Source organism: Rhododendron vialii, chromosome 3a, assembly GCF_030253575.1.
Source record: "Rhododendron vialii isolate Sample 1 chromosome 3a, ASM3025357v1".
Lineage (NCBI taxonomy): Eukaryota > Viridiplantae > Streptophyta > Magnoliopsida > Ericales > Ericaceae > Rhododendron > Rhododendron vialii.
Genome location: NC_080559.1, coordinates 8,036,594 through 8,165,127, shown reverse-complemented (window position 1 = coordinate 8,165,127; position 128,534 = coordinate 8,036,594). Strand labels below are relative to the sequence as shown.

At 39.1% G+C, this 128,534-nt stretch overlaps 5 protein-coding genes, 1 long non-coding RNA gene and 2 pseudogenes across 15 annotated transcripts; 1 reads left to right on the top strand and 7 right to left on the bottom strand.

Moving 5' to 3' along the window:
* The first annotated feature begins 9,701 nt into the window (after nucleotides 1–9,701).
* LOC131319189 (E3 ubiquitin-protein ligase PUB23-like) lies at nucleotides 9,702–11,390 on the top strand. The gene has a single exon (XM_058349351.1). The coding sequence runs from the start codon at nucleotides 9,975–9,977 to the stop codon at nucleotides 11,214–11,216; it is 1,242 nt and encodes a 413-aa protein (XP_058205334.1). The 5' UTR covers nucleotides 9,702–9,974; the 3' UTR covers nucleotides 11,217–11,390.
* An 11,899-nt stretch (nucleotides 11,391–23,289) lies between these two features.
* On the bottom strand, nucleotides 23,290–24,153 carry LOC131321091 (dof zinc finger protein DOF2.5-like). Its single transcript, XM_058352103.1, has one exon. It carries the CDS (start codon nucleotides 24,151–24,153, stop codon nucleotides 23,290–23,292), a length of 864 nt encoding a protein of 287 aa, XP_058208086.1.
* Nucleotides 24,154–27,234: 3,081 nt separating this feature from the next.
* LOC131319178 (protein virilizer homolog) lies at nucleotides 27,235–52,342 on the bottom strand. 5 transcript variants are annotated; one of them, XM_058349330.1, is made up of 28 exons: nucleotides 52,138–52,342; nucleotides 48,495–48,583; nucleotides 45,332–45,455; nucleotides 44,302–44,967; nucleotides 43,770–44,138; nucleotides 43,536–43,640; nucleotides 43,241–43,423; nucleotides 41,731–41,869; nucleotides 41,433–41,614; nucleotides 41,188–41,273; nucleotides 41,066–41,114; nucleotides 40,697–40,763; nucleotides 40,121–40,602; nucleotides 39,937–40,036; nucleotides 38,730–38,863; nucleotides 38,091–38,158; nucleotides 37,802–38,018; nucleotides 37,488–37,703; nucleotides 37,182–37,337; nucleotides 37,043–37,096; nucleotides 36,719–36,924; nucleotides 36,508–36,577; nucleotides 35,568–35,896; nucleotides 33,905–34,088; nucleotides 30,723–32,039; nucleotides 29,844–30,605; nucleotides 29,681–29,752; nucleotides 27,235–27,864 (listed from the first exon to the last, which is right to left on the bottom strand). In XM_058349330.1, the coding sequence occupies exons 1-28, from the start codon at nucleotides 52,210–52,212 to the stop codon at nucleotides 27,829–27,831; spliced, it is 6,537 nt and encodes a 2,178-aa protein (XP_058205313.1). In that variant the 5' UTR covers nucleotides 52,213–52,342; the 3' UTR covers nucleotides 27,235–27,828. The 5 variants fall into 5 exon arrangements, with proteins under 5 accessions (XP_058205313.1, XP_058205311.1, XP_058205312.1 ...); XM_058349328.1 differs by having other exon boundaries at nucleotides 36,719–36,939; nucleotides 52,138–52,341; XM_058349329.1 differs by having other exon boundaries at nucleotides 36,725–36,939; nucleotides 52,138–52,341.
* A 2,123-nt stretch (nucleotides 52,343–54,465) lies between these two features.
* LOC131319179 (DExH-box ATP-dependent RNA helicase DExH1) lies at nucleotides 54,466–80,289 on the bottom strand. 3 transcript variants are annotated; one of them, XM_058349335.1, is made up of 16 exons: nucleotides 80,205–80,289; nucleotides 69,388–69,533; nucleotides 67,321–67,420; nucleotides 67,024–67,239; nucleotides 66,674–66,769; nucleotides 63,856–64,131; nucleotides 62,353–62,556; nucleotides 62,091–62,246; nucleotides 61,035–61,127; nucleotides 58,918–59,132; nucleotides 57,358–57,517; nucleotides 56,735–57,008; nucleotides 56,459–56,651; nucleotides 56,155–56,341; nucleotides 55,088–55,456; nucleotides 54,466–54,983 (listed from the first exon to the last, which is right to left on the bottom strand). In XM_058349335.1, the coding sequence occupies exons 2-16, from the start codon at nucleotides 69,531–69,533 to the stop codon at nucleotides 54,864–54,866; spliced, it is 2,805 nt and encodes a 934-aa protein (XP_058205318.1). In that variant the 5' UTR covers nucleotides 80,205–80,289; the 3' UTR covers nucleotides 54,466–54,863. The 3 variants fall into 3 exon arrangements, with proteins under 3 accessions (XP_058205318.1, XP_058205317.1, XP_058205319.1); XM_058349334.1 differs by lacking the exon at nucleotides 80,205–80,289 and adding an exon at nucleotides 70,179–70,505; XM_058349336.1 differs by lacking the exon at nucleotides 80,205–80,289 and having other exon boundaries at nucleotides 67,321–67,424; nucleotides 69,388–69,528.
* A 7,953-nt stretch (nucleotides 80,290–88,242) lies between these two features.
* LOC131321090 (acetolactate synthase 1, chloroplastic-like) lies at nucleotides 88,243–90,277 on the bottom strand (annotated as a pseudogene).
* A 6,456-nt stretch (nucleotides 90,278–96,733) lies between these two features.
* Nucleotides 96,734–99,640, bottom strand: LOC131321089 (prolycopene isomerase, chloroplastic-like; annotated as a pseudogene).
* Nucleotides 99,641–105,227: 5,587 nt separating this feature from the next.
* Nucleotides 105,228–107,141, bottom strand: LOC131319095 (uncharacterized). 4 transcript variants are annotated; one of them, XR_009197886.1, is made up of 4 exons: nucleotides 106,928–107,141; nucleotides 106,765–106,832; nucleotides 106,575–106,664; nucleotides 105,228–105,695 (listed from the first exon to the last, which is right to left on the bottom strand). It is a non-coding gene; the product is annotated as an uncharacterized LOC131319095 (long non-coding RNA). The 4 variants fall into 4 exon arrangements; XR_009197887.1 differs by having other exon boundaries at nucleotides 106,765–106,823; XR_009197888.1 differs by lacking the exon at nucleotides 106,928–107,141 and having other exon boundaries at nucleotides 105,228–105,373; nucleotides 105,591–105,695; nucleotides 106,765–106,915.
* Nucleotides 107,142–123,475: 16,334 nt separating this feature from the next.
* LOC131319402 (acetolactate synthase 1, chloroplastic-like) lies at nucleotides 123,476–125,730 on the bottom strand. Its single transcript, XM_058349629.1, has one exon. The coding sequence runs from the start codon at nucleotides 125,619–125,621 to the stop codon at nucleotides 123,741–123,743; it is 1,881 nt and encodes a 626-aa protein (XP_058205612.1). The 5' UTR covers nucleotides 125,622–125,730; the 3' UTR covers nucleotides 123,476–123,740.
* Between the last annotated feature and the right edge of the window lie 2,804 nt (nucleotides 125,731–128,534).

Below are 128,534 nucleotides of genomic sequence, written 5' to 3'. Positions count from 1 at the left end.
TTAGATTGTAAACAAGAAATATTTTAGATTATATATTAGTTAATCTTTAACTTTAATAAATATTAACTAGAATAGCCTCGCATAATTTTATTGTTATAAAAATCTCATATTAATATTTAATATAGTTAGTAAATACTAAATTTAGCAATAAGTATTTTTCAATAAAAATTTGTTTGTAAAATCTATGAATAATACGATAGTTAAAGAAAAATGTATAAATAGTAGAAATGTTTTATAAAATTTCTAAATGAGAGAAACAGACTTAATTTTAAGTGTAGTAATTAATTGTTTGACTGAATATTATTTTGTTACTCGCATGATTAATTCTATGACAGGATTAATTTTATCGCATGGTTATGTGTTGTTAGTACTTTTAGTTGAAATATTGAACCGTGCGATATTTTGTTGTGGCTGTAGATTGGACAAATAGGTTCCCTGGGTGGTTACGAGTAGTGACTCATGTAGACGATGTTAAGTAAATGAAAATTGATAAAGTGTTGGAAGTGTGATTGTGTGGATTGTGATTTGAGCCATGGTGATGGCAAGGGTAACCTATGGGGCCCTGTGTTGAAATGGGTTACCTGAGGGGCCCGGTGTTGTGACGCTAACGTATGATACGTCATGGGAAGTTTCTCTTCGAGAAAGAGAATGGGTCCCATGAGACGATTATAGTTAGTGAGACGTTAATGTATGATACGTCATGGAAAGTTTCTCTTTGAGAAAGAGAATGGGTCCCATGAGACGGTTATAGTTAGCGTGGGGTAGTGGATGTCCGACCCTAATGTACGATACGTCATGGGATGACTCGATCCTCCTGTTATGGTCTTAAGTGAGAACATACTCGGTACATAACTTAGATGCGCTCACCTAGGACCCTGGTGCAGGACAAGCAAGAGGAAGGGTGGACCCATGAGACGATTGTAGTTAGTGGATGTGGGAGGAAAGGATCTCGCGGAGAGAATCCTTAGATTACATGTAAGATGATGGATAGTAAAGAAAAAGACGATGTGTTATTATTTTGTACCTTCGGTGTATTATGAATTATTAAATTGTTGATCTGCATATTGTGGTATTGGGTTTTAGGATTTCTACTTAGTGAATTATCACTCAGGATACGTTTGTATCCTGGCAAATCGTTTGCTTCGGCGTTCAATTTGCCAGAGTGTGCAGGATTCCACTGTGGAGCAGTTGATACAGGTGGGACCCCTGAAACGGAGTCTGGGCCAACATTGCTTGGAATTTCGTGTCAAAACTAGAGTCGCTCTGGAGTTACTTTTGTTAAATAAATGTACATAGATTTTTGTATTATTTTGAAATTGTAATTTTTGTATAAGGATAAACAGGGGCCTAATAGTTTGTAAAATTTAGTGTATTTTTGGGTTAATGCTTCCAAAATTCCTTGGAAAATCGGGGCGTTACAGTTTTAATGGTTTAGGCACTTTCATAGGATTTAGGGTTTTAGGCACTTTTATAGAGTACCCTAGGGCTTGATCATTTGAGGTACTCAAAACCCATGCGCACGCACGACAAAAAAAACAGTAAGTCTATTGGTACAGCAAAAAGGGACAGATTTTGGGTACAGATTTTTTTGTTGGACCCACTACGGGTCCTACACAAACGAGCCAAACCGTTCATTAAATGTAAAATATTTTTTCAAGGGGCCTCACGAAAAATCAGCTTAATCCAATACATATAAGTGCTCGATCTAATCATCTAACTTTTCATTATCCCGGAATCTGAATGAAAAGTTAGATGATTGAATCGAGCATTTATAGATATCGGATTGAGCTGATTTTAAGCGGGGGGCCTTGAAAAATATTTTACATTCAATGAACGACTAAAATCGTTTGTGTGGAACCCGTAGGGAGCTCCACAACAAATCTGTACCCAAAGTGTCCTTTTTTGTTGTACTAATAGACTTACTGCAAAAAAAAAAAAAAAAATGAGCGATACTGAAAAAAAAATTGTCACTAAGCTGTCACTCAAAGTTTGTGGCCAAAAAATTTTAGCGACAACTTTTCAACTATATATAGTGACAGATATTAGGGAATTTAGCTTTTGTCAAAGAGTAGCATAGAGGTGGATAGCTTTCTGTAGTTCGAATATTGAGGAGCTTTAGGGTGTCGGGTGGGTACCACACACGTGGTATCCTATCGCCGATTTCAGTCGTCAAAACGTGTTTTGGACAGTCTGGATTTTATTAAGAGAAAAAGAGGAGAGAGAATGGTCGGACGAGAAAAGAGAGAGAGGATAAATTTGGACCGTCCAAAACATGTTTGGACAACTGGGATCACTGACGGGTGCCGCGACGTGGTACCATTCGGCACTCAAAAATTTCTCTCGAATATTACATGTAGTGGCCCGATGGCAGGTCTCGGACCCGGACCTTCTAAATGAGCCCAACCTAGAGAAGGCCCAGGCAGCCAATGTCCCAAACGACCATACGTACGGGTCTCTCAGCCCGTGGGACCATGTCTGCAGCAAATTACTAGCAACTTTGGTCCAACAATCTTCTGTGGGCCAAAGTTGGACCTGGGCTTGCCCAATCACCTCGGCCCAATGATGCCTTCCTCTAGCCTCTTCCTCCAAAGGATCGTCAAAGACTTATCACTGGAAATTTTTATTTTTCTCAGCAAAACGAAGAATTTTATTAGCTCGAAAGGGATACATCGAGAGGAGGCTCACTAAGCACAATTGCTTATGAGCAACGGAAGACAAGACCAAAAGGCAAGAAAAAAGAAAGAAGAGGACCATCCAACAGAGAATTGGACCGTCCCACTCCCACCCCTCACCATAGCACTTAAATTTTCATCATCCTCATACCGTCAAGATAAGCCTTAAAGTCCTCCACCGAGTGTACCTTTATATCAAACTTCACCTTACCCCACATTGCTACTCTAGTTTTAATTAACTCCCCAAGATTCTTCGCTCGCCATGTAGCATTGTTGAACACAATATCATTCCGAACTAACCATAAAGACCAAATTGTAGCATGAAAAGTTGTTTCCCACAAATACTTATCACTGGATATTCAATCCAACAGTTGGGGTTTTTTTTTCCTCTTTCCTGCATTGGGTAGCAGCATTAGTGGTTAGTAATTAGATTATAACTCGGGCCGACCATCGCTCCTTTTATTTGAACCTAAGACCTCTCAATTGGACACTAAGGCCCCCCCCTCCCATGCCGCTGGGACAAAGCCCTGTCAATCGGTTTTGTCCAGTGTGTGTTAGGAAGTCCGTTTGTGGGTGTTCCAAGCTCTGTACTTTCTGTGTACCTATTTCAGGTTTCAATTTTGGTTGGCCTCTTGCCAACTTTGTTCCTCTTTAAGGGTGTCAACTTTATTGGAATGTTCGGTGTGGTTGTGATGCCATCGTGCATATAATCCTTTTGATCTTCGTATATTACCGTTGAAAAGCTAATAAATTTCTATCTTTTACAGATCAAAATATCATGTATATATTCAACACAAGAGTTTTGGGTTTATGAGATCCCACAACTCTTCAATATTGCATATAGGTAACTGAGAGGACTCGTCGAGTTTATTGAAGAAGGAATTTCCAGATTAAAACCAAGTTTTGGAAAATTTAATCGATGTTAAAGGACAAGTGAAAGAAAGAACGAAAGAAATTAAAGAGATGAGATTTTTTATTTATTTACTGTGACACAACTGAAAAATAAGTTTAGATATTTATATATAGGCAAGTTGTGTGAGTAAAATTTCAATGGGTGACAAGTGAAATGGAACCAAAACTTTGATTTTTTTTTTTTCATTGCTGAACCAAATTATAGGTTACTAATGACATCGGGGGCTTAACATACGGCATGTCAAATTTCGGTAGCTAGGGACTGCTAGCGCGTAGCTGTAGAACAAACAACGTTGAGATTGTTACCTCTAAGTACAGAAAAATGGTACTATTAGGTCCACTTTTACAAAAATACATTTACCATTAATGGACCCTAAGGTTTTAGGGTATATCCTAGGGTTTTAGGTACCCTAAAATCTTCGGGTGCCTTAGGGTTTTAGGGTTTAGGCATTTTCATAGGGTTTTAGGATGCACATTTCTATTATAGGGTTTTAGCGGTTTAGACATTTTTTTAGGGTACCTTAGAGTTTAGGCACTTTCATAGTGTACCTTAGGGTTTAGACACATTTAGAGTTTAGGATTTTAGGCACTTTCATAGGGTTTCAATGTTTCATTAATTAAATGAGACCTAGTGTGAATTACTTTATATTTTCTGGACCTAGAGGTAAAAAGCCACCTAGAACATTCTATTTATTTTATATAGCAGACTTTAGCATGCATAAGAAAGTAATTTCTTGCGAATTCTCTAGTCTTGATGTGGATAGTCTGCCTTCAACTGTACCGGAAAAGATATTATTAAAATGTACATAACGAGCCCAGACGCTCCTAACAATCAGGGAAAAAGAAAAAAAAAAGAGTTGATATGCTTATGGTTGACCTATAATTTTCTCTAAAAAAAACTAGGAAGTCCTGTATTAAATACTAGTCTTGTAGGATATTCTCATATGATTCTTATGTGGTCAAAACGGCAAAAAATAGAAAAGTCGAAACTCCTTTAATAGCAGTTGACAATTACCTTTGAAAGTTAATTGTAGTCATTCTATTTTCTGTTTTCATTTTCAGAATTTTCAAAAATTAACTTTGAAAGTTTGTTTGGTCCCTACTTTCACTTTCAAATTCTGAAAATCACTTTCATTAGTTTCAAAATTTGAGAAAGTAACAAAACTCAACTTTCACTATTTTCAAAAGCAAAAAACAGGCTGCCAAAAAGGCTCAGTTACAATTCCTTGGAGGTCTTTTTTCACTTCCTCTTCTCTCTCTCTCTCTCTCTCTCTCTCTCTCTCTCTCTCCACCGGGATACAATAGAACCATCATTTTCCCTTCTATTACATAATTTGGATTTATGGTTGAATCTTATGTTTTCATATACGAACCTTGGGCCAAGACTTGCTGAGAGTAAAACTCTGCTCAGTTGTACTCCTATATCTCGTAATAGTAATCTTTTGCGTTGTTAAATTGACGAGAATGTTCTCAAATACTTGTGTTCGATTCCCGTGACAATTCAGAATAGCGTTGAGAATTGTAGCTGTTCAAGAATCATAGCGTTGAGAATAGTTGATTGTAGCACAAGAAGATGTTACTCAAAGCAAGGCAATTGAAACTTCTTATCAATTAAAACTAAAAAACTGTATTTTTTGGAGCCCTCTTCGGGCTAAAAAATTGGGGGCCGGAAGCGACGGCTTCTTCGGCTTCCCCTCTAAGCCGGCTCTGCCTGGTCTATCTACCCGGCCCTTTCTTTCAAAATATCAAGTATGGAATTTGTTTCTAACGTGATTGCAAAGGCTAGGATGATTCTCTTTCTCCTGTATCGTTTGGGAACTAGTAGAGAAATTTGCAAGAGAGACCATTTTCGAAAAAGTAAAAACTTGTTTCAGAAAATGAATTTTTTTTCGAAAACAGATTGACACAAACATGTTTTCCGCTTTCACTTTTTTTTAGGAAAAGTAAAAACTGATTTTAGCAAATCGAAAACAGCAAACAGAAAAGTGGCAGTGTTACCAAACATAGCCTATATACTAAGTCAAATATCGAGTTAGAACAAGGATTAAAGGCCGTTTATTACAAACAGTTTGATCCCCTGCTTGGGGCAATTTATGTTATAACTTGTTTGGTTGTCAGTTTTGAGATAAAAAATTCTATAAGTTTGCATAATTTTTTGTCTTAAGTCTATTTTTTTTACTTTTTGAATAGAAGTATGCTATATACATTCAAAGAGTAAAAATTAAGTAAGAAAATTTATTAAATTAAGATCACTAAAGACGAAAAAACACGGATAACAAAATAGTCAAAAGTTTTAGAAAGAAAAATTCTGAAAAAAGAACCAAACAGATTTTGTTACACTTTGGACTGATGATAGATGAGATAGCACAAGATCAGTCTGTTTATTTTGTGTCTCATTTAAAAACAGATTAAGTAAACATTTTAAAATATAAAAAAAAAAAAAGAGAGAGGCAAAGAAATAAACAGATTGAGGGGAAAATGAAGAAGGGTATTTGGTAGCGTGAGAAGAATGGAGGGGGAGATCTTGAAAGAGTCTTCGCTAACACCACCTCTATCGTAGGATGAGCTAATTCCGTTTGGAAAAAAAGACCGAATCACTCGTCCAACCTTTTTTTGTATTCTTAATGCAATAATTTAACGAGGATAACCAAGTAATTTTTGACATTAATTATCTACTCTAATTCATCGACTATTTTTCATCCATATCAACTACTACTACTCAAACAAAGTATAAACTAATTCCCTCTTGAACTAATCCGCCTTATAATACATGCACGGAGTCTCTTATCCATCCAAAATCTTATTCTCCACAGCAAACGAGCCGTAAGTGATAAAAAAATTAAGAAAGGACTTTGACCTTTCTATTAACACATGTCAGTGTCGGTGTCACATATATATACATAGATTGATAATTTGAAATATACGTGTATAGGGTACATGGCTAGCCGGCAGCTGCACCAGGTGGCCCCTGTCTGACCTTTCCTCCTTGGCTAAGCACTTACGCACTCATCTAGCCGACATTTGATAGACAACCTAACTCCAATTAATTAAGCTCGTAATCTCTTTTATTGAACTTGAAATTATTATGGAACATGGATACCTGTAGTGGAACCCACCCCGTGTACATCAATACATGTTTCAATTAATCTTAAGTAAATATAACTCACCCTAATTTTTTTTATAACTCTCGGGTCTGGGTCTGTTTGACTTTGTGCACATCTCGACTAATTCTAGAGGTCCAATTACATCGTCCACTTGCATTCTTAATTAAAATCAGAGCAAAACTTTGCATGGACTAGCCCGAAAAAATTGATAGCACTTGTGAAATTTTGAACCTAGGACATTTTTTAAGAATGAGGGGTTCATGATATTGGTTAGGGTCCGGCTCCTCTCCAGTCCAATAGTTTTGACTGGACGAGACAGTCCAGATCAGCACCGTTCATTAATAGATTCAATGGTTTGAATTTTCTCATACACTTTTACCAGTTAGAGTTTAATACATTCAAACCGTTAATTGCAGTGAATGAACAGTTTCGATCAGGATTGTCTCCTCCAGTCCAAAACATGGATTGGAGAGGATCTATTTCCTTTTGGTTAAGTACAAAATGAGTTTTTTTTTTTTTTTGTCAATATTGTATACATCAGCGGGAGTTAGCGGGGTAAGTTAGTTAGTTAGTGATTTAAGAGAGTTTAGAGGCTATCCATAGCCCCTGAACCCACAAACCGCCCACAGCGGAGCTCGAACCCTGATCTCCCACAAGGAAGAGCCAGGAGTTACCAACTGGGCTACAAAATGAGTTGGTGGGGATAAAATCTTGGACCAGAATTTTCAAATTAAACCCAGAATTTAAGAAGGCGACTGTCAAAATACTCCAATCGGATAACCCGTAAACCCGTTACCACACATGGAAATGAAGCAGCTGGAAACCCTAAACCTAGAAAGAGGATCGATAATGAAGTAGTGAAAATATATGTGGCCACAAAAAGTGCAAAGAAAAGCTTGCCCTCCTTTGCTTACTAGTATCCACAAGCTCAGTCTCCCACTTAATTGGCTGTCCATTCATTCAAGAAAAGGCCAATGGCATTTGGTTTCGAGTCTTGGGACCCTAGCTAGTGGTTTCACTAGTACGTTGTCAATATTTGACAACGGTTTGTTAGACTTTGGGCCCAATAAAAGTAAGGGTCAACGAAATTCAAATCAAATACTCTTATTTTCCTTGCACAATTAATACTTATCCTTTGGGAGAGATTGGAGAGACATGACTGATCGTGAGCTGGGCCGGCCTACTGTGCCCCGAGTAATAACTTCTTGATAATAACCAGTGATGAGCTGGGGCTGCTGTGCCCGAGTAATAATATATTCTCCCATAGTCTCCTGTAACGATTCCTCGTGTGATTCCTCGTATGATAAAGAGTGAGACTCATCCAAATTTTATTTAACAATTTGAGCCGCTCATTTTGTAAGTCTTAATATGTTTATCTGTTGGTTATGTTAAAATGGGCATATTGGTAAAAGCATAATCAACTTGTATTGTTTGAAGAAGGGGAAATAAATGGTTAGAGTTTGCACATTAAATAAATGCCGCTTTTCAATCAACTTGAATTTTTGAATGGATGTTAGATCGACAAAACATACAAGATTTACGAAAATAAATGGCTTGGGCTGTCAAATTAAACAAGACCGTGATAGGTCTCATTCTGCATCACTTAAGAATTTATCACGTGAGAGGATTTGATGTTGCCCAAGAGACAGCAGGGCCTTGTGCGCTCCGAGTGAAAAACAGAATAAGTAAAATTCTCTTACGGAAAAATTTTGAAGGATGCAATTCTAAGAAAGACAAGGGTACAATTCAATTTGTATATACCATACTGATTTGATTTTCTTAGACGAGGGTACAATTTGTAAATCCCAAAACCGAAATTAAAGAAAGCTTTATACCGTACTAATTTCATTTTGTATAATTGTGATGAATGAAATTTTTTTTTTTCCGATCCAAAAAAAAAAAATACTTATACACTCTAAGGCAAGGGTAATATTGTCAAAATACATACCAAAATCTATTCTCTATAGATTGTACTCCAAAACAGTACTCTACTGTGAAATCTATTCTGTGCATAACATCCAAAACACCTTAACCAATTCAATGGTGTACTAGTTGTTAAGGGCTTCAAGAGGTGATATGGCCTCGAGCAAAACCAAACTTACATGCATTTTTTTTAATCAAAATTTACATAATTCAAATCTGTGTTTGGATCTGGTAATTGTAAAGGCATCTATGAAAAGAATTATGGTAATCAGAAAAGAATAGAACACGTTTTTCTTGATAAAAAGAGTTTATTGCAAGAATAAACCTCAAAAAAAATATATCATTTTTTTATCTGCAAAAAAGAATTTTATTAATCATTGAAACGAGTTACAACGATTAAAAGGGACTCGAGCTTGAAAAGGCATCACAACGGAAAAAACCTAACATCCCAACGAGGTTTGGCATCCTAAGCCCTGATATTCACGCACCTCACGAGCCCCCGAGAAAGTGTTGGCACGAGACCAACGAAAGTAACCGATCTTTGTTTTGGCATGAATGACATACTCGAGTAACTTGATCAAACAAACCAAATTCACGTTTTTTCGTCATTTTGAAACGCAATCAATTTATTTAATAAATCAAAAAATATTCATGCACGGTTTAATTAAAAAAAAAAAAAGGGAAAAAAATTCGCCTCACCAACCAAAAAAATCTTGTAAACGGCTGAACCCTAGCCAAAAATAATGCAATGTATCGTACTATCGTAGTACAGTACTAATAATGTATGGGTCAAAAGAGGTGGAACGAACACAAGGGCCAAGTGAGAGATTTAAAGTGAATAACAACATGCATGCACGCTACCTAAATCAACTGTCGGCGTTAAAAAAAATAAAAGCACGAGTTAGAGGGAGAGATTAGTTGTTTTTCTAGAGAGAGAAAGTCAAAGGCAGAGCCAACTTGCCACCTTCTTCTACACTTTTAATTTGCCCACGCGACGCGCACACCATTTCATTTTGCCCTTGTTTAAACTAGGCCCACCCGCCCCAGAGCTTTTCAATCTACTGTTTGAGAAAGTCCTCTCTCTCTCTCTCTCTCTCTCTCTCTCTCCAAAACACCACCATTTCCGTGTTTTGACTTTCCCTTTTTGAATCTATCTCTCTTCCATATAAATATGCCAACGTTTCTCAACTCCCACCATCTTCAAACCAATTCACAACTCCCCCAACAATCTTCTACTCCAATCAACACTCTAAAATCCATTCTCTTCTTCTCCTTTTCTTGATTCATTTCCATCACAAAAGAAAATCCTTCTGGCTTTTTCCCCCCCTATTTTGAGCAATCTCTCACTTGCGTATTGTTTCCAATGACTGAAATCGAAGTCCCTCCGTTTTTCCTCTGCCCCATCTCTCTAGAGATGATGAAAGACCCCGTGACCATCCCAACCGGGATCACATACGACCGAGAAAGCATCGAGAAATGGCTATTCACCGACAAGAACAAGAATTGTCCAGTAACCAAACAGGTCCTCTCCAATCCAGACCTAACCCCGAACCACACCCTCCGCCGCTTGATCCAGTCTTGGTGCACCCTCAACGCATCCAACGGCATCGAACGCGTCCCGACTCCAAAGCCGCCCGTCAACAAGTCCCAAATCACCAAGCTCCTCAACGACGCCGCGAAATCGCCACAAATGCAAACGAAATGCTTGGAGAGGCTCAGATCCATCGCTTCCGCTAGCGAAACAAACAAAAGGTGCATAGAGTCCTCCGGTGGGGTTGACTTCTTAGCTTCTCTTGTCAAGAACAACACTAGTACTACTTCACTAGAAGCATGTGATCATGATGGATTCGAGTTCACAGAACCTAGTGATGAAGCCCTAAGCATACTCTTCTCTCTCCAACTATCCGAATCCGCCCTCAAGTCCCTCGCCGTGAAGAACAGCGAATTCATCGAGTCGTTGCTCAATGTATTGCGAGTCGGATGCGACGAGTCTCGTGCTTATGCCGTGTTATTATTGAACTCGATTCTAGAAGTGGAGGAACCCACGCAACTCGGAGCCTTGAAACCCGAGTTCTTCGTCGAGTTAGTCCAAATCTTGCACGATCAAATCTCTCCCAAGGCCTCCAAAGCGGCACTACAACTGCTAATCAACGCGGGGCCTTGGGGGAGGAACAGGGTGAAAGCAGTGGAAGCGGGCGCGGTGAAAGTACTGGTCGATCTTCTTCTTGATTCTTCTGAGAAGAGGGCTTGCGAGATGCTACTAACGGCGTTGGATCAGCTGTGCCAGTGCTCGGAGGGGAGGGCCGAGCTGTTGAGGCACGGGGCCGGGTTGGCGGTGGTGTCGAAAAAAATACTTAGGGTTTCGAAGGCCGGGAGCGAAAGGGCCGTGAGGATTTTGCTATCGATTGCGAAGTATTCTGGGAGTTCTAAGGTTGTTCAGGAAATGCTGCAGCTTGGGGTGGTGACGAAGCTGTGTTTGGTGCTTCAAGTGGACAGTGGGAGTAAGGCCAAAGAGAAAGCTAGGGAGATACTTAAGTTGCATGCTGGGGTTTGGAAGAACTCTTCTTGTGTACCAATCAGTCTGCTTTCTTCCTATCCATCTTGAGAGAGAGAGAGAGAGAGAGAGAGAGAGAGAGAGAGAGAGATCTACTTTTGAGAACATGTAAATTTGTTGAGCAAAACTAATTAGTAGAAATTAGAAGTTAGTTGGAAAAGTTATTGATGAATTGCTATTCGGATGAGTTTTCATATGTCTTCAGTTTCCAGTGGTTTGATTGCCTTTTTCTGTGTGGCACTTTGTGTTCCCTGAAAGGTTTTTACGCTTTCGACATTAGAACTACAGTGGGAAAAAAAACATAGTAGAAAACATAGAGATAGAAAAATCCTCAATGGTGAATGGAAAAGTGGTGTCGAGACATGTAACGGTATTGATTGAGACTATCGAACGGTACGTAGTAGTCATTTAATGTAGCGGTCATGAATTTTTGTTTTTTTGCTAGGCAGCGGTCATGAATTTTTAAAATTCACTTTCAACAAAGGATAATTTAGAGTGCCAAAAATCATTTAACCGTAATGATCAATGATCAAGTATCAACTGTGAAATGGTCCATAAATCCAAAACGAACGTATACGTAATGGGAATCTACTGTTTTGCATGAGATTTTTCATCTCGCCGGTATAGTAAATATAACGAATACACAAAATCGATACTTAAAAACTGATACTTCACGTAACAGTCGATATTTAGAACTTTGGACTCCATCCTTCATCTAGCATGTTCTTGATATAATACTAGTAATAGTTTTAAAATGAGTTCATGGTTACCACCAATCTATGTAATCTAATATCAGAACGGATTATAGATTATGTGTTCGAACTTCATCATCAACCTAGTAATCGAAGTATTTGCATTGTGTTTAAACCGCTTACAAAAGAGAGTCTGACCACACATGGAAGGACGCGCGCATTAAGAATACAAATAACAAAATTTACGGCTCTCTCTAATGGCGCTTAATTAGTCTTTAAATAATTAAGTTGGTGGTTAACCATCTTAAAATTAAGAGAAAACTTATATTTGAAGTGCAATTCTCGTGATCATTCTGATGGGTCGTTTTCACTAAACTAAAAGAAGCGGATAAGTTGTTGTAGATAAGAAAATGTGGGGAAGCAAAAATCCTTTGGGTTAAAAAAATTTAGGGGAAACAATTTTGTTAAATGCAAGAAGTTGAAGGGCAAAAATGTAAGAGAAACAAGACTTTATTAGTTAGGCATTCTGTTTTCTATTAAGTCTGCCTTTTTGATTAGTTGGACGGTCATCTTTGAATATTGCATTGCGCAATCGGATGAATAAAAATGCCTAGAACGTAATTAAGGGACATTGAAACTTTCAAAAGTTAAAAAAAAGAAACACAGTTTTTACTTTTAATAGCAAAGAATAAGCAGGTTTGGTGGGTTCCATCAGCCACCCATATATGGCTATTTCAATGTATGCATGGGAATCTGTACCAAATACCTACCAGAAAGTGAGAAAAATATAGCAAAAGATGGCCCTTCGCTTTCTTTCTAAACTTTCTTTTTTTAAAAGAATGTAATTTCAAACTTAAATATAACGAAAATGAAAATTATTCTTTTGTTTTTTTTGCACCGTTTAAAAAATCTCAATGAGATCTATCAAATAAGATTCATATTGGTAGAAAAATTATCTTCGTAAAAATATAATTTTTGAGCTTAAAATTATCTTATTTTTTTTAAAAAAAATTTCAAAGAAAGTGGAACACCCGTTACTTTATTATACTGTGACTCGGGTCTTTGAAGTACCCCCTCTAACTCCCTCTATGAATTGCTCTGGTCTCAGATGTTTCTGGTAATGAAAAATTTATAGATTTTTATTTGTGATTGAAAAATTGTTAGATATTTTCGGTAGTAAATAAGTTGTTGAGAAATGTCAATTTATTTTCAGTAGTGAATAAGTTGTTGATAGGTTTGTAAATAGAGTTACTGTAGTAAAAACAATTTTTGTTGATAACTTTTTGTTAATAAAAACAAGATGATAAAATGTTAAAAAAAATTATTAATAAAAACGAAATAATAAAATTCTTTAAATTTTTAATATTTTTCCAGTGCGCACCTTTGGGTTTTAATCCCCTCCTGGACTTCAGGTTTGGAGACCCCACGGTCTAATCCAAGGGCAGGTCGTCACGCTTCGTCGCCTACCCTTTTTTCCCTTGCAAAACACAACACTTTGAATGGACCTGCCACCTAAATGAATAAAGAAAGGGCCTATCAGTATTAAGACAAAATTGTCAACAATTTCTGCCCAGATTGTTGGAATGCGTACTAAGAAAACATATAAATTGTAGAATTTTTTTGGAAAATAATTTTGTCACTTCTTTTTTTTTTTGTTAACGTCATTCCTCTAAAAGTGTATTTTTTAATCAAAAATACACTTGCAGAGGAGTGACGTTAACAAAAAGTGAAATGACAAAATCAACAGCCATTTTTTTTTTTAGGAAAATCAAGAAATGCATATAATATACGAAAACAGAGTACAAACAGTTCACAACGGAAATACAACAACTATATACACACACACAAAAAAAAAGAGCTATGTAAATAAAGCGTGAAGATCCGAAGTAGCTCATGTCCAAAACAGAGTCCATCTAGCTAGCAGTGGCACAAGTACTGTAGGGAGGTAACATCGCCAGCTGCTTGGCGAGACAGTCGACAGGATGGACATCTTTGCGATCAACCTTGGTAATTCTTCAAAAAACCAACTTGCATATTTCTTCACGAAGGTTGCGTAACAAAAAGTTGTCTGCATGGGTGAGGCTCAAATTGCCCTGCTAGCTGCATCACAGCAATTAAACAATCAGTATCAATAAATGATAGAATTGAATTACAGAAAGAATTCAAAGAAACATACGTAATTCTTATTTGTTCATACTACCTTCATCCCTAGTTATTGTGTTTGTTACCTTCATAATCTATAATGTTTTTTTATGATTCGAAATCTTTGAAAATGTAAAATAATATAAATTAAGATATAAACAATTTTTTGGAGACGTTTCAAAAAAAAAAAAACAGGCACAACGGAGGGAGTAAATTTCAACCTAAGATTCCTTAAGCTCAGTGTGAATTACTATAATTAAGACTATTATGTCCGCTAATTACGTGGGGACAAGTGATGATATCGGTCGTGGAGTTCCTCTCTGTTGTACAGGCTTTCGCCTTACAATTGAATACAACTTCTTACGTTTGCCAAAAAAAAAAGTTAATGAAACCCTAGACGCTCTCGTTAACAACAAAATAACTGAACTAATTATTGAATTCTAATCTCAATTTCCTTAATTGCATCTTGTTTGCTGCTGAAATTTTCAAGCTTCTTCTAGTTAGTTGTTGACTGAATGGGATGATTGGTTGAACAAAGCTTGTACTTCTTCAAGCAGTGGTTAGTCCTCTAATTTCTTAAATATTGCTTGTCTTTAGGTGTCGTGTTATTTGGTGCACAAATTATCATCAAACACTCTTGAATTATGGTTGTTTAGTTGTTGATTCCTTGCCACTCCCAGTTTAAGAAATCATATAGTCACTTCGTCTCTATTTAATTGTCCATTATGGTTTTGCATGTATTTTCAATGGCTTATATCTCTCGATGTATATGGTTTATATCTCTCGACGTATATTGCTAAAAATATGCAATATGGATCTTGTTTGATAGATCTCAATTTTTTCTATAAAATAATGATCTTAAAAACAGCAAAGAATTGCACTTGGCCGCAAAGAATTATACTTTTGGCCGCAAAGAATTGCACTTGGCCGCAAAGAATTGCTCGTGGCCCCGAAGAATTGTTCTTGGCCCGAAGAATTGCTCTTGGCCGCGTAGAATTGCTCTAGGCCGCAAGAAAGTTCACTTGGCCGCTTAGAATTCCACTTGGCCGCGTAGAATTGTTCTTGGCCCGAAGAATTGCTCTTGGCGGCGTAGAATTGCATTTGGCCGCTCAGAATTGCACTTGGCCGCGTATAATTGCACTTGGCTGCGCAGAATTGCACTTGGCCGTGAAGAATTGCTCCTGGCCACGAAGAATTGCACTTGGCCGTGAAGAATTGCTCCTAGCTGCGAAGAATTGCACGTGGCCGCGAAGAATTGCACTTGGTTGCGAAAAATTGTTCCTGGCCGCGAAGAATTGTTCTTGGCCGTAAAGTTTTGAAAGCATGATTAATTTAGTTTTTTACAATAATCTATAAAAAAAATATTTTAAGAATAACTTGCGATTTTAATTATCTTTGTGGTACCTAATATGGACCCCGCGAAAATCATGTCTATGTTGAATATTCATCCTTGATGTGTGTGTGTATATTTGGTGGCAAATATCGGCATTATTATTTATAGTTAGTGAGATTTGAATTTCTATCAAATACATGGGAGTATATTGTGTCTATCACTCCACTTGCAATACTCTTTGTATTCATCCTTGATTGTTGAGCGTTTTCTCTAAAGTCTTTATTGACATGTTGTAATCTTTACTCGAGTTAATACTTTCTCCGTCACTTTTTAAGTATTAGTAACTCTAATTTATTAAGGAGAGACATCATCATTATATCTTCACATCAACCTTTACTTCTATTTTTCATAACTACCTTGTATGGCGGCATCATTATTATATTTTTACCTACTAACTTTTCCAAGATGAATCTACTTTTAGGGACAAAATAAAAAAAGTACTCTTTTTCTTTCATTAATTTTACAAAATGGACACTAGTTATAGGACAATCCAAAATAGAATACTGGACTCTAAATAAATGGACGGAAAGAATAACATCTTTTCTCTTATTGGAAAATTTGGCATGTGATTGAATTGGCTGCGTCGAGAACTCTGGTGATTCCACTTTGTGTGCAAAAACTGTTATGCACAAGATCAACAAACCAAAACACACACAAACACAATGAATTAAAGCAATCACAGAGAAAACGCAAGAAATTTTACGTCTTTTCCTAAAATCGGGTACATCAACGGGAGCAGCGAATTCACGATACGTGGGGAAGGATTACAATCGCACTCAACCTCACATACACTCTATTCCTTCAAACTCTCTGATTTGCAACCACGCTAGATCTATAAAGGAGTCGAGAGCATTACAACAAACTGGAACAGTTGGTCCAACGGTTGTGTAGTTGTACTTAGGGCCGGATAGTTGCCTCAGGTGGCTCAACGGTTATGAGTTCAACTTCCATAGAGAGGATATGTTATACATATTTTGATGAGTTGGGTGGGTTTAGGATAGATGCAATTTCTTCTAAAGTATGGGGAAGAAGAAGAAGGAAAAAAAAATAAAAAATTATATGGGCAGTAGAAATGAAGGAGCTTATGGAATGGTGATAAGATCCTCGTCTCAAGGGCCCTCATCTTCAATGCTCTGCGCTGGTCTCTGATTTCTGCTGTTTGCAGCTGAAACTCTCTCAGCTTCTAGAAGAGATGAATTAGGCCACTAATTCCATAAGCCAACTTTCGGAGAAACATTCATTTGTGGCATTAATTCATACTCCTACCTAATTAATAATTATTACATAGTACTAATTTTTCGATAACCGGATGTCCAAACCAGCTTGCCCGAACCTCGATTAATTCCGGAGCCCTAAAGTTAACGACCAGACAAACCCTCCATTAACCCCAAGGTTTCGAATATTTGGCAACCGTGGAATTAGAATATGATGCGACCTTATAACTTACGGAGGACAAACACTTGTTGCCAGCTTGGAGTTCGTCACCTGTTCATAATCTTGCGTTCGCCAAGAGCATTATTAATTTTAAAAAGTTGGGATGATTTGAGGTAGAACAAGATATATTAACTTATAATTAAATTGAGATGGGATTTGGACAAATTTCAGTGGCATCAATCAAGTTTACCAACATTTTCAAAAAAAAATCAAGTTTACCAAACTCGTTAATTTAATAAATCTTGAAACACAGAACTAGCCTAGCCCTTGGACGATTAACGAAATCGTTCATTAAATTACAGAAAGTCTACACACACATACAATCTGTGCACAGATTGTGCACAGATTTCATTGTGGGGCCCACCAAGGGTCCCACACAAATCATCCGAGCCGTTCATTAAATGTAAAACATTTTTTCAAGGGTCCTCGTAAAAAATAATCTCAATCCGATACTTATAAGTGCTCGATCCAATCATACAACTTTTCATTATCCGAAAATCTGAAAGAAAAGTTAGATAGTTGGATGAAGCACCTATAGATATTGGATTGAGCTTATTTCTTACGGAAACCCTCGAAAAAATGTTTTACATTTAATGAACGGCTCGGATGATTTGTATGGGACCCGTGGTGGGCCCCACAACGAAATCTGTGCACAATCTGTGCACAGATTGCTGTGTGTGTAGCATCTCTCATTAAATTAACAGTAGAACTTTTGATTGACGGGTCTATTTTGAACATCATTGACGGTGTATTTGATTTCTATTTTTTTATTAATTCTAGACTAGATTAAAACGTTGTTAACCGGTCATGTAAGTCGATAATAATATATATTGTATTGAGGTCTTAATTTCTTGGTCTTTGGACCTGAGACAAGTCGTTGGAAGATTCAGTCATATTCATATATGGAGAGATTTTTCGGTACCAAGCGAGTATATATTACGTGGTATCTGCTTGGCGCATCCGAGCCGTCTGATACACTTTTGGACGGCTCAGATTGAAACCCTCTTTCTCATCTCACCCCAATACTTTTTTCTCTCCTTTTTCTCTTTCCAAATCTGAGCCGTTCAACTATGGAATGGACGGCTCGGATGTGCGAGCGGGCACCACGTGGTACTTACTCGGCATTGAAATTTTTTTCTCATATATGAGATTAATCTCTTTCTAGATGAGGTGGAAATCCCATATATGGTTTCTGCCGCTTATTGTAGGCCCTATCAAGCATTTATTGCACTAATCTGAACTGTTTATCTTGCAGGGCCCTCAAAGTTGTGTACACACGTGAAAAACCAGCTTGATCGGACATCAATAACTATATCAATTAAATTTTGATTTATAAAATAGACGGTCATGGACAGTTTAACTTTAAAAAAAAATTAGCGACAGAATCAGGCCGTCCGTTTTATGAACCAAAATCCAATTTTTGATATAACTATTGATGCCCGATAAAGTTGATTTTTTTGCATGGACATATTAATTTGCGGGTCTACAAGATGAACGGTCAGATTACTGCAATGAAAGCTCGGCAGAGCCCACAATGGACAGTGGTGAAAACCCCATGGTTTCCACCTCATCTGGATAGAACACATTCTCTTCATATATTACCCATGAAAATAATATAATATGATAAAAAAAAAAATGAAAAGATATAATAATACTCATGAAAAATATGAAAGCTTAGGGTGGGGTTCGAATGATTTTGTTTTAAAAGATAAGTTGTATTATTCGTGTTCAGATGATGCATAACGGGTTGGGTTGCGTCATAATGTTTCTTGCGCATTTGGCCCGTTTTTCACAACCCAAACGGCACCAGCGCAGATCCATACTTGTCACTTTGCCACGGCCGAAGACTTTTTCCGGCCATTCGACTTTGGCTAGCCTTCCAAATCTAAATTTGCCGTTTTATAAAGTATGTCGTGTGCTGAAATCTTTGCGTAGAAAACTCCGTTTTTGTTCCCCGTTTGTTTTAGCAACTTTTCATTAGTCTCTAGAATTAGATTTTTGCGGCAATGTCTGTTTCCCATTTTTTAGTTGTAATTTTCGGACGTCCATCTTTCTTTTCATACGCTTTTCTCAAAATTTTGGGACTAACAATTGAGAGGTATCGAAAAAGTATCAGCATAATTTGAAGTTGAAAAAAAAAAAAAAACTAAGGGCAATCGTGTTGTGCCAATAAGTTAAAAGACCAGCAACAGAACATGATAAGAGGAGGCCCATAGTACTACTACTCCAAATCCAATCCCACAGCCCAAACATTTGTCCTGGGCTCGATTGGATGTTGTATTGGAGGGGTGTATTAGCTCATACACCTGTACGAGGGCTTGACATGATGTTTTTTGCGCCATTTGGATGCCATTTGTGTGGGTGTATTATCTAATCCTTCCTCTTCCCATATCCAGGCTAATCCCCCCTCAGGGGGATAAATTATAGACACCCCCAGGGGTAGCAATAAATTAGCTGGTTGAATACACCTGGAATTTTGACCATTCTATCCTCCCTCATTTCCCTCTTCATTCGCCCCCTTCACACACAGAGACACGCACACGCAGAGAGAGAGAGAGAGAGAGAGAGAGAGAAACGATTACAGTGAGAGAGAGCAGAGCGCCGGAAAGACAGCAGACCGTCGTCGGAGATTACATCACCGGAGAGAGTATGACGTTGTCTGGTTCTTCGCCGCCGTCGGACGGATGCAGCAGCAGAGGGATTTAATTGATTTGGGGAGAGTGGCATAGTCGTCAGTGATGGGTGAGTGAGAGGGAGAGAGACCGTGCGAGAGGGAGACCCCAGCGAGGAACTCTGAGATGGCGAGGGACTCTCAGATCTGAAGAAGAAAAAGAGATCGAGATGGATTGTTGTCGATAATAATAATGAGAAAATTATCTGGTGCTTTGCACCTAGGAAATCAAGGCAATCCAACCGTCCAATATTGATTGTGAAAAAATTATTCGATGCTTTGCACCTAAAAAACGATTTTTTATATTTTTTTGACTATCAAATTAATTAATATATTAGTTGAGGAATTTATTATTGGTTAATAATGAAAAAATATTTAATTGTATTGGATTTTGTAATTATATATTTAATCTAATCAATAATCTAATTTAACACTACACAAGAGCAAAAGAAAATAAGGTACTGTATAAAATAAACTTAACATTTTACATTTCATAATAAACAAAATAACAAAAATACTCCTATAATAAAGCACTTAAAAAAACGATTTTTTAATATATTAAATAATATACTTAATTATTATATTAATTAACTAAATTATTATTGATTATTTGTGAACAAAATTAATCAAAGTTGGAGGCCAAGTCATTATATGGTTAATCAAATGAATAATCTAACACTGCACAAAGATAAATAAGTCATTTGATAACTTTTTACAGCATACACCATTCCTTAGACATCCAATTTGTCCTTCATCCAAACCAAGTATTAATTTATCCCCTTTTTCTAATACATCATCCAAATCATCTACTTTTTAATACACCCTCTATAAATGGCACATCAATGTGGGTCCTTCCTTCTTAACTAATACCCTTTACTATCTTATACCCTCTTCATAAATAATACACCCAAAACTTATACGGCATCCAATCGGGCCCTAATTGTGACGGAGGGAGCAGCATAAATATAGGAATTTATCAAGACTTATTCACGGCTAGGGCCGTGAATAAATTCTTTATGAAAGAAATGAATCGCAACCGTCCAAAACTGTTCAGAAGGTCGCGAATTGTTCCGTAAAATCTTATTCACAATCGCGATTTTCTCATTCCTCAATACCATTCTTTGGTCAAAAATTACTTTCGAAACCCTCCGTGAATCGCGATTTTCTCATTTATCAATACCATTGGTCAAAAATTACTTTTCAAACTCCATGCCATCTATCTAGCCCGTGTTCTAACTACCTTTTCCAATTGTTCCGATTTTATATTCGATCTTTATGATAATGAAGTCTTCTTTTTCCGATAAAAAAGAAAACATAGAATCCACATGGTATGTAAAGTAACCTATATTAAAGCGAATGCATTAAATAATATTCTCTCCATCTCATTTTCATAGTTTCATTTGGAAATTTCAACCTTTTAAGATGATTACATCAAAAAGTATTTATCTTTCCAATTATGTCCATGATTTAGTTGATGTAGACTCATGCAGATAGTATAGTAATTCAATTTAAACATAAGAGTAATATTGGAATTTTATCAAGTTTCAATAGTTAATTTTGGAAAGGGGACATATTTTAGGACCAACCGTGCTACTTGCACAGATTTTTGCATACATATAATACACATACATTTTTGTGGGGTCTATATCAGGTCCCACAAAGATAATCTGAACCGCTCATCTTTCTTAAAATATTATTTTGAGGGTTCCTTTAAAAAATCAACTCTAACAGATATTGGTAAAAGATTATTCAGAATTCGTAGGGCAAAATAGAATGATTCACCCTACGATTTCTGAAAAAGCCACCAATATCCGTTGGAGCTGATTTTTTACTGAAATCCTCAAAAGAAATATTTTAAAGAAGATGTACATGATATGTGCACAAAAATCTGTATGGAGATCATTACCGGGTGAATTTAATTTTCTTGGATCATGGGCATGCAAGGATTTGCTAGGATATCACTGCATGTGGACGCACAGAGTTCAATTTATGTTGGTAATACCGCAATAGATAAATTCTTAAATTCCTTCTGTGTGCGATGGAAACCATGCGTGTTCCACCACCGTCATTACCGGCTCCGTTGTGCATTTATTTGTGATCTGAACCGTTCGTTTTGCAGGGCTCCAGATTATCCTATTACTTTATAAACCCTACAAGATCAAATCATAAAATAACAATATAAACGCACAGTGAAACCCATAACGTCAGTGGTGAAAAATTCACCATTCCCACTGCTGGTGCAAAAAATCTAATCTCTCATCAAAAATCCCTTCCATGCTCCTAATTAAGAATGCAATACGGCCTACTCAAGCATGAAAACATTCATGCATGGACTAATTAATTTTTTTTTTTTATAGGCTAACAAAATTTTATTAAAACTCGACAAATGGTACATTGAGTAGGGGACTAATTAATTAATCATACTGGAGTAACCGTGCATTTTATTCATGAATGAGGAATTTCGGCTTGGCCCATTGGATGATTTGAGCTCGTGCAAGTACTGATCGGATAATCTGTTGCCAAGAAGGCTTTGTCCAACCACACCAGGAAGTATACTTGGGTGTCAGGATGGAGAAGGTCAGGAGTTTAAACGACTTCAGATTGGTGTTGTGCAGTGAGATGCACAACTCCTGCACAGTACCGTGCTGCGCACTTCCAAGCCGTCAGATCGTGCATTCGAAGGCTCGAATCTCATTTCGGCAACCAACAATCGAGAGCTGTTCATAACCGAGATTCCGAGTTCAACTCCTATTTAAAGTAATTTTATAATATTTGAACCATTGATTCTTGACATTTATCTCTACTGAAAATAATTTCCGGTGGTTTGTGCAGCGGTGGAGTCTATAGCGTTTAGGGTTTTGGGTGTTGGTATGGGTGGGCCGGTCCTGACCGGGTTTGGGTGTTTTGAGCGTTATCTATTTTATTTGGGTTTGGGTTGTGCTGTCTTGTTTAATTGTTGTTGGACCCTTGTAGACCTTTGAGTGCTTTGGGCTTTGCCCTTAAGGTGTATTTTACAATTTTTTGTTAGATCTCCTTTCCCCTTCCCCGTTTTTAATAAAATTTCATCTTTTACCGATAAAAAAAAATAATTGTAGGTGGTGCGGTAATATGGATATATACTTTCAATCTCACAATCCCAAGGAAATATATATAACAAGGCGTTAGCCTAACTATGTTATTTTGTTTTTGTTTTTTCGGTCTTTTCCGAACTTTTGTTAGCTTTTGCATCAATTTTTTTTGAATTATTTATTTCGTCTTGACAGAGAAATCTAAAAATTAAAAGCTTATGATCATATAATTAAGAAAGTTAACTAAAGATGAAAATGATAAAAAGACAGAAAACTCTTTTAGATTTTTTTTTTGTCTTTTCTGAATTTTTTTCAAATTTGATATCTAGTTTTATCATTTTTTGATTCCTTTCAGTGAGACGAATAAATAGTGTAACACTATTTGATGCAAAAGGTAAAGAATTTAGAGAAAAACAAACACATCAATGAATAATTAGTTTGGTCAAACTTCCCCTAATTATAACCATAATCTGGTAAGAGTAGTGTTACGACTAACAGGTTATAGATCAATTAATCTAGGCCCTTTAACTTTAAGCTTAAAAATTAAAACATGATCAGAAATTCATTATTCCAACTGTTTATAATAAACATATATACTAATGGATTACATCGTCGAGATTATTCTCTTTTATACATATATAGCTAATAACGTATACAACATCGACAGAGCACAGCATAGCACAACACAATGAATTTAGAAGAAAAAAAAATTATTCAAAACTCACTAAGGCCCGAAAAGGGTTCCGTAACCGGACGTCGACGTGTAAACTGAGTTCCCGTAATTATTACCGACAAAATGGTCTGAATTTTGAGCTGATCCTTGTTCAATCCCAACAGCCCCAGCTGGCTCAGGCATTTGTGGTGCATTCAAAATATGGTTTGGATCCATCATTTCCCCATTAATCCATAGTGGCAATCCATAATTCTCTTGTTGCTTGTGAATTAATGAATCAAACCCACTGGTATTATGGTAAGGATAATATTCCAAGAGAAGGCTGTTCTCTAAGGGAATTAGGTGGTCATGATCAGTACTACTAAAGTACTCCATAGGCATATAATTGGAAGCACTTGCAAACTGCTGGGAGATCAAGGACGGATGATCATCGCCGGCGGTACCACACGGGGGCAATCCGGTCATTTCGACACACGATTCTCGCTCGGCCGGCTGATGAATCAAGAAGTTGGCATAAACTTGTGCAATGTCAATGCTGCCAGCTGACCCAATATTGCTGGTTTCTGGTTTCGACCCACTGAAGATAAAATGGTGATCATTTCTGGAAACGCGACGATGGGATGAGCTGGTGGAATCAACCAAGCGGTTGAAATTGCCATAAGGGAAAACCCTAGAGAGGTCACGATTGGACGATAAGCGAATAGACTTGCCTCTCCTGCTCCTCCGGCAACCACCGCCTACCGGCACATTTCTGAGGGACCCACCTTTGGTCCAATACCTCCTGCAACCCTTGCAAAAGTACCTAGGCTGCGTTAAGCTGTAGTTGTTGTAGTAACAAAACTTGGTGTTGCAAGAGCCACAACGAGGGCAATTTGGGGAAGTCTCCACATGATTAGGGTTCCATCCTCTTTCCATCACCAATCCCTTGGGAATTCATAGGGCTCCAATACCTTCCACTCTCTCAACATCAAGAATATTTGGTGTTGCTGTGTGTCAAGCTTCTCTCTTGCTGTGTGTCAAGCTTCTCTCTCTCTCTCTTTCTCTCTCTCTCTCTAATGTAGTTGGGACAGAGAAGGTTTTAGTAAGAGAGGATGTGGGACTGTTTGCTTGTTATATTTGGAGTACTGGGAATTTGTGTACACTCATGCATGCACAGAGATACCGTCACGTGATGGCCCAAACGTCTCTTTCTCCTCCAATATTGGTGTTCGGTTCATAGACTTAGTTTTGGAACCCATACAATGGCGAAGTCATCAGGCATCACGTTGCGGTAAACCCAATGCAATGAATAACTTTTTCCATGCACCTGAGTTTGTGTTGCATGTGCTCGAATTACCAGCCGGTAACTGTTCCGTAGGCTAATAGAGGGTGTCGCTGTTTACTCACACGTGGGGTGTTAGGATTGGACAAAGGCCTCGATAGCCCAATCGGTTTTGCTTTAACCTAAGGAGTTCGCTCGATAATCAAGACCTGGGTCTTAAGAAATTGCTTTTTCCTTGGGTTTCAGATTCGAAATCACCTAAGTGTGATCAACTCCTTTAAGATTAGTTCATATAGAGCTTTACTTAGATTTTAATTGGCTTCCTGCAAGTGAGCGGTGGAATTAAATGTCAAGATTAGTCGAGATGCGCATAAGTTGACCCAAACATCCAAGTTATAAAAAAATTAAATTATGTGGTATAGTATAAGATTGAACAAAAAAAAAAGGGCACTGCTATTCGCAGCCCTCTATTTACTCCCATAGCCCATTAAAAATTTTCAATTATACTCGACAGTTAGTTACCGAAATTGAGATATATTTTCAGCATCCAATTACCGAAATATAATATTTTTTTCAACAGATGTTTACAGAAAATGCATGTTCGGCAGTTGTTTACCGAAAGTTGAACATATTTTCGACATGTAGTTACCGAAATATAATCTTGTTTTCAACAGCAATTTACCAAAATGTTATTTATGATTTTCAACAACCATTTACCGAAATGTAGTGGGTTACGGTAGAAAATAAAGGGCTGCGAATAGCGGCACCCAAAAAAAATTAGTAGCTAGTGAACTGTTCAAATAATTAACTATTGGATTTTTTTTAATGCCTGCCGTTAACATTCTGCACACGAGCAGTGATGGCGTTCCTTAAGATGCAAAATGTCCCCTTTTGGTCGGCCAATTATCTAGTTTTTAAAATATAAATGGATGTCTAAGCCAGTTTGCATGCACCTCGACTAATTTCGGGATCATGAACTTAACGACGAAGCACTCTCCCGTGGCCCCAAGCTTTGAGATAATTAGCCTCCATGGGATTCGAACGTGTAACTTCTTGTTTTTTACGAACCTGGGGGAGGTGTTGTGCGGCGTGTTGTGCCCTACTAGACCATTGATCTCGGTAATCAACGGTCCGTATAACCAAACGATTGGACAGCTGAGATTACACACAACACCGTATAATCCGAACCGTTGATTGCCGAGATCTACGGTTGGGATGGCACAACGTGGTGCCGCAGAGCACCTCCCCGTACTTTAATAATTCCACCCGTGCCTTGGATCATGGGCTTCTAGGATCTTGTAAGATCAAATCTCCTATGCGTGCTTTGGAAATCAAATCTCCTGTTCTTGCTTTGGAAATAAGAAGTTTCTCTTTGGTTTTTTTTATTTTTTTACGTCGGAAATTCAATTAACTAAAAAAGTAAGGTCGACAGCAGCGTTATAACAAAGATAAAGGATAAAATAGCTCGAGATAAATCCAAAGAACACTAATCTAAAGCCTGCCTAAGAAGAAGGCTATCTTTAATCAGAAGTTTCTCTTTGTGGGTGATGGTTAGTCTCGTTATGTTTAACATCGTGTTTGTTAATTATGCGGGTCTTCTTCTTTTTTTTCCTACCAGAAATAAACTCAATTTATATATAAAAATAAAATACAAAGGACCGGAACTCCATTGGTCCGAAAATACAAAAAAACAAAAATAATAAAATACAAAAAACAAAAAACAAACAAAAAAGAAAAGCCGCCTCGATATGGATCTTTCTTAGAATCTTAGTCTCGATATGTTTAACGTCTTGTTCGTTACTTATGTGGGTCTTTCTTAGAATCACATAATTATTTACTTTTTGGATTTTATTGAGAAGATTAATTAGGCCAAAAATCACTTTAATCAAGCACCAATAGATATGATGTTACTTATGTGAGTCTTTCTTAGAATCATAATTATTTACTTTTTGGATTTTATTGAGAAGACTAATTGTGCCAAAAATCACTTTAATCAAGTACCCATAGATATGACTTTTGAATTCGGTGCAACATCTTTTCTCTCAAGATGACAATTTCTCTGTCATTACCTGATTGAGATGCTTATAAAAAAAACATACCTGATTGCATGATTTTAAAAATGACTAATATTATTAACGAAATTTAAAAAGTAAAAAATTCTGATCATTATTGCGAGTCCAGAAACATTCCGCAAAGGTAGCCAAGAGAAAGCAGTCCCTTTAAAAGCCCAGTCCACTGGATTATTAACTGTGGAAGGCTCTCCACCAGCAATTGCCTTGAAGCTGAACTCAAGGGAATTTCACAATCATACTAGAGCAAAGGAGTTGCGAAGATTGAAGTTAGTGGTAAATTGAAATACCACAACCTTATTATGATCGTGCCAAAAATTTCTCTCATGTGATGATTCCTTACGTGACGCAAAACGAGTATCTATTTCACTTGGTCTTAGTAGGTCTCAAAGTGTAACTTTCATACCAAAAATCAAGTTTCTCATTCTAACCACCATTTGTCTGGAAGAGAATAAACGGTCAGAGCCTGACTCTTTATTCCTCTTGTGACAAACATAATTCATATAATTGGATACATCTATGTCCAATGAACTTGATTTTTTGCATGAATGTTTAACACATCGAGACTTACAAAATGAACTCATGATTGATTCTGTTTTGCGTCACATGAGAAATTTTTACATGGGAAGATCTTGATTCATTATGAACTAAAGTATATTAGAAAATTTGGGAGGCAGATTCACAAATTATAAATCTGGTAAAGGAAGGGCATTTAAGCTCTGTAACTGCTATGCTTTGCCCCGTAAATTACAAACATCCACATTAATCCCCATAATAATAAACCACCAACCAGGCAACCACCATCTTAAACCAACGATCATTACCCGGTCCATTCGCTCGCAAATCCAAATAACATCCACAAATTACAAGCAAAACAGCATTACCAGAAAATGCAATTAAGCTGTACTTTTACCCTAAAGATAGATAACTAACTACATCATACAAAACGATGACCGAGGGTGGATCTGTTGGATCTCAATATTGATACAAATCCAGGGAGTTCCCCATTGCCTGAGCCTCCGAGAAGCCCACTCCAGTAACAGATAACCCAATTGAAATTCCAAGCAGTTAGTTCGATAAGCGTTCCATGAAAATAGTGTTGAAGACATGATGATGCCTGCAATCATCTGTGACACTCCCACGGTGATAGCTCCTTCAGAAAAAGATATTACTCCAGGTGGGGAAAGCCATTAGTTGTCAGCTTTGAATGTGATCAGCAGAGGCAGGAGGAGTTGCCAGATCAAGACTACATACTATGGGTTACGTATCACTTGAACTTTGGCCGGCCAATTTCTCCTGAAAAAACCACAAGAGAAATAAATAATGGGCATTAGTAAAGCATTAGTGTAGAATATATCGAACAATTACAAAACCGTTGGCATTTCACAGAATTATTTTTAACCCTTAACTGCATCACACTGCTGACTGCAATACTACAAGGGGCTGCAGGACTGCTCAAACCAGGACCATAGAAAATATACAAGCAAATGGAACCATGATAGAAAGCTGAAACCAAGGTGGCAACCTGTTGGTGGAGAATTGGGAGAAAAAAGAAACAGCCCCTTTGTAGTATTGTACTTGGTTTCCCTCAGACAAGTCAACAATATTAACACTTCGAACTAAAGTCGGTCACAAGCACTTTTTGCGTTGGGGTAATGTATTAAGTCCTGATACTGGCAGAGGAAAAAATGTACGTAGCAGACATAAAAACACTGATTCCTGTGGTACTGGGGTTATTGTCATCAGTAAATAAGATGAAATAGGGAAAAGGTATAATCACTTATGGCTAGGAGTGGCAAATTGAACCCAAACCCATTAAGAAACCCAAACCCATCCATTAAAAAATAAACCCAACCCAACCCATTTATTAGTTGGGTCAAAATAGGTCCAACCCATTCAACCCATTTATTAATTGGGTCTTAATGGGTCTACTTAAATGACCCAATAAGTCACTAATATAACCCATTAAAAAAAAAACCCTCCGACATGTAATGGCAGATTGCTTTTCGTCAAATTTTTTTTTTTGATCCTCGTTTGTCAAATTTACTTCTCTCTCTCTCTCTCTCTCTGAATCTCAAAACCGTCTGTCCCTTTTTTCTCTTTTCTTCCCAATATCTCATCGTCATTTTTTTTTTTGAATTGTAAATTTCATCTTTTCATCTTCAAAAAACAATCACCCCTTGAAACTCATAATACTAAGAAAATGTGCAGCTTAAGTGAAGATTGATGAAGCACATTGAAAATTGGAACTAATTTTTTTGTGTATTTATTGTCCAGAACTTTTTTAGTGTGACGACATAATTAATTTTTCGCATTATATAAACAAAGCTCACGACAACACGTTTTTTTTTTATGATCAGCCAAAAATAATTTCATTAACTCATAAACACGAAGTTACAGAGATAATAGGAGCTTGGATACACCCATTGGGACAAGAGCACACCTAAAAAAGCCTAAAAACCCAGATCAATATAATTCAACACAAACCTAACCCTAAACCCAACCAATGAAAGAGGGAAGTGAAGCTTTCTTTCTTTGTAATTAGACCAATTATTGTTATATAGGGGTATTTTAGTCATTTAGATCTACAGGGGTAATATGGTCATTTTAGTGTAAATTGGTATTTTAGTCATTTTAAATTTCAGTATATAGTATGTAATTGGGTTAATGGGCGGGTTGGGTTTTATTTCAAATAAATGAGTCGGGTTGGGTATGGGTATGGGTAATTGAACTGGAGTAATAATTAATGGGTTTTAAATGGGTCAATGACCCATTAAAGACCCAACCCACTTGCAACTTACCCATTTTGGCCCAAACCCGCCCATTTGTCACCCCTACTTATGGCAAAAGAAATACATCAGATGTAATATTTGACATTATCTCGTGATATTATGTTACTAAGAAGAAAATGCTCTAGCAGAAACAGCAAAGACAGTATGGACAAAAAAAAGTGCAGGTGTTGGGAGAGCCGGGCCTGGCGGTCAGGTTTGAGTGTTGGTATCATGCTGTGAATGTGTGTGTGGGTGGGTGTGGATGTGGCTGTTTGTGTGTGTGTGTGTGTGTGTGTGAGAGAGAGAGAGAGAGAGAGAGCAATATTCAAATATTACTGAACCTGAAGCATTCCCATCAATTTTGGATGCTCCTCTAAAAGCTGGCAAAGTTTCTCCCGATCACTCAAGAGGGACTGCAATGAAAGAACATAGTAATCGTCAGCACAACACAATAAAAACATGGTGAAAGCCCCCAATAAATTCCAGTTGCAAAGTTTCAAAAACCTGGATAGCTTCCGGGGAACTGAAGAAATGCTGTAACGACATCATAGGATCTTGTTGCTGCTGGGATGTACCGCCTTGTTGATGCATAATTTGCAGTTGAGAATGCTCAACTTGTTGCTGTTGATGTTGCTGCTGCTGCTGTGGATGCGAAAAACTCTCTTGTTGTGGGGATTGATAATATACATGAAGAGGAGAAACATGAGGTTGTTGCAAAATCTGCAACTGCTGGTGCACTTGCATTTGAACAGGGCTCTGTAACAAAGACACCCCTTGCTCAGACTGTGGCGAAGGCGGGACTGGCGGTCTAAGGTGCTGAGGTGGTTGAGGTGGACGGAGAATTTGTGGCGGTTGCAGGGGCTGCAATTGACCGAGAGACTGAAAAGGCTGAAAGGTAGGTAAAGGAATGGAGAGATTCTGTGAAATACTAGGCTGGTTTTCTCCTTGATGTGGAGTAGGACTAGTTCCATAAAGCATTGAATTGGGCCTACTGAAAACCAATGGAGGCATAAGTGAAGGCGGTGGATATGATACAGAAAGGGTGACCGTGCGAGGGTCTTTGAAAGGTGCAACAGGTGTCTGTACAAAATCGCTTGGTCCAATGCTTGTTTGATTGTACAGTTGAGATTGTGAAGTAGAAGTTTTCGAAGGTGGTGTAGAGGAGGCCGAATATGGGGGCGGCGTAGGAGGCAGTGGTGGTGGAGGCCTAGAAGTTGTCAGCAAGGTAGAACTCTTGCTCAAAGCAGATAGATACTCAGTATGCACCTTGAAAGAGAAAAAATACACAAGAGATTAGTGAGCCCAAATACGAAGATAAACTAGTCGGAGAAAACAAGCATCAAGCATGTACAAGAATTGAACAGAAGTTGTGTGTTCTCTTACATGAAAGCCCGGAGGCGGTGGGCCCTGCCCATCTGCCCCAGCATTAACAAAGGGAGACGATTGACTTGAAGCGGTATCCGCAGTTTTCAATTGTGCGGGTGAGATTGTTGATGGAGGTGGCATTGGAGGTAAAGGGGGTTGAAATTTAAGGTCGTAAACTCCCTGAACAGCACCAGTTTGTTGAGGACTATTCTTCGAAGACAAGTTCGGAGGAACCCTAGAATTAATTGGTGATTGAACGGATTGGCCGGCAGTTCTATTATACAAGGAGGGAGAAAACCCAGAACTACTCAGCGGAGTATGCTTTGTCCCATCAGATGGCTCGTAATATTTTCTATCCGAAGAAATACTCGGTTCCCGAGTCAAAGTCAACTCCGGACGTGAAACCAGCATTCTTGAAGAAAATTCACTCTGGATACTTTCATCACCTAAGTGAGAAAACTGACTATTGCCATTTATATCATTCTCTGTCTCTCCAACAATAGAACGAGGAGAATTTTGTTCAACTGCAACAGATTCTGGCTGAGGTAGATTATCATCAGGCTGAGGAAATGGCAGCTTATCATCCGATTCTGATTCCTCACCATCGAAAACTATATCTATTCCCTGAAGATCATCGTCAAGATCTGGTTTCAACTGCCTAGGTTTACTATTGGACTTCTCTGCACTGGCGTCACTTTCTGCAGGCGTATTTTTCACTTGCGTTGCATCACCAACTACCTGTCCCACCGGATTTTGCCGTTCCCTTTGTCTGGCCATGAATTCATCCACATGAATAGATGGAGGTCTCCCACTGCTAGATCCAATCCGCGGGACAGCAATCACATTAGAACTACTAGTAACATCAACACTTCTTTCTCTAGCAACATAGTCATCCACATGCATAGACGGGGGTCTACTAGTATTGGGCTTCCGCTGTCGGAAGGTATCCCTACGAGTGGGGCCCGCAGGGACAATAGGTGGGCCTGATCCACGAGAAAATGTGTTTTGACCCACGGTTTCACCAGGTGAATTGTCTCCTCTAGGACGCCTATTTGAGCCTTCAAGAGGGGATATTTTCCGTTTCAGCGATAGAGCTGTCTGTGATAATCTATCGGGTAAGTTTTCAGGACATTCCCAGATAAATTTTTCCGCGAGTCCACCTAAGCTGTAATCTTCTGCCTTTCCAGCACTTCCATCGGCCACCATATGCATCTTTGAAGAACCTGGAGCATCACTTGTGGATGGAAGGAATGCACTATAACTTATGTCGTCCACCTTTAGTAAGTGGGTAGGCTTTTGCAACAAGAACAATAACGATTCCACCAACTTCTTAGCCTGCACATCAATGATATTGTTGGCCATCCAAACATAGCCTGTTGGGGTGGAAGGAAGAAAAACTAAACAAGCAAATAACCAATGCATAATAATTTATTCCTGGGTAGTTCTCGTTCTATTTGTATATTACCTTCTATCAGTTGGTAAAAGAAAACATGTTTCATGGGCAAATGCATGTGTCACTTCAACTAGTATCTGGATATGAGATTGATTAAACCATATTCCACTGAGGAACAATGGTCATTCGCAGTTGATATCAGAGAAAACAATAAAAACAATACATGTCATACAATTACAAATGCAATAATGAGCTAAACCAAGAGTACAACTGTACAAGTGGTGCACATTTCTATAAGCCCAAAGAGTGACTTATTTTCCACACAAGTCATTCACGCATCACTGTTAATCATAATCTTCTATTCCCTCAAGCAATAAGCAGATACACAAACATAAAAAGAATTTCTCTTCTCATATGGCCAATAATGGTGAAGAAATTAATGTCTCCAAAAACATAAAAAGAATTTCAAAAAAAGGACCTAGTGGTTTTTTTCCAATCTAGACCAAAGTCTAATCAAATAAAGGTAACCATTAATCAAACTAGCCAAACTACAAGATAGCTTCCAGTAAAACAGTCCATTCAGGCTTTATTCATTTAAGATAGGAGAATGAGGTTCAAGCAAGAGGCTCCGGGTTTTGCCGCTATTATGCATACCATCATACAAATCTTACTAGAGTTTTGTGACAACAAAGATTTAGTGTACAAATAATATTTCTCTGGAATAATACAATTCCATTTGACATTGCTTGGAATAATACAATTGCCTTGTTTGGATGGTGTTTTGAAATTTTTTGAGTTTGATTTTTGGGTAATGAGTGGAGAGAGAAAGTAGGGTAATAATTAGAGATATGGGTAATGAGTGGAGAGAGATAGAAAGAGAAATGGGAATAATGATTGGAGAGATGAGAGAATGGGAGTAATGATTGAAAGTAGAGGTAATGAGTGTTTTTTGAGTTGGAATTTTTTTTCCAAATTATGAACTAAACAACGCAAATATCATTTGGAGTTGCTTCAGATCTCAAGAGGAGCCATGGCCCTCTCCTAACTATATCCCATTCAAGTTCATCATTCTATCTCCTTGCTTCACCTTTAGATTCTGGATTTTTGTTCTCTTTTTCCTCTTTTTTGGGCTATGCCATACTGCCAATACTCCAAGTGAAAAAAGAAAAAAAGAAGATACCAACCGCATGAGGCTTATCGCAGGGTCCGGGGAAGAGTTGGATCAGCCTTACTCTCGCAAGAGGAAAGGCTGTTTCTGCAACTTGAACCCGTGACCACCAGGTCACATTGGGGCAACCTTACCGTCGCACCAAGGCCACCCTTCAATGGCCGAGACTACAAGTATGACATACATTTTGAGTGAAAGATAAAAAGTGCTTGACGGGGATGAGGATACATAGAAGTGGGACAATTTAAAAATGTAAAAGGCCTTTACTTGGTAGCAGCGAAATTTGCCACATGGTGTGGGTATTAAGAAGTTAAGGGACAGAAAATATCTAAAATCCAACGTGTTAGAAAATGTGTGGATAATAGGCAATTAACTGAGGACAAAACTATCAAAACGAAAAATTAGTCCCAGAAGCAAGGAAACAATATGGTGACCATAGGCTGGTCGCTCTCACTTTTTATTTAGTACTTGGAAGAAGAATACCTCAAGCCGCATGAACTATGTCTAATGTCCTACATCCCAATTTTCATACAGTTAACCAAAGTGACCTGAACTCCACAAAGGTTGGTCTTTCTTCTTTTTGATCGTTTGTGTATTGCTGGTGGGTATATAAGGAAGACATATCAGAATGAGTCATACCTGATACAAAGTTGAATTCATATCGGTATCAGTGGGATACTTTTCATCACTTATCTTGGACCCGAGCAAGTTTGTCAAATCCTCTATATACTTTATGTTCTCTTCGAGGAAAACATCAGCCCCACTAGTATTGAAAGGGAGTCCAAAAAGATACTTCAGTGCAGAAACCCTGTCCAAGTTCAAGCTGAAAATAAGAAAGAGCAAAATGTAGACTTAGTTCGTTGGCTGCTACAAAAATCTACACCAGAATAAATTGTTGCATTGAACACGAATTCTAGAAGAATAACTAATTTGATGGGATGATTATAAGAATCAAAAACCTTCATCTGAGAACTTGTAGAAATTACTACAAAGAAGTTATCAGAGGGAAAAAGAGAAAAACCAAGCAGACATTTGTAGAAGAACATCATTGCCCATAATCATATGACCAAGGCACATGGGTGCAATTGAAAACATAGAGGAAGAAACCAGAATAGAGACACAAGTCCTCCAAGTTATATCTTCATGTATGCACATAAACTACAGGAATTCAACTCTCAATAACATAAACAAAGGGGCGCTTTGATAAGTTGACAATCTAAATACTTGTCGACGCTGATGCCAAATTAATGGTAGTGTTTATGCACTCAACATTTGAATTCTTAAGATTAGAAATCTGATCATAGATTTTGCTATGTTTAAGATTTAAAACCAACACTCACCAAATTATGCTCAGTATTTAACGTCCCTTACAACACTTTGAATAAGAGGGGGGCATGTGGTACTGGATACAGTCAGCAAAAGATTTCAAGGTTTTGGCCTCTATTCACGAATTAAACAATCCCCAAGTGATCATTATTGGTGGAAGATATCTACTAAAGTAGATAGAGAAACACATAATTATACATCTTTTATCAGAACAAAAAAAATAATTACAGCAAAAAAGTTGCACATTTAATGTACATATACAAAAGTGTACAGTATCTCAACCTGACCATCGCCTTTCACACCCGCTTACATTTAGGACAATACATACACTATTAGTATTAGACAAGATGACATGCTTTTCATTGCAATGTTGCCACATTACATAATATTCCCCGCATTATTCCATGAACTACGAAATTAATCTCTCAAAGCTGTAACCTCTATCCCTTGTCTACGTCTACCGTGAGGGACCATGGCTACCAGTCACATGCTTCTTCCTGCAATTACTTGTATGGCACAATGAGGAGCATATATACAAGACATGAGATCTCCTTTCCCGTAAGGAACTGGACACTTGCATGAAAGCTGGAAATATTTCAAGAACATGAAGCAGCTACAGAAAATTGAGTGTCTGCAATAAGCTAAGCAACTTAAAGAGTACCAATAGGTAGTAATGGAATTGATGCTTATTACGATGCTATTTCACCCAGTTTAACTAGTGCCACACATGATAAGTATGGAAACTGAAAGAATGCGTGTTTTCCTCATGCCAACATAAATAATTAACCGCTGAATTGTCCATCAGATTTTACTGTTAGTTTTAATTTTCTACTATCTGGAGTCCAGACAATTACTGTCCGACTGTATATGATTGAAATGTCAATACAACATTTGTATGCACCGTCTAGGTTAATAATCAAGTATTCAGAAAAAAATAATACTGTTACAGTAGCCAGAGATATATGAAGAAACTCACCTTATCCCATCCATACAAAAGCACAAAGCGCCAGAAGATAATGCGTCAACAGCCTCGACTGCATAATCTGGCACAACATCCTTTGAATCAAGAGATCTGAGTAGAGTAATCCAGCAGCATAACAAAGGAGGTGATTTCCTCCATTCAAAAGTATTGAGTAGATTATCACTTCCATCCCTTTCATATCTACCATCTACATCACATTCCTCATTACGAGAGGACTGGATATGAAGGAGAAGAGAATGCAAAGCACTTTTCCATTCACTGCTGAAACATAACTCCTTAAAAGTTGATAAACAAGCAAGTAATTCTCTTCCCACTGGTAGGACCTGCAGTAAGGAAGATACAATTGCCATCAACAAGGCAAGATAAATACTCAGCCTACTACCAAGCAAAGATGCACAGCAACATCTAACTCGTGATATGGAAAAGAGAGAAGACAGAAAGAAGCCTTCAAATACAGAAACCTCAGTATACGTACGAAAAGGTACTCTACAACAAATACAACAACAACAGAACCCATGTAGTCCCCAATCATTGGGGGTATGGGCGGGGAAGGATTGGAGACAGACCTAACCTTTGGCAATATGCACAAAGTGGCTGCTCTCAAAATACCACTGAAACAATGGCCCCCCTATACCTGTTTTGCTGTGAAACCATGCCCCCAAATCAAAGCCGAATGGCATCAGAGAGGGCAGGGGCAGGCCTAGAGATCCAATTCAATTTATGTGCACAACAAATGAAAGTGAAATTGAGAAAAATCCAAAATAAATTCTAGTGTGACAAACACAAACCTGAAATGAATGCGAGGGCACACATGCAAGCAAAAAAATAAACACAGTAAAAGAAGTTTACACAGCACTACTCTGATAACATGGAAAATCGGTTTTGCTACCCCTCTCAATATGTCATTCTCTATCTATAGTAAGAAGGAACATACCTTGCAAAACTTAAGGAGATAGGACATGATCCGGGAACGATCCTCAGTCGTCAAATTTTCATAATTGTGCCTAAGAATCACCAGATAAATATTGCAAACACGTCAACCACAACCTCCCTAGAGTTGTTTACTGAATGGAAAGGAAGGAAAATAATAATAATAATGGAAAAGTACAAAAAGAAAACGGTAATGGAATAGGAAATGAACATACACTCGCCTATCATAAATTCCAAGAGCTTGCACAGCTTTCCGAGAATCATTTAGCAGTGAAAAGGATTTGAATACAGGAGCACACCAAGTTAGCAGAGGAAATCCACATTTATCTATATTTCTGTTGTCACAGAATTGCTTCTCATCTGAATCAGCTACAGCAATACACCTCTCAAGCACTTTAATAAGCATCTGAAAAGCACCCTCCTTCAATAACAGTGGCTGATAAGAAATGGTACACATATGTGAGATTTTATGCCCACCAGCTTCCTTTAGACAAAAAAGAAAAGAAATTTAAATATGGGAATTTATTTTGTCCAAAAACCTTTGCACGTGGATGCTCCAGTAGGATACTCAGAAAATCAAGTAGTCTGTAAACCTGATAAGGATAAACAAGTAAGAATGACTGGGGAAAAACTGAAGCAGCGGGATTGGAAATATGCAACAGATTAAACAGCTAGCACCTTGTAAGCATCTGTGTCCGGTAATGAAGACAACACGGAAATTCGATCACGAACCCACGAAATTATCGGGCGTAGAAGTGAGCAAGCATGATCCGCATTCAGGCATGCAATGCGAATAATAAAGACCCGCAGCATGTCTTGCATGACTACGAGTGTCTGATCAGAAACGTGCAAATTATTAGAAGAAACGAACTAAAGCAAAAGCTATATCAAAAATATTTTGTTTCCTCAAAGCAGAAACAGTTTTTCAACTGGTAAAAAGAATTGCTGGATCATTTATCGGTGGTTTACTTCCACAACACTTACACTGACAGCACATTGTAGAATGATCTGTCCAATTTTATCAAGTTGTGGCGTCAATTGGCTCAGCACCCTCTCAAGATGTTCAGGCTGTAAGTACCAACCAATCTGTTTCTCCTTCTGAGGCCCTAATAATGACCCAACAGCCAATGTTCTAAGAGCACTCAACATGGGCATTCCATTCTTCCAAAGCCAAAAACCTTCTTCGGGAAGTAGATCATTCTTGCAGTGCCAAACAAAATCAAGGGAAGTGTCACAATTTGGAATAAATCATTGGCAAAGACAAATATTTAGATACTGTCTAAGAAAATGTTGAATACCAGTAGACAAAGCAAACAGCAGGCCTCTTTTGGACCCAAAGCCAGCAATGAAGTAGCATGAAGACTGTCAACAAGACAACTGAAAAGGCCAGGAGTCCAACCATAAACCGGCCAACAAGCAAGTGCTGAAACAAGGAGATGGCATGCAGCTTCCAACCCAAGTGCAGAACAAGGATAAGGAGATGATAAATCTGCTGCACAGGAAGCTAACCTCGTGCTGCAAACCATGAATGTACTGAATTATTTTCACTGAATATTCTAATACTTCGCAAAATAAATTTTAAATTACCTCATCTCTCGATGCAAATGTAAAAGGGCTTTCATCAGTTTTGTATTCCTGTGTTGCTCCTTGGCATCCTAAACAGAGTGATGAAATATTCACTCAAATTTGTGCCGACAATATCATAGTATAGCATAGATGTATTTGCGTTTGACCAAAAAAATAATATCATAGAATAGTCGCAGAACTATATTGAGCCCCAAATAAGGTAATATAAAGCCATATAGACAAGCACAATCTGAAAATAAGACGAACAAAACAAAGTCATGGTTTGCTCCTTAAGAAACTAACCCCACAGATTTCCAACGAACACATGTTTTGTTTTAAATAATCACCATAATCGTGAAGTATTGATATGAATGACGTTGGGCTTGATCCCAAATTACAGGTGTGTAAGTGACCTGGATAAGTAATGTAGATTTAGCCAGTAGCCCCTAAACATGAATAAAAATGCTTGTGTGGTGTAACACATTATCATGTGAATGAGATTATAGGTAAACGTTCAAACTTTCACCCAAGACTAGCATTTTGCATTATTCTCAAGATATGACTACGTTCACATGAACTATAAAAGCTAGTTGGAAGGACATAATCTGAATTCACTACACATGAAAAATCAGAAAAAGAACTAGGGACACAATAACTGACCTGTAATTTCTGCAAGAGATTAACCAGTAGCACCAAAGAAGGAATTACAAGATCAACTAGACCCTGCTCACGAGTGCGTTCCAGCAGTAAATCAGAAGTCGAATTACCTTCGCTGCCCTCATCAACAAGGTAATCTGGTCAGGGAAACAAAGCAAATAACAAGCTTCCAGATTAGCCGGTCCACATGTGCAAAGATAATCAAGACATTAGCATCTCAATTGATCACATAAAACAACAAAGTGCTATTATATGCAGCACGAACCACTACTAAGTGCCCATATCGCCGAAATTTCAGCAAGGACATACAACAACAATACTTTGGTGACAATCTTGAAAAATGCCAACGCCCATCTACAAAGTCCTAACACACCTACCCGGTTGCATGTCTGACACAAAGGGAATACGGATATGCAGGGAACGCAGAGGGACACGAATGGACACAGCACATGGCACAACCATTTAACTTTTCTCCAAATAGACACAACGGGGACACATGTGCGACTAAAGGAACACGCTTGGGACACTTCTGGGACACGGGACACCAAATTTAAAAGAGTAACAAAGTTTCTTCTAGGGTCAAAAGCTAATGCTCAAAACTTAGGGTAGATTTTAAACAACCAGAAGTAATGCACTCTGTATATGTTTATGGTCCAGCCCTAAAAAAAAAGCTCCCTCCCTCCCATCCAAGCCAATGTCAACGTCAGTCCCCAAAACTGGACACACAATCCATCCCTGCCTTGGCCCCAACGAATCTCTCCTCTAGAATCTGATGTCGGAAACCCTAGAAACTCAGAAAGCGAAGCCTCCCTATCCTGTTTGATATTGCCTGAATCCTTCAATATGGAACCATAGCAGTGGCACAATTGATCTCGTCCTTCTTTGACGAGACCCTAGACGTCAAGATCAAAATGTGCAACCCTTAAATGAAGGAGAGTGATTTTAGCTCTCTCCCCTTCATGTCCGAGAAGTGTAACTGGCGAGTCGGGGACATGTCCCCGACATCCGGAACGCCAGCACGCTGGCCTGGAATAGGTGTTGTGCTTCTTAGATCACAAGTAAAGTAGCATCTAGCGTCCAATGACCACTACATGCATAATGAAAGAAAGGCAATAATTTGAAACAAGCAAAAAATTGAACAGACCAATGACCACTACATGCATAAAGAAATAAAGGCAATAATTTGAAACAAGCAAAAAATTGAACAGACCGTAGTTGTTGGAGGACCTCTCAAGCATGAGCCTACAGTCAAGTAGAACAGCATGGATAACCATTACAGCACCTTCATCATACAGAGCAGTAGCAACAGCCTTCAAAAATTAAACACTTAAGACACCTGAGGATTAATTTCAATAACAAATCTTTTAAGAAAGTCAGGATAATCAATCTCATACCGAGTTCTCTGAAATGAATGCCAAAATTCGGAATGCAGTAGTCATCTGAGCCACAGAAGAATCACGAAGAACAGCAGCACGATAACTATTTTCAGAAATTGGCTTCCCAAGAAGATTCTCAATAAGATTACTATCAGAACTTGTGGAAGAATCTCCAACCATATTCTCAACATCCATTGTGTCTGCTAACAAAATACTTGTCGAAGCCATGTGAGGGTCTCCACCAGACGCTAACAAAGCAATGTACTGTAGAAGACCAGTTGCCCCTTTTCTATGGTAAACTATACTAGCATCTACCCACTCCAAAAGCCGTGTAGGGGCATCCTTCCTGTTGGACCCTGGGGAAGAAGAATTTAAAGCCCTGTGAAGTTCCGTAGCATTCCCAATCCATGAACCCAGGGATGATGCAGTTAGATCGGTAACAATGACTTCAAATATCTCAGCGGCTGAGTGAAAGACTGCTAGATTCAGTGGTACAAAACCTGCAAATCAACAAAATTGCTCAACTAACATGCACAATATAGGACAAGTGAACAACTAAATTACAGAATTAGAAAATAAAGGTAAGTGGACTACCACTATTTGAGGTATCTGGATCCAGCTCCTTAATGGATTGTAATGCTGCTATCAAAACCGAAACAGCCTACAAACACAGTGATAATAATCAAATGAGCAGTTATTAGGCTCTGCCTATACCGCAAAAGATACACTGTTCAAAAGGCAGTATACTCAATCAATAGCTAAATATTAATTATCTGCAACATAAATTAATCTTACAATGCATAGCAATTTATCTAATATATTTAAGATTGATTTAAAGAAATAATAACAATTATGATTTGCATCTTTAGTGTCATAAGCCACAGCATTGCTGGTATGGAAACAAAGATAAGACTAAGACTCTGCCCTTTTCCCCCCAGTGGCTCACAACAAGAAGTACGATACCTCTGGAAAATGCCCCAGAGCCAACAAAGCCTGTCGCCCACAATGAGACCTGCAATTCATCTCATCAGCATCAGTCAAACGAATCCTAAACCATTTATATTACATTGGATCAAAATTTCCACCTAGAAAGAGCACACAGCTCCCACAGCACCCATAAAATTTCTTCAGAATGTGCATCTGATGTAAGCAGACGATCTATTGCATTAACCTGCACCCAAAACATGACACAATCAACAATGACCACACTAGAAACCAAAAGGGAAGCAGGGAGGGAAAACACAACCAAAAAAGTTAAAGCTACAGGAAGCAAAAACCACAGCTTAAAGTAGGAAAAATTACTAATACCCAAATGTTAAATGAAACTAACCACTCTCAAATGTTTTTCGACAATCAATCCAATTTCCTCTGGTTGACAAACAAACCCCTTGGATATCAAGACAGATGCATAACGAAGCGGTAGAGGTTCTTCCTTCTTCAACCCATCAGAACCCCTTAGAGCAAGAATTACATTAGTGGAGAGTTCAGGGTGATGGAGGAGGAAGATTAAGCCTGAAAAAGATAGAAAAACGTTAATCACGTAAACCTATAAATAGAAAAAGAAGATAAAAGAGATCAGGAAAGCCAGTAGAAGTGATAAAACGTGATAAAGGTAGCCTTCACAAAACCTGAGCGGCAGAAAAGAAGTGACAGAATTACTGCTTCAAGATATGATGCAATATCCACAAATATGTCCACAGCGTTTCCCATTTGAGACTGCGAGATAGATGATAACAGTGCAGCTGACAAAGGAAAGAATCCCCTCTCCTGCTTACACAGACAGACAGTAACAATTGCAAAAGAACAGCAGCTAAAACAATAAGCAAATAAGTAAGAAATTTATAAACTAAATATATGACAAAAAACTAAAAAAACACAAATCATTCCTGCCCAATCGACAGCTGTGTTAAAAAAGAAAGCTAACTACCTGACAGGCACAAAGTAAAAAAAAAAAAAAACATGGGTGGTTGCTTTAAAAAAGCTAACTACATGACTGGCACAAAGTAAAATAGCTCTCCAATACCTAGAAGGCCTAGAACTTTTCATCTAGCCCATCAAACCCAAGCTATAAAACCATTCCTGCCCAATCGACAGCTGTGTACTAAAATTCTTAACTCCTAGATTGCTAGTAGCACACTTTAACTCCTATGAGAAAATAAGAACAAATTTCTTCTCTGAAGAGTACACGTCACTTGATATCAAGGGAATATAAGTATTCTCCAGGACTCAAACCTTATTCTGCATCTCCAGCGATTGGGTTTAGAAAAATTTAGGACTTGGACTGAGAGGTGAAAATACACAAATCGATTAGACAAATACATTACGCTCAGGCAACATTCAATGTGAGCGACTGGGGTCAGTTGACCTCTGGGGTATCATCCTCCCTCCACCCTTCTCACAGACCCTCTATGACAAGGTTTGAACTCTGGAAACGAATAAAAATATCATGCAAGAACCCTTCAACGAAGCATAAACCCCTTCAGCAGAGACTTTATTGATAGACAATTTTGGAAGCCTAACAAATCTCTCTCTCATACACAACTTTCTCATATCGAAAGACCTATCCTGAATGATATATTACACAAGGACAATGTCCAATCCATAGTTATCAAAGACGGTAGGTGCACCGAGGCGCTACTGGTCTGTTGAGGACTAAATGCAGGGCGAGGTGGCCTTGCCTAAGAGAAGCGCATCTAGTCGAATGAGGCTCAAGTGAGGTGCACAACTTTAGCCTCATTTGGCCTCAGGTCTAGGTGCACTCCTTTAACGACTATTGCCAATCATCATCTCATATGACAAACAAGTTTCCTACCTAGGACACATGCCTTGTAACAACTCTATGCATCAAATTTCTGAGAGAATTTTTAATAGCTCAAGTAAACAAAGCTGTAATAACCAATTCAGAACAAAGTAAAGATATACAGAACAGAGAATTAAGATACAAAAGGAAAAGGGAGTAGGAAAGAAACAAAAGAATTTATGATCGTTAGCATAGCAAATGAGGTAACATTAGACGCAACAGAAAGAGATGGTAACCACTTTCAGCATGGAAAATGAGCTAATACACTTTGTTGCTTGAGAAAGAAGTACAATATGAGTTAATACCACTCCATAGCAACTTTCTAGGCAAAAACGCACCTTCAGAAGGAATAGTAAGTGTGAGTCGATATCCCAATTAGAAAACCAACAATTTGATGAAGTAATCAAGCTACAAGTTGATTTGTATAACAACACTCCTTCTGTTTCACCAAGAAGCAACGATCTGCTAGTGCTGGCTAGTGGGGAAGGATCTTCAAGTGGAGCGCGTGAATTTATCATTTTCTGCAGCAATACTTGTCAACTAAAATCAACTAAGAAACAACAATTGGAGAAGGATATGATTATAGGCTGCCTTAAGCATAAAAAGAGACAGAACAAAAGGGTTTCAACTAACCATGAGGGTTTTGAGTTGGAACCTAGCACTGGTAAGCTTGTCTACAGTGGCATTAGTAACCCTTCCAGATGTCGAAAGACTTGCAAGTGCAGATAATACTGAAGACTGCCAAAACAAGACAACTACGGCGCTGTAAAAAGATTCAAACTTCATACACCGGCGGGGGGTGGGGGGGATGTGGGGTGGGGGGTGTTTACAAAAAAAACAAGTGCACTGCCAAGGCCAAGCATGTACCTCGTATCTCGAAGCAACCTCATAAAAACGCAAGCGATGAAGTATATGAGTTGCAAGAGAAGCAACATCATGGGGCTGTTTCTGCAATAGCAGCTTCAACAACTCATTATAACCTACACTGGTCCCCAAAGGAATGCTTTCATCTTCACGAGGCCACCACCCAAGGAATCCTTCACAACCAATTGAGTGCCTAGTAGCCTGCTCCACAACTCCAAGCACCATCAATGTAATGGCATGAGAATTCTGCACGTCATGGGTAATTATATATCCAAGCTGCTCCATGCCCCCACTATTAACGAAGTGGAAGCAGCTCTCGCTGCCAGAGCACAACAAAAGAGCAGCACTCAACCACAGAATGACACTCTTATTCTGAGAAGCAAGATACAAAATCAGTAATAACCCAATTCAAGTGTGTATCTACTTTTTAAATACATACATAATGGCAGAGAGAAAGAGAGAATATCATTTCCAGTTATTTAACATGTGCCAAATCTGCTAAAGCATACAGAAAGGCATAGGGAATTAAAACCACCTTTGAAAGCTGATGATGCCCGAAAATTCCAGAAGCCCCATCAAAATGGATGTATTTTTGCAGGATATCCATCAATTGTTTTGAAGTAGCCAAATCAGCCTCATATTCAAAAAGCATGCTGTCTCCCAAGTATTCAGATGAAAGTTTCCCTGATTCATGATGAAGGCTGTTGTAGATATCAAAAAGCTCATTTCTAGCCTCAGTATAATCAAAATGCGACTGTCCTTCATAATTTGTAGATTTCCCCACCAAAGATTGTTTCTGACTGATAGCTGGACAATAACAGCTATGAGTTGCACAAGAAGATGCCGCCGAGACAATCATACTAATAACTTTATCAATCACGTCTCCACGGTTTGACAACTGCAAAACCTTAAATGTCAAATCTAACAATTGCTTGACCTCGACAGAAATATCAGACACAGGAACTTCTAAAGACAATGCTTTAGGCATAAAAATCAGATCCCCAATTGTCACATTAATTGGATGTAGTGCTGGTGGGAGGTCTTCAAGCTTTCCCTCAATACAAGAAACAGTATTAGTTAAAGTGCTATCCAAATCAACTTCTATGTTGAACTGTCCCAGATCTTCTGCTGTGTTACCATATATGACTAAGGTCAGGCTGCGGTAGCTGCCCCTTACAACCACATGATTAGTCACAACAGCCTGCAACAAGTGCGCGTATTACATTCAACAAACTTACAGCAACAAGTGATAAATATCCGCAGACAAAATACACCAGCGAAAACAAAGACAGAACATGGTGGTATACGAAAACAAATTTGCATTCCTATGAACATATGGAATAAGAACACAATATTACTTTGACTACTTTCCAAGAATAATCAAAACACTGCATAAGAAACCAAATGCATGATGACTAGGCCACATGTAGTGATAATATATCACCAACCCAAATACCAGAGAAATAAGAAATTTACTTGAAAAGTTCTCCAAAGAAAAGTTCCAATCAAAATGGCAAGGCATATCATGAAATGAAGACTGAAACCACAAAAACTGCAGTACGTACCTCAACTTCAAGCACATTTGATGAAGAATGAGAATACAGAAAAGGCTGACAGAGCCGCCTAAACCTTGTTTCACCTTCACACTGCACAAAAACCTCCAAAGCGAATGAAGGAGGTGAAGTGGCCCTATACAAGAAATTAAGTTAGCCAGTGGTGAAAGGGCATAACAACAACAAAATTCAAATGGAAACAGAGACCATGAACAAGTCCCACAATTCAAGCACGTAAAATCACACTATCCCATTTCTCTTGTCTGGGGTTGGGGAAAGGAGGGAAGGGGGTTTTGTATTTGAAGGGGTGGACATCGTTAAAACCTTAGCAAAACAAATGCACTAAATATCTTTAGAATAATTTGCTAAAATCCATGTTGAAAACAAGCCAAAAGAATGGTTAGGCAAGGACTAAAGCATTTCTTGTAATGTACTGATCGAAAACCACACATAAACAAACATAATCACACACACAGACATAGATTTAAGTGGTCCCCTAAATTCAGGTTCATCCACGGGAGCAGCAGATTCTATGACAACATAGAATATTACAACCACTCAACTCACAGCCTAACCTTCACTCTCTCTATACTTGCCTTTCTCTGATTACAATAATGGTAACCTGAAGGTTGGATTTATAGTAGAGGAAGAACTGTTCATTTACATGACAGATTAAACAGACCGTTACTCCATTGCCAACATGTATCACCCCCATTGCTAACACGAGATGCTACCTGCTTAGATGTGTATGTTTCTTAGGCAAGTTGTAATCTTGTTTCTTATTATCTTTTCTTTTCTCTTTCAGAAAGAGAATGCATCCTTAACCTCTTTTCCATTTCTCTTCTTTTTTGTTTTTAATATCATCTCATTCTGACGATCGGGAAGAAAAAGTTAAATGCGCCTCCAAGCAGCAGTGGCACACAAAGTTGTTGGCATTCAACAAGATCTTTGCACCATCAACACATGAACAATTAAAGATCCCGAAGACGTAATTGCACCATGAAATAGAGAACATAACACTAACCCGAGGCTGTATGATCTCAAGGATACAGGCACAATGGGCGAACATGAGTTGGGCAATAGCTATCTCCTAGTCCAGACTAAGATTTACAGACTATGGCACGCAAAAGCAATTTCTGCAATCTGCACATCGTACAGTAGCAAGATGTCGAATATCACAGGACAATCCATTCTCCTGTGGAATACAGCTAACAAATTTAGGCAAAGTAAATCTCTCATGCAATGACGCCAGTGATTGCATATACAAATTCTGTACATACATATCAATGGAAGCCAGTAGACAAATCCTCACTGAAATATCGAAGTAAATATCCGAGGAAAATTGGGGAGAAACCCGTGTTATCATATCAAATATTGAGGCAGAATTTGTTCATAGGTTAAGTACACAACGGGTTCAAGGGTTGTATTTTTTAATGGGATGGATTTCAATCCAAACATAAGGAAAAGTAACTTCATAAAACATTTGGAGGTATAATAATAAAAATCGCACCATAAATAAATAGATTGTAGTTTCTCACTGGTAAAGTGGTTCAAAGAAATATTGGAAATTAACTTAACATTGAAGTCTAAATTGTCTATTACATAGAAGGAACTGCCAACTAATCTTCGAAGTAAAAAACATGTACTCCTACTTAACATAATAGGAGGGCACGTTGCAAGTTAGACTCGCTCGCTAAGAAGCACAAACAAGGACACTCGACACAGATAAAATATAGCAGGTTCAATGACATATATATGCATGAAAATGAGAATAATACTTCATTTTATTTACATGAAATATACATCAATTGGTCATAAATAAATAGAAAGGTTGGGGATTTAGGATTAAAAACCAAAAACATAGAATGGAGAAGGGATTAAATAGCAAAAATCTGTGTTGCTTTGTATCATACCAGTTGATCCCAAGTTATTTTTCTTAAACTTGTAATATATTTTTCACTTGTGTCTTAGGTAAGTAATGGATAGGTGTCCCCACGTGTCCGAAGCGTATCCTATTGTGTCGGTGTCACATTAAAGCCACCTTCTTAGTGTCCCATTGTGTCGGTGCCGCATTTATGCCACCTTCTTAGAAGTGTGTTTCTTAACTTCTTAATGTAGGAGCTAAGTCCTAAGATATGAACAGGTCATGAGGGATGAGTTCAGCGAAAGTCTCAATGCTCATATGAATTGGCATCTAACAAAATGAAAATGAAAAATGAACAAGAGGAAAGAAGAAAAAACTAACAAATTCACAAACAATACCAGAAAAAAGAATGTACCAGAAATGACTAATAAAAAAGAGAACAAAAATTGAACAGATTCATGACGGTAATATAGCTAGCACTAGATGATAACAAAACAATGAGAGGAGGTTGTTTTAAAGGTTTTGAGAACATAAAAAACCAGTGAATTGACTATGCGAAAGCACTACAATAGATTCTAAGAATCTAAATGCTGCAACAGAAAGAGAAAGCCAACAATAAGTTGTAACCATGGCTTGACGATAAGGAAAACGGGTATGATCTACGAGGATCGATTCAAAAAGAACAGAATGTTGAAACTATGCCTTTGCTCCTTTTTTACTCTTCAAGAGAAGAAACTATGCCTTTGCCCAGATGAGTATTAATCCTTTGCTAAGACAAAGTCACAACATCGTAAGCTAGTCACTCTTAATATACAGTTATTATTCTCTAGGAAGTAAGCAAATAGAATACAAGGATCCTCCATGGACGCAAAACAAAATGAAAGTCAAATTTCTTGACGCAGGATCAACAACAACAGTACCCATATATGCCCAATAGATGAGGCGTACGGGCAGGGGGATGACTGGGAAAAAAAAAACATAAGAACTCTAGAGTCCTCTTTGACTTTGTTCTCTTAAACAGAATCTTCTCGATCCACAACCTTTCTATTTTCACTTTACATATTTCCTGCACAAGGCGTCACATAGCCTATATTAAGATTTCTAAAGTGGTTTAGATCAGTTTGGTAAAGAGAGCAAATTTGGTCTCACATGCCAAAACCATTAGATGCAAAGATTCCAACAAAACACCACCTAGACAATACTAAACAATAAAGCGGTCCTTGAGCAAATTTTGAGAATTCCAAGCGTACACATAAAAATCATCCATTATTACATGGAAAATAACACAGCCACCATTACTTGTAGTCTTACCCTATTAGTGTTACCACCGAAGAAGCTGATGTAGCATTTTGTTCAAGGAACTCACAAGCAGTGATGACAATAGGTTCAGCAAATATCACCTGGAAGAAAAACAAGATGAAATATGACTGTAAATAAAAAGGAACACGATAGCAACTAGGCAGCCTTCCAAACTTAATTTGCACATCACAATTGAAGATGTTAAGAGAAATAGAGAGGAAACAACAATAAGGTCAAACTTACAGCGGCCCCGTTCCACTTTCTCAAATAAGTACTTAAAAAATAAGGACCTGTTTTCAAGCTTAAAAATAATAAACTTACGAAAATAATTTTTCAATTTTTTTTGCAAGGTTTGATAGATCATAGATCTCATCAAGATCTATCAAACAGGATCCATATTGCATATTTTTTTTATTTCAGTAAGCCTATTATTTTTAAGCTTGAAAATTGCAAATAAGTACTAATTTTTTAAGGGGGTAAACCGGAACAACATCAGCAAGGCATGTATAGATAATGAACAGCACAACAAAAAGTCACACCCTTTTCGAAAGTTTCAACTTTTTAAGGAGACATGCCTTCAAGGCACGCAAATTCCAAACAAAAAATTCAAGTTGACCATTGTCCATTGTCCCATATATTAAAGTATTCATAACCATTTGGAAGGGATAGTTTTGGAACCAGTTCAATTTATATTTCGACTTTACAAAGATGTATATGCATATTGGAGACAAACAAAATACAAGGGTGGGAGTAACCATAATAGTAGCAATATTAACTATTGTTTCAATCATATTCAGAGCTCCAATATCCTCTCCATTTGTTTGTTTCCAGCAAACTGCCGCAGTCGTAAAGGACATTGCATTCAAACCATGCTCAAGTCCAACACAGCAAATTTGCCACCTCTGACAACTAACTCTTTTGGGAGTGAGGTTCCTTTCTCAATGGGAGCAAGGTTCCTTGGAGGGTCCGACTTGGAAGGGCAGGAGCGAGGTTCTGAGGTGGATTTGCCACCCACATAGGAGGTTCCTAAGACTAAGTAAAGGGGGGAGGGGAGGCCGAATAATTAAAAAGAGAATGAAGAGGAAGAGCAGAATGAGAAAACAAACATGAGACTCAAGAGAGGGGCTGAAACAGCAAATGCAAACCTGTCAAGCTCACTAACTGGTATGCTTGACACATCCAAGGAGGGCTTTTGTTAGAGCCAACGAAGACAAAGCTCCATTGTTTAAGAAGATGTGTCTGGACTCTGGTCAATCAATTAGATGCCAATGTCCCTTTGACTCCTCCCCTCTTGATTTTGCATTGCAAATAAGAGATTATGTGCCTATTATGTTGCTAACAAGCGTAACAGTTGGTTAACACCATTGCCTAACAGCAGATACAGCCAGGTAACACCGATAAATAAGCAATTTTCTCACACCACAAAATCGGTCAATACGGGATTAGTACCTACCAATGCCGTTAGTCCGTTACTGTTACACAGCCTTGGGTATAACTCAAACCCAAAGCTAGCTGTTGTAGTCAGGGTGCCTTTACACTTATATAATTCACATTAATTTAGTACCCAAGCAATGTCGATTTTGCTTCACACCCTCACTTACGCACAACGTGCTCACTCTACAGCACTTGTCGCGCACGCACCCTACCCATCCTTGTACCTACCTCTGATACCATGTTGAGTTACCAATAGTTCCAAAAGCTTAAATTGTTAGAAAATGGGTCCAACAATGCATACCAAGCTATTCAACATCCTCCCTAAAATGGAACTCCATCTTGCATGTGGATGAAAATTTTCATAAATAGAGCGAAACAAAATATGAAAGGAAGAAGTAGAATGCAAAGAGAGAGACTTGACCCCAAAACCTCTCCCAACCTGAGCTTTGATTCCATGGTACACAATCTTTGGTAGAACTCAACCCCAAAAGCTCTCTCTCTCAATCCCCCTTGCGCGCGTATACTACGTACTATTCGTGTAGCCTATCCAAAACCGCCATGATTCCTTGTAGGTAGCAATTCCTCAAGTTTCCTAAAGTTTTCCTACATCTCAACAAACTCTCAAGATCTTACATCATTTCTATGGATAACTCTATTCTAAAGAATTTTGAATGAAATTTTAGAATATTACAGTACAAAATAGAGAGATCGCAAACAGGCTTTCTGTTTCTGACTATCAACTAACATAATTATCTACGAAGCACGTTTATGAGAATGGGTATAGGTACGATATGGGTGCATTCATTCTACACAACCTTAAAAAAAATAAGGTACATGTGGGTAAGGGTACAACTACAGAAAGGTTGTAACTAATGTATTTTTGTAATTCAGAGAAATGTTTTGCATATGTAACAATTGCACTTTACAATGAAAGAAGGGAGATTTAGTGATAGGTCCACTATAGACATTTCCTAAGCCAACAAGTCCACCTAATAGTTTCATAAAGTCACAAGTCCACACAACCTAAACCCTAGGGAACCCTATGAAAGTGCCTAAAACCCTAAACCCTATGAAAATGCATAAACCACTAAAACCCTATGAAAGCACCTAAACTCTAGGGTACCCTACACTAGGGTAATCTACCCTACCCTATAATAGGAAAGTGCACCCTAAAATCTTATGAAAGTGTCTAAACCTTAGGGTATCCTACCCTACTCTAGGACACCCTAAAATGGACTTGAGACCTTACAAAATTAATAGGTGGACTTGTGGGCTTATGAAATTCACACAGTGGACCTAAGACTAACTTTTTAATGAAAGAAATAGTTAAATGACTTGTGTGATCAATAATCCAACCTAAATACCACACTTCAATGCCAAATTTGAGATACAAACCAGAGTAAAATGATAAGTCATTATACTGATTCTACAAGCACGCTAGTATTAACCAAAAAAACAAGTCTTATCAAGTTTAGCTTCATCTCTGCATGAGATAAGGATACCACTCTGGATGAGATACGGCTTGGACATCCATGCGGGGCGGCCGTACGGCCAAATGTAGCCAGAAAATTTTGATCTGTGTTTCACATACTTAGTAGTTGGTATGCATATAGAAGTCCCATGCAAAGTACCGGGTACACCGTAGGTTATTCATAAGATATGATTTAGAAGTATTCCGTTTATAACAATTCATTATGATAGGGAATTATAATGTTAAACTCAAAACGAACACAAAAGTTCAACAAAACCAAATCCATTTAGTTACTAGGAAATCCCAAAATACAGTCAACAAAATTGAATGTATTCAATCCGATTTCTACGCTCTCTGGTGCCCAAAACTAAAATCCAAAATGGCATTTCAAATTTTACTTCTTTTTTCTACATGTTTTCTTTTCGTTACTCTTAAGCATAGAAGCAAAAGCACATCATTCCCAAAGTTGAAATAAACATGTAAAACCAATAACATATAACTGAAAGTGGAAATAATAAAACTAAACTAAATCCGTTTATTGGCTAGGAAGGTTCGGCAATAGATGCTCAACAAACAATTGAAGTAATTCGAGTTACTCTATCCATTCTGTGCAGTACCCAGTGCCCATTATGCAAATTGGTTTGGTAAAATATCTCTCTTTTTGCAACGTCCTTTTTTGTTTTAGATTTCCAATTGGTGCGAGCAAGTTAAACCTATCAGAGATGGAACGAAGTGAGTAAGCAGAGGTACCTCGTCAACGTACTCGTCGAGTTGGGGATGAACGAATGTCTGAGAGAACAATACGCAAGGCTCGGGCCGGCCCATTTTGGTCTTCCCCACAGAGCGAGAGCGAGAGAGAGAGAGAGAGTCTCTTCCAACGTACGTCGGTTTATTTCTAGGGTTTTACATGATACAGGACGGTGATCAATAGAGCAGCAAAGAAATACTGGTTCCCAAGTTTCAAAATCAAAAAGAAATAAAGTATTTCCAACCAAATCCGAGGAGCAATTGGATTTTCATAATGGTAAATTACACTCACATCCCCCTGTACATGTTAACCCCTCCACTAATTTCGGGGCGTTAAAATTAAGGACCGGGCAAACCTCCAATGTGCCCAATGTTTTGAATGTTTGGCTGTAGGGAGATTAGAACTCGCATCCTCTCGGGGGCAAGCCCTTTTGGGCTAAAGTTCGGTTGTTGTTTTGAAAATTTTTGGGATAATAAGTGGAGAAAGAAATTAGAGTAATAATTGGAGATGTGAGTAATGAGTGAAGAAAAATAGATAAGAATAATGATTGGGGATAGGAATAATGAGTGAATTCGAAATTGAATTTTTTTTTCCCCCCAAAGATGAGCCGAACAAGGCATTAGTTGTTTTTTCATGTCCACTTGTCCAATCCCTTTGCGTTAAGTAAGCCTTGTTATTTTGTCCTTATTCAAAAAAATTCGCATTTAATTTTTTGAGAATTATTGTTTCGTCATAACGAAAGGAATCTAAAAAGTAGTATAAAATTATGATCAAAATCCAATTTTTTTAATAAAGACGAAAAAATAGGCTTATTCGCTTATTTTTGTTTTTATTCAAAAAAAAATTGAGTTTCAGTCACAATTTTTTACTTTTTAGATTGCATTTGTCATAACGAAGCAATAATTCTCAAAAATTTGACGAAAAAATAACAAATGCGAAAGTTGGGAGGGCGGATATTATAAAGAATTCATAAATGTATGAAGAAAAATATTCATTTTGCCAACAAAAATTATAAAAATACTAACAAAAAAGATTATTATTTCAGGAAAAAGTATTGCTAAAGAATTAACATTATTTTCCAAAAAAGAACTCTTGGTTGGGTAAGTGTTAGAATGTTCAAAGAGAAGTTGGGTAAGCAAAGTTATAAATCTTGGGTAAGCAAAGTTAAAGGGCTTCACAATCAAGTATCTTAATCAAATTGAATAGTCAAATTTCATTAACCTTGATTCAATTGAAGGTCCTAAAATCTTTGAATATTCGGTTTAACCTTTTTTTTGTTGAACTTTATTATAACAATCAACTCACAACATTATTTACAATTGCAATATTAAGTAAATTTGCAAGTCATCAAAACAATAAAATGACTAACTTGTTTTCACAATAATACTAATAAATTAATGGTTATTTAAAATGAAGTTATAATTAAATATATTACACTATTAAATGATGTTCTTCTTTTTCCAAACAAAATATATTTATATATATAGACAATATTATTTGAAAATTAAGACAATTTTTTGGTATAGATTTTTAGTTTTCAAAAAATTGGTCAAAAAATCTTTTATTCACAAACAAAATTTTTAAAGTAGATTTATACGCACCTTCCTTTTTAGGTTGCCCACTACACAATGGCTTAACAAAACGACCAAAAAAAAAAAAAAAACAGAGAGAGAGAGGTGCATATGACTTAAAATGGTATGCGTTTATAAATTTCCAGAACCTAAACCAACGCCACCAAAAAGTGATAACTTGCTACCTAAAGATGTAAGTATAGTTATGTACTGTAGTAAGTGTTATCCTAATAAATAGGAGTATGCAAAACCAGTCCGTGGTGAGTAAAATTGCATCTCTTTCAGAGAAAAATTATACTCCCTCCGTCCCAAATTAGATATCAATTTTGATATCTGTGCTAATTTTAATTCCTTATATATTTCAATATAGATCTAAAAAAATATGTAATATGAATCTTGTTTGATAGTTCTCGATTAATTCTGTTATACAAAATTTCAAACTCATGAAAAATATTATAAATTAAAAAATATAAGCCATGAAAATGACACGAGTTTCAAAAATTGTCATCCTTTTTTATTTTTGGGACCAAGGAGTAAAACTGCTTATGAATTTTAACAAATCCACGTCACTTTTTTCTGGGTATTTTTTTTATCTAACGGCTGTGGTCCGTACCTAGCAAGGCATCATGGGGCAAAGGTAGAAAAAGCTCAATTAGATGAGCATGAGATAGACCTCATTGGTAACTTTTTCAGCTGGATTTGGATTTCCAACGTACTAGGAAAAACAAAAACAAAATACGCAACGAAAAAAAAGGGATATAGAGAGATGATTCATCATGTTAACCTATTATTCTCCTCCATCTCCTTAAAAAAACAAATTTCTCTGCTAACCTTGAATCTACAATCATAAATAAAAGTGCCTTTCTAATCTACAGGTTCTTATTATTTTCTAAAGTTCTGTCAATTTAGCCAGAAAACTACTTTAGAAAATAATTTCAGCATTTTATGGTTCTGGGCAATGGTTAATGGATCAACGGCAAATGAACAGATATAGGAATAAATTATTCGACTTCCTTGAGCACTACTATCACACCTCCACCACCACCAACCCGGCACTGCCCCCCTATGCACCACCATCGCTACCACAACCACAAGCAGTAGCACTATCATTACGAGTGATGAAACCAAACACGAAAAAACACATCTTTACGAAAACCCTAAGTATGATGCAGTAACTCAATCACAGCAGCAACCACACCCTTTCCCTCGACAGAGATGTCCAGCCCCGGTTCTTCAATCTTCTTGTTTAGAAGCTTGTCAAGCTCTCCTCGCAATTTCTGCAAACATCCCACAAACAATTCAACATATTTATAATTTCAAATTTCTGGGAATCTTCAAAAAAAAAAGACTAACAAAAAGTTCAATTAAGTAGGGACATCACCCGTATCAACTCCAGCACACTCTTGGAAGCAGAGAAATGAAGGTACCCTCCAAGCATTTCAATACCTTCTCCTTTTTTGCTAGGAACGAGATTACCACCAAACATAAGTAGAGCATAGTCCGATATATTTGTGGAATCCCTTATAAATATGCTGGTTGTCTTCACCTTTTCACTATAAACCATGTACGGAAGAGGGAAAAGATGGACGCCGGCATTTACAGATGCAGGATGAATGTCAACTGCTCCAACTTCTTTGGTGTAGAACGCTGTACGTTTTCCTCTCCTTTTACACTGCACAACATTTGGATAGAGCCCAGCACAAAGGATTGCAGATACCATCTCCAAGTCTTTACTATATTGGTTATAAGCCTGCAAAAAGGGTACGTCTGTGAATTATGTAGATAAAACTGCCTTTGGTAGTTTCAAAAAATCACTACACATGTTGACAATCTTATTCAAAATAAGTCGGATGCAGCTCAGAACACAGCTCATGAGGAATAAATTATCCTAAGGATCAAATTTTCGTTTTAGTTTGTTGTTTCGGCAAGCATAGAAACAGAAACATTCGGGAAATGCTTCAGAACCATTTCAAAAGAGAAAACAGAAAATACAAAATAGAAGAAATGTTTACAAACATGAACTAATACCTATCCAAGTGCACAAAAGCCTAATTATCGATCATCAAATATACTTATATATATAGATTGATTCACTATGTAAAAAGAAACAAAATAAAGAAGAGAAAAATCGTTAATGAAATCACAAAATCAAGCATTTTCAAATAATAATATTTCCACATGTGATGTGTTGACACAACATTGCTTTGCTATGATTTAACACTATTTTTTTATTAGAATTCTGCTGTGAAATTTCATTATTCCACTAGTGTTTTTGCTGCGGTGTCCTAGGCAATGTAAGCGTTTTTTACATTTTTTGAAGGAAACAAACCAAAGTTTTGTTCCTTCCTTGCCCCAACCTATGCAATTAGAGCCAGAGGGGTCAACAAACTGTAGGCAGATGCAAATCATTAGTTCCAAACGGAGATGCAATTTTCTTTAAGATCTTACATTAGCGCCTCTGGATTTATCAACAAAGCCAATGTCTGACAGTAGATCCAGAAACTGGTTCCTCATATCCTCCATCATTTGCAATGTTACTGGAGAGAGGAAATTTTTCCAACAGAAGGCTCTATCATTTCCACTGCGTTTTGCATCCTTCCAAGCTTCAAATGCTTTGAGAAGCGCAATGTGATCACTGCACCAGAATGGGAGAGATAATTTTATGTTTTTCTTCCCTGCTTCAAACCGTTGTACAAAACAAGAATTCCAGGAGGAAAAAAAAGAGCAGTATAGTTTTGAGTAAAAAACCAACCTGCAAGAATCACCAGCAAAAGATCTCTTTGCTGCATCAGCTTCCTCTTTCCTATTTATTGGAAGGACGAATGGATCTCGATGTGCAAGAGCAGAAGCAATGGTTAATGCAGGATTAAGGCATTGAAAGATTGAACCCATGAGGAGCATCTTTCCAATATTTGGGTCCAAAGGTAGAGTGCAAAGGTGGCGTCCTGTTAAGCAAAATGAGCTGAGATTAGAGAAAAAGTTCAAAATTGGAAATCTACAGCAACTCCACAGAGATCCAAAATCACACCAAGTGGGGTGAGCTCTTCACTATCATCTAAAGCCCCAATTGTTTTAAGAAGTTCAATTGCATTTTGAACAGAGAGGGAATCTGGTGGCTGAAGCGCTTTTGCTAAAAATGTTCCAATGGTTCCAAGCTCCAAACTTTTAATAGTCAGGCATAGCTCTTGCAACGGTGTTCGAAGAATTTCAGGCAGTTGATATTGGGGCATTGCTTCATGGATCAATTTCGGATACAGTCTATAACAAACTCCAGGTTGCACACGGCCAGCACGTCCACGCCTCTGCAATTCTCTCACAAAAGGTACAAAAAATAAAATCGAGCAAGTACTCAAGAAATTTAGCTGCATCTACTCTAAATAATGTTGGTTTGCTGGAATAAAACTAGGAAGCATCGGAATGGTCCTTCCTTGGCCTCCCAATGTAATGACCATTCACCTAATTGGGGAAGGACAATTGCATCTGGAATATGTTGTGACATTTTTTAGTTCATTTTTTAGCTAACTAAGATTGCAAGGAGATTCCAAGGGGACGACCATTCCATTCCAGCCTCATTCTAGTAAATCAACACTGCCAAATGGTATGCTGGGGCATATTTTTAGAAAAGAGACTGGATTAGTTGGTATTAGGTACCTGATGGGCTGAAGCCTTTGAAATCCATGATGGCAGCAGACAGGCCAGTTTGTTAAGAGCATCATAACTGGTTTCCTTTGCCTTTCCACAGTCAATGACATATACAACATCATCTATGGTTATACTACTCTCAGCAATGTTTGTTGCTAGCACAATTTTTCTGCAAACCACATAAGAGTGAACTATAAAATTTGGATGAACCTCGAGGGAGATTAGTGAAACTGTCTATCAACCAGATAAACCTCGAAAACTGGCTCTGCCTATTTCAGGTCACAGACAAACGATTAAAAGATGTTTAAAATAATAGGAAACAGTAGTTACTTTAAGTTTTTTATATTTTACATTGATCAGATAGTAAGAACCCCGTATCACAGAGGAAATGTGTGTACAAAAGTTCTACTGCATGCTTTAAAAAGACTCTGGTCACTCTCGCGTATGCTTCAGGTCTTAGAGTTCTTAAATCAAAATCCATTAAAGGAGATATTAAAAAGCATGATTTTAATCATTGCCTACCAAGTCATTTTCTTCAAACTTGCAAGCTATATTGTCAGTATAAGAGACAGAAGCATGTCCCACTAGTGTCTCAAGTGTTTCAAGCTCTCAAAGTAAGATGAAGATAACATGTCTATTTGGAATGAAATCCAACGCATCAGGATATGTCAAAAAAGTGTACATGTTAAGTGAGTTTTGTACGTGGCCAACACGGACATAAGACCTTAGAAGTCATCTTACTTAGTTTATTATCCCTTGGAGAACCATGGCCCATATGTACTTCAAAATAAACTATCTAATTCCTTTTTATATAGCCTTGTTTTGGTGGGTGTTGGTGTTCAAGTAGTCACCCAACCCAATGTTTTTATTCATGTCATTTTTTAATCCATCAGTAAAAGTGTATTTTGGGGCAAACCTAAACTCACTCGAAGGACACCCAAAATGCCGTGCATCCAATAGCATGTCAAATCCCCAATGAACATCACTAATGATGAAGTAGAGAAAGAACGCATTCTCAAGCAAAAGGCTTGAGGAAATACTAAAGATCATTCTAAACTACAGATACGAAGCTCAGTGGTGTCAACACTCAAAAGTACTCCTATTCTGCTCCCTGCAGAGTCTCACAAAACATCAAATCGTGTACTCTAAATGAGCAGAATCTAAATTTCATTGTAGTGCTGGAAGTCGAGTCAAGTCAAGCCATGACTGAAGGCCATAGAACAAGTCCATCTCGATTTATGTCATCAGACCACATTCAAATTTATAACCAACAGAGAGTCAAAGCGATGGGCAGATAAGTTTCAAATACCAAAATATGAAAATATGCCATGCTGCCACTCGTGACTCTGAGAGTTCAAATAACATTAGGACAGTAACCACGGCTCTAGTTTGGCAATCAAAATTTTTCCACCAGAAACAATATTCACCAAAACTATCGAGTACAACGCAAATTAATTGAAGAGAGTACTATAGAGACATAACCTTGGAAAGATTCAAATTCCTAAGACAAAACAATTCATTAATTGAGGATAATAAAGTAATTCTTTTCCATGAATGGACGATGGCTACCTTGAGTTGGCAGGTGGGCGATCAAATATTTCACGTTGATTGATGGTGGGCATTGAACCATGAAGAGGAAGGACAAGAAACTTTCTGGGATCCCCAAGAAAACTATTTGTTTTAACTTTGTCAAGCAGCTTAGATATGTCATCCCACCCAGTGAGGAATACAAGAATGGCTCCATCACCTTCATAACGACAGATGTATTCAACTGTTGATTCCACCTACAAGACATTAGCCTATCCCTTAGGAAAAGACGCATTTCCGAAGCTAGAAATAACACCAATACCACACAGGCACACAAGACCCTCTATGTCGAGGTAATTTTACAAGTATGCTTTTAAAAGTGAAAGAAAATGAGTAGTAATTGTTTGAAGCTTGTTCGATGCTGTAGTTTAAACTTTGTACAGTCGAGTGAATTTGGCAAAAATAAATTTGTATGACAACCTCATCTCATGATCAGTTAATCGCTCTTTCTTTTGACTCAGTACCGGTAATTTTGGAGTATCTCTATATGCATGCAAAAATATATAAAAATCCTAATTTCTCTTGTCCCCGGTTCAAAACTATAAAGAATTTTGTAGCATCAAAAATGACAAAGCACACTTAACTTGATCCCCACAGACATAGCTGCTAACCATTCCTAGAATATATAATTAGTTTTTTCAACACCAGCAAATGGGAAGGCTAACTCCTTCCCTCCCTACCCATCAAGAAGAAAGCAACTCCTACATGTCACCTTAAGGAAAAAATTCAAGCAGGGAATCCTAAGACATCCAGTGAAGGAGTAGACTGACTAGGCATTGAAACTTCGTATTCAAGCTCCACAATAACCCACAAACTTCTACCGTTCTACGAGGATCTATGTATTCGACAACTTAAATTTGCATATATGAATACTACAAACAGCTCTCTTGCTTTCTGCATCTTTCTTATCTTTCTGGGGTGTCACAAGTCACCCTTTATCTTGCTAAATTTGCATATATTTGCATATATGAATACTACAAACAGCTCTCTTGCTTTCTGCATCTTTCTTATCTTTTTGGGTGTCGCAAGTCACCCTTTATCTTGCTGAATAAGATGCACTTATGTGAGCATTATCCTCTCTCAAGGTAGCTAGAAGGTGTGCCATACCAAGGTGTTGCCTCTTTTGTCTACTGGAACCCTTAAACCCAAACTTAGGTTTCCTGGAAGGTCCTTGTACCATGTACAGTCGAGCATTTTCCTTTTACCTGCATAATGCCAAAGGAAATTTGTTTTGGCCTCCCACATTTGGGCAATGAATTATGCTTGTTCCTGAAGCCAAGCCCAACCTAGAAAGATGTCTTAGGCAAATGATCATGCTCTTGTTTCTACAGGTCCAAAAGCATATTTACAAGGCAACTCCAAGACACGACACTATATACATGTTTGTGTCTAAACAGACAAGGATTGACATTTTATACAAGCAGTAGCACACTGCGTGCATTTTCTTTGGATAAATTAGGTTAATGCAGCTAATGCTTACCCCATATGAAAACAGGAGGAAGCAGCAGAACATTTCCTCGCTTCCTTCTAACCTATGACGAAATTTCTCGTTTGCCATTCTACTTTCAATTGCATGGGCTTTGCAACTGGCATACAAATCTGATGTTTCTAGCCCCTTAGCATGAAACTATAACATACTCCCTCTGTTTTGTTCCAAAAAGACTGTCCACAACAACACGAGAACTTTAAAAATGCATTTTTGTTGCAATGCACTCACATTTTTTCTGCTTCGTACTAGATACCAATGATAAATTTGTAGGAATAAAATTGAATTCCTTTGACAATAATAAATCTTTTTTAGTTCTCATCTGTAGAATGGATAATTTTTTTAGAACAAAGGGAGTAGTACAATTGATGAATAACTAGTTTAATTTGCAATTGTGTTACAAATATCTTCATCTATAAGAAGAGCAAAGACAAAGCCTAGGGTACATAGTGACACCAACTACCCAATAAAAGTAATTTTTAGGCACCACACGTCCTTCCTAGGACTAAGAGGAAGAAAGCTACATGCCAACAGCAAAACAGGTGCCTCAAAATGGCTGAAAGAATCATGCAGATTCATTCCTTGTAAAGTCAAGAGTCATGAATATACGTACAAGACCTAAATCAAGCTGTGAACCAGACCAAGCTTCAAGAGATTGTCTTGTTGTCATGCTGAAGCTTTTGTAATGAGAATCAATATCAACTTCCTGCGGGGAGAGAGAGAGAGAGAGAGAGAGAGAGAGAGAGAGAGAGAGAGAGAGAGAGAGAGAAGCATTTGGTATAAGAGAGCCGAATAAATGATCAAAGCATGACGTATCCACTTGGGGAATAAAAAGTTCCACTTGGGGAATAAAAAGTTAAATCACGTTCAGTAAGCACCAAAACTGACTTCTTTTTTCTACAAGCATGAATCATAACCAATGCAATAGAACTTTGAAGAAATGAGTCATTAGTAAACTGTATGTACACTGCAAACACTTAATAGCAGAGTAAGTCCAAAATTGACTCCCGATCATTTCAATATGTTAAAGCATCCAACTCAAAACCAATTGGTAATGATTGGAAACTAGAGAGGCCGCCCAAGCTCATATATTAGTTTTGGAGGAGATAAATAACCAATGTGGGACAAACTCCAACACAGTGCCTGTCAGAGGTAGATATTTTATTTTATCATCCTAAAGCAATAGAGCGCTTTATGTTTACTACTTATCCCATCAATCCCCACCTAGCAGGTTCAGTGACTAACCGCCTATGTTACACCTCACTTTTTACAATATTTTTTGATTTGTTTTTAAACGATTTGTTTTTCGATATAAGAGCTCCCCTATATGATCACATGACGATATTATATATTTTTTTAAACAATTTGCTCTGCCTATCCAAAATATAAAAAAAAAAAAATTACCATACCATATTAGATTGTAACCACCAACTCCTCTAAAAGCTTAAGCTGTGGTGAGGGGCAACTTTAATACTTATACCTTCAACAATCTGAATCAATTAGCCATGGGCATGCAACAACATTTTAGCAATTGTAGACTATAAATTCTCATGTGGTGGTTATATTGACTCAAGTGTCATGATTTTTAAGCACATTTTCATCAAGATGGTTAGATTACCACAAAATAAAATTACAGATAACATCTTGAAAAATGATGTCGAAACCATGCCTCAAACAACTCAGTTAAAGGATCTTTTTTAGACTCTTGTTGTCTCCCCCTTCTCCTTGAACTCCCTTGGTAGTTGTTAACTTCTGATTTGATACTGTAACGAGTTTTCTCCAACACGTCTTCTAGGAAAAACTCTGCCACAGGAAATGTCAGACCCTGCCAAAAACAAATCATAAAAATATCATCATGTGATCATAACATGTAACTGAACAAACACAAAGAATACATGTCCACAGCCATTGTGTAATCCAAAATATAGTACCGGGATATGGATAGTTGGGGCGTTCCCAAAGTATTTGGAGAATAAATCAGCATTAATGGTGGCACTCATTAGAACAAGACGAAGATCTGGACGACGCGGAAGAAGGTCATGCAAAATTATTAAGAGAAAGTCCTCGTTCATTCCTCTTTCATGGATTTCATCCACTAACAAATGGCTAACTCCAGTCAAATCTGGGTCCTGAACCTGTATTTTACCAAAAAAAGAAGAAGGAACCACATGTCAATGGGCATTTTTTATGACCACATAAAAACTTAAGAGCTCCCACATACTGATTTTAAAAAAAGAGCTCCCCTATAAGCTAATGTTTAAATTTGCCTTCCACAAAATTACCCCTCCAATCTAATCAAAACATAATTTAATGAAATTGTAATTGCCTAATAGCCTCCCTCACCTTTTCTTCTCACACTATTAATCAACTCAAAATTACCCCCTTTTTTTCAATAGAGAGAACAAATATAGCGTCATACACACAACAAAATTGTCTCTCCATCCATAAATGCAAAAAAATTATCATCTGTAGCAATCTTCAGAACATTATCCAAAAGCCAAATAAATCTCTTCTATGCTTTCAATACTAAAAACGTTGCCAATATCTAATCAACAGCATCAGAAAACCACATTTACAAGTGTCTTATGAGCAAACATTTCCTAAAGGCGATTAAATTTGACATATGACAGTAACCATCGACATTGAAGCTCTAGACTGGCATATGATAAATATAAGTACAGAGAACAAAGAACAGCAAGATATTTGCATTTGCTATCCTATCAAGCTTATGGAGAATCTGCGCTATATTTTAAGGTAACACTATAATCAGCCACTGCTTGGTTTCTGGCTAAATTGGTTTCTACACTGTATAATCATCTCTTTGTGCATAGGACGCCAACCGTTGGGTCTGTATTCAATATAGCCTTCCCAGCACCCCTTATTTGAAGACTACCACTCGAGAGATTCACTCAAACATGTTCTTACCAGGGTTACTAACGTCCCTCATCTTAAAGAGGCAAATAATCAACCCAGAACTCAGAGCAATTAAGTGCACAAGTAGCCGATCAAGGAAAAAAATCTGTGCACAGGTATGACGCCAAAATAAGCATAAAAACATCATTTATACTGTCAAATAGTCACAGGATACAAAACAGTAAATATCATCTCGATATTTTACAAATTAAAGAACCAATGTTCATAATCAATGGACTTGCTCGATGATGAGCACAAAAGACTTGCTGCTTGTGGAGAACAGTGCAGTTCAAATTCGCCAACCACGCTAGTGACATTGGTAGTTTAGAAATTTAAACAATGTATTACAAACTATACTATTTGCTAAGTTATAAGTTTCAGGACTTGACATGAGAATAGCATGAAAATCAAGCACCTCAACAAACCATTTCCAGATCATTAAAAATGAAGTATCATGCATAGATGAACTGCAAAAGGGGCTTCTGACAGAAAAATAACAAGTATGACTGAAATCATATTACCAGGCGCCGAATCAACACTCCAGTGGTGCAAAATAGTAACCGTGTTTGAGCCGAACATTTTGATTCCAGACGGATCTGGTAACCAACACTTTCACCGAGACTCTCTCCCCTTTCAGAGGATATTCGGGCAGCAACAGATATTGCAGAAATACGACGAGGTTGAGTGCATATTATATTGCAATTGGCACCACGGAGGGCTGATATCTCGTCCTCCAGAATGAACTGAGGGAGCTGCGTAGTTTTCCCACAACCCGTCTCTCCAGAAACTACCAACACCTACAATGCAAACCAAAACAAGAACAAATGGCAAACATACTTCTAAGAACAGCGACCACAATAACAAACTAGAAGAGGAACCGTGTAAAAATTTCAATTAACATGGCAATTAGTAGACCATTCATGAAACGCATTGGGAATCTGGGATGACATGTGACAATTCATGGAATAAATCTTATGGGGAACACAACTATAAAATTAGGGTCAATTTAGAAAGCAATTGAACTAACTGTTATAGCCAAAGACTGATACCAATGCCAATACCGAGAAATATAACTACCCGCCTTTACGGACACATTGCCAACCGAAAACACGTTTCCTATTCAGATCTGCTAAAACTTTAGTGGTATTTCTCAATATCAAGATATTTTAAGGTACAAGGGAGAGCACAGAGATAGTTTCAGAGATGAACTATTTGCATGCAGATTTTACAAAAAGCAATTCAAAATGAGGGTCAAGAATCAAGAGCAACAAGCAAAAGCAAAGCGATAAGAAGCAGAAGTGTTTCAGACGGAAGGTCAGTACAATATTTTGGTGGAAAGTGATTCAATAACTCTACATCTCGATCAACTACTTAATGGGAATTGACAGACTGCCTGTGCATCTTGATTCTTCAATATCACTAGGGCCAAAACAATAGGACAACCACAGTAATCACAGCCACCACGCTACCACCCTCATGAATCCAACACAACCTGAAACCCATATCCCCCCACTGGCATTTCTACTCCAGCCGCCCTACTGCCACCTCAAATACCAGCACCATTTACATTGCCCTGCTTGCAATCCCACAACATCATCCCCAGGACCCCAACTCTAAGGATTAGTATTGATCCATAAACCAAGTTTGCCAACCTATGTTTCCATCCCGTGGAGGGATGTCTTGAAAACTTCACTTACACTGCATTGACTGCAAGCCAAGCAATTCCAAATCTCATCAAGCACATTCCTTGAGATTTCAAATTAGCTCACGTTTCTACAATGTCCATTACTTTCAAAGCCATAGGGCTTGCTTCTACAAGCCCTATCTCCAAAACCACCCCTCCACTCCATCCCACACCCCACTGTCTCTTCCAGAAAAAGAATAAAAGAAAGAAAAGAAGAATAGAAGCATTATTCCCTCATGTTGCTACTTCTCAGACTATACAACAAGCATTGAATCCTATGTCCTCTTTGGCCATGATGGCACAATACATATCAAGAAAAATTACTTCTTCAACTTTGAGAAATCAAATCATCATTCCCTCCTTGCCAGATTTGCATGAACGAAGTCAACTCTTGTTAACTTCTTGAATGGTGATCACTAACTATAGAAATCAGCATTCAATTTCTACTTATATTCTAATTTATTTAGTTTTTTACTTCCGAACGTCCAAAAAATTTCATTAATCACCGTGACACTAGGCACTAACCTCAGGTTATGAAGATAAATTCCAATGAATCCAATCATAGACTAATATTAGAAAATATTATGTTACCAAGTTTTCTAGTTTTTGTTGAAATTTATCCCACATCAGTTAATTGTCTCCTCCAAAACTTAACATGGTATCAGAGCTAGGGTTTCGGAGAATTTCATTAATGATTGTTAGTTTGTTCTCCCTTGTTTGTGCCATAAGTGCACCGTTGTTTGTTGTGATCTATGTGTTATGGATCATTTGTTTACCTTTCCGGTCTCCACATGCAAGTCGGGGGTCGCATGTGCGGGGAAATGTTGGAGTTTGTCCCACATTGGTTAATTGTCTCCTCCAAAACTAGTATATGAGTTTGGGCAGCCTCTCCACTCATTGCCAATTAGTCTTGAGTTAGATGCTTTAGATTTTCAACGAGCATTTGCCCTCTGAAAAGCAGGGAAAAACATGAGAATTCAATGAAAATCTCACAACCATTGTTGGAAGAGCATAACCTGAGATACTAGATAAGGTCAAGCAAGCGAGCAAAATTAGCAAGATGATGTTACAGTAGGAAATGCAAGCTTGTTATTAGCTTACTTGGTCTTTGATATCTTAACGCAAAAGAAGTTAATTTCTGGTTGAGAGTAGCTCAAAAAGCCTAAGTAACTGTCTGGAAAGATTTGAAATTCAAACGGAGGGCTTTAGTATTCAGTTTCACCAATAAAATAAGAGGTTTAGAAATAGTGGAGGATAAACTAGAGGTAGAATATAATTACTGCATTGCGATCCTTGTATAGTTACAATCCCCAACATAAGAGACTTCAAGCCACCCCAATTAGATTCGCTTCAAACCCGCCACGATTAAGCTCCAACCCAAATGTCTAACGCATACATGAACTAGCAAAACCTAATTTTGAGCTATTCTTACTGAATGATTAAAGTCCCTTCATTTGAGTCCACATCAATCCAAAAGCAGCCTAATGTTAGTAGGAGTGTAGAACACGTGAAAAGAACTAACTCACAAAGTCAGAAATAACAAAAACCGACGTTTGACTAGATACACAATTTTGCAAACTTGCGTCTCAAGACTCTCAACTAAAGAGTACATACAATTAGATCAAAACAATGCAAGCAGCTTCTAAAAATCCGACCTGATTTTCTGCAACAGCCTTCAAAAACTCGGATCTCACTTTGAATGCAGGCAGCTTCTCTCTGAATGACTGCAATGCCTTCACATTATCAGGCGTCTGCAAGTGATAAACAACTTAGATATGTCTTAAGAACTCTTGCCATAATCCCAAAAAATCAGGTTTCGCTGCAAAAATAGCAGTAATACTCATGTAATGCAACTTCCTGTAATGGGATCTTGGGTCCCCAAAAAGGTACCAATCCCAGTCTCGTCACTCACAACCCTGCGTTTTGGGTTGCTTTCAATTTGGTGGCCATGAATACATGGGATGGCTACAGGAACCTTTTTGTGGGAGAGGACCCCGTATCTTACCTTCATTTTCTCTCGTCTTTCTTTAAGTTCAAGACTAACTCTCTCCTTGCCAGCATCAGTCACCGAAACAGGGCCAGGTTTTGAAGTATCTACACCAGGCACCGACTGTTTGCCACTTTGAGATGATGCACTAGGGGAATTGTCTATGGGAACCGTGCCTTTCGAGCTACCCAATAGATTCCCCACTCTTTTCTCTATTTCGGTAGACATTCGTATCTGCGAACAGGGTTGGAACTGTATATCAAAAACATATCATAAAGCAACAAGACACTAATATGAAGCACTCGTCATTTGTACCTCTTTTTGTGAGGATCCATGTCGATCATCAAGATCTGCACGGTAATTCGGCAATGGAACTTTGCTCACAACAAGTGCCTTCCCTTTGTTATATGCATGACTTTCTTTCCACAAATACGAAACATGAAAGGAGACAATGAGGGAAACTTACGCAGTTGCTCTCATAAAAGAATACTCTTCAAATCAAGGCACAACATTAATCACAGCTCTAACATTGAAATTTGAATTCCACAGTCTATGGATATTCATAAAAGAGGACACAAAACCATAAGGCCTAATAGTGTTAGACAACAGCGATATTTAGCGTGTAACAACCATCGGCAACCTATGATAAGAATCCCAGCCACCAGATACTCCCACATGCAACTTTTAGATTTCACATTTCCCCGTACCAACTTATTATAAAGTTATTCCTGGTATGCCGTTTTCGTTTCCCAATACTTTGCATGCACCCTTGGATATGACAAATAGTCAATAGTATGACAGCATAGATCAACAAGAAGCTAGATTACTGGCCATGGTTATCATTGTTAAGCTACCAATTGTTCCGAAAGCTGAAGCCATCAGGAAATGGGCCCGAGCCGCCCAACAATATATATATCAAACTATGCAACACCCTCCCTCAAGTGCAACGCTTTCTTGCACGTGAAAGAAACAAATGTCCATAGATGGAACAAATAAAAACAAAAACAAAATATGAAAGGAAACCAATTGACCCGAAACTTAATCTATTAGAAAAATGGGCCCAACAATACATATCAAGCTATTCATCAGTCAAAATCACGGTCCCAAGCATTGGATCACAAGATCCTTCGATCCTAGTATTGCCAAAACAATTCAGATCAATATGAAATCAGTATCGGAAGGGACTATATAGGTAGTCTTAAGGTGGGTCATTGAGCTGCACGTAAGTACTCCCCATGCCAACATTTAAGGACTCTTACTCTACTTGCTGACTTTGGGAGACAAAAGTTTTACTCTTAAAATCGAAGTGTTTGGACTTGAATTAGCACTAGCATGGACTGGGTATTAAAACATTCCACAAGGCATACACCCATGGGATAGAGTACCTGGTGTTTTCACAAAGATGAATAATTCAAATGTTGGATTCTGATATGCATTATATAGTACCAAGGATGATTGGATGTTGATCACTGTGCATGGGTTGGAAGCAATGCAAGAACATTCTGGTGTCAGAAATTTGAAACCATAGCTCTTAGCTTCTGTATTGACAATGTGGAACTTCTTTTCCGTTGCTCTTCTTTAAAATGCTAGTTTCAGGGTGATGAGAATTTAAATGTTTGAAAACAGTATTCGTAGGTAACGCATTACTAATCCAGCCCTTACTACCTAGTAGTGGGACTGTTGAGTTATTTTAGTCAAGAAGTACGAATATTTCTTTAATTGGTAAAGATTTAGCATATGGAGGCTGCACAAGATCTAAGCTATGCTCCATCGATCAAATTGTTGGTCCTCATTTCAAATGGGGGATGTCCCAAAAAAGTAGCATTTGAAAGTCAAAGCAAAAGTGTTCAAATCCTCTCTTGTATATACTCTTAAAATATGGATGGTCTTAAAACGGAAATAAAGGCTGGCCACGTGTAAACTAATGCTTTTCAAGTTGAATTATGCGCATTTATTACATGTCCCACTGAAAAGTTTTGAAAGTACCTAGAAAGACAAACATTGGGTATGGAACATTAGTTTAATCTTTAGCATTCAAAAAGTGATCTTTTAGAAAACTGTAGAATTGAGCAATTCTTATTCGACCGTGTTCTCTTTTGACTCTCCTACCATGAGGCTCTCCCTCTGACACTGGATTCCAATTTTAACAACCTTGGTAGCGGCGCATGGCACACAGCTTGCAAGCCTCAAAGGAAACAAATTATAGTTGGATTTGGCCCAATAACTACAAACCCGAATCTCCGGAAGAAATTAAAACCCGTGAACGCTAATGATCAGTATTGATCACCCGATAGAACTATAGCAATAGTGATCCCAAAGTATATGGTTTCAAAACACAAGAAGCTCATTGCTTAACCAAAAGAATACCTCATGAAAACTTACAAGTAAAGCTCTAACTGATAAGCCATATCAGACAAAATTTGCTGGTCCTCCCGACTGTAATTACGCTTGATTATCAACTCTTGCTCTGCGCCTCTCTTAAACTGCTCCATCTTACCCCACCACTCATTCTCATCCAGAACCTCCATCTGGCCCCCAAAAAAACATATATGTGTAAATGGTTACATTTCATATACAAAGCGACCGACGCAGAATTTCAAAGTTGGGCAGGCAAAAGTTAAAGAAAACAAAACTTTGTAACGTATGAAAGGCAGTCTTAGTTTCACCAATTTAAATTGTAAAAATACTACCAAAAAGATCGTCAGTATGTTTTCGATCAACGTATTCAATCAATTACTAATATATGGTCATCTATGATTATAACTACGAACCATCTCATACATCACTATACCATTTTTAAAAGCAAAATAATTATACAAAAAAGAAATGTGTTGCTAAAATTAAGATTATTTTTCTAAAACCTCTTGGTTGGGCGAAAGGTTGAATTGTTCAAAATCATATGAAACTAACAAATTTTAAACCTTGGGGTTCGGCCCAATAGTTGTGTAGGGTTAAACTATACAATTGTTCAAAATCCTTTGAGGCGTGAGGTTTAGGGTTAGAGACAGGAGGTTGGCGTAATATAACTTATACTAACAACAAAATAAAAAATATACAAGTTTCAAGTTTCAGAAAAGAAAAAGGCTGTTATAATTCTAAATAAAATTTAAAGCCCGTCCTTTACGGATCATGCAATTGCCAAGAAAACCTTGAAATGGAGCCTGCAATTGTACCTCTGCTGCTTGTTGTCTCAGGCGTTCGGCGCGCCAGACGGGGTCCCACCACCGCTGCTCTCCGCGCCCTCCCCCGCCACCGCCGCCACGTCCCCCACCACGGCGTGCGCCGCCTCCGCTGTTGGGGCCTCCGCCGCGACGGCCGCCTTGGAAATTGGGACGGTTAGACATGACGGATGTGGAGAGGAGAAGATGTCTAGTAGAGAGAGTATTCTTGTTGAAGATGAAGGCGAGGTAGAGAGGTGTGGTGCCGCCGACAAGGCGTAGAGACATCAGACACACGTGCGCGGCACAAGGGCGTAGCTTTATGTTCGCACCACCAATTGCCCCTTTGGTCCCGTGCCAAGGAAAATATTCAAAGTAAATATTTCTTGGTTGAGTTTTTGAAACATTATTTAAAAAAAAATTATGAGAATAATGATTGGAAGTAGTGGTAATTAGTGAAGAGAGATACAAAGAAAAATGAAAATAATAACTGAAGATAGAGTAATGAGTTTTTTTTTAATTGAAATTTTTTTTTCAAAAAGGAAAACGAACAAGGCATTCGTTTTTTAAATTAAATGTGATATAATACTATAAGAGAATAAGTTGTCTCGTAAAGGGTAAAATGATATACTTAAAAAATAAAAACCATAACAGAACAATTCGTGATATCTTATTACTTCGATTCCAAAAGATTAGTATCGTAAATTTAGATGGCTCGGATTGTGAAAAAATGAAATTATTATACTTACGACAGTATTCCTGTTTAACCATGGTCAACAATATTGTTGCTTGTATAAATTTACCACAGTATTCAGTCCTTGGGTGGGAAGGAATTGAGGGAAGTGTGCAGTTCATAATGGTCAATGGACTTGGATTTAGAGCGTGGAGGAATATCAGAAAGTACACGTGGTTGGTTTATTAGATTCCGTTCTGTTTAGCTTTTCGTTTTTTTAATTTTGCATTAAACTTTTGTAAATTATTGATTCATCTCAATGAGACAAATCGAAAAAGTAAAAAAAAAAAAGTTGTTCCCAAATATTTCAAAAATTAACCACTTTTTAGCAAAAAAAATATCTTTTTTGGCTTAAAAGTTGTTTTTTTCAAAATATTTGAATAAAAGTAAAAAAATTTACTTTTTCTATTTCTCTCTTCGACACGAATCAATAATTCATAAAAACTTAGCGTAAAATAAACAAATACAAAAAAAAAATTTAAAAAGACAAAACTAACTTATTTTATTAGAAGTTAAATGGAATGTTCTCCTCCATCTGGCTAATAAGATCCCCCTCCTCAGAGGTCCAATTTTACCTGACCACATCTGCAAAACCAAGCCGCTTCCACACGGAACGGGCGACTGGCTCGCGAGGGAACTTGACGAAACACATAAAGTCAAAATAGGTCAGAACAGAGGACCTAGCGTTTGCTGGGTTAGGACCTTGCGTTCATAGGGTTTAACCTCGAACACATAGGGTACCGGGTTGCGCGCACAACCTGAGACAAAAAACAGTGTAATGTGGTCTCGGGATTTTGATACTTGGAAAACTTTGGGCTATCAATACATTATCTAAACTACCTAGATATACTCAAGGAGGGTTGGAGAAGAACTATCTACCTTGGTCCAAAGTTTTAGAGCTTGGAATGAAAGTTGATCTTTGTGTTCAAGGAAGAAGATGAAGTTGGAAATGGTGATAGAGGTGATTGAGAGCTTGTGTTTGAGTGATTTCAGTAGGTATGAAGTAGTTGGTGATCGATGGATTTGCAGCGGCTTAGCCTTCAGTCTGCGGCGAGAACGAGCTCAAGTTGGTTTGGCAGGTTGCTCTGTGTCCATACCTAGCCACTCCAACCCCCCTTCACCAGTGTGATCGCGGATCTGGTATAGGGTGCTATTCTGTCAAGTTCCTAGACGTTTAAACATAGCATCAAGCACAGAATTACTTTTCTACAGCTACTGCTGTTCTTTTGTTTGTGGAGATATCTCATATGAAGAGATGGGATCGTGCAAAGGTGTTGCAGTCTTCCGAATTCTTGTTCTTATTCTAATGTCACTCCCAAGTTACTGCCATGCCAATTCTACCATAATACTCCACAAACCTCATGATTGCAATGGCCACTCCATACCTGAGCGGCCTTTCTTTTTTTGTTTTGTTTTTTTCTGTATTTTCGAATCAATAATGTCCGTTTTTATTGTATTATATTTTTTTTTATATGATATTTGGAATGATCAGGTTTGTCCAGGAAAAAAAAAAGGAGTTGGTGATGGGTTCTCTCAAATTAGTGATGTGTGCTAAGTGTTTTCTTGTATTTGCCAAGAACCCACCTTTTCCAAGATTTTCTCTTTTCGCCCTCATGTCATTTCATTTAGCCACGAATTTCAAGTTTCTCTCAAATTAGTGATGTGTGCCAAGTGTTTTCTTGTATTCTGTCAAGTTTCTATTTAGCTACGAATTTCAGAGCGCAAATGAAGAAGGAAAATGTTCTGAATGTTACAATACGTCAGATAAATATAACAATAGTGCGGAAGTGGATGGTTCGGGTTATTTTTACGAACTTTAACCAAACCGGACCTTGTGGATGGATTACAAAATCTCGATCACGTACTAAATCAGCGACAAACTCCTGCGATGGAGTGATACTACGATGATCGAGTATCACCCTCTATTCCACGGTGCAAAAGTTTGGATTGCTCTTTAATGGTAGAGAGAGAACTATCGAAGAGAGAGTTTCCCAAAAACTCTATTCTTTTTGTATATCTCTTGTGTATCATATTGCATATCTCTCTATGAACATCTTGCAGGAAATAAATAGAAAGAGCTTGTCATTATTATGAACAAAACATTTGCAGCCAAATGCACGAAAGTAACTAATATTAGGCTTTCTACCTTTCCAAAATTCATATGGAGTCTTATTCAGAATAGGCCTAATCATAACACGATTCATAACATAGCATGCAGTATTAACAGCCTCAGCCCAAAAAAATCTAAGTAGATTTCTATCACATAACATAGTTCTCGCCATATCTTTCAAGGTCCTATTTTTTCTTTCAACTGCGCCATTTTGTTGAGGAGTTCTAGGAGCAGAAAAATTATGATCAATGCCAAGTTCATCACAAAACAATTCATACGTGCTGTTTTCAAGTTCCCTACCATGATCACTTCTAATGCTAGATATGAGAAAACCTTTTTCGTTTTGAACTTTTCTACATAACTTAATCCTAAGAGATTAGAATTACTTCAATTTCTCTTATCTTATCTCCAAAACAAAATAGAACTCTCTAACTAATGGGTCACCGGGTCATGCCCACATGGGCGACCCGATTTGGTTCTGGACCGGCCCAAATTCCAACATCTCTCACTCATCCATGCATGGGCATGACAAGTTGTATCTATCTATTTTCCATCTACCCAACTAAGAAGCAAACTCATACGTGCTAATGAACTGTGCGATCGCTGGAGCACCTGCACGTGGGAGCTCTACACTAGAAACTCTGTAAGATCCAACATAGAGATATCAACCCATAAGAGTGTCTCATGTACCTTGAATCCATTTAGTTACACTGGACCAACCATCTTTAATCCTTCCAAAACGCATGCTTGACCCCCAAAAGTCATACACTCTATATTCACACCCAATCCACATCCCAATAGAGCGACCTGAGTTATCGACAGTGAATATATTGCAAGGGTGTACTACTAAATGATCCTCTTTTCGCCCTCATGTCATTTCATTTTAACCTCGCTGCTTTCCCAAACATGCTTCATGGGACCCTGACATTTCATGGCCTTAGGTAGTCAAGCTAGAGTAACAACACAAAGTCTCCACTACATGACATAGTCAAAAATCAAAGAGCACATTTAACATATGTGCAGTCACCTTCTAAATGACCGCTTAGACTCACATGGTGAGGAAACAAGGATCCATTCACTCACCTCTAAAATAAATGATCGCCAAGCACATGTAGTATGAATACATGCTATGGTGGAGTTACCTTCCCAAAAAGCGACGTCATACTCCTAGATACCGTATAGACCTTAGTCTAGTCGCTACCTAGCGCCCAACTCGAGTTCTCAGATAGTTTGCCGTCATGGCGCTATACTAGTCCTCACATCTGGCTAACAAAGATAGACTCATCTCAAGATAGGGGAACTATCCGAAATTGGTCTCTAGCTAATAGACTTTATCTTGGTTCCAACCAAGGCGACACATTGTGGGTATGCCTGATTCTACTTATCAGACTATATCACAGGTCCAACCTATATATCTTACTACCCATTCATCTCATCTTCGCTCACTATCTCAAGTGCTGAAGGCGATTGCTCATATGAGTGAGCCAATCTAACCTGCTGACATCGATCTTTCAATTTTGTATGTGTTGTTCAATAAACAATTATCCAAATTGCAACAATAATAAGCTAATATTAAGTGCACAAATGGCATAAATATTCCATAAATCTAAAAAAAGTGATTAATAAAATTAATAAATAAAACACATCTATCATCATCTACGCAGTCCTAAAACTTTATCATAAGTCTCAAAAGACCCCTTAGCAATGGGCTTAGACAAAGGGCATACAACTATGCGACTTGTAGCTATGTGTTTTATAATCACTTCCTTTTTGCACAACAATATCTTTGACCCAACTAGGCATAGATTCACAACTTAGAAGCAAAGCATAGAATTAGCAGTCCATTAGAGATATTCTAATATCCTATTGACTGCTTGCCAACGATCACGACCAAGATTGGATCAATAACTACTTATAAGCTGCCAACGGTACTTAAATAGGGCACGTGGGCCATCTGTTCCAACTCTTCAGGAGTTTTAGGTTCCATGTTAAGTCCAAGTCTTGCCTTTAGCAATATGAGTGTTAAGGTTTGCAGCTTTGTCTCCGGAATCGTTCTAAAAACATTCTTAAACAAAGAATCTTCCTAGAAAGTTCCCTCAAGATCTCAACTCTGAGCACATAGCTTGCTTTGCCCATTCCTTCATCTCATAAGTGAAGGATAACCACAACCTTGTGGTGACATCATCTCCTAGTCATTTCTAACCAACTAAAATGTCATCAACATAGAATGACAATATCAAGACACTATCTTTGGACCGTCTCATATGCACGCAATGGCCTTCATTGATCATCTTAAACCCAAATGGCTCGATGAAATCTCAGGTACCACTGCCTGAATGATTGTTTTAGGCCATAGATAGACCACTGGAGCTTGCAAACTCTGCGCTCCTAGCCTTTAGGGTTAATGTCCACCAAAAATAGTTCCAAGGCTAGAATAAGGCGATTGGGGTGCGATTGGGGTGTAACCCTTCGCTACTAGAAGAGTCTTATTGCTTAGTATGGAACCATCTGCTTTGCGTTTGATCTTAAGAACCCATTTGTTCCCAATGATCTTGCGCCCAAGCGAAAGATCAACCTAGTCCCAGATAAGGTTTATGTGGGCTACCATAGGCCCGGGTGGATCGAGACGACCCAAAAAAAATGTTTTGATTTGAAAAATTGAAGAGTCGCCACCCGGATTTATGGTTCGCCACTCGAGAAACCATTTTATTCAAAGAAATGATGTTTGAAATTGAAAACCAGAGATCATTTGAGTTCGGAAGCCACGTTACGAGAGAGGAAGGGTTTTACGGCACCCCTCTCGCCCAATACGAAATTGATCTCTACTCGACATTTGTGGGATTTTTATCAAAAATATTTTGTTGCATGAAATAACTAGCAAATATCCACAGATATATCAAATAAAGAGGTGGATACAGGTGCTAGTGTACAATGTATGATGGTAGGATGATACAAAATGGAAAACTACAGAAAATGAAGAACTGTAACTGGAAGAACTCCCCAGCGCTCGGGAGTTCACTCCTGAGTGCTCAGGAACTCTGTTGAGCCACCACCCTGCAAACAAACCTTGGTTAGAACAGATGCAGAATGATACTTGAAACAGCAACACATAATTACTAGCATGCACCAGTGCTCAACAAAGGGCTTAAACAGCTAAGAACTCCTAACCATCCAAGTCTTGCTTCCTCACAACTTAAAATAAAACTAACTGGGTTCTGAAAGGACCAGTGCACACCCAAGAGTATTGAAAAGAGAACATTCAAGGGAAAATGAGATTTTGCCATACTGACATCACTTTATGACGCTCGAAATAAGTTTTGAGTGCCCAGGAACAAGCTGCACCCCAGGTTTTAGTTTGAACAGAAAGATGACAGATCTTGACATGTTGTTCTCATTCTATTTTTTGAAGATGAGATGCTTCTGAAAATGGTCGAAAATATTTATCTTTGAATAAAAAAGAGGGAGGAAATATGCATCTATCCTTAGAAAGTGAGTCATTTACGATAACATATCAAAGTATAGCCCATGTATTTTGTGAAAAACTTTCATTTTCCTTGAACGTTCACCAGAAAAGTGAGAAATAAGGGTGAAACCATTCCTGAGCGCTCAGGAGAGGTCCTGAGAACTCGGAAGTGTTCCAGAGCAGGTTGAAAAATCTATTTTATGACTCTTTTGCCCTTGTTTTTACACTAAGGCCACTCAACCACACATCCAGTACGAGGAACTGGAGTGGACTGGGTGACCTCCCTCAGAGGGATAATAGCCCTTTGGTTGAAAAGTAGAAGAATTTCTACCTTCTTGGTTTGAACTAGAGCTTTGCTTCTTGAATGATTTTGAAGGGTGGGAAAATGCAAGAAGTTAGGACCAGATGTAATCCTCAACTTCCTAAATTTTTCTCGATGTATTTGGTGTTTTTTGGAATTTTTGAAAATATTTGAGGATGATTTTTGAAGGCAATGGAAGTCTTTTGTTTTTGAAAATAAGAGGTGAAAGAGAGAAAATTTTTGTGGTCCTCCCCTAATGCAGCATAAAACTGTTTATATAGGGGGGAGTGAAAAATAGGATTTATTTTGAAAATAAAATATAAAATATTTTTGGGGGAAAAAGACATGATCATTGGTCTTCAACAAGCCTTTGATGGATTGACTTGCTGAAAGACCTCAGGTTGAACGAATATCGTCATGTAATTCCTGAAAAACCTAACAGCTAAAGCACGCATTGGGCAACACAGTGGTCCTGAGCGCTCGAGACAGTCACTCATGAGCGCACGGGAGTGAGCTTGATCAGGGTTTTTGAAAAAAGGTCTTGGGCGCTCAGGAGTGGTCTTGGGCGCTCAGGACTTATTTTAGCAAATTTTTTTTGATTGCATTGAAAGTCCAAGAAGGAAAGTTCAAATTTAACCGAGGCTTGTATCAATCCAAATTCATCATCGGGGGGCCACGAAGCCACAAATTAAGGAATTTCAAGAGGTTTAAATTGGGATGTCTACAGTTGTCCCTCTTTGGGCGACATTTGTCATCATGTCCGGATACAAGTGACGTCCAAAGATTTGAGACAGCCCAATTCGAGCCCTACTAACTCTAAATTCAAAACCAAATGCTAGCAAAAAATGCACGAGTGTTTGAGAAAATAAAGTGAAGTCGGGTCCTTTTGGACTGCCTACATACCCTTTTTTGCAGGAATCAGACAAACGTAATTCTTCGGGGCAAATGCAAACGTGCATGCAAGAAAAATGGTAGACAAAAATTTTGACAATACAATATATTCGTGACATGCTATTGTGCAAACAATAATTTCCAAAGTAACCCAGATTACCAAATGATCTGTTTCGGTAGGATTTACAATTCTTGAGAGGTGGCTGTAAAAGAAGAATCCTATCTTGACGATGACAAAAATCACTGGATATTCCGATCTAGCAATTACACATTTTGCTCGATCACTTGAGATCACGCTCCTTTGAAAATCGACTTGAAATTCTTGCACACTCCGAGAGTTATGAAGAAGATTTCGATAGGGGAAATCAAAACACAATCCTACAGCCCGAGACTACTCCCGAGCATCAGGAACACTCCTCTGCGCTTGGGACCGCAGACGGGTCCCACCTGTTCATCTTCTAGGGCACGCTCATTTTTTAGCGCTCACGAACCAGAAAACCAACTCAGGCGACTTTCCCTCTCTCTGGCGACTCTCTCTCCAGACTTCCTCTCAACTTCACTCCCTCTCACTCGATCTACTCTCTCTTACCCGAAACAAATCGATTTGGAGAACCTGAGATCTCCGCAAAACCACGGTGGGCTGCCATTCTCCAAGAGATTCGGAGAAACATGGGTTCAAGGGAAGAGGAGGGAGGCTCAGCGGCGGCGAAAGCGGGACGGTGCCCGGCAGCGTGGGGGCTACCATGGGCGATGCGGCGGCGACGGGGGATGCCGGCGGAGACGCCGAGGCACTTGGTGGTGGTGCCACGAGCGGAGAGGGGCTCCGTCACACCCCTACGGTGGAGGATTTGCTCACGGTCGCGAAGGAGGAGGCGACCGGCGACGAGGAGGTCGCGGCTGACCGTGAGGTTGCAACAGCTGGACACTTTGCTGCAACACCGATCTTGAGATCGTCCGTGGTGATACCGCAAGGCGACGAGAGCGGGATCAGAGCTTCTCGGCCGATTCCCTTAGCCGAGGGGTTTTTTTTTTTGAGAGGGCGGACCCACGGGATATCTTCGAAGCTTTTGGAGTTGATCCCAGAGCTACAGACATACTGAGAGGTGTTGGGTCTCCTGAGGAGAGGGCTGTGGCCACACTGTTAGGGGCTTTGCTGAGCCAGGTGCTGAGGAGACGAGGGTGCCTGGGGGAGGACCCGAGCCGGAGGAGGCGATGGAGGAACGAGTCACCGCGGTTCAGGAAGTGCAGGCTTTCTTGAAGGGTACGCTCCTTACTTTTTCCTCCACGACTTACGCTCCACGGTTACACTTCTTTGAGCTAGTGGGCATGACTAGCTACATCCCTGCTAGCGCTAGCTATCCAGGGGACTTACTCTTGAAAAGTCAGGACCGCCACATTTCTTTTGGATGGACTACGATGAGACTCTAGTAAATTGCTTTTAATTACAAATGAATTAATGCTTTTGATGCTATTCTAAATGTTATTCCATTGCTTTGCTTGAAACAATGCAGTATTGACATATACGGACACGGAGGTTCTGCTAGCTCACTAGTGCACTTCAACGAGCTACTGTGGGCACACGCCCCGAAAATCGCATCGCAATAAGCGGGTGTGCCCCTTTTTGGAAGTGCTACGAAATGCTCAATTCAGAGTCACCACTTGGGTTTGAAAGTCCGACACACAAGGAACCGAACTTGAAACGTTTGCTACGTTGTTTGATTTGAAAAAGGCTTGTAGACTGGTCCGTCGTCACCTTAATATCTGAGGTTCAGGAGCCAGGTTACGAGAGGGAAAGGGTTTTAAGGCACGCCTCTCGCCCAATCCGGAGATCAGTCTCTACTAGAGCATTTGTAAACCATTTGCGATTCTTTCTAATTAATCAATTTTTAGCCAATTAGGGCGGGGAACAGTTTAAGGGGATTAAAACTGTAACAAGTTTGCAGGATGTGATAGATGACATACTCACTTATTAAAACAATTTGAATAGGATGAAAATAGACTCATGTGGGAGTTTAAACAAACTGGGAGGCCACTGTTTTGGAGTGACATGCGCAGGAAGAAACCAGCATGCACTGATCAAGCAACTGCATGCTGACCAGACCTGCGAGTGCCACACCAGAACCTGCGTGCGCCAGTAGGTTTAAACCCTTAGCTCTTATTTTCAACCCCCAGGACTCTGAAATGACCAGTGCACAAGACAAATCACACAGTTCATATGGTAGTTAATATACAGTTACAGACAGTTTGAATTGTTCAAAATCATAGTGGGTGAAACTAAACAATTTTAAACTTTGGAGTTTGGCCCAACAGTTGTGTAGGGTATGATTGTTCAAAATCCTTTGAGGCGTAAGGTTTAGGGTTAGATTCCTACGGAGAGGAGGTTGGCGTGATCTAACTTATACTAACAACAAAATAAAAAATATACAATCTTCAAGTTTCCGAAAAGAAAAAGGCTATTATAATTCTAAATAAAATTTAAAGCTCGACCTTTAACTGATCATGCAATTGCCAAGAAAACCTTGAAGTGGAGCCTGCAATTGTACCTCTGCTGCTTGTTGTCTCAGGCGCTCGGCGAGCCAGACGGGGTCCCACCACCGCTGCTCTCCGCGCCCTCCCCCCCACTGCCGCCACCACGATGTGCGCTGCGTCCGCTGTTGGGGTCTACGCCGTGACGGCCGCCTTGGAAATTGGGACGGTTAGACATGGCAGATGTGGAGAGGAGAAGATGTCAAGGCGGATCCGGGGATTCTGTAGGGCGGGGTGCCCTACAGGCCCTGCAGGGCGCATCTGGGCTGTCCATCTCGGCAATGAACGACTCGAATTTTAATCCAAATAATGGACGGCTTGGATCAATAGGAGTTCGGATTAAATCCGAACCGTTGGTGCCAAAATGGACGGCCGAATCAGCCGTCCTACACACCTTGCAGTGCCGGCTGCACTACAGGAATCCCCAATCCAGTAGAGATGCGTGGTGCCGCTGACAAGGCGTAGAGACTTGAGACACACGTGCGCGGCACAAGGGCATGGGTTTACTTTCCACCCCGATCTGCTTTGGAAGACCGGAATCTTTACAAGGAATAAAAATATGATTACTGAAAATTAAATTCCTAAAAATGTATTACCTGATTCATTCTCGTGTTTAAGTTAATTCATTAATCTTGTCATATACAAGAAATCGGATCAAAAAATCTTATCATATACAAGAAACAAATTTTTTTATCAAAGTGAACGTTTTATTTTTTAAAATGACTGAGCCAGGAATTTAATATTGCCATTCAATAAAGAATGGAACAGATTTTCACATTTCTATTTTTGTCTCTTTCAAACGTTGTACTCATGGAAATATGGTATCACATCCCTATTATTATCTCTTCTAAGCGTCATAACCATGAAAATATGGCATCACAATTGTATTTCTCTTTAAGATTCCCACCATCCAATATTAGCCAAATATCATGGAATCCAAAGTGAACCTCCGTGACTTACATTTCAATTTTCAAACAAGTCTAGAATATGAATAGGAATATGGTTCATGATAAAAATATCCAACCAGCCATCAAATATCCAAATTGAGAAAACCTTATTCCTTCCTCCTCCGTGGTAAAGAAGGTTGTCAACTCTTATAGATTTCCTGATTTAATTGAACGTCTAATCCATATAGTGAGTCAAAATTATTTAAGTTATTGAATTAATAAGTTCTTGGTTCTCGACAATTAAATTCTCATCTGCATTCTTTTAGACTTAAATTTGAAAATTTTGTCCTGATTTGAATTTTTTTCGTATTTTTTAGTTTTGCGTCAAATTTTTTTGGGTTATTGATTCGTCTTGACGAGAGGAATCGAAAAAGTATAATTTTGGCACTTTTATCCAAGTATTTTGAGAAATAATCATTTGTTAGCCCAAAAATGTCCTTTTTACACTAAAAAATAGTTATTTATCAAAATACTTGGGTGAAAGTAAAAAAAAAAAAACTCTTTTTAAATCTGGCTTAGCTTGAAAAAAAGTAGTAGGCACTCACCCAATGTGGCTATAAATTGGTCAAGAAGTTCCTAACCATGGTCCTATCAATTAACTGAATAAGAGCTTAGATTCAAATGATGAGATGCTTGTACCCAAGTATATCGATCCGAACAATCTTGTATATATGAGTGATAATGAATTACAGGTCCATCTTGGTGGGCCAATAAGCCAAAATAGGCTAGTGATGGTAGGGATTGACAACTTCGAGTTACCGTGCATTTAAGATAAATTAGAGTAGATTTTTTTTGCCAATATTGCATGCATGCATCAACAGGAAGTTGTCCACATGGAGTTAAGAGGTTGTCCATAACCCTGAACCTCAACCAACCGCCCCTCACGAGACTTAAACCCATGACTCCACTAAGGAAGGCGAGGTTATACCAACTGAGCTAAGAGCTCATTGACAACAAATTATTGATTAACTCAATAAACTATCACACTTTTTCATTTTACCTCTTCAACTAAAAAACTTTACCTCCTTAATAGTATCATTTTAGTATCACTTGGACCCTTTTGTTACTCTCCCGTTTAGATTAACCTGTTAAACTCTGATGTGATGTGCACATGCGAATGATCTATGATAGAATGTCCCTTTCCATTGGGATCTCGGTCTGTGATAGAGTAATTTTTATGACTCCGTAACTGGATTTGTATTTATAGCCACTTCCGTCATACTCATCGTTACATATTTACACATACCCTTTTAATTTTAATTCATTGTTACATATTTGCACATACCCTTTCAATTTTAATTATTTTATTATGGGGGCGTTTCCAGTAAGTTGAACAACTTCTAGTTGTTTCAACCAATGTTCTTTGAACACCTCATCCAAATTCACCATCCACTTCATCCAATTTCACCATTCACTTCATCTGACATCACTGAATCCAAACCCCTTCCTGTTTAACCATGGTCAACAGTATTGTCGCACAACTACAATAATGCCACTTACATTATCTGCATGCTCTAGTAACAGCAAGGGCAATTCTCGGTTCAACCACGTGGTACCCGACGCGCACATCCGGACCGTTCAAAAATGCAATCAACGGTCCGGATTGAAAGTATCGAATGGATTTAAAAAAAGAAATGAAAAGGAAAAAGTGTGTTTCAATTCAGACCGACGGTTCCATTGTTGGACGGTCGGGATGTGCGCGACACGTTCCATGTTTGCCATACGCTATTTGCACCCAAAGAATTTCTCCCCCAGAAACAGGTCACATGAGCTTGCAGACGTTGTTAATGGACGTTTATAGCGTACTAAGCTGTTAAGTTTCTGAACATTTCAAGATGTTAACAAATGCAATTATCCTTTTTCTTCTCTTGCTTTTGGTTTGGGACTGGTATAGGGTGCTATTCTGTCAAGTTCCTAGACGTTTAAACATAGCATCAAGCACAGAATTACTTTTCTGCCGCTACTGCTGTTCTTTTGTTTGTGGAGATATCTCATATGAAGAGATGGGATCGTGCAAAGGTGTTGCAGTCTTCCGAATTCTTGTTCTTATTCTAATGATAGGTTTTACTTACAAAATGCAATCAAGAATTGGACTTTTATTTATTGTACAGGAATGGTTGCAGCAGAATAGAGAAAAAGGATTACAGGAGAAGAGAGGAGGAAGAGAGAAAAGAGAAGGTAGCAACAAACTCCACACCCATTTCCTCTACGTTATTTCCCTTATAAGCTCCTAACCGAAAACAGACACACCGACTTAGCAAACACCCCTACCGAATTACACATGAGACCCTGAATACAAACTACAATTGCAATTAAACCCCTACGCCTATCACTCCCAAGTTACTGCCATGCCAATTCTACCATAATACTCCTCCACAAACCTCATGATTGCAATGGACAACTTCTCAAAGACATGGCATCACAACTTCTCCATCAGAATTATAGGAGCAGTTTAGAAATCCTAATCAAGTCCACATTATGAAACCAAAAACCATGGATAGTAAAAAACAGTGGAACAGTAAAAAGACAGTAAACGGGCCACGGCGATACAAAAAGGAAATGCTGAACCCAATAAACTGCAGCTAATGTATCAACTATCAAGGACATGAAAGGCAAGCGAGTTCAAATACAACAACATAACAGAACCTATCTAGTCCCCAATCATTGGGGTATGGGCGAGCTCAAATACTCTCTCATAGAATTGCTCGGTGCAGCGAGACCATTTCTTCTTCTAGTGCTGGTGCGATAACGTCCAACAAGAAAGGGCCAGGTGTTGAGATGTGAAGACAATTTTAGAGTCGCAGTAAAAATGACCCGGAAGGTTTTGGGTCCCGCCCAACGCAGGTTTTAGCGTTTTTTAGGGTTTTCTAGTATTAGCTTGTTTGCACATATAAAAGCAAAGCTAGGGCTGCCTCTTTTTTGTAACTCTGACATATTTTCATCATAGTGAAACACCCCAGCACCCCGTGGACGTACGATTAAGCAATCAGCTTAAGTCGGAACCACGTAATCTCTGTGTCTTGTTCTTTTCTTACTTTATATTGTTTTCTGTTCTTGATTTGTTCTTCGATTGTGTGCGTTTGCTTGTGGGTTTGGACGTTCGAATCCCCAACAACTGGTATCAGAGCTCCGGGTTAGGAGGTCAAGGGTTTACACAATGGCTGAAGAAAAATACAAGATCGAGAAGTTCAATGGTACAAACTATGCTTTCTGGAAGATGCAGATGGAGGATATTTTGTATCAGAAGGATCTATATCATCCGATCAGTGGCACAAAACCAGAAAGCATAAAGCAAGCAGATTGGGATATTTTGGATCGCAAAGCTTTGGGGACTGTGCGATTGAGCCTCGCGCCGTCGGTTGCGTCGAATATTGCCAAAGAAAAGACTACAGCAGATTTGTTCAAAGCCCTAGAAAAGATGTACGAGAAACCTTCTGCGGTGAACAAGGTATATCTTATGAAAAAATTGTTTAACCTAAAGATGCCTGAAAACTCTATTGTTGCTGAACATCTGAATGAATTTAATACGGTCACGAATCAGTTAGAATCCGTGGGTATTAATTTTGATGATGAGATTAGAGCTCTTGTTCTACTATCGAGTTTGCCAGAAAGTTGGAATGGACTTGTCGTGGCAGTGAGTAATTCCTCCGGGTCTGCAACAATTAAATTGGAGGATGTTACTGGATTGATATTAGGAGAAGAGGCTAGGAGGAGAGCATCAGGTGAGGATGTTGCTTCGGGTTCAGCACTTAGTATAGAGGACAGAGGCAGGTCTGCAAATAGGGGAGGCAACAAGGGCAAGGGAAGAGGGAGTTCCAAGAACAGGGGCAGGAGTAAATCTCGTACTAGAGAAGTGAAACCTGAAGGTTGTTGGAACTGTGGTCAGTTGGGGCATTGGAAGCGAGACTGTAAGGCACCACCGAAAAAGCAGCAGAACGGGAATAATCAGGGGGGTAAGAACACTGTAAATGTTTCTGAGGAATCGGATAATGAAGCCTTGATTTGTTCGCTGGATTCTCGCGATGAGTCTTGGATTGTAGACTCGGGAGCCTCATTCCATGCTACTTCACGCATGGATGTGCTACAGAATTATGTGCAGGGAAACTTTGGAAAAGTTTATCTGGGTGATGATGAATCTTGCAACATAATTGGGAAAGGGGATGTGTATATGACTCAGACAGACGGGACAGTACTGAAATTGAAGGATGTTAGACATGTGCCTAGTCTAACAAGGAATCTTATTTCGGTGGGTCAGTTGTCAGAGGGTGGAGTGGTCACATCGTTTACATCAGACGCTTGGAAGATGAGCAAAGGGGCACTGGTTGTGGCTCGCGGTAAAAAGGAAGGAACCTTATATGTATCTTCGGGTACTTACTGTAGCATCGCAGTGGCAGCATCAGTGGTTAATTGTACTACGTGGCATCGTAGGCTGGGTCACATGAGCGAAAAGGGGATGAAAGTAATGTTGTCAAAAGGGAAATTGCCGGGTTGTAAGTCGCTGGACTTGGACTTCTGTGAGGATTGCATCTTCGGGAAACAGAGGAAAGTTAGCTTTACAAAGGTGGCAAAAACTCTAAAATTAGAGAAGTTGGAGTTGGTTCATACAGACGTGTGGGGACCATCTCAGGTATCTTCTCTTGGTGGCTCATGTTATTTTGTTACTTTCATTGATGATGCTACTAGAAAATTATGGGTTTATTTTCTCAAGCATAAATCTGATGTGTTTGGTGTTTTCAAGAATTGGAAAGCATTAGTTGAGAATGAAACAGGAAAGAAATTGAAGTGTCTGAAATCTGATAATGGCGGCGAGTATTGTGATGGTGAGTTTGAGGCTTACTGTGCTGCAAATGGGATTCGAAGGTTGAAAACGATCCCAAAGAAGCCAAGGCAGAATGGAGTTGCTGAGCGCATGAATAGGACGATCCTAGAGCGCGCAAGGAGCATGAGGTTACATGCTGGGTTACCTAAGCAATTCTGGGCTGACGCAGTAAATACAGCGGCGTATTTGATCAACAGGGGACCTTCAGTTCCTTTGAACAATGGATTGCCGGAGGAGACTTGGTCAGGTAAAGAGGTAAATTTATCTCATTTACGAGTATTTGGTTGCATGGCCTATATGCATATTGAATCGAGTGATAGGGGTAAACTTGATGCTAAGTCTCGAAAGTGCGTGTTCATAGGCTATGGTACTGATAGCTATGGGTATAGGCTATATGATTTTGAAAATCGGAAAACACGCAGGAGTATGGATGTGGTATTTAATGAGTCTGTTTTGTATAGAAATAGACAGAATCAACCCGATGAGGCTAAAGAAAATTCAGACTTTGTAGAGTTTGAGGGGATCCCTGACAGTAATGTCTTACAGTCTCAGGATATTAATATACAACCTACTCCACAGGCAGATCCACAGACTCCTCCACTCAGGAGGTCTACACGTACCGTTAAACCACCAATGCGTTATTCTCCTGCTTTACACTATTTGTTGTTAACTGATAGTGGTGAACCAGAATGTTTTAAGGAAGCATTGCAGGTGGAGACCAGGGGAGAGTGGGAGCGAGCAATGGATGATGAGATGGATTCTCTCTCATCAAACCAGACTTGGGACTTGGTTCAGTTGCCCAAGGGGAAGAGAACTTTGCACAACAAATGGGTATACAGGCTTAAGGAAGAATCTGATGGGAGCAAACGGTACAAGGCGAGGTTGGTAGTAAAGGGTTTTGAGCAGAAACCAGGTATTGACTACACCGAAATCTTTTCTCCTGTGGTAAAGATTTGTACTATCAGATGTGTCCTTAATATTGTGGCTGTTGAGAATTTGCACTTAGAGCAGTTAGATGTTAAAACTGCTTTCCTTCATGGGGATTTGGAGGAGGATATTTATATGCATCAGCCAGAGGGTTTTGTTGTCAATGGGAAAGAGGATCAGGTATGTAAGCTTCGAAGGAGTCTGTATGGGTTGAAGCAGGCGCCTAGGCAGTGGTATAAAAGGTTTGATACCTTTATGACAAATACGGGGTTCAGTAGATGTCATGGGGATCACTGTTGTTATTTTAAGAAGCTTGGTAAATCGTATCTCATACTTTTGTTGTATGTAGATGATATGCTTGTTGCAGGTTCAAGCATGGATGAGATTGCTAATCTCAAGGCACAGCTGTCCAGGGAGTTTGCAATGAAGGATTTGGGTTCTGCAAAGAAAATCCTTGGGATGCGAATCAGTAGGGACAGGGTGAACCGAAAGTTGAAGTTGTCACAGGAGGAATATGTTGAAAAGGTGCTCAAAAGGTTCAACATGGAAGGTGCTAAGCCCGTTAGCACACCGTTGGCAAGTCACTTCAAGCTTTCAAGGGAAAAAGGGGCAGTAACTGATGAAGAAAAGAACTACATGGCCAAAGTTCCATATGCCTCGGCGGTAGGCAGCTTGATGTATGCTATGGTTAGCACAAGGCCAGACATTGCTCAAGCAGTGGGAGTTGTCAGCAGGTTTATGGCAAATCCAGGCAAGGAGCATTGGGAGGCAGTCAAGTGGATTTTGCGGTATCTGAGAGGTACTTCTGATTTGGCTTTGTGTTTTGGAGGTTCTGATATTTGTTTGCAAGGATATGTGGATTCGGATTTAGCAGGGGACATTGACAGCAGGAAGAGCACTACTGGGTATGTTTTTACACTGGGGAGTGCAGCAGTTGATTGGGTCTCGCGGCTACAGAAAATAGTGACTATTTCCACAACAGAGGCGGAGTATGTTGCAGCCACGGAGGCATGCAAGGAGATGGTATGGCTAAGGAGCTTCATGAAAGAGTTGGGTAAGGAACAGGACAATTGCAAATTGTTTAGCGATAGTCAGAGTGCAATACATCTGGCAAAGAACGCAGCTTTTCATTCGAGGACCAAGCATATTGACATAAAGTATCACTTTATTCGCTCTTTATTGGAGGATGGGCAGTTCACTTTGGAGAAGATTCACACAAGGGATAATCCGGCAGACATGTTTACGAAGGTGGTTACTGTGGAGAAGCTGAAGTCTTGTTCAGCTTCTGTGGGTCTCCAAGCTTGAGTGGGAGGCTGGGTGCTGGTGGTGTTAATGATAGTTGATGATTGGTTGGATGTCTAATCATGTCTTCAAGTGGGAGATTGTTGAGATGTGAAGACAATTTTAGAGTCGCAGTAAAAATGACCCGGAAGGTTTTGGGTCCCGCCCAACGCAGGTTTTAGCGTTTTTTAGGGTTTTCTAGTATTAGCTTGTTTGCACATATAAAAGCAAAGCTAGGGCTGCCTCTTTTTTGTAACTCTGACATATTTTCATCATAGTGAAACACCCCAGCACCCCGTGGACGTACGATTAAGCAATCAGCTTAAGTCGGAACCACGTAATCTCTGTGTCTTGTTCTTTTCTTACTTTATATTGTTTTCTGTTCTTGATTTGTTCTTCGATTGTGTGCGTTTGCTTGTGGGTTTGGACGTTCGAATCCCCAACACCAGGGGTGTCCAACATATGCTGAATTGCAGCCCTAAGATCATCCTTCTTCGTCACCCGAAGAGTAGGAATCCAATAAGCTTCTGCAAACTTCAAAATATTTGGGAATTTGCCCAAATTCTGATTATTTAACACAATTATTTTCACTGCAAGATTCACCTGCCGGATTGTTGCCAAGTCATCGACGTTCACGATAAAAGTGGCGTCATCTTCAAGGTCCACAACAATTGAATCAAGCCTGCCAAGAGCTGCACCCATTGCCGCCGGCAGTCCAAAATCCACAGCTCCGAATCCACCAGAGGTAAGCCACTGCCCTGACCAATCATAATCATACTGTTAAGCAGCCCACATTCGATGCTGCCCAGAACCAGTGATTACAGTCACGTTCCTATGCCTATTCCTTTTTGTCAGCATGTCAAAAACCTCACGAATTGCGTACTCTGAGTGAATAACATCTCCAGAGCTCAGAAAGGTCACCTTGCGCTGCATATATTGCTCCTCTAATTCCATCCTCCATTCAGAAAAATCAAGCGTATAAAACTTACCTCTTTTACCCTCCAAGACATTATTCAGAGCTTTGAGAGCAGATTTCACATCTGCACAAACCGACACATGTGAATGCTTACTTTTTCCTACCTCAAACGGATCAACATCAATGTGAACAATCTTGGCTCGGCTAGCAAAAGCTTCAAGCATACCCGTCACACGGTCATCACAGCTGACCCCAAAAGCAAGCAACAAATCACTACTATCCACAGCATAATTGCCACAAACAGTTCCATTCATTCCAGGAGACATACTGTCCGAAACCGTGTACCCCCAAACATCCATTAAAGTAATCGCAACTGGAATCCCGGTAACCTCCACAAACCTCCTCAACTCCTCACTCGGATTCCGCCACCCATCACCCACATACAGAACAGGTTTTTTCGACTCCGATATAAGCCTAACAATTTGTTCTAAATGGCTCTCTTGAGGCTCTCTAGGAAAATTAACCCCAGGTAACCTCATGGGTTGGTCCCAATTGGGTACCACCCATTGTTTCTGTATATCTATCGGTATATTAATCAAAATTGGGCCCGGACGGCCCGAGGAAGCGAGAAAGAAAGCCTCTCGCACAACTCTAGCGATATCTCCTACATCTTGAACAAGGAAAATGCGTTTAGTGATAGACCTAGGTACCTCAACAAATAGGGTTTCCAGAGAAGGATCTTGTCCGGTGATGGCGACGATCGGGACGCTGTCGATCATGGCATGGGCGAGGCCAGGGACGAAGTTGGCCGTGGCGGAGCCCGAGGTGGCAATACAGACCCCGGGGAGGCCGGAGGCGCGTGCGTAGCCCTCGGCGGCGAAGATACCGCCCCGCTCCTGGCGGGAGAAGACGTTGCGGATGGTGGGGGAGCGGTTGAGAGCCTGGTGGATATCCATTGACTCGCCGCCGGGATAGGCGAAGACGACCTCGACGCCCTCCCTCTCGAGGGCCTCGACGAGTACGTCACTTCCCTTTCTGGGTATGTCTCCGGAAGCGGCGGAGGCTTGGCCCACCGCGGTGGCGGTGATGGGTTTGGAGTAGGAGCGGACACTGGAAATGTGGGGAGAGGAGAGTCTTAGGGCTGGAAGAGGAGGGTATTGGAGATTATTAGGGTGGCGCGGGCGGCAGAGAAGTGGGGGAATTGCAGGGGGAATTCGAAGCTTGTCGATAGAGTCTAACGCCATAACTGAATTCTTCGAGAGAGAGAGAGAGAGAGAGAGAGAGAGAGAGGAATTTCTTGAGAGTCTTGACAGGAGGGTTCAAAATGAATCCTATTCCACCCTATATATCCGGGTTTTTGTAACTTTTATTATTCAATCCCTAAAGTATCAAAAAACTGATTACTTGGTCCTTAAACTATTACAAATATTTATTTAAGTACAAATTGAAATAGATACATTTAATGTTCATTTTGTAAAAGTGGAAATCATGATACATATGTATTCAGATATATACATCACCACTGTTACAGATACCTAAATTTATCTTGACCAAAAAAAAAGATACCCAAATTTATTGTTACAAAATCTTAATACATTCCTCATGATCTCTCAAACTACATTTGCCAATTGAGGACCAGACCTACGTATTTATAAATATCAATACATTTTCCGTGTGGTGCATGGGTAAAACATTCCATAATTACGAATTTCAAATCATGATTGATTTTTTATTTAAATGTAAAGGAAGGTAGTATACATTGCAGATGATATAGAGTTAGCATTTTATATTCAAAAATATTTTCTCATTTTGAAAAAAAAATATTTATCTTTCTTTCCTTAATATGTATCACAATGTCAATTTTATATGTCGATGATTCAGGTGTGTTTGGCATAAATTAATTTTTTAAAGAAAGTGGGTATTATTGTTGTTTATTGAGTTTTTTTGTTAAATTATCGAATGAACCTATAAGCGTCATTCTAGGATTGACTGCGCCTTTTACTTAATAGGGTCCATCGAGAATCTTTCCACCCAGTCCCCCGGATTCGATTCACGCCTAGCCCAATTCGAACTACTTGCTCCCTGGATTGGTCCATGTCCGCTTTAGGGCGTATCCTACGTAAGAGGAACAAAAAGACAATAAAAAAAAATTTATTTGTGTATTTTCGTAATTAGTTCACTTTTGGGGATTTCATGTCATAATTTTATACTTTTTATACTTCACTCGTTAGGCAAACAATTAGCAAGAACTTGTTTCAATTACGTCATAAGAAATATGAAAAAACGCTTCAAATACAATATGAGAAAGTGCGGCATGTGGAACCTCAATATCCACGTGCTTATTACTAGCTAATAAATGACAATTGGCACATACACTACGCCCCGTAGTCGTGCTAGAGAACTAGGGATAAGCCACGGTCATGCTGATGTGCTGGTGATGATCAAGGACAGATTTAGAAATTTTCATTAATGGAGGCACACAAATTAGTAAATTTAACCCATATGTTTATAATTTCTCAATTAATACATTTTTTGCTAAAATAACAAATTGATGAGTATATTTATAATTTCATCTGATACTTACCAGAAAGGGATGGGTTTGCACAAAAAGATGGTGTGAAAATTTAGTACTAGATGAAATAGATTAGACAAATATCTTCATAATGGAAATCTAGAGTACTTTTACTGGAACACTATCAATAAATTTTCGAGTATAATTGAAATATTTAAGAAAATTAATATAATTTTACAAAGTCAAGTGTGGTCGTGCCCTCACGGTCCCCCTCTGGTATTCGGCCCTAGTGATGATGGCAAAGTTGACAGACAATCGTTTTGGTTATAGTGATAAAAGTAACCGGTATATAAGGACGTTTAGAAATGATTATGGGATGGAGGTTGAGGGTGTTCACTGTTCACAACTTCTCACATATGCAGTTAGTCACAGTGGCCCATAGGTACTAGCAGCAATGCTGTGGTTGCATTGTCGCGCTCCATTCCACATTGTAATTTTGTATGGGATATTGGAAATACAGGTTGGAGCAATTACCCCAAGGGTATAGTTTGAAACGGCTCCATCCCACAATAGAGATTTGCATTGTTGACTTTGGGTATATAAGTGTTTACACCCATTTTTGGTCAAAATTCAGAAAATCAATTTATTGGTTAAAAGAAGGCCTTGAATGATGGTTTCAAGCCTTGAGAAGCCTTATAAATCGGTCACTTGCAGAATTGGGCCTTTGGAAGAATTTAAAGTGGCCACAATTAGGCCAAATTAAGTTTGGAAAGGCAGGAGAGAGTTTGAAAATTGATTAGGCCACATTAATATTTGGAGCATGGCCTAATTAGTCAAGGCCCAAATTGATTTTTAGATCTAGGCCCATTTTCAAGCCTCGGCCCAACTAATCAAAGCCCGGACTAGTTTTTCAAGCCTATTTAGCCCAATAAGGCCAAGGTTCGTTTTTCAGGTCTAGGCCCAGTTTTTCGGATTTATTTAGGCCTAAAACTGACCAAGTCAAGAAGGCCATAAGCTGCTTAGTCATGCTTGGTAAGCAAGCTGCTCACAAGCAGCTCAAAGGCCTAGAAGCTTCTCCCTAGCAAGCTGCTCCAGCAGCTCAACCAAGCCTACGTTTTTGGCCTTGGTGGGCCCCAATATCCCTTTTTTACAAGCATCCATGCAGGCAAGCAACTCAACCAGACCAAGGACACGTGGCAGCCATGCATGGAGACATCCCAAGCAGCTCATAAGCAGCTCAAAGGCCTAGAATGTTCTTGCTAGGCAGACCTGGGTAAGCTGCTTACAAGCAGCTCAAAGTCTGAGTGGATCCCATCATTCAGCATAAAGCAAGACCAAGGACAGGTGGAGTACATGCAGCCCCTTGGAGCTGTTGGTAACTGATTCATGCAGACCTAAGCAAGCTGCTCACAAGTAGCTCACCCAGATCTGACTGAGCCTTTGTTTCTCGATTCTTCTTCCATAAGGGGTTAAGATTAGAGGATTTAAGGGCCCACAAGGGATGCAAGGACCAATAAAATGGTGGGAAGGCCTGAAGAAGCCTTGGTCTTCAGCATTGGTGGGCCCAAAAGACGTCCAGTCAAGCAGTAGCTGCTCACAAGCAGTTCAAAGGCCTGGATGCTGAAGTTCCTTTTACTCTTTTACAAAGTTTTATGCAGAAAAGAAGGGCTTTTCAGGCCTTTACCATTTCCTTGGAGTAAAGGGCACGTTTTTATCAAAGAATAGCCTCTCATTGGAGCATTTTGAAGGAGCTCAAAAGGGACACTTGGCAGCCATGCATGAAGGCCTGTGGAAGCAGCTTGAACAGCTCAAGACCTGGAATGTCTGCCTATAAATACCAGAGTTGAAGGCCTTGGCAAAGGTCCACGACCATCAAAGCCCATGGCTTATCCAAATTTCATTTCATTTATCTTTTAACTATTTTTATCTTTCGGTCCCCGACCAAACAAACCCACGGCTTATCGTTCAATTACCTTTACTTTCTAGAATAGTTTGTACTCAATCTAGCCAAGCCTAGATTTTATTTCATTTCCTTGTAATCAGACTTTGTTAAACCGTTAATAAAGTCCATTTATTTCTCTTTTAGGCCTTGCTCTACCTTTCTTTTCATTTTTTACACGATTAGGAAATTTTAAGTCCTTAGCCCGCAAAGGCAAACCACGAACCTCCTCACGGTCTCCACCCTTAGGCCGTGCACTTTCGTCCAGTTAGAAGTCAGATTGAGGCTTCCAGGCCTTGATACATATTTGGGCAGCAATCCTGCCCTGGCACGCCCGCATCAGGCCTAGAACTGCACTACTCGTTGTTCCTAGGCCAATTGTTACTTTTCGGAAACAATCAATAAGTAGGAGTACGGCACAATGTTGTAAGGAGCGGTGATGGTGATAGCGGTTCTAGGGCGGCAGGGATAATATATACCATCTTTCTTTGGACTACCCTGGATATCACGGGTGACCTTGAGAGAGCAGACAACCACTAGAGAAGGTGATCCATATTGTTCTATTGCGTAGTAGTATAATGCTTTTCACAGTGCTAGCAGATGAGAAGTACGGAAGTCGATCATCATTACCTAATAGGAGTCACTACCAGTTGAGTAGTTGCGTTGCCCTGGTAGCAGTGGCAGCAGTAAGCTGTCATGGTGGCCGTAGTGTTTTGAGAGACTATTGATGATGGCAGCTACAATGGTATTTACTTCTCCTTAGGGATGGCAAGCGTACCCGCCCCGCCCCGAATGAGGCGGGTTTTTCACCTCATTTTCGGGTGTCGGGTCGGGGTAAAATTTTTCAAACCTGCCCGAGTTCGATCAAGTAGGGTTCGGGGCGAAATTACCCGACCAGGCGTGTGTGTGTATATATATATATATATATGTATGTATATGTATTTATTTATATATGTATATATATTTATATACATGTCTTTTCATTTTTTTAGCATTAATCCAAAAAACAATGTCTCTTTACTGTCAAGTAGTCTAATTAAATTTAAAAAAGAAATAAAAATTGATATTTATTGGTGTTTAGAATATTTTTTAAAAAGTTTTCTTCAAATATTTATAATAAATCCTACACATAAAGAAATAGAATGAAGTATCTAAAATATTGATTCCAATTAAAAGTTTAGATAAAACCGTGATACCAAAAGACACAAAAATAATTTCAAAACTTTTATTTTTTAGATAATTTTTATTCTTATTTTGCATTTTTTTTAAATTTTTTACTTATACTTTAATTTTTTTAATTTTTACGGGGCGGGGACGGGGGTACCCAAAAAAAACCCGGTCGGGGTCGGGGCGGGGGCGGGTAATGATTTTCGGGTCGGGGTATGGAAAAACCCGCCCCGCCCTACCCCGTTGCCATAGAAAAATTGATGTAAAAAGTATAATGATGATATTTTTTTAATAAGTTGGAATTACGAAGCAGGACACTTAAAAAGAGACGGAAGAAGTACTCATTTTCCCTACTTGCCTATCGTCATTACACTTTTACTCATTAACTTTTCAAAATGGAATCTACTTTTAGGGACAAAATAGATAATGTACCAACTTTTATCCACCAACTTTACAAAATGGACACTTATTAAGGGACAACTCAAAATGAAATACTGGACTCTAGATAAGGGACGAAGGAATACTATTTAGTGGTTCCAGTTGAAGCAGTGCTACTGCAACTGATATCTTACCATGTTTTTTACCTTATTCCCGTCCTTGAGCATCAACCGTCAATGTTCTTGATTCTAAGAAAGGTTCAGGACTCAACCGTTGGAGAAAAAAACAAAAAAAAACTCCCCATAATTATTGGCATAATTACTGGAGACTAAAGTGACGAATATGCAAGCATACTTTTCATGCTTGTTTGAGTAATTACTAATTAGCAATGATTTCCCAATATCATGCTAAGAAATAAAAATAGCTAGGATTTCTAGAAGAAGATTTGATCGTTTTTTATGAGAACTAAAAGGTTATATCTCATATTCAAGAGGCAAAATTGAAGCAGCTACTTTCAAAGTAACAAAAAGAAAGGCAATGACTGGAGTGGGAGGGTCAGAGTCGAAAATAGGAATCCTCAAGAAACAAAATTCAAGTAATGACCTCAGTTGTCATCTTCCATGGTCTATTCAAATAATTTTTGCACTGTCACTTGAGAGAAATCTACAGAGAAAACAGTCAAAGGCAGATAAAATTGCTGGGAACGGACCTATTACCCATTCGAACAATAAAAAGATACTAATGAGTACCTCCAGTTGACTAGGGTTTGGCTCACGCCGGCAAAAGTGAACTACTCACCTAGTCCAGTAGTTGATACACATAAGCTTGGAAACTATGAGTAGAAGCGCTAGCTGCACTTGCAACCAGAAAGGTAATATACAACACAAAACCAGAAACTAAATACATCTTGCCTTGAGGACTTCGACAAACTTGTACTTGTTTATCTCCAACTTAATGAAAATAAATAATCAATAGAAAGAGAAATTGAGGAGGATGGAAGACTTTCCAGGAACTAATACCAGAAATAACACCATAAGGATTTTCTATAATTACAGCCAAAGTCTTCAAAATACTCCAGAGCCGATTAAAAGAACCGATCAAAAAAAAAACTACAACCCAGTATTGTAATTACCAAAATCACTTTTACAGCACATTTCAACTTGGAATTGACAGTCACCACACCAACACAGGAGAAATATATATCATGAATCTTCATGCCTCTAACTTACAGGAGAATGTTGCTATTCAGATGCAAATCCTTTCAATGTGAAGATGTTGTATATTCCATTCCTATTAGTGAAGATGCGGTTATGCCAACGTCCTTAACCAACCAAGTAGTCTAAGAAGAGCAGCATCCAATACGGGGGAACTCTTCTCAATCCCTGAGAAAAAAGAATGAGGAAAAAAAAAAAAAAACCTCCAGTCAAATGAAAAGCAGTATTCAAAGTTGAAACAAATGAGCATTGCGTTGATCCAACTTTTTACATTATCCACTATGTGAAAGCGTATGGAAACCATTGTCATCAGCTTAAAAGAAGTTGGAAATGTTTTGGTCTTGCCAGTGCCATAACAATTTTTCCAAGAAGACAACTCCACCCAATCACGCAATAATGAGCAAAGCACCAGAATCATTAACAAATACAGTTGTAGAATAACTAAGTCATGTAAGATCAGACTTTATTTTCACCTAATGACCAAGATTCCATAACAAGTTAGGATTCAGAAACCATGCTTACCATGTTAGCTGCTACACGATGAGCACACATTACTCCAGAGAATGCTACTACTATAACACCTTGTCCCAGAAAGCAACTATCTCCAACACAGTACAATCCATCAATAGCCTGTAAGTTTCATAGTAACATGATCAATCAACTATGCATGTTGATGCTGCTACAAGCATCTATTTATTAACCCATATGAATTTGCTATATTGCATGACTCAGTTACGAATTTCAGTAGCGGATATGTGTCTTAAGTATCAGATTCTTGGTATGGGGACACCAAATTATCCATAATTCTCAACATGGTTCTTTTATTTCTTAGGACAATCAGCATTTAGTAGTTGTCATAGTGCATTTCACGCATCTAGGAGTTCCATGCATGGATCATGGTATATGTGAATTACAAAATATGATTGCTTGGTAAATGTCCAACAACACATGCCGGACACAGATTCCATACCATACCCTTATCCAAGTTTCTGACAACAGTACTTAATTTACTTTGAAGAGCTAATTTTTCATTCAACTCACAGTTGTGTTGAATGGCATTCCCAATAAGCCTTTAAGATTCCCGTGTGGCATCGGTCCATAGGTACCATTACCCCGAGCCAGGTACATCCTGTGTGTCTTCAGTGTCCCCACCTGGCATGATCAACAATCGTTAAAAACTCATTAATCAATCAAAAAGCCTATGATAATTCCGAAAATTTAGGCATTCTGTCATGACAACTCTGAAATTCTGTACTCTAACTTTTACCCATTCAAGAGGTCAAAGAGAAGAGGGGAATTTGAAGTAATTCGTGTATACAGATATAAACATACAGCACAAGTGTTGGCCCTGTGCAATGCATGGCTAGGTGGTTTATGTGAACATGAAGATCACCAATAAAAAGCAAGCACCTAAGAAGGAGGTCCATGTAAAAGCCAAGAGCGAATTTTCATTTAGTCATTAAATGTGTGTGCTGGTTTGAAATGGGTGTGTGGGTGTGGGTGCGGGAGAGAGAGAGGCACAAAACCTTAATTTACAAGTACCATAAAAATATTGTTCAACAAAAGAAAAGGCATGATCACAGAAACAACAAAAGAAAAGACTGCAAATAATTACCAATCATTTTAATAGCAAGAATCTTTTTCCCCACATCACAAGTAATTTGGGAAACTTCAATACTGCAGAAGGTTTTACGACCTGATCACCTGGTTTAAAATTGATGAATCGCCAGGCTAACAAATTTAAACCAAAAGAGTTCACAGCTTTGAATAATTGAATTCCATTTTCTTTTTTTTTTTGTGTGTGGAAATTTCAGCAAAGCCCAACTTCCAAACACTAGTTCTATTGTGAAAAAAAAGAGGTATAAAATAGTAGACGATTTCGATTACGACAGTACTACTTGTATGTCCTTGAAAACAATAGAAGATTTTAGCCCAGGAAACAATTTCTTTTCCAATCTGCTAATTATGTCCTCAGCCACATGCTCTTTCTTTGCCTCATAGTCCTCTTGAGACATGCCCTGGCAGGTTAAAAACCAGATTACTTGTATAATGAACTATTCATTTTCCTACTAGATACTGAGCGAGGGATCTAGACTAGAAAAATGGAATCAAGATCTAAAACTATGTTTACCTTCCAGTCTTCCATGGAAGCAGTTGTAAATATGTGAAGAATATGGTGCCCTTTTGGAGCCAATGATGAATCAAGAATAGTTGAAATGCTAAAAAATATGCTCCCATACGGCTTCTCCAAACTTGTCCAGTTATCCTACATGATTAGGGAATACAGTAAAGAGCATAAATACATCAGGCAGCCATTCATCATTCACTCTGGGGTCATCTAACATATGCGTTCTATGACGAAAAGTACCTCAAGAACAAAATGATGGCAATCCGTATCTGGCAGCAAAATCTCAGCTTTAACCCCCATGTGAATGGAAAGAAAGGAGGGTGCTTTGACATACATTTTTTGGAAATTTTGTTCTTCTTTAGGAAGATCTTCTCCTTTTCAAAGCTTGCCTGTAATAAAAAATATCAATTCCAGCAAGTCTCCACTAGAAGAACGAAAATGGTAAAAGCAAAAAAATTGCCTCTCCCCGTGTATGTCTGTGCTATGTTCTTGGGGGTGTTTGCAGTGACAATGGGTGCCGTAATGGGGAGTAGCTCCCTCCCTCCATCACCCCCAAAACCTAACAAGGACAATATACTAACTATTTGGCACCTTGCTCACTCAAAGTTTTTTAAATAGCCAGACATCTACACTGGAAATAATGTTCGGGAAGTTATGGAAGAACTAACCAATAGTATCCCATCTAGTGGCATTTGATACTATGGTTTTGGAAAAGAACTCTCTTCCATCAGACAATCTCACTCCCACCTGTTGCAAAAAAATAACATGAGAACAAAATTATTCTTTCCAGAGTGATCAATACAGTAAATAATTTGGCGTCACTAAGAACAAACTTACAGCCTTTCCACCTTCCATTATAATGTTTGTCACATTTGCTTTGTAAAGTATTTCACTGCCCTGATCAACTAAACCTTTTGCTAAGGGCTTGGCAATTCCACCAACCCCGCCAACAGTGTAGTTGATTCCCCCAAAATGCCTGTCACAGAGAACCTACGGAAACATAATATGAAAAAACAGAAATGGAACAAAGAGAGGGGGACCAAGATGCAAAAAAAAGGGAGATTACCATGCTTGCATTTATCATTGGTGTCTGTACAGCATTAACTGTACTCACTATGAAACACTGCAAATGCCACAGACAAATTTCTTTGTGTGAGATCAACATGGGATAGTTTGGAACCCAAAAGCTTTTGAATAGGAAAAATCTTCAGTCTGGAAAATAGATAATGTCAACCCACCTCTGCACTATGAAGGACAACAATTCAGGATCCTATATGAATTTCCGTGCCATGTCTCCAGCATTTCGCAGCAAATAGTAGGCTTCAGAGGACACCAATGACCACTTTAAATTACTTATGAAAAATGTTAAGGGAAAACTGAAGTACAGACAGCTACCTGAAAGCAGTTTGAACATCCTACGTAACTTTACACAACTATTCAGAAAAAGGTAGAGTTCGACTCATTAAAATGTGGGCTAAACTGTGGAATACTGTTTCCCTGGAAAACGCATTGGGCCTTGGAAACAGTGCCTTTCAAGTATCTGGGTGTGTGAGTAAGGGTGTGCCAAGGCTGTGTCGTAGCCTACACGTGACTTAAGACCCCAGGGCCCTGGTTCTAACTTCTAATCAAAGATTGAGTAGAAACTCTTGGAAAAGATAACAAATGAGGTCTGTTGGTTGCCATACTCGTTAAGGACTTCGTATTCGGTGAACAACGATATAGAAACAAAGTAGGGAACCAATTGTACAAATATCTCCGTGAATAAAAGTCACAATGGTTGGGATAGAAAGAACAACTAACTACAAGCTCTAATGTCGGAATTAGAAGCTTTGAAAGAAAAGAAACAAAAGTTGCAGGAACTTTAAGTGCGTTGAAAGGTATATGACTCAATGTAGATGATAGTATGAAAGTGTTGAGGTGTGGAGCCATAAAAGAAATTTCATTTGAGGTGTGGAGGGCCGGCGGTGGAGCCTTTGGCCTGCCCTGTTTCCCCCTATATATAGCATCAAAGGCCCTGAAAGTGGCCATGAAGGCCAACCACAATCCAACCTCCATGAAAGTCGCTCCCGCTTGTTGGATATGCTTCAAAATATGTACAATGTTGATCCTTGCAACAAACTAATCAAGCTTTCCCACCAACTAAACAATCAACTAATTCTGTTATACACTTTCTATTTCACACATTAACCCCTACATCAACTATTCATTACATTTCAGCCCTGTACCTATCATTCCCACACCCTTGGGACCAACCTTGTCCTCAAGGTTGAAAGCGAGGGAATTGCTGAGAGAGTTCATACCAAGACTCCCATGTTGCATCTTCGGGAATAGAGTTAGACCACTGAACCAACACCATGGTGTGGGGTCTATTGTGCTTGTTAACTAGCTTGCGATCCAGAATAGCAATTGGTTCAACCTGTAGTTGGCCATCAGGACCTATCAACGGTAAAGTGTTCTGAGGCACCACATCAACATCAAGCTTCTTTTTATGAAGGGAAAACATGGAAAACAGGCTGAACTTTAGAAGTGGGGGCAAATCCAATTTATAAGATAAGCCACAAGGCCAATTTTCTGCAATACTTGAAAAGGGCCAAAGAATTTAGGAGCAAGATTGGCATTCTTTCCTAGGGCTAGAGAAGATTGCTTAAAAGGTTGGAGCTTCAAATACGCCCAATCCCCCACTTCAAAGGTTCTGTCCCTGCGACGCAGATCCACCAACTGCTTCATTCGGTTCTGGGACTGATTGAGATGTTCCTTCAGTAACTTTATGATGACATCTCTATCCCTGGCCATAGCATCTACTGCAGCTACAGCAGATCCTCCCGGTGCATAGTATTTGTGAGAGGGAGGAGCTTGACCATATGAAGCTTCATACGGAGACACACCAGTAGACACATGAAAAGTGGTATTGTACCACCACTCAGCCATTGGTAACCAGTTGGTCCAAGTTGTAGGCCTATCCCCACACATGTGTCGCAAATACCCTCAATGCACCTGTTCACAACTTCAGTCTGACCATCAAATTGGGGATGGTATGCGGAACTCATACATAGTGTAGTACCTTGTAATCAGAACAGCTCTTTCCAAAAAGTACTAGTAAAGATGGGATATTGATCTGAAACAGTGGTACTAGGCATACAATGGAGTATAAAAACAGTCTCCAAGAAAACTTGAGCAACAGCAGTAGCTGTGTAAGGGTGTTGTAAAGCCATAAAATGTGCATACTTGCTCAGGCGATCCACCACCGCAAAGATGACAGATTTATGATTTTGATTTGGCAACCCCTCTATGAAGTCCATGGAGATATCACTCCATAATTGTGTTGGAACCGGCAAAGGTTGGAGAAGACCTGGCATTCCTACAGTCTCATTCTTATTTTTTTTGGCAGGTATCACATTCCGCAACAAATGTCCAAACATCCTTCTTCAGTCCTTTCCAAAAAAAATAAAATTGCTTTAGTCTTTTGTACGTTCTTTCTCCCCCAGAATGTCTCCCCATGGGACTACTGTGATGTTCTCGAATAAGCTTGGTCTTGAGCTGAGGTACATCACCCCCCACCAATCTAGATTTGTAATATAGCATTTGATGCTGCCAAACATAATGGGGATGACTGGTAGAACTTTGTTTAAGGTCAGTAATGAGTTGTTGAATAATGGCATCATTGTGCCAACTAGCTTGTAATTCTCCCACCCAATTGCACAACACCACAGAAAAGCAGTTGCTGAACCCACTGCATTATCCAAGGCGGCACTAATTAAAATAGGGTCTTCATTTTGTCTGGATGCGACTCGATTATCTTTCCCACTCTTATAGGTGATTTCATAGTCAAAACACATAAGCTTAGTGATCCATTTTTGCTGCATAAGAGTAGTGATCCTTTGCTCCAACAAAAACTTCAAACTGTTATGGTCTCTTCTTATTTTAAAATGTCTGCCAAGAAGATAGTGTCGCCATTTAATCGCAGCCATAACTACTGCCAGTAACTCTTTTTCATACGTGGAAAGGCCCAAATTTTTTGGAGACAAAACCTTACTATAAAAGGTCATTCCTTGTCCTTCCTGCATGAGAACAGCACCAATACCTTTTCCAGAGGCATCACATTCCAAAATGAAAGTTTCATTGTGGTTGGGCAGTGCCAAGGCATGAGTCGAAGTCATAATCAATGTGAGTTGAATAAAAGAAGACTCAGCTGCATCAGTCCAAATGAACGAATCTTTTTTTAACATGTCAGTCAAAGGGTGGCTAATCTTACCATAATCCGTGATGAATCTTCTATAATACCCAGTGAGTCCAAGGAATCCCCTTAATGCCTTGAGTATTTGAGGTTTTGGCCATGTGGCCTTGCTTTCAATCTTAGCCGGATCAGCTGAAACACCCATCCCACTTATGATATGCCACAAATACTCCACCTTTTCTTTACCAAAGGCACATTTGGATATTTTAGCGAAGAGTTTGTGTCGCCAAAGTTTGGATAAAGTTTGTTGTAAGTGCACTAAATGCTCACTCCAATGTTTTTTTGTAGAATAGAATGCCATCAAAGAAGACAGAGACAAATTTTCGTAAGAAAGGCCTGAATACCTCGTTCATGAGACTTTGGAAAGTGGAAGGTGCATTAGTCAAGCCAAAGGGCATAACCAAGAGTAGGGAAGGCTTTCTTTTCCCCATCAGGGGGGTACATGCGAATTTGATGGGAGCCCGATTGCAAGTCCAACTTAGAGAAACAAGTTGCCCTGTGCAGCTCATCCAATAGTTCATCAATGATAGGAATAGGAAACTTGTCTATGATAGTGATCTTGTTTAAAGATCTATAGTCGATGCACATACGCCAGGTGCTACCTTTCTTCTAACCAAAAACACAGGTGAAGAGAAGAGACTTGCACTATGTTGTATAATCCCAGATTCCAGTATCTCCTTAACAATTTTTTGTATTTCGTTTTTCTGGATGTGAGGGTATCTAAATGGCCTGATATTGGGGGGTTGGCTGTCTTCTTTGAGGGGAATGTGATGGTCATGATTTCTACTTGGGGGCAAGCCCGCAAGCCTTTAGGCTCAGCAAATACATCAGCAAAATCAGATAAAATTGCTGCTAAATCAGAAAAGGTACCTCTTGTGTTGGAGCACTTTGTAAACTAAATAACTGGGCCACCAATCCAATCCTAGTGGATTTTTCTTGAGAAGTTGCTGCATTGTGCCCCCGTCTATAAGTCTATTTGCTGCAAGTCCACAGTAATCCCATCTCGCAAAACATACTTCTTATTGTTAACGGTGAAGTCCATTCTGAGGTTTATGAAACCCCAAAGTACAGGCCCCAATGTTGAAAGCCATTGAACACCCAACACCATGTCACACCCGCCCAGAGGAAGCAGTCTCACATTAGTCGTGAACGTAGTACCCTACATAACCCATTGGAAGTCTTTAATTGCTGCTTTGCTTTGGAGCTTAGTGCCATCAGCTACCACTACTGTTAGAGGGGCTGTAAACTGAATATGGCACCCTGTTCTTTTTGCCATAACTGGATCCAAAAAGTTGTGGGTGCTTCCTGAATTTATCAAAATGGTAACCACATTCTTTTTTACTTTCCCTTATATCCTCGTAGTTCTACACGACAAAGCACCAGAAAGTGAATGGACTGAAATTTGGAGTTCCTCCTGAGCATGATCCTGAATATCTGGTTCTAAGTCTTGTAGGCTCTCCTGAAATGATCTTCCTCTTGCTTCCAGTAGAAATAGTTGCTGCTTCTTGCAAACATGGCCCCTAAAATATTTTTCATGGCACCCATAAAACAATCCTTTTTGTCTTCTATCCTCTAACTCCTTGGGAGTCATTTTGTTATGTCAATTTGGAAGAAGAACTCGGTAATGAAATGGTTGATGCGGGTGGAGGGTTAGACCTAGGAACAAATCTGTTCTTCTTGGATACAGCTTCAAAAGTTTCTTCTTGCAACCTAGTCAAGCCCATAGCTTGGGAAAATTGTTCTTGGGCTGGAACATTTGAACACCCCTTCCATTTCATCTTTAAGGCCACTAAATGAAACAACTCACGAAAAATAATTCTGGCAAATTGGCAATCCACTGGTTTTATTGGCTAATTCTTCAAATTTCTCTTGTATACTTAACACTGGTTAATTGCCTCAATTTGGTCAGTTGACCCATAACATCTTCACACAAACCATCACCAAACCTAGATTTTATGGCCCTAGACTAGAAAATTTTGCCCAAGAATTAAGAAAGTGGGTTTTCTCAAACCAACGATACCATTGAAGGGCTTTATCCTCAAGATGAATTGAGGCCAATTCGACCTTCTGGGTTTCATCAATTGCATTAAATTCAAAGATTTTCTCGCATTTGTAAACCCTCCCTTCAGGGTCTTCATCGAAATTTTTTGGAAAGTCCACTTTTGGCAAATCTCATTTGTCACCGGGTTGTTTGGCAAAATTAGCCAAATGACTTTTTTTGAAGAACTAGGTTCCGGCCTCGTGCACAGCACGAATGTTGTGCCCGTTGAAGAGAACAGGTTGAAAAATTGTAGAATGGTAAAAGAGGCTGTCAGGCCGTAAAAGAACAAGATAAAAGTGGGAAGTAAGCTTCTAAAGAATGTCGTAGCGTTTGGCACGTATCCACTTTAGACACTTGGGACATGAAGATCATACATGGAGAAAGAAGCTCATACTTCTTACAAACATTTCTAACCTTCCACACAGATGGGACATGACGATCATCTATGTTTTCAATTCTACTTGTTTTCAAGCACATTTCTCAACGCTTTATAGCATATTACATAACAACATTCAAGTTCTGAATAGAAATAAATGCTGAATAGAAATAAATGTCCAGGACGTATCACCATCCATAACATAGGAGAGAGGAGGCAAACCACTAAAGTTGAACTCAATGCACCTCCAACAGTCGCTTCCTTTGATTCCTCCACAGCTTGTTCTCCCAAGAGTAGATTCCCACCACTATTAAGCGATTGAATCAGAGGACAAAATAAAAAAAAACAGTGTAACAAAATAAGTAGCAACACCACACAAGCAAGCAGATGTTGATTTTGTGGTGCTACTTAATCACCATTCACCACCATAGTTATTCAATCACATAGGCTATTCCTTGCTTCAGAAAGGGTAGAGTGGGAGCTTTAAAATAAAATCTTAGAAACTCAAATTAAAGTGAGAGTACCAGTGCGAGTCCACGTGTGAAAAGCTCTCCAATTTGAAGTAGTTTCTTAGCAGCAGACTGAAGTAGTGCTTGAGCATTGGTGTTTATAGCATAGAAATAGACTTCCTGATAGTAAACAGAGAACATCAAGATGTCAGTCCTGTGTAAGTTCCATTATGGTGCAAATATTGTAGCAAGCCAAGGTTGCATACTTGCATCTTATCATCCTAATCAAAACACTTGCATCTTGTTCGTACCATTTTTTTTTGGTTGAGCATTTTTAAGTTTTTGGTCTTATACGACATGCTGTAATCAGGAGTTACCTACATTGAATCATTGAACAAACAAATAGAATATGGTGACAACTGGATTTAGCGGAGCTCAGCAACTTGTACCATATCTAACAACAATTTTTTTCCCCCTTAAAAAAACTTTCATTTTTCGGCTTTTTGTCTTACAATTTAAAATTTCTATTCTGTACACAGGCTATAAGGAACCTCCACACGTTTTTTGTTTTTAATAAGAGGGAGAACATTTGAATAGAGACATTGACAAATCTAGTTAATATGAACAGATTACAGAAAACTTGTCAGTCCTAACATCACTTTCATAGAGAACCATGTGGAATGGGCTAGCACACATACATAAATCATATAGCTTTAATATATTACAAATACATATATGAACCAAAAAAAATTTTGCAATTACATATCTAAGCAGTGATTCTAGGAGTAAACATACAAAAGTTCTACATAACTTGCATGGGTTAAAAAGCTTCGTGGCTTCTATCAAGACATTGTTACCAATGCAAGAGCAAAAACCTATACCCAGCACGCTAACATGAAAACCAACCATAGATTTTCTTAGTGTCTTCATCTGCATGAAAAACAACCACCTGAAATTCTACGCTGGGTAACATGACAATCAGGAGGTAATCGAGGAATCTAAGTCAAGAGTAATCAAGAACTGAATAAATATTTCAACATCAAGGCGTAAGTCATTTACCAGCACGTTTCAAGTACGATGAGCCATTTTGATGACCATTTCCTCAAGATCAAATATGCGAAAGGTTTGTTTGAGACAAAGCTCAAGCTCCTACAGAAAAGCAAACATAACTTTAACTCATGCAATAATTAATCACAATAAATTTCTGTTGCAAACCCATAAATATGATCAAAACCAGAGAGCTACATACCAAGCGCAGATGCAGAGCAGGAAGATACAAATGACCAAAAATTAGTACACTCTGCTGGTCTGAAATGGCTGAAGGCAAACAGTAAGTGTGCAGATTATATAAAATCTTGCTAAAATCAATTGGCCAAGTCCTATGTCCATGTGTACGTAAACTCTCCACGTACTTGGAGCATTAGGAAGAAAGTATTGCCGAAGCCGTGACTAAGTACAGTCACATTCCTTGTCCTTTTGGGAGAAAGGACTAATGGAAAGCAATCACAATTGTTAATTTACAGCATATATGTTCTTGTCCGATGTGACAATGAGAACTCTTTTACCAACATCATTTGGTCGAAAATGATAATAAGTTATCGAAAATGAGATTTAGGAGGTTTTTGGAGGCAACCATATACCAAATAACATATTAAGTGTTGCATTGGTAAATACTAATAAGAAATTAAACAATGTTTTTGTGGTAAGTAATATTATGATTTTTTGGCGCAAAAATAGTACAACCATCTCATTTTTTGCAAAAACTACCTTATTTTTTTGGTAGATGTTTTGATTTAATATCCATGATTTACATATTTTTCAATCTAAGAGTACATATATATTTATTTTTTGCATTTTAGTCAAACACTACACAAAAACCAAACCCCAATTTTCACGGCAGAAACCGTTTCCGTATTCCAGAACAGAGTTGTAGAAGAGATTTTCCATTCTTAATGCTCAAACACACCAATATCATCTTGGAATAGCTTTCAACATTTTTATTCTTTTAGCAGCACTACTAAAAGATTAATGCCAAGATCAAATGGAATGCAAGTCCCTTGTGGAGGAGATTGAGGCGGTGTCTATTAAGTATATATATCAGAAAGCAAATCATTATGTAGATGCGTTGGCAAATGATGCGTCGATTTCGGTTTAAAATTTTTATGTTTATCATAGCATTCCTAGTTGTATTGCTAATGTTTTCTTTTTGGAATTGGAGTTGTGTACCCTAGAATTGTTAACTCTTAATTATTAGTATTAATGCATCTAGGTTTATTACCAAAATAAAAAAATGGGCCACACATGGATAAACCGTGATGATACCCGAGGGGCAAACCCATACATCTTTTATTGTAGAGTTAATTCTGGGCCGGTCTTAATATTGAATTCCATAGCCAACCAAGTCCTATAGGATAAAAGTGCAATGCTCACTAAGTCCTGTGGGTGTGATTTTATTTCTTTACCCCACTTTAAATAGAAACAAATGAACACAACTCATCATTTAGGGTTTCAAATAAGTGCAGCCTCCCTCTCTCTCTCTCTCCCCTCCAGTCAACTCCACCACCACCAGCTACTCCTCCGCCGGTCTCAGCCCCGCCTCCGCCGCCACCTCCATGTACATTGATGCCTCTGCTGCCTCCGTTTGGAACTGCAATCGCCGTTTTTGCCACGGTTCCTCCACCGCTGCCCCCGGCTAACCACTCCTCTCCGCTGGCGACGACTCTCTGAGACGCACGAAAATCTCATCCGATCATGCTCCAGTCGCCGGCGTCACAAGATGCCAGGGACACAGAGCCCGCCGCCAAGATCCGTGAGTTATTCTTCTTTTTTTTGTTCAGATCTAGGAGTTAGACAAAATTTAAACATTGTTGATCATGGCGGATTAACACTGTTAATTGTGGTGGTAGAGTGGTGGTGGCGGTACTGGTGGTGGTGGTGGTGGCGGCGGCGGCGGTGACGGCGTGGTGGTGGTGGTGGTGGTGGCGTGGTGGCGGCATTGTGGTGGTGATGGTAGCGGTGGAGTGGTGATGGTGGCGATGTGGTGGCGGCATGGTGGTGGCGGCGGCGGCGGAGTGGTGGTGGAATGGTGATGGCGGCGGCGATGGCATGGTGGTGGTGGTGGTGACGTGGCGGCGGCGGCGGCGGCAGCGGTGTTGTGGTGGTGATGGAGGCGTGGTGGTGGCGGCGACGTGGTGGTGGTGGTGGTGGCTGGATCGTCTTTCAAATCGCTTTTTTTTTTTAGAGGGGTATTTTTGTTAACAAAATAATGAAGAGGACCTACTGGGCTATGTGCTCTTTTGGCAGGACCCAATGGGCTATTCTTCACCCAGACAGGACCGGCCAGAAAAGTTGCTCTTTATTGTAAGGAGTTTTTGATTGCTTAGGGGTTCAGGCCAATTTACACACACCTCGACTTTGTAAATAGTTAAATGCTCTTCGATCAAATCCGCTTCTATAGGACAAAAAAAATAAAAAATTAGTCTTAGATCCATTGTGTGAACTTCATAAGCCCACAAGTCCATCTATTAATTTTGTGAGGTCTCAAGTCCATTTTAGGGTACCCTAGAGTACAGTAGGGTACTCTAAGGTTTAGGCACTTTCATAAGATTTTAGGATTCATTTTTTTTAAATTATAGGATAGGGTACCCTAGGGTAGGGTGGATTACTTTAGTGTAGAGTACCCTAGTGTTTAGGCACTTTTATAGGGTTTTAGGGTTCACTTTCCTATTATAAGGTTTTATTGTAGTGGTTTAGGTATTTTCATAGGGTTTATAATTTTAGGCACTTTCATAGGGTACCCCTAAGGTTTAGGTTGGGTGGACTTGCCAAATGACCCTGCTTGGTGTTGAAAGAAATAATTAAACAACACAGTACACTTGAAAACAACCACATCTTCCCTTGCTACATGACTTTCTTTTAGCAAAAAAATTACAAGACTATCATTTCTGAAACATTGCGAGATTCCAACTTCAAATCTCTGGGGTTTCAGTCGAACATGTAATGCGAGATTGAATCCATTGTAGGTTCTAGACTTTGAATCCATTGCAAGACTTGAAACCATTGCACGTCCTTACACTTCGAGTTGGGTCAATATATGATGGGCAGATAAAGGTTCAAAGCTCAACTTGTATCCAAAACAAGCATTAACTTTTACGCGAGAGGAAAAGAGGGAAGAAATTGTGAGGTTATAGGCTTTGATAAGGGTCCAACTACCGATATAGGAATCGAAATTATTAATCATGAGGATAGCAAAGAGAATTTCTTTACTTGTTTTGGGAAGAAATCGGTTCACATGGCGTGGGCGTGTTAGAGAGAGAGAGAGAAGTGTTGCAAAGAATACGTGAGGAGAGAGGCACGCATAATCGGAAGTTTTATTTTGTCAGCTGTTGGCGTGGGGTACATCCGCCACGTCAACATCGGAAACCCAGTCGGGCAAACAGATCGGGTTACCTAGCATTTTTGAACTTGAATTATCATGGCAGACATGGCCCCACTCAAGCAACCTATCTTAGTAGTTTTGATCTTAGTATCTTATTATGCATGGTTCAGCTAATGAAAATGATGGGCTACGAAGCAAAGCCATATTGGCCGGCGGATAAAAAGTTCAAACTTGTCACGAATAATCTAGATAATATGGCTGACAGATAAAAAGTTTAAACTTGTCCCAAATAATCTACTAGAATTGGCCGGTTGATAAAAAGTTCAAACTTGTTGGGAATGCCTTGTATTCTTTAGTCCCACATTGGTTAATTATGTTGTTCCCGTTTTTGTAGCCTATTATAAATAAGGCTTTTGGGGTACTTCTAGAAATTATCTTTTGGGCTTTCATATTGTGGCCTTTATAGAGTTACGGATTATAGCCGGCTCTTTGTATCTCTTCTTCACGTTGGTTAGTGAATCCTCTCTCTCCTCGCCCGTGGACGTACCCATCTTGGGGAACCACGTACATCTTGTGTCTTTGTGATTTCTTGTTTAGTTTTCAATTTCTCGTTCTTAGCTTGCATTCATAGCGTTCGTTACAACAAACTGGTATCAGAGCCTTAGGTTGCAAAAACTAGGGTTTCGTTTCCGATTGTGGCTATGGCGGCTAAATTCGAGATTGCGAAGTTTGATGGGCAGAGCAGCAGTTTCAGTCTTTGGAGAGTAAAGATGAAGGCTTTGTTAACCCAACAAGGATTGCACAAGGTTTTGTTAAGCAAGACTAGTTCTGGAATTAAAGAGGAAGATTGGGATGATACAGATGCCAAAGCTCTGAGTTCTATTCAGTTGAGTTTGGCAGATGACGTTCTTCGCGAGGTGGAAGAAGAAATTTCAGCAGCAGGAATTTGGCTGAAGTTGGAAGGCATATATATGACGAAGTCGCTCACCAACAGGTTATATCTCAAACAACGTCTTTATACGTTTCGTATGCGAGAAGGTATACCTGTTAAAGATCATTTAGACGAGTTCAACCGTATTATTATGGATCTGAAAAATATTGATAGTAAAATTGAGGATGAGGACCAAGCCCTAATTTTGCTATGTTCTTTACCACTTTCGTATGAGCACTTTGTTACAACTCTATTGTATGGCAAAGACACGATATCCATGGAGGATGTTAAGGCCAGCCTATATTCGAAAGAATTGAGGAAAAAAGTGTCAGGTGAGGGTGATGCACATGCGGAGGGTTTGTTTGTTAGGGGAAGAACAACAGAAAGGGTGGAGTCAAGTAATAGGGGAAGATCCAGATCATCAGGTAAGAAGAAGGGAAAGTGCAATTATTGCAAGAAACCCGGGCACTGGAAAAGTGACTGTTTAAAACTCAAGGAGAAGGAAAAAGAAGACCAGAAAGGGGGTAAAGTAATTGCTGGAATTGCTGAAAGTTCAGATGAGTCAGATAATGTGTTATCAGTTACAGAGGGCGATTCTCGCTCTAATACCGAGTGGGTTCTAGATTCTGGATGTTCATACCATATGTGTCCGCATAGAGAGTGGTTTTCTACTTATGAGGCGGTCAATGGTAGTACAGTTTTGATGGGCAACAACATGGCCTGTAAGACTGTTGGTTCAGGAACGATTCAGCTTAGGATGCATGATGGTATTGTTAGGACTTTATCTGAGGTTCGACATGTTCCGGATTTGAAGAAAAATCTTATATCCCTGGGTGCTCTTGATTCTCATGGTTGCAAATTCCTCGATGAAGGTGGAGTTTTGAAAGTCTCAAGGGGTGCATTAGTACTGATGAAGGGTCAAAAGCGTGGTAACCTTTATACACTCCAGGGCAGTACAGTTTTAGGTGCTGCAGCAACGGTTGCTTCATCCAAGGTTTCAGATTCAGACTTGACTCGTTTGTGGCATATGCGCCTTGGGCATATGAGCGAGAGGGGGATGACAGTTTTGAGCAAACAGGGTTTGCTATGTGGCCAGAAAATTGAGAAACTGGATTTCTGTGAGCATTGTGTCTACGGCAAGCAGTGCAGGGTAAAATTCAGTACAGCTGTTCATCGCACCAAAGGCACGGTGGATTATTTTCACTCGGATCTTTGGGGTCCCGCAGAGGTAACTTCTAAAGGTGGTTTTCGATATTTTATGAGTATTATCGATGATTTCTCTCGTAAAGTTTGGGTGTATATGTTGAAACATAAGAGTGACGCCTTTAATACATTCAAACAGTTTAAAACTTTGATTGAGAATCAGACTGGTAAGAAAATAAAACGTTTGAGAACTGATAATGGTATGGAGTTTTGTCTTGGCGAGTTTGATAGATTTTGCAGTGATGAGGGCATTGTGAGGCATCACACAGTGAGAAAAACCCCTCAGCAAAATGGTGTGGCTGAACGAATGAACAGGACTCTTTTGGAGAAGGCACGTTGTATGTTGTCCAATTCTGGATTGGGCAAAGAATTTTGGGCTGAAGCCGTTTCCACAACATGCTATTTGGTGAACAGGTCTCCGTCGACTGCTATTGAGTGTAAGACTCCGTTTGAGGTATGGTCAGGTCATCCGGCTGATTATTCTGTGTTGCGTGTTTTTGGGTGTCCAGCTTACGCTCATGTGAATGAAGGTAAACTGGAGCCACGGGCCAAGAAGTGTATTTTCTTGGGTTATGCAGCAGGTGTCAAAGGGTACAGGTTATGGTGCTCTGATGATTTGAAGTTTTTGATCAGTAGGGATGTGACTTTTGATGAAAATTATCTGATTAAGGGGTCTAAGCAGGTTGATGATACAGTTCAAGAACATAGTGTTCCAAAGCAGGTGGAGTTTTTGGGTGAATCTTCCGACTCAGGGAAGAAGCACATTGAGAAGCCAATTGAAGAGGAGTTCAAGAGTTCAAATACAGAGGTTGATGCATTAGTTGAGCAACCACGCACTATTGCTAAAGATAGGCCAAGGAGGGAGATTCGGCCTCCTGAAAGGTATTCGGCTTATTCTGAGATGGTGGCCTATGCTTTATCAGTTGCTGAAACAGTTGAGTATGAGGAGCCTTCAAGCTATACGGAAGCTGTTTTGAGCGCTGAGTCTGCACAGTGGTTTGTTGCTATGAATGAGGAGATTGAGTCTCTTCAGAAGAATCAGACATGGGAGTTAGTAGAACCGCTGAAAGGGAAGAGGATTGTTGGATGCAAGTGGATCTTCAAGCGCAAACCAGGTATTCCAGGGGTAGAAGACGCTCGGTTTAAAGCTCGGCTAGTGGCGAAAGGATACAGCCAGAAGGAAGGTGTTGACTACAATGAGGTATTTTCACCAGTTGTAAAACATAGTTCCATTCGCACTTTACTTGCTATTGTTGCATGTTATGATCTTGAGTTAGAGCAACTTGATGTCAAAACTGCGTTTTTGCATGGCGAGCTTGAGGAACAGATTCATATGCGTCAGCCTGAGGGATTTGTTGTTTCTGGTAAGGAGGATCACGTTTGTTTACTTCGTAAGTCTTTGTATGGCCTCAAACAATCCCCTAGGCAGTGGTATAAGCGGTTTGATACTTTTATGATAAGCCAGTCATATTCTAGGAGTGAGTATGACAGTTGTGTATATTTTCGAAAACTTCCAGATGGTTCATTTGTTTATCTACTGTTGTATGTTGATGATATGCTTATTGCTGCCAAGAGTGTGTCAGAAATCAACAGGTTGAAACAACAGTTAGGTGGTGAATTTGAGATGAAAGATTTGGGTGCGGCAAAACGTATTTTGGGTATGGAGATTTGCAGAGATCGAGTAGCTGGCAAATTATTTTTGAATCAGAAGTCTTATGTTCTTAAAGTGCTTGAGCGCTTTGCCATGCAGAACTCGAAGCCAGTCAGTACCCCTTTGGCAGCACACTTTCGACTTTCAGCTGAGTTGTCACCACAGTCGGAGGATGAGGAGAAGTATATGTCTCAGGTTCCATATTCGTGCGCAGTTGGGAGCCTTATGTACGCCATGGTATGTACTCGTCCTGATATTTCACATGCAGTTAGTGTCGTTAGTCGTTATATGGGGCGTCCAGGAAAGGCACATTGGGAGGCTGTGAAATGGATACTACGGTATTTGTGCGGAACTGCAGGTGTTGGTCTATTGTTTGGGATTGTCAATTCTGGTGATCATGCTGTTGGTTATGTTGATTCGGATTTTGCCGGTGACCACGATAAGAGGAGGTCTCTGACAGGTTATGTCTTTACTCTGTCCGGAAGTGCCATTAGTTGGAAAGCTACTTTACAGGCTACAGTTGCGCTGTCTACAACAGAAGCGGAGTATATGGCCATTGCTGAAGCTGTGAAGGAGGCATTGTGGATGAGAGGTTTGCTTTGTGAGCTTGGTCTTGCACAGGGTGTGAGTTCAGTATTTTGTGATTCGCAGAGTGCTATACATTTGACTAAAAATCTGATGTATCATGAGAGGACTAAGCATATCGATGTCAGGTATCACTTCGATCGGGATATCATCTCACAGAAGCAAGTTGAGGTGAAGAAAGTGGGTACGGCAGATAACCCAGCAGATATGTTGACTAAACCGGTTCCGGTTGCCAAGTTCAAGCATTGCTTGGGCTTGCTTGGTATTTGCAGTTGATCGCCCCTCGGGGGCATTTGGCGAGTGAGAGGTTAGAAGGGGATAGCTATATTTGGTGATTTAGTTCGGTGGAATTCAAGTCAAGGTGGAGAATTGTTGGGAATGCCTTGTATTCTTTAGTCCCACATTGGTTAATTATGTTGTTCCCGTTTTTGTAGCCTATTATAAATAAGGCTTTTGGGGTACTTCTAGAAATTATCTTTTAGGCTTTCATATTGTGGCCTTTATAGAGTTACGGATTATAGCCGGCTCTTTGTATCTCTTCTTCACGTTGGTTAGTGAATCCTCTCTCTCCTCGCCCGTGGACGTACCCATCTTGGGGAACCACGTACATCTTGTGTCTTTGTGATTTCTTGTTTAGTTTTCAATTTCTCGTTCTTAGCTTGCATTCATAGCGTTCGTTACAACACTTGTCATGAATAATCTAGACAATACGACCGGCGGATAAAAAGTTAATTTAAACGTGTCACAAATAATCTAGACTTGGTTATGAAGCGAAAACAAAACCACCTAAGATCAAGCTCATGCATGTGATTAGCCAGACCAAATCTTTCTAATAATAAATGCTCCAACAACAGGTGCAGATGACTGCAATTTAAGTTGAAAAACATAAACGGATGAACAGTTCAACGACCCAACATAAAGCTTACTGATTGAATGCCGTGAGATTAAACATACGATAAATAGTTTGATCACTGTAAAGTCAACCAGCAAGTTAGAGCAATCCCCAAATGCTCCCGTCTTTGCTAATTCACAAATTCAACATTAATCCAAAATCAAAATCTCTACATTGGGCCATATCTCATGCAGTGCAGGTATGGAAACTGATCGAAGCTTCCAGAAGTGAACAAAGGAGTAACTTCTAATTAGATTCCCATAACACAACTAATGGTGATGAACACCAATTCATTCAGCAACATTTGCATGATCGATTAAACTCGTTTGATGCAAAACAACATGCAGTCATTTACCTGCAAGCATGCCTACAGGAGAGATATATACCTAATTCTAACTTAACATAATTAAGCTAATTATAACATTAACAAACTTTGAAAACTAATTGGATTAGCAGTCACATTGCTTAATTAGGGTCTATTCGATTTGTGTGAAAATGAAAGAAAATGTAAGAAAGAGAGGGGAAAAAAAAAACACTTTTTGATGTTTGATTAGCATGAAAATAGTAAAAAGTGATAGAAAATGAATATTTTTGTACAGCTCATTTAAGCATGGTTACATAGGTTACGGATAAATGATTATAGGATCTTGTCACAGTTAGGTTGCTAAATAAAACAAACAGCTTGAGCTCGGCTCGAGCTTAGATTGATTTTTGGCTCATTCAAACTCGTTAAAAAAAATACAAGCTAGCCAAGCTTAATCACTTTTGATTGTTTGTTTATAAATTCAAGTCAAACTTGAGCATATATATGGGTGTTTGGCTCGACAGACTTGTAAAAAATGGGTCATTCTGTAAATGTTTGTAAAGATAGGGAATTAGGGATAAATCAACAAATATCAAAAAGATATGAGATCACCTTCCATTTAGATCTTTTCACCTAATCCGTACGTTTCCTATCTTTGGCATTTGCAACTAGTTTGGAAAACTTCTTCAATGAGAGACATGGAAATTAATTTTGTGCAGGGTACAACTTTCTTTTTCTCCAGCTTTTGTCATTTTGGAACTTCATGAGCTTATACCTTAACAGCTTGAAATTTCACGAGCTTTAAGGTTAGGCTTGAAACTGACTTGCATATTTCACGAGTCAAGTCAAGCTTTTCACAAACACAGAAGTACTTCAAATATGAGTCAAGTTTAAACACGTGTAATAAGTAGTTGAGTCAAGTTGACATACAAGCGCTATTGTTACATGGCTTACCATCACTTATCATATAACTAGGTTGCACCCAGTTGCATGGAGGGTGACTTTACGAATAAGCTAAGTAAGCCTGTAAAGGATCCTGATAACTTGATAGAATAAAAGTATCCTGAATAAGACTATTTTTATCATATAAGCTCTCTTTTTCATCGGTGGTTGTTTGCTTACATCAAATTTATTGAGTTCAACCGTCATATTACTAAATGAAATCTTCATTTCACCGGTTCTACAATTGATTAGAGTATTGGAATAACAGGAATTTGCCCATTTGGGTTTTCTTCACCTCTCCTAGCTCCAAAAATGGTTGTATCAAATAGTCCCTTTAATGGTCGAGTACTGCCATAGGTACTGATGGGTACCGTACAGACGGCCACGTGGGGCCCACTACGAGTCCAGCTAGCATGAAAAATCCAAACCGTTTAATAATTTTAAAACAAAAAACCAAGTGGGAAATGTGAAAAATCTGCTCAATCTAGTATTTGTAGGTACTCGATCCAAGCTTCCCATTTTTTCCGATATTTACAAAATGAGAAGATCGGATCGAGTACTTACACATATCGGATTGAGCTGATTTTTCACGATGTCCACTCGGTTGTTTTTAAAAATTTATTGAACGGCTCTGATTTTCCGTGCAGAGCCTGTAGTGGATCCCGCGCGGCCGTCGGTATGCACAACCGCGGTCCTCATATCTTTTTCGTTAATGGTCAAAGGCTTTAGAGCCATGACATGGCTTGAGCCGAGCCATATAGGCTCATTGTGGGCTTATTTGTAAGGTCACCCTCCCTGCAACTGGGTGCGACCCAGATATATGACGAGCATCATTGTTTAGAATACAACAACCAAACACCATGCCGCCACCTCTTACATTTGAGGATTTTGATGTCTAACATACTAGTAGGATATACCAGGCTCAATTCCTGCAAAGAAAATGCAATTGCAATTAAAGAGCTTTTTTTCATAAACTAACAACAAAGGGTCAGCAAACAACTTCGAACCCATTTGCAGTAACTCCCTGTCTTCACAAACAAGTGGAGCCGCACATGGTTCATGGATTCCCTGTGTGAATTACAAACAAATAAAGGAAAAAAAAACGACTAATAAACAGATTAAGGTCCGCATTTCTTTTTTTCCCTCCCTCCATACGGTAAAGATGCGTAAGAGAGCATCCAAACATATATTAAAAACCCAACCAAAGCACCACAGCCAGGAAAGTGCTAAATTTGTTGGGAAAATGACGGCTCAGGACGTGTTTTGATAATTAATACTCGTCAATGACATTTTTAGCATTAATAAATATTTTTAGCATATCCTTGAAGGATATTAATATTCTTAGCATATCCTTGAAGGTAAACTGTTAGGTATTGTCCCTTTGTCTACAGTTGTTAGCTTCCTCTACCTAGCAACTATTCACGAGGTACTTAGGCTCCGTTCCAGAAATGGAATAAGAACTTATTTTTTGTTCAATAATAAGGCTTGTTCCACAAAGATAAGAAGGAGGTGCTTATTTTTGAAGAATTTATATAGGTACCAATAGGCGCCGGGGAGGGAAATCGTACCGACGGCCGTGCGGGGCCTTCTCCGGCCACCGGACGGCCGATCCGAGCCGTCCAAAAATTCTATAAAAAAAAACCGAGGAGGCTTGTGTAGGAATCAACGGCATCCGAGGTGTGTAGGATGCTTGATCCGAACACCCTTTTTCCGAGTATATATTATATACTCGGAAAAGGGGTATATACTCGGAAAAGGGGTGTTCGGATCAAGCATCCTACACACCTCGGATGCCGTTGATTCCTGCACGGGCCCCCTCGGTTTTTTTTTTATAGAATTTTTGGACGGCTCGGATCGGCCGTTCGGTGGCCGAGATGGCCCGGCGCGGCCGTCGGTACGATTTCTCTTCGCCGGCGCCCATTATTATAGCAACAGTCTTATTTTTTGTATAAGACAACTTCAAGCTCAAAAATCATGTGTTTACGCAAATAATTTTCCTATCACTATGGATCTTGTTTGATAGATCTCATTGAGATCTTTAATACGATACAAAAAAAATTAAATTTTTTTTTTCATTTACATTATTTTTGAGTTTGAAAATGTGAAATGAACTTTTTATTTGGGTTTTGTGGAATGACCCTTCTTATTTTTGAATGAGAAGTGGCAAAATAAGTACTTATTTTTTAAGAAGATTTCTGGAACGGAGCCTTATTATTTTAATATTTCCTCACTCTCTCTCTCTCTTCTGCCTTCTCTCTCTCACTCCCCCTCTCTCTCTTCTATTAAAGAAGAAAAAAGTATATTTTAATTAGTGTTAGGTAAAATAAATAGTGTTGATATAGTTGTGAAAGAAAAAGTTGATAGCTAAAGTAGAATTGAGAACTGTTCACGAGGTAGTATATATTTTCACTGGTAAACTTGCTCTAAGACTGCTAAATGGCAAAACCGAGATGAGAGAGAAGCGCTATGAATGATGCTTGATCGAGAGAGAGAGAGAGAGAGTGATTGGGACAGGGCCGGCTTATGGCCAAGACAGGGGAAGTCTGCGCTTCCGGCCCCCCAAAAAAGTTTAAAATGAGGGTTCTCAAAATTTTAGGATTCCTATATATGTGTGTGTATGGCCCCAAAAAAATTTGCACTAGTCTCCTTTACACAAAATAGATCAAATTGAAATTTAAGAGCCATAAAATAGCCCAAAATGGTGGAATTACTCATTAAGGGACGGCAGGAAGATATACTACGCGGCCGATCAAAAAAAGAAGAAAGTGTTGGGAAAATTATATGATTAGGATATTTCTGCAATAAATTAAATGCCTAAACAAGAACAAATAATCAACCAAGTAAGGCAATTCAATATTATTAGAGAAAAGATAAGAATAGCCTGTGGGATGGTCGAGGCACATGATGACGCCCTTCTAAGGAATGATACACTCCCTTTTGCACGGGGTTGGATTGCGTTCTTTCCCCAAGATATAACGACTTTCAAGTTATCTTCGGTGCAGCGAATCAAACTCACGAACCGATTGTTTCCTGACACTGATACCACTTTCAGCCATCCTCTTTCATATAAATATATATATAGATTTTGGTACAACAATATATTTGGATGAGAGAGGTTTTTATAGAGTTGAGCACTTTACTACTTTTCAGCCGAATAACAAAGCAGAGGTTTTATAGGCATTAATAAAACGTAAGTTTGTTATGCTAACAGATAGTGGTCTCAAAACTAGGAGGAAAAATAGGAAACCTAGTCAAAGTGGTTTTCAACTAAACACTCCCATTTTGACTCTAACTATACATTCCTATAATTCCTCCTTAGACCCACAATCAATGTTAACATAAAAGTAAAATATTAAATTAAAACCAACAGAAAGAAATGCAGCAAGGTGCAAAAACTCCATGCTTCACGCTTGAAGAATTGAAAGGAATACAACGATTGACGACCATGGACGGCAAATACTTGCCTACGGAGTTTCTTGAGGCCTCATCTATCATCTTTTGTCACTTACCCCTAATCGAAATAGCCCATCGTAAAGACCCCGTTAGGGATGGCAATGGGAAGGGTCGGGGGTGGATACCACTATTCCGATCCCCGATCTCCGAACCCAAATCCCTCTTCATCCCCGCCCCGATTCCCACTGGGGATTTATTTTTACTCTCCATCCCCGCTCCAAATTGGGAACGGAGATCTCCGCAGGGAATCGGGGATCCAAAGATTCCAAAGCTTTTAAAAAAAAGGGTCATCTACCATTAGAAAACACAAACCATGAAACTAAATTCAAAAAAAAAAAATCTTGGCTACCATTAGGGCTGTAAACGAACTGAATCAAGCCGAACCCTGTTAAGTTCGGCTCGGGTTCGTTAAGGTATGAGTTCGGCTCGAGTTCGATTCGAGCCTAAACAACTTGGCTCGAGTTCGGCTCGTTAAAATTTTTCAAGGCTTGGGTTCGGCTCGGTTGGGTTTGTTAAGATACTAGTCTGGCTCGAGTTCGGCTCGGGTTCGATTCGAACTTGAACATCTTGGCTCGAGTTTGGCTCGTTAAACCCAAATGAATCGAGTCGAGCCGAATCTAAGCTCGAATTGAGCTCGTCAAGACTCAGGTTTGATTCGGCTCAACTCATTAAACTCAAACGAACCCAAACTCTCTCATTGATCGTATAGAATTTGGGAGAAAAATAAGTATTGAATTATATATACAACCTTAAAAAATTTTATATTTACAAATAAACTCCTATTGAATTATTAATTAAATTTAAGTATAGGTTCGCGAACCTAACCGAGCCGAATACTATTAGGCTCAGGTTCAGTTCATTTACGAAACGAGCCTAGAATTGAGGTTCAAGTTCAGTTCGTTTAGCAGACGAATCAAACTCGAACGAGCTCTTACCGAACCGAGCCTCGAACAGTTCGCGAATGGCTCAGTTCATTTACAGCCCTAGCTGCCATTACATTTTGACAGCGAGCGAGTTTCCCGAAGTGGTAGACTGTGTTCAAAATGAAAAATGCATTAAGAAAATGTGAAACAAAAATACACAGAAGATACTCAAATTCGAAAAGAAAACCTCGAACCTTCATTCAATATCAGCCACATTAGTCGGTAATAACATCAGACTACAAGACAACATACATTACATTCAAATCCACGCCCAATACTCGTTCTCTAATCTATCTCATAGTAGTTCAAAAATTATATCTAACACCATGCCATAACTTCTCATAATTCTCCACAACCATCTCACTCACAATCCACTATCCACAAATAGTAAATTTATGCTCTTTCCATCACTTTTAGTTACCATCAAAATTCACCCACGGGGAAAAACAAACTGAGCATTTAACATAAAACAGAATAACATGTGGGTAAACCCTCACTTATGTATATATAATTATATATAGTAGGCTAGTGGGGCGGAGATTAGGGCGGGGACTAACTCATATCCACCCCCTACCCGTTCCTTACTCTTTTTTAAAAGTTATCCCCATACCCTACCGATCCCCAAATAATCTCCAAATCCTCTACCCATTTGGGACAGGGAACGGATCGGATTGGATCGGGTAGGCCGAAATTGCCGTCCCTAGGCCCTGCTACTGGTACAGAAATCTATGCACAGATTGTGCACAGATTTTGTGGTCCACGGGTCCCACACAAATAATCTGAACCGTTCATTAAATGTAAAATATTTTTTCAAGAACCCCCGTAAAAAATTAGCTCAATTTAATACCTGTAAGTGCTCGATCCAATCATTTAAATTTTCATTCAGATTTTCGGGTAATAAAAAGTTAGATAATTAGATCAAGAACCTATAGGTATTGGATTGAGCTGATTTTTTACAGAAGCCCTTGAAAAAATGTTTTATATTTAATGAACGGCTCGAATCATTTGTGTAGAATCCGTGGTGGGCTCATAAAAAAATCTGTGCACAATCTGTGCACAGATTTCTGTACCGGTAGCATTTTTGACCCCGTAAACTCTCAGTATTTTGAAAGGGGTGACATAATGCCACGAGTCTATTTTTTATTCCGCACGACTGTTTGCCACTTTCTGACAAATGTACACTCATGAGAGACTGAACCAAACTCTACTCTCTCACTCAAGTCTCAAAGCATTAGTCATCTATTTTGTCTTCTTCCTTTTTTCACGGTTAACTTCTCGCTCCTCCCACTGTCCTCCACCGCCTCCCTCTTCAACCAATCCACCTTGTCTCTTTCGTCTCTTTCCTCTCCAGTTATAGGTTCCGACGACGACCAACTCTGCCAATGATTGATCAACGAGAACAACCAGTCATCATGAATGAAACCGTCTCATACTTTCTCATTCTCTGTGGTCTCTATACTTCTCCTTGGGCTGCATCATCTCCTCCTTCCCTTGCTTAGGAACTGTCTTGCTCTTTCAACTACGCCCTTCCAAAAAAAATCCCACCTGTTCAAACAAAAATCCCGTGAGGTTGGGACCGATCTCTTGCCCATCGGAGCTCCAAATAACGTGAATTGACCAAAACATTCACGTGATTTGGAGCACCTTTAATTGCTATTACAAAGTAGACTTTCAAATGCTCATGTGGTTTTCTTCGGATTAGTCATCGATTTCGAGTATGCTAGGATTGCCCTTGCTGGTTCGAAAATTCAACACTACGGAAGACGAAAATAGGATGAAAAGTTTGTATATGATCTTTGTTGTTTCGATGAGCCACCTGGAAAAAGGTGAAGATGAGAGAAAGGGAAAAACAAAGTGGGTTTAGGAGACCTTGCCATTAAAAGAACATGAAGCTCCATTTAAAAGCAAGATGATTGAACTTAACATTAAAAGAACAACTACGGTGTCAAAACGACAGACGACTTGAAAAGAAACTGTACAGTATAAGGGGGAAACAAAAACACAATACCACAGGAAATTAAATAAACCATGGTCAAAACTTTTTGCTTAGCCTAGAGTTGCTAAATACGAAGCCTGAGGCTTTAGTTGATCAATATTTTGATTAGGGGAGTTATTCGGTTGGTTCGGGGTATATAATTCGGAGACCGATTTCGACCGAAATTAAATTCGGTTTGATTCGGTTCGGGGTGAGTTCGGTTCGGTCGGGAATTTCGGGGCGTTCGGTCCGCCCGAAATGGGCCTTAGTTGGGTCATTTGGGCCGTTTTTAAAAACTAACAATAGATTACGAGCTATGTTTAGACCATTTTTTTACCCATATTTGGGCCATTTTCACATGTTTCTCACCCATATTTGGACAATTTTCAACCTTAAGTCAATCACCCATGTTTGAGCCATTTTTTCACATTTAGGCCATCGTAATTTGTACCTTTTTTTTTTTTCAAACACCAATTGAAAAAAAAAAAAAACATACAACAATTATGCTCAAACAATTACAACTTTTACAAGTACTCTTCCACCATCTTTTTCTTCCACCATCTTTTTTTTTCAATCGATTGGAAATATTTTCTACACTCGTGTATATAACTTGGAGGAGTTAAAATAATTTAGAACAGAGAGAGTAATCGATTGGAAAATTTTGCAAAAACGTAAATAAATCAAGCAATGAAATTCCAAAAAAAAAAAAGTAAGAGCCAAAAGTTAACCATTCAAAACAATAAGAGCCAGAAGATTAAAACAATTTATATAAATATATATAATATATATGGTTCGGTCGGTTCGGTCCGCATTCGGTTCGGTTCGGTTCGGTCGGTATAGATTTCCAAAAAACCGAGACCGAACCGACCTAGATTCGGTTCGGTTCAATCCACCCCGAACCGAAAAAAAACTCCCTTGGACCGAACCGATCGGTCGGTTTTTTCGGTCTTTTTCGGTCCGGTCGGGTTCGTAACAGCCCTAATTTTGATCAACCACCGCCTTCAGTAATCACATCTTTGAATGCTCCACCGCTGGGGATCATAGGCAAGACACGCTCCTGATGTGGTACGATAACATCCAACAAATAGGGACCAGGCATATCCAACATCTTCTGAATTGCAGCCCTAAGATTGTCCTTCTTCATCACCCGAGCAGCAGGAATCTCACAAGCTTCCGCGATTTTCAACAGATTTGGGAATATTTGAGACTCATCCTCTCGTTGAACCACCATACCCAAATGCTGATTATTCAACACCATTATTTTAACCGGAAGATTCTCCGCCCGAATTGTTGCCAACTCCTGGACATTCATGATAAAACTCCCATCGCCATCAATGTCCACAACGACCAAATCAGGTCTAGCAACAGCGGCACCCATTGCAGCAGGCAATCCAAAACCCATAGCCCCTAATCCGCCGGAAGTAAGCCACTGCCTCGGCCTATTATACTTGTAAAATTGTGCAGCCCACATCTGATGCTGGCCAACACTAGTACTTACAATAGCATTCCCATCCGTTAACTCGTCAAGAACCTGAATTGCATATTGCGGTGTAATGGCATCTCCAAAGGTCTTAAAGGTCAATGGGCGCTGAATTTTCTGCTCCTTTAACTCCTTCTTCCAAGCAGAAAAATCAAGCTTAAGCTGACCTCTTTTACCCTCCAAAACCTTATTCAGACCTTTCAAAGCAGATTTCACATCCGCGCAAACCGATACATGGGGTTGGTTATTCTTCCCTATCTCAGCAGAATCGATATCAATATGAACAACGTTAGCTCGGCTAGCAAAAGCTTCAAGCTTTTTGGTCACACGGTCATCAAACCTGACCCCAAAAGCAAGCAACAAATCGCTACTATCCACAGCATAATTGGCGTAAATAGTACCATACATTCCAAGAGACATATCATCCGAAGCCGGGTACACCCCAAGACCCATTAAATTGCTCGCGACCGGAATCCCTGTAAGCTCCACAAACCTCTTCAACTCCTCACTCGAATTCAAACACCCACCACCCACATACAAAACTGGTTTCTTCGACTCGGATACAAGCCTAACAACTTGTTCCAAATGTGCCACTAGAGGCTCTTTCGGTAATCTAGCCATATACCCAGGTAGTATCATGGGTGGATCCCAATTGGGTACCACCAATTGTTGCTGTATATCTTTAGGTACATCAATCAAAACTGGACCAGAACGGTCTGAACAAGCAAGAAAAAACGCCTCTCGCACAATTCTAGGAATATCTTCGGCATCCAGCACAAGGTAATTGTGCTTTGTAATAGACCTAGTTACCTCAACAATTGGGGTCTCTTGAAAAGCATTGATTCCGATCATCAGCGGAACTCGTCCGGTGATGGCGACGATGGGGACGCTGTCGAGCATTGCGTCAGCAAGTCCGGAGACGAGGTTGGTGGCGCGGGGGCCGGAGGTGGCGATGCAGACGCCGGGGAGGCCGGAGGCGCGTGCGTAGCCCTCGGCGGCGAAGATCCCGCCCTGCTCGTGGCGGGGGAGGACGATGCGGATGGTGGGGGAGCGCTTGAGGGCCTGGTGGATCTCCATCGACGCGTCGCCGGGGTAGGCGAACGCGTCTTTTACGCCTTCACGCTCGAGGGCTTCGACGAGGACATCGCTGCCCTTTCTGGGTTGGCCAGGGGTGAATCGGCAAACGAATCTTTCGGTTGTGGTGGTGGGTTTGGAATTGGGGAAGACATTGGAAAGGTAGAGAAGGCGGCGGAGGGTGGTGGTGGGTCGACGGGGATTAGAGGTGAAGGGGAGGGTGAATCTGGGAAGAGAGTCTCTGGATTTGGTGTGGAAGATGAAAATTGAGGGAGGATTGGAGGAGGTGGCAGGGTTTACACCCAGCGCTGCCATGTCTGACGGGAAGAGAGAAACAGAGAGGAGTCTGTTTTGTGTGTTTGTGTTTAGGGTTCTTGTTGGAACTTGAGAGGAGAGAGAAGTGGCGAGAAGCAAGTAGCAGTACTTCTGTGTTTGTGTTTAGGGTTCCTGTTTTGTAGCCCCAAAATCAAAATTGACTACTGATCTTGGTGGCTTTGGAGGCTGGGTTACTTTCTTGTATCTTGGAAATTGAAATTAAAATCGACTGATTTTCCACCTTTCTAGATTTGGGTTTGGGGTTTCGTTGGAGAGAATTGGGAGTCCATGGGGGAACCTGAGAGGCGAGATCCGGGAAGTCTTGGGAAGTCCTGGTTTGACAACTGTGTTCTCTGTTACCGTATTTGACAGCTGTGTTCTCTTTCGCCTCGGGTGTTTCAACCTTTTGATGGCTAGCTAACTCATTTTTCCTAAGCAAAATGGCTAGAATTTTGGTTAGACTCTTGGAGATGCTCTAAGAACGTAATAAATTATACACGGACCCTTCGTGTAGAAGGGAGTGTCCGCCTGCCCAATAACAAGAAGACAACTCACTAACTCAGCATGGACGATCGGCAAAAAGTGGGACAATGTTGAAAATTGATTTTTTGGAACAAAAAGAAAATTGAATTTTACACTTTTTTTTTGGATTTTAGTGTTGAAAGTGTATGTAATTTTTTTGCTAAAAGACAAAAAAAAGAGTATAGATGTCAATAAAGGGAGTGTAGAATTCAATTTCCAACAAAAATGGTACTCACAATGATTGTGTAAAATACTGTTTAGAGCAGAAACTTGATTATGAGAGTCAATGAGATAAAATTTAATTATGTCCATTTTAGAATAATATTATTTGAACAATAAGATCTTCACACTCGCGGTGAACAATTTTTACTTGTTTTTTTGAATTAAAGTGATGTATCGTAAGAAAATGACTCATTTCGTAAATTAAAAAATAAGTACTTAAAAAATACGAATGTTCGCAAAATTAGGCCCTTTTCGTTTAATTTTTAGCACTTATTAGAGGTTTTGTCCTTATTCAAAAAATTTCGTGTTCGTTAATTTTGAACTAAATTTTTGTAGATTATTGATTTGTCTCGACGAAAGAAATCGGAAAATATTTGATTTTTACCCAAATATTTTGAAAAATAACAAATTTTCAGAAAGAAAAAAAAAACCTACTTTTTTTTTTGCTGAAAAGTGTTATTTTCCAAAATATTTAAATATTTTTACTTTTTCGATTCCTCTTGTTGGTTTTGAACGCGTTGATTTTGGCAAAGGCGAAGTTGAACGATAATGGTGACGGAGCATTGTTCTTTTGCGACGGCCGAGATTTGAGTGTTCTGGGAAAATCACGGCGATGGAGAGCCGTTCGATCGCTGAAGAGACCATCTTGGTGCGGAAACCGCATCCTCCAGCGTTCAATCTTGATGTTGATTGGTCCAACGGCCGTCGATGGAAGGAAGTCGGCAACAACAAGGTAAGGGTAAGCTTAGCGGGGACGAGGACGAGACTGCAGATGATGAAGTGTTGGTTGGTGAGGGCGAGGCCACTGAGGGTGCTCACAAGGAGGCTAGAAAGGATGGTTTGATCGTGAAAAACCCGTTTCATGGTAAAATGATACAAATTATTTACCATGAAACGAAAACCATCATAACTGCAATGGTTCTTATACATGCAACGAGCAGAGAGGCGGCGGCGAGCATCGAGGCAACAGCAAGCAGCGAGTGAGAAGCGGCGAGGGAATTCGCACCAATTAATGGAGGACGAACATAGTCTGGATTTTTTTATGGGTTTTTAGGAAAATATGGAGACCAAATTACAAACGGAGGGGGTGTCAGTTATAAATGGATTGAGTGGAGAAATTTTAGGAATTGATTAGCAGATTTGTTGGGATTCCATGGCAAAATCAGTGGAGATCGACCGTCGATTCTTTCCTGGGGACGGGAAGTTTTATTTTTCAGTCCCAAATTTCGGTGCTATTATATATATACATATATACACACACACACACACACACATAAAGGTACTTGTGGGATTAAAAAAGATAGAGGATGAAAACATAAGTGTTCAAAATGAGCAGGATGAAAATATAAGTCAGTTGGGTTCTGAAGATGAATATTTAAGTCTCCTATTAGTTTACCTGTATATTACATTATGCAGTACCATGTTTATTATTTACTGTTTTGGCTTAATAATTCCCTTGATTATTCTTTTGGTTTATTTTTTGTTTTTATTCAATTTTATTTGTATTTATTAATTTTGCGTTAATTTTTTTTTGTCAAACAGTATAAATTAGCAGAGATTGTGGGGGTTAGTTAGTAGTAGTAGGCTACCATAGGGGGTCTAGAGATTTATACCAAGATTATGGGGGTTAGTTAGTAAGAGTATGCCACCACGGAGCGTTTAGAGGCTCTCTATAGCTTTGAACCACACAACGCCCCCTCACATGGTTTGAACTAGGTCCTCCCACAAGGGAAGGAACGGGAAATGCCAATTGAGACAACACTCAATGCCTTTTTTTATGTATTATTAATTTGTATTGACAAGAGTAATGAGAAAAGTAAAAAGTTTTAATTTAAACTCTCTTTTTTAAATAGGGACAAAATAGTGGTAAAAAAAGCCACATTTGTTTGACTTTATTCAAAAAGTTTTGAGTTTGGAACATTTCACGTTCAGATGAATCAATAATAATTAATGAAGGATTTATGGCTAGTGTTTCAAACTTAGGTTTTTCATACAAACAAACATAAATGAACAAGGATATATTAGTCTTTATCATATGCCTATGGGACATACGTTAACAAAATCCTAAATATATATAGCCGAGTCAGGTTCGAATGGAGCTTTGCTAGAACTAAAAGTCCGTCCATTCATAAATAGGTTTCTCTTTATATTTTCGAACTCAATCCTAAT

Bases quoted from the DNA above. Each gene is read 5' to 3' on its own strand.
- LOC131319179 (XM_058349334.1), bottom strand. From the start codon at position 70,451: ATGTCTCTACGCCTTGTCGGCGGCACCACACCTCTCTACCTCGCCTTC. The intron at 64,132-66,673 runs GTCGGATTTTTA...TTTGCATTGTAG, and splicing joins AGGCTGTTGCAGAAAATCAG to GTGTTGGTAGTTTCTGGAGA. The intron at 56,342-56,458 runs GTTGGTTTTTTA...ATTCTGGTGCAG, and splicing joins TTTGCTGGTGATTCTTGCAG to TGATCACATTGCGCTTCTCA.
- LOC131319402 (XM_058349629.1), bottom strand. From the start codon at position 125,621: ATGGCAGCGCTGGGTGTAAACCCTGCCACCTCCTCCAATCCTCCCTCA.
- LOC131319178 (XM_058349328.1), bottom strand. From the start codon at position 52,212: ATGGGCCGGCCCGAGCCTTGCGTATTGTTCTCTCAGACATTCGTTCAT. The intron at 37,338-37,487 runs GTAAGTGTTGTG...GTTTCTGATCAG, and splicing joins TTCTACAATGTGCTGTCAGT to ACACTCGTAGTCATGCAAGA. The intron at 32,040-33,904 runs GTATGACTCATT...ATTGATGTGCAG, and splicing joins TGAATTCAACTTTGTATCAG to GCTAAGAAGTTGGTGGAATC.
- LOC131321091 (XM_058352103.1), bottom strand. From the start codon at position 24,153: ATGGAAAGAGGATGGAACCCTAATCATGTGGAGACTTCCCCAAATTGC.
- LOC131319189 (XM_058349351.1), top strand. From the start codon at position 9,975: ATGACTGAAATCGAAGTCCCTCCGTTTTTCCTCTGCCCCATCTCTCTA.